This window comes from Phyllobates terribilis, unplaced genomic scaffold (assembly GCF_046119375.1).
Source record: "Phyllobates terribilis strain yellow unplaced genomic scaffold, ASM4611937v1 Scaffold_150__1_contigs__length_4496277, whole genome shotgun sequence".
Taxonomy (NCBI): domain Eukaryota; kingdom Metazoa; phylum Chordata; class Amphibia; order Anura; family Dendrobatidae; genus Phyllobates; species Phyllobates terribilis.
The window spans coordinates 2,843,933-2,988,111 of record NW_027362910.1 but is presented as its reverse complement, the minus strand read 5'-3'; the positions used below and the strand labels follow the sequence as shown (position 1 = coordinate 2,988,111).

At 47.1% G+C, this 144,179-nt stretch overlaps 2 protein-coding genes across 3 annotated transcripts; one reads left to right on the top strand and one right to left on the bottom strand.

The window, feature by feature from the left end:
* Window positions 1-66,430: 66,430 nt before the first annotated feature.
* On the top strand, window positions 66,431-69,787 carry LOC141206924 (acidic phospholipase A2-like). Of its 2 annotated transcripts, none has more exons than XM_073664287.1 (4): window positions 66,431-66,589; window positions 66,758-66,902; window positions 68,490-68,590; window positions 69,594-69,787. In XM_073664287.1, the coding sequence occupies exons 1-4, from the start codon at window positions 66,490-66,492 to the stop codon at window positions 69,770-69,772; spliced, it is 525 nt and encodes a 174-aa protein (XP_073520388.1). In that variant the 5' UTR covers window positions 66,431-66,489; the 3' UTR covers window positions 69,773-69,787. The 2 variants fall into 2 exon arrangements, with proteins under 2 accessions (XP_073520388.1, XP_073520389.1); XM_073664288.1 differs by lacking the exon at window positions 69,594-69,787 and adding an exon at window positions 69,246-69,340.
* Window positions 69,788-82,281: 12,494 nt separating this feature from the next.
* On the bottom strand, window positions 82,282-125,288 carry LOC141206923 (uncharacterized). The gene is made up of 12 exons (XM_073664286.1): window positions 125,228-125,288; window positions 93,770-93,909; window positions 93,461-93,640; window positions 93,263-93,386; window positions 93,083-93,180; window positions 92,794-92,884; window positions 86,825-86,964; window positions 86,519-86,695; window positions 86,312-86,435; window positions 86,131-86,228; window positions 85,842-85,932; window positions 82,282-83,348 (listed from the first exon to the last, which is right to left on the bottom strand). Exons 2-12 carry the CDS (start codon window positions 93,845-93,847, stop codon window positions 82,585-82,587), a joined length of 1,965 nt encoding a protein of 654 aa, XP_073520387.1. The 5' UTR covers window positions 93,848-93,909; window positions 125,228-125,288; the 3' UTR covers window positions 82,282-82,584.
* Between the last annotated feature and the right edge of the window lie 18,891 nt (window positions 125,289-144,179).

Here is a 144,179-nt window from a genome sequence, read left to right as displayed (position 1 = left end):
GTAGTTTTCAGAGTCGTATGACTTGTACTCCAGTCATGTAGACAAAAAAACCTTATCGTGGAAATGATGATTGAGAACGCAGATCTTGATGCATAAGTGAATATTTTATTTTGATCCAGCAAGAAAAGGTCCAAAATTTCTATTATAGAGGAGCTGTGCATGAGGCAGATGCGGCTCTGTGCAGGCCACGGGTATTCCTGAGTGTACCGGGAAATACAAGGAGGCCTTGTGTAGTAAGGTTGTAAGTCCATACTATCAGTTTTGCACTAATTACCACAGACCAATTCTTATTATTCTCTCTTCATGTTGTGTACATTATATTATTTAAGCCATATGACAAGAGCCTTGGGGCAGGGCCTTCATAACCCTTCTCCATTTTGCTGTATGAGGAGAAATTCCTGGAAACCTCCGAGTACGGACCACTACTTTCAGAATGAGTCCACCAAGCTCATTTAGACTGAATATAATTAGTTTGCCTCCTCTCTTTGTGTTATAAAGCAACAAGACAAATGTGACCTCTCTGCGCACAGGAGGCGCTTAGCGCAGCAGTTCAGTTTATTCAATAGTTCCATTAGGAAAGAAAATCCTCAGCTCTCACCGAATGTTGCAAATTATCCATTATTTTTTTTCTTAAAAGCCAGGAGTCGATTATAAAGAAAGGAAAACTACAAAAAAAAGTCCCCCTTTTTATCCACTCCTAACTTTTTATACATTCCCTTTACAATTCTCCACTGAGGATTTAACTAGAAAAGACTGATGACGGGCAACACTGATATATGAACCTATGAAAATATTTTTGATTCATTAAAAATAAACTGCAAAAAAAAGTAGCATGAGGCCTAGTGTTTGTCATCTTCTGGTTTTTGTTTTAAAGCCTACTGTTAGACTGTGATCGGAATTTTTTTTATCACTGTTTTATTTAAAAAGCAAATTTTGCTGCATGCCTTGTAGTTTGGATGAAAATTTTTACATATTAATGTTACAAAATTTCATTACACATTTTATTGTTAAAAAATAAGATAACCAGTTTTATTCTTTGCATATGACTGTCCCGGGAGCTCTGAGGGACATCAGATATCTTTAGATTGTAAAGCTGATAATCGTGGTATCCCACACGATACATATGTAGAACATGTCCTAATTCCATATGTCGCCGTTCCCAGTAACAGTCTATCATCAGATCCTTTCGAACAGGTCCTGTCTTCTGATTCATTACCGAATGTTAAGGAAAATAAACGTAACAGAAAAGATGTCGTGAACCAAAGTGCTAATAGTGGAGAGAAGCCATATACATGTTTGGAATGTGGAAAATGTTTTTACTGGAAATCAAAATGTAATCAACATAAGAGAAGTCACACAGGGGAGAAGCCATTTTCTTGTGAAGATTGTGAGAAATGTTTTAGCGAAAGATCTTTTCTTTTTAGACATCAGAGAAGCCACTCAGGAGCAAAGCCATTTTCATGCTCACAATGTGGAAAATGCTTTAAACAGAAATGGGGTCTTGTTACCCACGAGAGAAGTCACACAGGGGAGAAGCCATATTCATGTTCAGAATGTGATAAATGCTATAGTGATGAATCAAGTCTTGTGAGGCATCAGTGGGTTCACACAGGGGTGAAGCCATTTTCATGTTCACAATGTGGAAAATGCTTTAAACAGAAATGGGGTCTTGTTACCCACGAGAGAAGTCACACAGGGGAGAAGCCGTATTCATGTTCAGAATGTGATAAATGCTATAGTGATGAATCAAGTCTTGTGAGGCATCAGTGGGTACACACAGGGGTGAAGCCATTTTCATGTTCAGAGTGTGGAGCATTTTTTACCGATAAATCATCTCTTGTTAACCATCAAAATGTTCATCGAGGATCAATGCCATATTCATGTTCAGAATGTGGGAAATGTTTTAGTAATAAATCAAGTCTTGTTAGACATCAGTGGGTTCACAAAGATGTGAAGCAGTTTTCATGTTCAGAATGTGGAAAATGTTTTAGTAAGAAGTTAGAAGTTGTTAGACATCAAAGAACTCACACAGGGGAGAAGCCATTTTCATGCCCATAATGTCAGAAATATCTTACCAAGAACTCAAGTCTTAACTATTGAAAACTCAAATATATTGGAAAAAACATTCACGTACCGTATTCGGAGAGTGTTTTAATCGAAGCCAGCGCTAATTCCACATCAGAAATCTTTCACCGGAAAAACATTTCCAATTTCTGAATGTTTTACACACAAATCACATCTGCTTAAAAATAGACATTCAATTTATAGTCAAAATAAATCATTGATGAGATCGGAAAAGATATTTATAACACTAAACATTGGTCAAGAAATTAAGGGGTTGTCTCCTTTCAAAAAATCCTCGTCCCTTGCTGCCATTTGTTATAAAATAACGAACCACTCTTCACTCACTTTCTCTGGGTCCAACACTGAGTCTCTGGCGCTGCTTCAGGTGTCCAGTATTGGATGCGGCGTTGACTTTACGGCAAAAGTCTGGCAACCAATCAGAGAGCTTAGTGACTCTACTCATGTAAACTGAGCCCGCCCCATTCAGAGTTGTTGAGTTCTCTGATTGGCCACCGCGCTGTCGACGTGGAGTCAGCACCGCAGCCAATACCAGACACCAGGAGCATGGGTAAAGACTTAGCGCTGGACCCTGGGAAGGTGAGTAACGAGTGGTTGGTTATTTTTATAACAAACTTCAGTTGGAGACAAAGATTTTCTAAAAGGGGATAACCCCTATAAAAATGTATATAAAAAAGTATTTGCCTTTTTGTAGTTTCTTTCAGTTTTACTTTTTTTGTCACATGTAAATGTTTGTGATCATCCAACTATTTTTACCATAAAATAAAGTTTAATCAAGTAAACACAAAATGCGGCTTCTAATTGATCATTCCATTTACTGAAGTTCAAAGATTTATACAAACCCTATAAATCCACCAAAGAATAATTGCTTCCCTAAACCAAATAATTGGTTGTGCCATGCTCTACAGTAGCAGCTGCAAATCATTAACTTGCAATAACCTGTGATGAGTTTTTTTATATCACTGTGGAGGAATTTCGGCCACTTGTCTTTGCAGAATTGCTTTTAGTCGGCTACATTGGAAGGTTTTCAAGCATAAACTACTCGTTGAAAGTCTTGCCACAGCATCTCAATGAAGTTCAAGTTAGGACGTTGACTAAGCCACTCCAACACCCTAGTTTTGTTTCTTTTCAGCCATTCAGAGAGACACACCTATTTCTGTGAATTTGTGTTAAAGTTCAGAATACATATTTCTGTCAATTCTGATAACTCGGCCACTTCTTGTAGAAGCAGCTCCACACCATCACAGTACCTCATTTGTCTGTTAGTATGATGTTCTTATGGTGGAATTCTGTGTTAATCAGATATGATGGGACCCATGTCTTCAAATAAAGTTCCACCTATGAATCATAATTTCAAAGAATATTAAAATAAAAGTCTGGGGGTCAAGTCTGTCACGATTCCTCCACTCAGTGAGTGACTGTTTTGCTGCCCTATGGAATATGGGTCATGCTGAATTGTTGTTGGTTTGACTGACAGCTCGGTCATCCAATCTTGTGAAGAGCGTGCTGAGCTGTCAGTACCTTGATTGACAGTTTTACCGTCCAATCTGTGACTGGGAGGTAAGGAACTTTCTCCAGGTGTTCTCTGTTCTGGAGATTGCCCAGCTACTTAACTGAGCTGTCTGCCGTTAATCCCTGCCAAATGTAGTTTGTGCTTCCTGGCGAGTGTTTGCCTGGTTCTGTTGTGCCGAGTTCTGATCTTCCGCTGCCTGACCCTTTGGGCCGTGTTCTGACTATCCCTTCGTCTTGTCCTTTTGCCTTGATCCGCTATCTCCAAGTATTTTGACCCCGAACAGTGACCTGACATATGTCTTTGTCTATCCCCTTGGTTTTCTATGTGCTCTCTTGGTACTGACCCCCCAACGTCTGACTCCTCTGCCTCACAGTCTGTCCATAAGTAGTGACTAGCATCACAAAACCTTTATGTTCTTTTTGGTCAGCCACAGTTTGCAACTCTCCCATGCAATTTCTTCCCATCATCTTTCTTATTGTGAAATTAAGGACATTGACATTAACTGAGGAGAGAAATGAGGCCTGTAGTTCTTTAGATATTCATCTTGGTTCTTTTGTGACATCCTGGATAAGTTGTAGGTGAAATTTTGGCAGGTTGGATCCTCCAAGGAAAATTCAACATGGTTCCAAATTTTTTTTCCATCTCACTCTCACTTTAATTCACTAGAATCCCAGAAGCATAACAGTTGCTTTGTAATCCTTTCCAGATGGCTAGATTTCAATGACTTTAGATTCTGTATTTCATCATATCCAGCTTTATTGAGATCTTCCACTCTGCTTCACATTGCTAGAAATCTTCTGTTTGAGTTATGTTTTGATTCCATTGGTCTGATAGTAATCATGGCTAGGCATGTCAACATGTGACAGCTGAATTTGGTTAACTGGTTGATTTGTAGCTAAGGGGGCAATTACTTAGCAACAGTTAGATTTTCTACAATACAATACATTAAGTCAGCAACAAAACTTTTAAAAAGTAATTTCTTGTCCTTGGGATATATTTTGTTATTTGGACATTTTATCTATTTAGTAGAAATGAGCAGATCGCTTTGCTCAACCCTGGTCCATGGATCAGGTCAGTGATCTCTAGCCGATGACAGGAGCTGCGAGAATTTCTTTACCCTCTGGGATCTAAGGCTCAGCTTATTCTTTGCCGGGCTGGCGCATCATCAGCTTTGTACCATGCCGCACAGATGGTGCTAGATGTTAGTCAAATGCTGTGGCTGGGAACCTGGAAGCTCAAGAAATTCACACTGCTCCTGTCTATGGCCAGAGAGCATGGACTTGGACCGTGGACCAGGGTTGCGTAAAGCGATTTGCTCATATCTACTATTTTGACATTACATAATTTTTTAGATATTAAACACTGCCTTCCATCTGCCAAACCTCAACTGAGAAATCAACTTGTTCTATTAGCGTTTCACCTCTCCCTGATAATAAGCTACAAGAAACCTAGATGGAAACTGATTAACTATACGGAAGCCATTCCAGATGTATTTATATCACATGCAAATTTTGCAATGACACCTCATTTAGTATACACTGCCTTCTCCAGAGTTATAAGCCAGTTTATCTTAGAATTAAATTCTTGTACAGTCGTACCCTTTGCCTCTATCCAATATTGTGCTAACAACTTCATTACCGTGTAAACCATTTTTCCACTGCAGACAGACTTTCCCTGCTCCTCAGTTTCGAGATCCTCCACATACCCTAAAAGTTTCAACTTTCCACTAAACCCTATGGATCAAGGTAAAGGTGAGCATTTGATATAGCTTTATTCTAAATTTATAGGCCTCTAAAACTTCATTGAGACTAGATTGTTATTGGAGCTGTAAGTACTGAGCTTTCCATCCTCCTCCCAACCACAGATATGCTCCAATTGTGCTGCCAAAATATATACCCAAAGATTCAGCACTGACAAACCTCCATCATATTTTCCCCACATCAGAGATTCTAAGTTATGAGCCGGATGCTTATTCCATATAAATGTCTTAGAGTTATTTTGGGGTAAATACCATAGTGGAATCTACACTGGAGAATTGTGTAGTATATATAACAGCTGTGGCACCTATACTAGTTCAATAAGATGTATGTGTCCCACTACTGACATAGGGAACCTGGACCAAACCTCTATCTTCTGTTTTATATTTTGTAATAATTGATGTCTTGTAACCCATGACTGTGGTCGTTATCTTTTCTCCGAAATATTGGACCTCTGAAACCACCTGCAACAGAAGCTGGAGCGATCAAAGAGCAACACATTTTCTCTCTGGGAAGTAGAACGGATTTAGACCAGGCGATGGTCAAATCAGACAAATATCCAAATCTTTCAATTACGGATATTGCCACTAATAACGTAGAGGAAGCATGTGCTAAAAATAACAATGGGTCATCGACTTAAAGGGCAACCATTAACTCCACATCTTAAAAATGAAAATCAGCAATGTCTGGATGCTCTTCAATATCTGCTGCCAGTGGCTCTGTGGCCATCACAATGAGCTGGGGAACAAGAGACACCTCTTCCGCGTGACCCAGCCCAAAGACTTTGTGAGAAGATCCATTGATTCTTAACCTTGCCCTTGGTTACAGGTACAGCAATTTAATCCAAGAGATCAATTTAAGTCCCAATCCAAACTTTCCCAACACTACCAGAGGTACACCCATTCTATTAAATGCCTTAGTGTCATTCATCGAGCAAATGACCCTGTCTTCTGAGTTGTCAGGTGGCAGCTAAAGATTATAATAATAATCTTTATTTTTATATAGCACTAACGTATTCCACTGCGCTTTACATACATCATCATCACTGTCCCCATTGAGGCTCATAATCTAGATTCCCTATCAGTATGTCTTTGGAGTGTGGGAGGACCGGAGGAAACTCAGGAAAACACGGGGAGAACATACAAACTCCTTGCAGATGTTGTCCTTGGTGGGATTTGAACCCAGAACCCCAGCGCTGCAAGGCTGCAGTGCTAACCACTGAGCCGCCCACAGATTCAAGTGAACCTACAAATCTTAACAGCAGTAGACCTCATAAGCATTAACCCAGATTGATCAGCATGGCTTACTGTAAAAATAAATTTACTCAACCTCAGAGCCAACACCTTGGCCAATATTTTGATGTCTGTGGGTAGTAAAAATATTGGCTTATAAGAATCAGGTACAAGTGGATCCTTTTTCTGCTTCAATAATGCTACAATACTGGCTTCATGCAATGAACTTGGTAAGCTATTGGCATCAGCAGCTTCCTGGAAAGTGTGTAATACAAGGAAATTCACTTGAATGAGGCCCTGAATATTCTGTAACAACTCTTACTATGACGAAGCAATCTGATCGAAACAATGTGCAAAGTGCACCTCAGTATATGGAGCTTCAAACAAGCCAGGATGCATTGAGGTAGACTGCGGTTGCAACATTTAACCTCCGTTTGTGACTTCCATCCATTGGCAAGGGACACGGCAGAAATTGAGTCCTTTTTCGGCAAGAGGGTAATTGACAATCACAGTTGCTGGATCTAACACCAACAGACGTCTTCCTTTTGGGGTATGCTTAAAGGAAAAGTTTATCAGAACTAGTCTTGCACTTTGGAAGATTTGAAGGAAAATATCCAATGTGAAATTACTGCTATACTCCCGATTAGTGTTGAGCCACCCCCGTAGTGTTCGAGTTCGGTTCGGTTCGTCGAACACCCGTGTGTTCGCCGAACTGTTCGTCGTACTGTTCGTCGAACACCTTCGAACACCGTTAAAACCAATGGCAGGCAAACAAAAACACATAGAAACACATAGAAAACACCTTCAAAGGTGTCCAAAAGCTGACAAACTGCTCAGAAGACATAACTAACACATGGAAAAGTGACAAGTACATATAGTCATGCGAAAATAAAAGAGGTGGAGGAGTAAAAGGAGGGGGAGACACAGATATAGGCATGTCATGCCCTTCTAAAATCCAAAAAGTGAGAAGCCGACACGGCCAGTCCGTTCCTGCCCGTGCCACCTCCGTGTCGCCGGGTTTGTGCCAGAGCCGCGGTGGACCCTGACGGCCAGCCCCCCTCTCCTAATACTGGTGCCTGTCCGCTGGTGGGTCGAGCCCCCCGCGGTGGGGGGGGGTAACATCTGCAGAAGAAAGACCATCTTCCAGCCAAACTAACATGTCGACTTCTTTTCGTGGACAATGTGATACGATCCCTTTGTTACGGACACGCCCATCGCTACAAATTCCAGATGAGGCACAAAAACAGCAGGTGCTTCAGCGGATATCAAGTGCTCCTTCAAGTGGGCTCTCCTCCACCTCAACTTCAACATCACAAATACTCCAGTCCTCAGAGGTGTCACCCCAATCGCACTTGCTTCCTCACAGCTCCCAAGTCTCCAGCTGCCCGTCTGAGTATGGGGTAACACAGATGGTTGAGTCTGCACAGCTGTTTACTCATACTATAGCCTGGGAAACGGAGGTCTGCTCCAGAGCTTCTGTTAATCCAGACGAGGAAATGATCTGCACTGATGCCCAGAATCTTTATAAGTCGGATCCAGGACCAGATGAAGAAGGTTCTGAGCATAATATAGACCCTCGTTCCCAAACTGTAACTCCTGTTGGTGGAGACAATGATGAAGACGATGATGAGACTCAAATACCTGATTGGAGCGACAACTTGACTTTTCGGTCAGGGCAGGAAGAGGTTGGCTTTGAGGACGACGGGTGTGATAACACACAGGGTGATGATGACAAGGTTGGAGATCCCACTTACTGTCAACCCACAGTCAGCCAGTCGATGAGGTCACCCGGGCCTTTGCCTGGCCTTTGGGATGTCGCGGTGGTCGGCTCCCTGGCCCGTACCCTGGGGTCACTCTTTAAAAGGGTGGATAATTGTTAATTTTATAAGAGTTTGTGACACCACCTGTGGTATCTGGTGAGAAGCACCAGCGCTGCAGCAGTCCACTGAGGCCCGTGATAAGGCAGCTCGATGGTATAGCTCCCCACAGGTGGAGCTAGGTCTCAGGGCAGCGTATGCAGGGGGAATGCAGGACAGGCGAGACCCAGCTGGGTCAGAGCAAGAACGGAAACGGACATGGTAGTCACTTCAGTACCTTTTACTGGAGGAAATTCAGGCACATCCTGGAGCACTGTAGGGTGAAGGGTGCATATCAGGATCCTCCCCAATGAGCGGGTGTAGGGCCTCCTGTTTCTTGTCTCTGCGCAGTAAGTTTCTGACCTGCCTGGAGCTAGGCCTAACTTTGTCTCTGTCCTGCGCTGGCTGACCTTGTGGTAGGGCCTTCTCTTGAAGTTCACGCTCCCAGTATGCGGGGCCTAAGCGTCTCCTGGCTCTGTTACGTATCAGCACCTTAGCGATCCTGGGACTTGTAGTTCTCCAGGGATTCCGGTTATGCCTTACTGGGTCATAGAGATTCCGGTAAGCTCGGATCCGGTGTCCGGTAAATGCTTCGGGGTGAGCTGGTTAAGCTCCTCTGCCCCTTATGTACTAACTCGCCACTCGCCTTCGGCCTACTCGGGCCCTCAATAGGCTATACACACTAACGGCAGCTTGCCGCGCTTCACCGATCTTATGACGCCGGCACACCTTAAGCTCTATCTGGGCTCCCTGAATCTAGCTAGCAGGAGCCTCGTGCTCCACTGCTGAACTATTAACTGAATTCTCTAGACTAGACTGAGCTCCACTGCAGACTGACCTCTCTTAGGCTTCTCTACTGCAGGAACTCTTCAGAGGAACTGAACTGCCTAGCTCCACCTTCCCTATTTATATCCCTAACGGGCTCCCTCTGCTGGTCTGAGGTGGAAGATGGAGATGTGTGAATGTTTATGGGGGCCTCTTGTGGAGGATTCCATCAATACACTCTTCTAGGATCTGTGATACCAAGCGCAGCGGGGCGTCATAGATGCTATTGACGACGAGGTTAGGTTGCGCCTTCCTGGACAGAGACGGAGTACTGGAAGCACGTCAACAACTGCATCCTCAACCACAACTCCGCCTCTGACCACAAGTCGTAGTGGCTCTTCAGGTCGCATGGGCTCTAAGCCTTGCATAGCCTGGGCATTTATTCAGATCGATAAGGATGACCCAACTCGTGTTATCTGTAATATTTGTCACCAAAAGCTAAGTAGAGGCCAAAAAATCCATAGTTTGAGTACTTCATGCATGTACCGTCACATGGATATGAAGCATAAGTTGCAGTGGGAAGCTCACTGTGCTACAATGCGGCCTAGCAGGCTGGGCCAACCACCGTCTGCCCCATCTTGTGCATCCGCGGCCTCTTCATCCTCTGTGACTGGGGGGACAGCAGTCACACATGTTTTTGGACGCAGACCTGCCACCTCTTTACCTGCAACAGCCAGTGTGATTGGCAGGTCGTCAGTTCATTGGGAAGTGGAAACACCTGCTGGTGTTGAGAGCTCTCTGACATCGAGAGCACCACCTTTGGATCAAGGCAACCTAACATGTCCGCCTGCATCTTCCTCACAGACCGGCAGTTTGCCAGGGACACCCTACTCAACCCCGTCAAAGCACAACAGCCAGCCCTCGGTCCCTCAGATGTGGACAAGTAAAAGACCATTTCCTCCTAGCCATGAGAAAGCTAAGAGGTTGAATTTCACCATCTGCAAGCTGTTAGCTACAGAAATGCTGCCTTTCCGCCTGGAGGACACAGTGGATTTTTGAGACCTTATGTCCGTCGCAGTGCCCCAGTACCAGATGCCCAGTCGGCACTACTTCTCAAAGAAAGGTGTGCCTGCGCTCCACCAGCATGTCGCACACAACATCACCGCTTCTTTGAGAAACTCTGTGTGTGACAGGGTGCATTTCACCACAGACACTTGGACGAGTAGGCATGGACAGGGGCGTTACATGTCGCTGACAGGGCACTGGGTAACTATGGTGACAGCAGGACAAGGGGCTGCTGTCCAAGTCTTGCCGTCCCCGCGAGTTGTACGTCAATCCTCTTTATCTAGAAGTTCCTCCACTGCTTCTGCCTCCTCAACCTCCTCTCGGTCCTCCACCTGCACCCAAAGCCTGTCTGGTAATGCCACCTGCTTTCTAACTGCGCACCTCCTTACTATGCTGGCAGCAGGGCTCAACGGCATCAGTGTTTACTTTGAAATGTCTGGGAAATGTGAGTCACACAGCTGAGGACTTGTGGTCAGCTCTGGAGACCCAGTTTCATGAATGGTTGTCTCCACTGGACCTGCAACCAGGGAAGGCCGTGTGCGACAATGCTGCAAACCTGGGTGCGGCCCTTCGCCGGGGCAATGTTACACACGTGCCTTGTATGGCTCACGTGTTGAACCTGGTTGTCCATAAATTTTTAGCCCACTATCCCGGACTAGATGGCCTTCTGCAGAGGGCACGGTCGCTGTGTGCTCACTTCCGCCGTTCTCATCCCGCAGCTCAACGACTTACATCTCTACAGAAGTCGTTGGGCCTGCCAGTTCACCGGCTGAAATGCGATGTGCCGACACGGTGGAATTCAACTCTGCACATGTTGCAGCGACTGTGGCAGCACCGACAAGCCCTGGTGCAATAGTTTCTGACGTATAGCCTGGGCCAACGAGATCCAGAGGTGGGGCAAATCACACAGCAGGAGTGGTCTCAGATCAGGGACCTATGAAGTTGACGCGCCCCCTGGGCCGTGGGGTACCCGGAGCCGGGCCGGTAGACGCTGGGGGTTGTAGTCACTGTGTCGGTGACCCGGTCCGTGACCCAGGGCGGTCAATCCAACGGTAATTTGTATATATGGATTTTATAATGTCCGACTACGCCACCTGTGGAGTGCGGCCAAAGGGGCCGCCGCTGCGGAACAGTCCTCTGAAGCTGGTGGTTTTGCTGCAATGGTATTATTACTCACCACAGGAAGAGTGTAGCTTCAGGGCAGTGTGGGTGGATGATGGTGGTTGTAGTGCAGGGAGTCAGTAATGAACACAGAGTCTGTGTGATGCAGTCCCAAGATCTTTACTCACAGTTGTTGCAGTCCAGATTACAGGTACCAGAGCTATCTCACCCGTCGTGCTGTGCGTACTCAGTGAGGGGCTCAGTCCACCCCCAGATAGCTCCGGAGTACTTAGCAGGACCCCCTTCTGTGTGTCCTTTCTCTGGCCTTCTCCCTGCACCTCACACCCAGTGACACTTCTATCCGGTATCCTCGGGCCTTGGCGGGCGACTTGTGTTCCGTCCCCTGGGTCCTATGTGGCTACCTTCTTAGTGAGACTGGTGTGGACTTTTGCCTGCAGTACATGAAATGCTGCAGCCTCCGGTTTCTAGTTGAGCCTTGCTGTTTCTCCTCTAGTTGAGGGACCAGTTCCCCTTATCTGGCCTGACCCCTCTACCTCCTGGTAGCAGCGGGAGTACAGGTGGCCTTCTGCACGGCCCGTAGCCCTAGGGTCCCTTCGGTTCCTGGAGCCTTCCTGCTCCCACTCCTCTCTTCTCTCCTTCAGTCCTGGGCCTCCCAGGCTAGGCCCGCCTCCGGAGCAGAGCTCATGCCGAGCCTCTGCTCCTGTCACTTTTCCTCCTCTGACTGGCTTGCTCTTTCTAAGATGGCTTCCTATTTATACTCTCCCTGTCATGTGCTCCCCTAAGCTGCTCCCCTAAGCACCCACTACATAGGATCCTCCCACCAGCTAGGGACCTGGGACTGTGCTCTCCCTTAGGAGCAATCTCGCCCTAACCCCACTGCGGGTATGTGTTGGATGCAGGTGTTAGGGTCCCGAGCCATACGCCTTCCTTACCTGAGGGTGAGATACCACACCTCTGGGTGAGATGCAGTAACTCTGTGGTGACTGCACCCTCAGGGGCGCCACACACCTTTCTGCACAGTTTTGAAATGGCAACGAAGATGTTTAGTGCTGACGACGATGCCATTATCAGCATAACTATTCCGGTGATTTACATGCTGGAGCACACATTAAACAGAATTCAGAGTCAGGTGGTCGGACAAGAGGAGGTGGAGGAAGTAGAGGAGGAGTCGTATGCGGAAGGGATAACATCTCCAAGGTCCAGACGGTTGGCAGCACCAAGGAGGCAGGCATGGGAGGGTGGGGGAGAGGGATTAAACAGGGCGCATGGTAGCAGCCAAACTGTTGAGGAAGGTGCAGGAGCCGAGGAAGAAGTGGAGGATGAACTGGCGATGGGCATGGAAGACTCATCAGATGAGGGAGACCTTGATCACATTTCTGTTGTGCGAGGTTGGGGGGAGAGGGCAGAGGAAAGAAGCATGATTCTTACCTCGCTACCAACACAACAAGGACTTGGTCCTCCTGCATGCGCAAGACACATGAGTGCCTTCTTGCTGCACTACCTGCAACATGACCCTCAGATTGCAGAATTCGAAGTAATCTCGACTACTGGGTTGCCACACTCTTAGATCCCCGGTACAAAAGTAAATTTGCCGAAATAATTCCTGCCATAAAAAGGGATTGACGCATGCAGGAGTATCTGCAGACGCTGTTGCAGAATCTTACATGTGCTTTTCCACAAAACACCAGTGGTGCACGAAGTGAATCTCACAGTTCTAACTTGCCAACCACGGGACTGTCGAGTCTTCATCACTCAAACCGTAACAGTAACACAGTATCTGCTGGTAACAGCAATTTTGTGAAATCGTTTCACCACTTTTTTAGACCATCCTTTGCAAGGCCACAGGAGAGAAGAAGTCTGACACATAGTCAATGCCTAGAGAGGATGGTGCAGGAGTATCTCCAAGTGAACATCGAAGCCATGACTGTGTCACTGGACCCTTGCTCATTTTGGTATTCCAATCTGGAAAAATGGCCGGAGCTCGCCACTCACGCCTTGGAGATCTTGTCATGCCCTGCAGCCAGTGTTCTCTCTGAACGTGTGTTCAGCGCTGCTGATGGTGTGCTGACAGATAAGTGCACGCGGCTGTCCACTGAGAATGTAGACAGACTCACGTTCATAAAGATGAACAAATCATGGATTCGCAAGGACTTTTCTAATCCTGTGTTATCCTTGGGAGGCTAAAAGCTTGAGGATTTGGTAATATCACCTCACCAACCGTTTTAAGCAACTGTGGGGCAATTGATGCCACTTAACCCTAGAACGCATGACCATAAAAATCTACACTTTCATATACCTGGGGCCTTTTAGGCCCGTGTGCAAATAGCATTGAATAACTCAAACTCAAATGACAAACAACTATATACATGAAGAATACCTAGAGTTTCAAAATTCTAACTAAAGTAATCTTGCAGAAAATAGAAAACAATTAACAGGGCGGGACTGCGAGGCCCCAGGTATGCGTTCTAGGGTTAAGTGGTGTCTGTGCCACAATTTTGGGAAAAAATGGAAACTCTTTTTGGAGTCCCCTTGCTGTGTCTTACGTGACGTTGGCATCGTCAATTCCAGGTGGGTTGGGTCGCTCCCCCCCCCCTTTTAACTGTAAGAAACTACATACACTATGGCTTGGGGTAACACAGATGATTGAGTCTGAAGAGCTGTTTACTCAGAGGTCTGCTCCAAATCTTCAGTGTCTGCTAGTCAGCGTAGAATTTTTAACTGCATCTAGCCTAGGCAATACTTTGGGCGTAGTAGCCCAGCTGCGAAGCAAGCTGCACCGCCTGTGTATCTAATAAGAATTTTTAAATGCATCTAGCCTAGGCAGACTGTGGGGACCCCCAACCAAACCCAGACGCTCAACCCCCTTTCCTTGACAATACAATAATGTAACTCTTACAACTGGATGGGTGAGGATCGGTCACAGCTTTATTAACTCTTTATACTCATTCCATTAGAAAGACATTTTATTTCTAAAATAATTCAGCTTGTTGCAGCATGCCCTGGGTCTCCACTCCGGCAACTTGGCCAACAAGTGTAACTCTCCAACATGTCCCTTCTATTTCCAGGCCACGGAGGATCCTGCGTACTCGTATGCAGGACTCTGACCCCCACCCATCACTCTTAACGCTTGTTCCACTCCGTCCTGGAGTCCTGACAGGAATATGTCCAGTCCAATATCCATTAAGTGAACACCGTCGGGCCGTATGATTCCAGTTGACGGTGTCGTACCACTACACCGCCTCTGTCTCTTCTAAATTTTGCCATCCGAATATTTATTACCCGCCTTGTCCGTTCGATGGCCGTGATGTCTCGCGCACCTTGCCATACCGCTATCGGCACAATCTCTGACCATACTATAGCTAGTTTTGTGAAAAATTCTCTGAAGCGCTCAGTGTCTAGTTTCATTATTGCCATTAGTTATGCGCTCTTGTGATGACCTAGGTTGTTTCCCCCGGCCTGTATAACTAAGATGACCAGACATCTTGCCTCTCTCCCTACCTTGATTACCTCCATTAGTACCTGTGGCCATAGCAGGCCTCTAATACCTCTCCAGTTGAAATATGTGTTATGAAACTCTAATTTCCTCCCGCCTGGGCGGACTTTCGCCCTTTAATCTGCCCAATATATATACGAGTGGCCTATCACCCACACTGTTGGCTTAGCGTCACCTGTAAAAGAAACAAACCACGTTAGGATAACAAGTCCGGTCTTATGTATCTTGCCAAACACGTGGATCACCATCTCTCTATCCTCTGAACTTCCGTTTCTGACAGTCCTGCTCTTGCTGCTTCTGTGGCCGCGCCTATGCGGAATGAGTGTGTCCCGTAATCTTTGGGGTGGTTCCCTGCCGATGTTATGCATTTATTAAATATAGCTTGGAACTGGTATCTTGATAATGGCGTCCCATCAGTGTGTGATAGGAACAAATTACTTTGTGATCTGATGGTTAGATATGGTTTTACTATTGTTACCCGACTCAGTGTACCGTTTGTGGGTTGTAGAAGTACCCAAGTGCCCCTGCCCGCTGGAACCATTTTCGATTTGTGTATGCGTAGACGTATTGCATTATTGCCTATGACTACGTCCTGGTGTAATAAGCCTCCACTGGTGCTAATTTTGGATTGAGGGACTAATTCGCTTATGCATAGCGCCCCGAAGAAGGCGATCACAAATGCAGTAGACAGTAGTGTTGCTTCAAATTGTGAGTGTCATGTTAATGGTGTTAGGGATATGATGTGAGAAATCAGTTTTAGTGACACGGGACGGGACGTCTACACTCCTGACTTGGCTGACCCCTTTTCCACCCTTTTATGGATTGTCTGATGATGAATCTTTGTCACATCTCCCCAATTCAGTAGTTGGAAGTGAAATGCTACTCCGGTCAGACACCGCTGCGCTGACGCCCCTGATATGCCCCTCATCATTAGCTGGTGGAGAAATTCTATGGTGACTTGTGATCTGGCTTGTTCACATTGGTCAACCCGTCTGCCTGCTACTAGTCGTGTCCACTCTTCCCATGCCTTACCGTATGCTTGCCACGTCGACGGGGCAACTGACGCTCTGATTAATGGCATCAACTATTCGCCACTAGATCCCATAGGGAAGGTGGGCAACTGTTGTCCCGATGGGTGGGCATTGTGGAAGAGCTCTGTGAAAATCTGCCAATTGAATTGTTATAAAGCGTTAGCAGCAGCTTTAGACCCCTCAGCATAGTGGCTAGCGCGGACCCATACATTGTGTTTTAGGCACAGGAATGCTAGCCTGGGTAGTAGGCCTAGCACTGGGAGAGACGATGATGCCATCTTATTAATGCAGTGCGCTAAGCTGGTGTTTTTTGTTATGAAGCGTATATTTTTGTAAGCCAGGAGCGCGCCCCATATTTCTATTGCTACCACTATTGGGAAGAAAAATTATTTTCAGGGCTAGATGCAGCGAAAAATTATTATTAATTGAAAAGCTGGTGGAGCTTGGTATAGATGGCCTAATACAATGAGACCCACACACTGCTAGAAGGCCAAATATTTTTTCAGAGGTAGATGCAGACAAAAAATTATTTTGAATTTGCAACCTGATGGAGGTCAGTATAGATGGACTAATAGAACAAGTCCCACACACTGCTAGAAGGCCAAACATTTTTTCAGAGCTAGATGCAGAAAAAAATTATATTCAGTTTGCAACCTGATGGAGGTCAGTATAGATGGACTAATAGAACAAGTCCCACACACAGCTAGAAGGCCAAATATTTTTTCAGAGCTAGATGCAGACAAAAATATATTCAGTTTGCAACCTGATGGAGGTCTGTATAGATGGACTAATAGAACAAGTCCCACACACAGCTAGAAGGCCAAATATTTTTTCAGAGGTAGATGCAGAAAAAAATTATATTCAGTTTGCAACCTGATGGAGGTCAGTATAGATGGACTAATAGAACAAGTCCCACACAATGCTAGAAGGCCAAATATTTTTTCAGAGGTAGATGCAGACAAAAAATTATTTTGAATTTGCAACCTGATGGAGGTCAGTATAGATGGACTAATAGAACAAGTCCCACACACTGCTAGAAGGCCAAACATTTTTTCAGAGCTAGATGCAGAAAAAAATTATATTCAATTTGCAACCTGATGGAGGTCAGTATAGATGGACTAATAGAACAAGTCCCACACACAGCTAGAAGGCCAAATATTTTTTCAGAGGTAGATGCAGAAAAAAATTATATTCAGTTTGCAACCTTATGGAGGTCAGTATAGATGGACTAATAGAACAAGTCCCACACACAGCTAGAAGCCCAAATATTTTTTCAGAGGTAGATGCAGAAAAAAATTATATTCAGTTTGCAACCTGATGGAGGTCAGTAGAGATGGACTAATAGAACAAGTCCCACACACAGATAGAAGGCCAAATATTTTTTTAGAGCTAGATGCAGACAAAAATATATTCAGTTTGCAACCTGATGGAGGTCTGTATAGATGGATTAATAGAACAAGTCCCACACACAGCTAGAAGCCCAATATTTTTTCAGAGGTAGATGCAGAAAAAAATATATTCAGTTTGCAACCTGATGGAGGTCAGTATAGATGGACTAATACAACAAGTCCCACACACAGCTAGAAGCCCAATATTTTTTCAGAGGTAGATGCAGAAAAAAATATATTCAGTTTGCAACCTGATGGAGGTCTGTATAGATGGATTAATAGAACAAGTCCCACACACAGCTAGAAGCCCAATATTTTTTCAGAGGTAGATGCAGAAAAAAATATATTCAGTTTGCAACCTGAAGGAGGTCTGTATAGATGGATTAATAAAACAAGTCCCACACACAGCTAGAAGCCCAATATTTTTTCAGAGGTAGATGCAGAAAAAAATATATTCAGTTTGCAACCTGATGGAGGTCAGTATAGATGGACTAATACAACAAGTCCCACACACAGCTAGAAGCCCAATATTTTTTCAGAGGTAGATGCAGAAAAAAATATATTCAGTTTGCAACCTGATGGAGGTCTGTATAGATGGATTAATAGAACAAGTCCCACACACAGCTAGAAGCCCAATATTTTTTCAGAGGTAGATGCAGAAAAAAATATATTCAGTTTGCAACCTGATGGAGGTCTGTATAGATGGATTAATAGAACAAGTCCCACACACAGCTAGAAGCCCAATATTTTTTCAGAGGTAGATGCAGAAAAAAATATATTCAGTTTGCAACCTGATGGAGGTCAGTATAGATGGACTAATACAGCAAGTCCCACACACAGCTAGAAGCCCAATATTTTTTCAGAGGTAGATGCAGAAAAAAATATATTCAGTTTGCAACCTGATGGAGGTCTGTATAGATGGATTAATAGAACAAGTCCCACACACAGCTAGAAGCCCAATATTTTTTCAGAGGTAGATGCAGAAAAAAATATATTCAGTTTGCAACCTGATGGAGGTCTGTATAGATGGATTAATAGAACAAGTCCCACACACAGCTAGAAGCCCAATATTTTTTCAGAGCTAGATGCAGAAAAAAATTATATTCAATTTGCAACCTGATGGAGGTCAGTATAGATGGACTAATAGAATGATGCTATGCCCAAAAGATTTTACTTCACTAGGTGCAGTAAAAAAATTGGTATTCTATACACAGGTGGTATATCTTGCAACACAGATAGGCTACTCCACTGACTAACACACTCTGCAATAGGCCAAAAAGGATTAGCTTTGCTAGATTCAGCCAAATGCTGTGAAAAAAACTTGCACAGCACTGGCACAGACCTGCCTGGCAAAAACTGATAGGAACTGATGTAACCTAGTCCTGAAAAGGACTCCAATTACAATTAGTCTTTACTCCCACAATCTATCTATTTAAGAGCACAGACCTGCCTGATAAAAGTCGTAGGAAATGCTGTAACCTAGTCCTTAAAAGGACTGCAATCACAACTATTCCCTACTCCCAAGCTATCTGTAGATTTGTGCGAAAATTGGCTTGAAATTAACAAGGTATAGCGCACACAGCAACAGCGGTGCCATCTAACACGCAGCTGCAGCAGTGAGAAAATGGTGGCGACGGGGAAAATGGCTTGGTCTTATAGGGCAAGGACATGTGACATACACTGCCAATGACACATGCCCTTGCTTGTGTGAAAAAAAGCACTTCGCTCCGTGTGTGCGCTGCTGATAGGCTGACAGATTGCACCTCCCCACTGCAAATGCGGGAAAGAGAAAAAAAAATGGAGATCTTCATTGTTCCTGCAGAGATCCATCCCCTGCCCCTCCCCCCGCCCCGCTTTACACTCAAACTGCGTATTAACATTAATTTTCATCATTACTGAGAAAAAATCCAGTTATGATTTTGGTGCACGAACAGTTATCGAACATAACCTCGAACAGCCGAATTTTTCTCAAATTGTTCGTGTTCGCCGAACGGCTCGAACACCGCCCAAAACAGCTCGAATTTGAGATTGGCGAACAGTTCGAGTAGAACAACGCTCATCTCTACTCCCGATATGCTTGTCAATGCCTTCAGGAACATAAAACGCAGCTTCAAAACGTGTCAAAACGGGGTATTCCTTCCAGCATGGCAAGTAATGCAATCGATTATACATATGTCATGGTATGTAGCATTTTTTTTTATTTAGATTACTTCATTCTACAGAATACACTGTTCTACATATTTTCAAAAGTTGTCAGGTTCAGTTAAGAAATGAGCCATTTCCCAATGATTTTGACCTCCTGAATTCAAATCTAACAATGAAAATTTTTAGCTGTCTCTTGTTTCTATGATACCAAAGAATTTTCCTGCTACATATAACTAATGCATAAAAGTTTCAGTACTTTGAAACATTATTATTTTTGCAAATATAAAGATGCAGAATATTTTGTTGTACCAATTTTCTGATACTTAATTGGAGAAAAACTGCAATAATTCAAATAACTAAAACCTGTCTAAACACTATTGCGAATTATTAACAGTTACAGAAAAATGTGAAGACACTGGGTCTTCCGTGGGCGTAATACTGCTCAGACAACACAGGGTGAGGGCAAAACAGCGTGGCAATACTTTATTGAACCACAAAGCGGACAATAAACACATAGAACAGTCCCAACATATACCGAAGATGGTACAATATTAAACAGTCTCACCCTTACGCTCCGCCCGCCTGGGATAGAACAACTGCGACTTTGGTACTTCCAGGGCCAACTACCTCAACCAGTGGCTCCCCGTTTTTGGTGGGCCCTCACCAAGAGGAGGTAGTGGCAAGCTTAGGAAACTGACAGACCATTGAAGAACAAGGTCAGGAGACCCGAGGGTCCCACCCTGGCCTCTCCGAGGGTTTCCATGGGGCCAGATGACCGGCTGGTCCCAATCTGGCTTCTCCGAATGTCTCCATGGGTTCCAGGCAGGTGACTTCATCGTCCCAACCTGGTCTCCCCAAATATATCCATGGGCTCTCTGATGGTCAATGGAGCAGATCCTTATCTTTCCAGTCAGGGCTATATACCCTTAGGCTGGAATCATATACAATACAAATCTGTGTCTCTTTGGATAAACCCATGCTACCAAGCTGATGGTCTGAAGAGAGTCTGCTCTTTGATTCTCCTTGTAAAGTCTCTTTCAATTCTCTGTTTCAAATCAGCCTCCTACAGAGGCATATGCTCCTTAAATAGTTCATTTGTTCTTTCAAGTACACATCCACAGGGCAAGGGTTGGGGGTATTATTCCACAAGGCTCAGGTCTCATTGTATGAGCCTTTAATTGATTTACATATTTTGTATAGCAGGGGACCCTTGTAAATAAACATCAATACAAACATCATTGTTTCAGAGCCAAGAGAAGACAACACTCAGAGTTACACAAATAGTTTGTCCTTCTTTACCAGCCACAGAAATACACATACATTTACAAGTCAACACAAACACAATAGTGCATTTCTCTGGGCTTAACAAATCTAGACGTCTCTGACTGATTAAGATTAGAAGCTGTTTCGTCACAATGTCAATATGCTAAGAAATCCTAAAACTATACCTTACACAGAGCTCATTTCCAAAAGTAGGTGATGCAATTGTGATTAGGATGATGTCATCAAAGCCGTGTTGGTGGTTTTTGGTTGGAGTGAAGATCTGAGGTTGTAGGTTGTAAATATTCACCTAGGTACGTTAACAATGTGTTACGGATCCGGGTGGTGGAACCTCTGTGCTGCGGTGCAAGGAGGGACCAGAGGGGCATGACTAAGTATCTACTCGGCCCGACCAAGGTCGCACGGCAGCTCAGTCGACTCCGTGAACAAGGGAGGAACCGAGCAGAGGGACCAGGTGCCACTCTGGGACTGACCTTGTATTAGAGCAGGTGACTCCCATGGGTCAGAAGGCAGGAACTGACCGATACAGCGGATAAGCACGGCAGGCTGACGGGTGGTCCGGGTAGACATGCAGGCGGGCACAACAGTAGAGATGAGCGTTGTTCTACTCGAACTGTTCGCCAATCTCAAATTTGAGCTGTTTTGGGCGGTGTTCGAGCCTTTCGGCGAACACGAACAATTTGAGAAAAATTCGGCTGTTCGAGGTTATGTTCGATAACTGTTCGTGCACCAAAATCATAACTGGATTTTTTCTCAGTAATGATGAAAATTAATGTTAATACGCAGTTTGAGTGTACAGCGGGGTGGGGGGAGGGGCAGGGGATGGATCTCTGCAGGAACAATGAAGATCTCCATTTTTTTTTCTCTTTCCCGCATTTGCAGTGGGGAGGTGCAATCTGTCAGCCTATCAGCAGCGCACACACGGAGCGAAGTGCTTTTTTTCACACAAGCAAGGGCATGTGTCATTGGCAGTGTATGTCACATGTACTTGCCCTATAAGACCAAGCCATTTTCCCCGTCGCCACCATTTTCTCACTGCTGCAGCTGCGTGTTAGACGGCACCGCTGTTGCTGTGTGCGCTATACCTTGTTAATTTCAAGCCAATTTTCGCACAAATCTACAGATAGCTTGGGAGTAGGGAATAGTTGTGATTGCAGTCCTTTTAAGGACTAGGTTACAGCATTTCCTACGACTTTTATCAGGCAGGTCTGTGCTCTTAAATAGATAGATTGTGGGAGTAAAGACTAATTGTAATTGGAGTCCTTTTCAGGACTAGGTTACATCAGTTCCTATCAGTTTTTGCCAGGCAGGTCTGTGCCAGTGCTGTGCAAGTTTTTTCACAGCATTTGGCTGAATCTAGCAAAGCTAATCCTTTTTGGCCTATTGCAGAGTGTGTTAGTCAGTGGAGTAGCCTATCTGTGTTGCAAGATATACCACCTGTGTATAGAATACCAATTTTTTTACTGCACCTAGTGAAGTAAAATCTTTTGGGCATAGCATCATTCTATTAGTCCATCTATACTGACCTCCATCAGGTTGCAAATTGAATATAATTTTTTTCTGCATCTAGCTCTGAAAAAATATTGGGCTTCTAGCTGTGTGTGGGACTTGTTCTATTAATCCATCTATACAGACCTCCATCAGGTTGCAAACTGAATATATTTTTTTCTGCATCTACCTCTGAAAAAATATTGGGCTTCTAGCTGTGTGTGGGACTTGTTGTATTAGGCCATCTATACTGACCTCCATCAGGTTGCAAACTGAATATATTTTTTTCTGCATCTACCTCTGAAAAAATATTGGGCTTCTAGCTGTGTGTGGGACTTGTTCTATTAATCCATCTATACAGACCTCCATCAGGTTGCAAACTGAATATATTTTTTTCTGCATCTACCTCTGAAAAAATATTGGGCTTCTAGCTGTGTGTGGGACTTGTTCTATTAATCCATCTATACAGACTTCCATCAGGTTGCAAACTGAATATATTTTTTTCTGCATCTACCTCTGAAAAAATATTGGGCTTCTAGCTGTGTGTGGGACTTGTTGTATTAGTCCATCTATACTGACCTCCATCAGGTTGCAAACTGAATATATTTTTTTCTGCATCTACCTCTGAAAAAATATTGGGCTTCTAGCTGTGTGTGGGACTTGTTCTATTAATCCATCTATACAGACCTCCATCAGGTTGCAAACTGAATATATTTTTTTCTGCATCTACCTCTGAAAAAATATTGGGCTTCTAGCTGTGTGTGGGACTTGTTCTATTAATCCATCTATACAGACCTCCATCAGGTTGCAAACTGAATATATTTTTTTCTGCATCTACCTCTGAAAAAATATTGGGCTTCTAGCTGTGTGTGGGACTTGTTCTATTAATCCATCTATACAGACCTCCATCAGGTTGCAAACTGAATATATTTTTTTCTGCATCTACCTCTGAAAAAATATTGGGCTTCTAGCTGTGTGTGGGACTTGTTCTATTAATCCATCTATACTGACCTCCATCAGGTTGCAAATTGAATATAATTTTTTTCTGCATCTAACCCAGCCAATAGTTTTGGCCTAATACCACAGTTTGGCCACTCAGCTCTGCTCGGTTCCCATCCATTGTTTTTTTGTGCAAACAACTCCAGAGTTGTGAATTAGTTAACCACCAAAATGAGTGGAAAAAGGCCTGCTGCTGGTGGAAAGGGGAATAGGCGTGTTGGGAAGGGGAAAAAAGTTGTGTCCGTGGGGTAGGTGTTAAAGCAACAGTAACATCTGCAGAAGAAAGACCATCTTCCAGCCAAACTAAAATGTCTACTTCTTTTAGCGGACAATGTGATAAGATCCCTTTCTTACGGCCACGCCAATCGCTACAAATTCCAGATGAGGCACAAAAACAGCAGGTGCTTCAACGGATATCAAGTGCTCCTTTAAGTGGGCTCTCCTTCACATCAACTTCAACATCACAAATACTCCAGTCCTCAAAGGTGTCACCCCAATCGCACTTGCTTCCTCACAGCTCCCAAATCTCCAGCTGCCCATCTGAGTATGAGGTAGAACAGATGGTTGAGTCTGCAGAGCTGTTTACTCATACTATAGCCTGGGAATCAGAGGTCGACTCCAGCGCTTCTGTGAATCCAGACGAGGAAATGATCTGCACTGATGCCCAGAATCTTTATGAGTCGGATCCAGGACCAGACGCAGAAGGTTCTGACCATAATGTAGACCCTCATTCCCAAACTGTAACTCCTGTTGGTGGAGACAATGAGGAAGACGATGATAAGACTCAAATACCTGATTGGAGCGACAACTTTAGTTTTTTGTCAGGGCAGGAACAGGTTGGCTCTGAGGACGACGGGTGTGATAACGCACAGGGTGATGATGATGAGGTTGGAGATCCCACTTACTGTCAACCCACAGTCAGCCAAGAGATGAGGTCAGCAGAGGAGGTGGAGGAAGATGCTAGTGACGACGAGGTCAGGTTGCGCCTTCCTGGACAGAGACGTAGTACTGGAAGCACGTCAACAACTGCATCCTCAAACACAACTCTGCCTCTCACCACAAGTCGTGGTGGCTCTTCAGGTCGCATGGGTGCTAAGCCTTGCATAGCCTGGGCATTTTTTCAGATCGATAAAGATGACCCAACTCGTGTTATCTGTAACATTTGTCAGCAAAAGCTAAGTAGAGGCCAAAAAATACATAGTTTGAGTACTTCATGCATGAACCGGCACATGGACATGAAGCATAAGTTGCAGTGGGAAGCTCAGTGTGCTACAATGCGGCCTAGCCGGCCGGGCCAACCACCGTCTGCCATATCTTGTGCATCCGCGGCCTCTTCATCCTCTGTGACTGGGGGGACAGCAGTCACACCTGTTTTGGGGCGCAGACCTGCCACCTCTTTACCCGCAACAGCCAGCGTGATTGGCAGGTCATCATTTTCTTTGGAGGTGGTAACACCAGCTGGTGTTGAGCGCTGTCCGACATCGATAGCACCACCTTTGGATCAAGGCAACCTAACATGTCCGCCTGCATCTTCCTCACAGACCGGCAGTTTGCCGGGGACACCCTTATCAACCCCGTCTAAGCACAATAGCCAGCCCTCGGTCCCTCAGATGTGGACAAGTAAAAGACCATTTCCTCCTAGCCATGAGAAAGCTAAGAGGTTGAATTTCACCATCTGCAAGCTCTTGGCTACAGAAATGCTGCCTTTCCGCCTGGTGGACACAGAGGATTTTCGAGACCTTATGTCCGTCGCAGTGCCCCAGTACCAGATGCCCAGTCGGCACTACTTCTCAAAGAAAGGTGTGCCTGCGCTCCACCAGCATGTCGCACACAACATCACCGCTTCTTTGAGAAACTCTGTGTGTGACAGGGTGCATTTCACCACAGACACTTGGACGAGTAGGCATGGACAGGGGCGTTACATGTCGCTGACTGGGCACTGGGTAACTATGGTGACAGCAGGACAAGGGGCTGCTGTCCAAGTCTTGCCGTCCCCACGAGTTGTGCGTCAATCCTCTTTATGTCAAAGTTCCTCCACTGCTTCTGCCTCCTCAACCTCCTCTCGGTCTTCCACCTGCACCCAAAGCCTGTCTAGTCATGCCACAAGCTTTCTAACTGCGCAGAAGGGATCCTGCACACCTACTTACTATGCTGGCAGTAGGGCTCAACGTCATCAGGCGGTTTTTACATTGAAATGTCTGGGAAATGTGAGTCACACAGCTGAGGAGTTGTGGTCAGCTCTGGAGAACCAATTTCATGAATGGTTGTCTCCACTGGACCTGAAACCAGGGAAGGCCGTGTGCGACAATGCTGCAAACCTGGGTGCGGCCCTTCGCCGGGGCAATGTCACACACGTGCCTTGTATGGCTCACGTGTTGAACCTGGTTGTCCAGCAATTTTTAGCCCACTATCCCAGACTAGATGGCCTTCTGCAGAGGGCACGGTCGCTGTGTGCTCACTTCCGCCGTTCGCATCCCGCAGCTCAGCGACTTACATCTCTACAGAAGTCGTTGGGCCTGCCACTTCACCGGCTAAAATGCGATGTGCCTACCCGGTGGAATTCAACTCTGCACATGTTGCAGCGACTGTGGCAGCACCGACAAGCCCTGGTGCAATACGTTCTGACGTATAGCCTGGGCCAACGAGATTCAGAGGTGGGGCAAATCACGCTGGAGGAGTGGTCTCAGATCAGGGACCTATGCACCCTTCTGCACAGTTTTGAAATGGCGACGAAGATGTTTAGTGCTGACGATGCCATTATCAGCATGACTATTCCGGTGATTTACATGCTGGAGCACATGTTAAACAGAATTCGGAGTCAGGTGGTGGCACAAGAGGAGGTGGAGGAAGTAGAGGAGGAGGAGTTGTATGCGGAAGGGCTAACATCTGCAAGGTCCAGACGGTCGGCAGCACCAGGCGGCAGGCATGTGAGGGTGGGGGAGATGGTTTTACCAGGGCGCATGGTAGCAGCCAAACTAGTGAGGAAGGTGCAGGAGCCCAGGAAGAAGTGGAGGACGAACTGATGGAAGACTCATCAGATGAGGGAGACCTTGATCACATTTCTGTTGTGCGAGGTTGGGGGGAGAGGACAGAGGAAGGAAGCATGATTGTTACCTCGCCACCAACACAACAGGGACTTGGTGCTCCTGGATGCGCAACACACATGAGTGCCTTCTTGCTGCACTACCTGCAACATGACCCTCGAATTGTGAGAATTAGAAATAATCCTGACTACTGGGTTGCCACACTGTTAGATCCCCGGTACAAAAGTAAATTTGCAGAAATTATTCCTGCCATAGAAAGGGATGCACGCATGCAGGAGTATCAGCAGAGACTGTTGCAGAATCTTACATGTGCTTTTCCACAAAATACCAGTGGTGCACGTAGTGAATCTCACAGTTCCAACTTGCCAACCGTGGGACCGTCAAGTGTTCAGCACTCAAACCGTAACAGAACCACAGAATCTGCTGGTAACATCAATTTTGCGGAATCATTTCACCACTTTTTTAGCCCATCCTTTGCAAGGCCACAGGAGACAAGAAGTCTGACACATAGTCAACGCCTAGAGACGATGGTACAGGAGTATCTCCAAGTAAACATTGAAGCCACGACTGTGTCACTGGACCCTTGCTCTTTTTGGGCTTCCAATCTGGATAAATGGCCGGAGCTAGCCACTTACGCCTTGGAGATCTTGTCATGCCCCGCAGCCAGCGTTCTGTCTGAACGTGTGTTCAGCGCTGCTGGTGGTGTGCTGACAGATAAGCGCACGCGGCTCTCCACTGATAATGTAGACAGACTCACGTTCATAAAGATGAACAAATCATGGATCCGAAACGACTTTTCTACCCCTGTGTCATCCTGGGGAGAGTAAAAGCTTGATGATTGGTTAAAATCACCCTACCAACCGTTTTAAGCTTTCAAATTACTAATCATGTTTATCTGTATCTTGGCTGGAAAATAATTTGGGCTTTGTAGTAGTGTGCAGCACTGATTCTATTAGGCCATCTATAATAAGCTCCACCAGATTTAAAATTACTAATCATGTTTATCTGTATCTTGACTGGAAAATAAGTTGGGCTTTGTAGCAGTGTGCAGCACTGATCCTATTAGGCCATCTATACTAAAGCTTCACCAGATTTAAAATTAATAATAATTTTTAGCTGCATCTAGCCCGGAAAATAATTTTGGGGCTCCGAGATGCGCAAGACACATAAGTGCCTTCTTGCTGCACTACCTGCAGCATGACCCTCATATTGTCAGAATTCGAAGTAATCATGACTACTGGGTTGCCACACTCTTAGATCCCCCAAACTTTTCGATCAACCTTTTCATTTTAATAAAGACCAAAAAAATGGTCATTTTTGAAATTATAAGCATTAGCAGGTTGTTAGAAACTGAAATCAAACAGTTTTCAACTCAAAACTTTATTCTAGGTGATGTTACATTTTCACATAGGACCCCTTGTTCAAAAGGAGCTTCTGAACTCTCTCGTCCATTGAATTTGTCAGGTTTTGGATGGTTTCTGCTTCAATTGTTTTGCATGAGGACAGAATACCCTCCCAGAGCTGTTGCTTAGATGTGAACTGCCTCCCGCCATCATAGACACTCCTTTTAATGATGCTCCAAAGGTTCTGAATGGGGTAGAGGTCAGGGGAGCATGGGGGTCACACCATAAGTTTGTCCCCTTTTATGCCCATATCAGCCAGAGATGCAGATGTTTTATGTGCAGCATGAAATGGTGCATTATCATGCAGAAAAATGATCTTGCTGTGAAATACACGGTTCTTCTTCTTGAACCATGGCAGGAAGTGCTGTTTGAGAAAATCCACATACATTATGGACTTCATCTTTAGCGCCTTCAGGGATCCTAAAGGGGCTGACAATCTCTCTCCCCATGATTCCAGCCCAAAACATTACTCCACCTCCTCCTTGTTGGCGCTGTAGCCGTGTTTGCGTGGGGTGTCCATCAACCAGCCATCCTCCACTCCATCCATCTGGACCATCGAGCGCTGCACGGCACTCATCCGTGAACAAAACAGTTTTGAAATCAGTCTTCATGTAATGTTTGGCCCACTGGAGCCGTTTCTGCTTGTGTGAAGTGGATAGAGGAGGTCGACAGGATGGCGTATGCACAGCTGCAAACCTCTGAAGGACCCTGCATCTTGTTGTTCGGGGGACGTTGGAGGCACAAGCAGCTTCAAAAACTTGTCTGCTGCTATGACAAGGCTTTTTTGCCGCTGCTCTTTCAACCTGACGTAATTGCCTGTAGGAAAGAGTCCTCAATTTTCCCTTATCAGCACGCACATGTGTGTACTGTGAATCAGCTACATACTTCTTGATTGCCAAGACACTTCATCCTGATCATCGCACAATGTTGATTGTAGTCATGCCTTGACCTAAACACTCCACAATTTGTTGCTTCTCAGCAGCCGACACATCCTTTTTCTTTCCCATTTTGGCAGAACATGTATGCTGCTTAATAATGTGAGACAGCCTTCTTAAGTAGTCTTGCCTTTCATTGGACACACCTGCCAAACTAATTAGCACAGGTGTCTGCAATTGCTTACAGTGATATAAAGAGCCCTGACACACATCACCATCAATGAGTTTAACTGACAAACAAACAAATTCTTCCCTTATCACTCCTAAACACTTTTTCCATAATAATTTGGAACGCAGTGTACATGTGCTTTTCCACAAATCACCAGTGGTTCACGTAGTGAATCTTACAGTTCTAACTTGCCAACCGTGGTCTGTATGGAGTTGTTCAATAAAGGGCCCAAAATTAAGATAACATAGATGGGAGAGGTCTCTATGAATAGGAATTCCTAAGTATTTGATACCCTGTGAGGGCCAGGCAAAGGGAAAGTTGGACTGGATGGAATCCTATATGGATTTGGGGAGGGAGACATCGAGGGCCTCAGACTTCGCTGCATTGATTTTAAAATTTGACCATGTAACAAAGTGATCTATTTCAGCCATAACAGCATGGATGGATATATGTGATTGAGTGATATATACTAGGACATCATCAGCAAATAGAGAGCACTTGTACTCGGTGCCTCCCACCTCAATCCACCTAATATTGGGGTTATGGCGAATTGATGAGAGCAGGTGCTCCGTCACTAGGATGTATAAGAGAGGGGACAGAGGACATCCCTGCCTTGTCCCATTGGTGATTGTGAAAGGTGATGAAAATGTTCTGATGCACCCCCTGGGCCTTGGGACACCCAGAGCCGGACCCTTTTTGGTGGATGCTGGTGGTTGTAGTCTTCGTGGCGGCGACCCGGTTCCGTGGCTCAGGGTGGTCAAACCAGTGGCGGAACTATTTATGTGGTTTTGATGTTTAAATGTCCGACTACGCCACCCGTGGATTGCGGTCAGAGTGAACCGCCGCTGCAGGGCAGACCGCTGAGGCTGGTGTTGTGGGTGCAGCAGAGCGTAGCATAACTCCCCACGGGAGGAGTATAGCCTCAGGGCAGTGTATGCGGAGGATGGGGGTGATGGTGCAGGGCAGCAGCAGTAACGACACGGAGTCAGTGATGCAGTCCAGGGCCTTTACTCACAGTTCTTATTATCCAGACCACGTCTGCAGGTAACGGCTGCCCACGTCGTACTGTGCTCACCAGGTGAGGGGCTCAGACAACTCCCAGATAACTTTGGAGCGCTTCACAGGACCCCCTTTGTGTGTCCTTTGTCTGGCCTTTCTTACCAACCCTTCTGTCCGGCTGCCTCGGGCCTCCTCTTGGTAAACTTGGCGCCAGTTTCCCTGACCCTATGTGGTGCCTTCCTAGCGGGTGTAGCGAGGGGCTGCGCCACATAAAATGTCACAGCCTCCGGTTTCTAGCTGAGGGTCGTTTCCTGCCTCCACTAGTTTCGGGGACCGGTCTCCCCCTTTGGCCTGACCCCTCCACGCAGGTGGATTCGGGCGTGCGGTGGCGACTCGCCCGTCCGCACCCCTGGGATCCCTTCATTCCTCGTTCCTGGAGCCTTCTCCGCTCCTCTTCCTTCCTTCTCCCTCTTCCAGGCCTGGGCCTCTGTTACTAGGCCCGCCTCCGGAGCAGAGCTCATGCAGAGCCCCTGCTCCCTGCCACTTCTGCTCAGACTTCTCTGCACTGAACTAAGATGGTGCCCACCTTTTATACTCCCTTCTCAATGCTCCCAGGAACTGCTTCCTCCCTGCTCCTGCACTACAGGGTTCCCCTTCCTCAGTGTTCCCTCCCCCCACTCCAGCCAGGGACAGGGACTGTCGTGCCCATCTCAGAGGCATATTGGTCGCCCTGCCCCACGGCAATGTGGTGTAATGCATGCAGGTGTCGGGTCCTGATCCACATTCCATCCTTACCTGAGAGTGAGATATCACACCTCTGGGTGAGGTGCAATACCTCTGTAGCAACCGAGCCCTCAGGGTGCTACAGTTCCATTTATCTTCAGCCTAGGTGACGTATTGTGATACAGGGCCGTGATTTTGGCTATAAAAGGGTCCCCTAGACCCCTACCCCAAGCTTTTTAAGAGAATCATATATGGCGTGCCAGGAGACTCTATGGAATGCTTTCTCAGCATCCAACGAGAGTATCTAATTACAAATTTTTAACTGCATCTAGCCCAGGAAATACTTTGTGCCTAGTAGCAGTGTCTGCTAGTCAGCGGATTATCCCGGCTGTTAAGCAAGCTACACCACCTGTAGTTTAGACACTTAATTTTTTCAAAGGAAATGCTTCGGGACCATGGGATACTCAGTGAAGAGCATCAGGAGGCACCCCAAGGCATAGGGGCTGGGACTGGCAGTAGGATGCCTTGCGGTGGACAGCCGAGCTCGATCCTTATAAAAGCTTTTTAACTGCAGCAGCTTTAGTGGACGCTACTGGAACTGGAATTACGCGGCTGCTGGCATGAGACTTGCCCTCCAATAGATCCTTGTAAATGGATTTAAAGTGTATTCATTCAAATTAGAGAGACAATTTAAATTAAAAAGCTTAGAGCTGCCTCCACCACAGGGGGGCTCGCTCGACCCACCAGCGGACAGGCACCAGTATTGGGAGAGGGGGGCTGGCCATCAGGGTTCACCGCGGCTCTGGCACAAACCCGGCGACACGGAGGTGGCACGGGCAGGAGCGGACTGGCCGTGTCGGCTTCTCACTTTTTGGATGTTAGAAGGGCATGACATGCCTATATCTGTGTCTCCCCCTCCTTTTACTCCTCCACCTCTTTTATTTTCGCATGACTATATGTACTTGTCACTTTTCCATGTGTTAGTTATGTCTTCTGAGCAGTTTGTCAGCTTTTGGACACCTTTGAAGGTGTTTTCTATGTGTTTCTATGTGTTTTTGTTTGCCTGCCATTGGTTTTAACGGTGTTCGAAGGTGTTCGACGAACAGTTCGACGAACAGTTCGGCGAACACACGGGTGTTTGACGAACCGAACCGAACTCGAACACTACGGGGGTGGCTCAACACTACACAACAGGTAACAGGCAGGTGCTTCCAGGTAAGCGGGCTGGCGGGCATGGCAGGTAACAGGCAGGTGCTTCCAGGTAAGCGGGCTGGCGGGCATGGCAGGTAACAGGCATGTGCTTCCAGGTAAGCAGGCTGGTGAGCACAGCAGGTAACAGGCAGGTGCTTCCAGGTAAGCAGGCAGGCAGACGCGGCAGGTAACAGGCAGGTGCTTCCAGGTAAGCGGGCTGGCGGGCACGGCAGGTAACAGGCAGGTGCTTCAGGTAAGCAGACTGGTGAGCACAACAGGTAACAGGCAGGTGCTTCCAGGTAAGCAGGTGGGCAGACACGGCAGCTAACAGGCAGGTGCTTCCAGGTAAGCAGGCGGGCAGACATGCCAGGTAACAAGCAGGTGCTTCCAGATAAGCAGGCGGGCAGAGCACATAGACAGACTGGCGGACTAGACTGTAGACAGACTGTCGGGCTGGAACGAAGATCAGATTGGCGGACAGGATTGACTTGCAGATGACCTGAGGGCTGAAGCAAAGTAAGTATCACAGAGCAACAACCTTGCACGGGCACCTCCATATTGGAGGAGGTGCCTTTTATAGAGGAAAGTCCTCTTGCCATTGGCCGGGGACTTTTTAGTACGGCGCGTGCAGCCCTTTAAGAGGGAGGGGGCGTGCGCGCCCTAAGCACAGAGCCAGGGAAGCTGCGTGCACCAGCAGCAGCAGCAGGGAGGCCGGAAGACGCCCGAGCAGGACCGTGGCGGTAAGGGGGACGGCGTCTCTACCAGGCAGGGGGCAGAGATGCCGATGCTACACAATGCAACAATATTTTATTCCTTACATCAAGGTTTTACATCATCTCCAGGTAAATGACCAAAATACAATTGTCTCAGTACACATGGTCCCCTCCCCGGGACTGTAGTTTCACGGCCTTTGTACCAGGTGATACTCACTGTCTCCCAACTTTTGGTTGGTCCACAGATTTTGTATCTCCAGCCAGTATAGTCTGATCCTCCAGATGACAGATAAAATGATGGAAGCACAGGTATCAAGTAGCAGCAGTCCTTTACGAAAGCTTAAATCCAAACGACAGACCCCACAACTGTAGCACATTTATCCAGCCCAGTTGGTTCTGATTTCCAACACTCCATAGACCATTCAACCATCCCTGGGCTAGAAGACCTCAGTCTCGATCCTATCCCTTCGACGACATTCCACACAACTGCTGACTAAACATGTGGCTTTTATTCTCCTTCACTGGACCAGACCCTTAAAAACTAAGTGTGCATTAGTGGAGGTATTTTTCTCAGGCCGAACTTATCACCTGGGACTGCATGTGTGACTCCCTGTGATGACTGCTCCTCTGGATCTACTTTTCCCATCCACACAATGGGCCTGGTTGCTGTTTGAACAATGGCTTAAAGGGGTTGTCCAGTCAAAGGTGATAAGTCTGTGTCAGAAAAATATTAAGAAAATATTAAGAATTTCTCCCTCCCAGACCCCTCTTCATCCCCCCTTCCCTATAGTATTTGTCAAAAGAGAAGAGCTGACACTTTGGCCAGTGGCGTCTATGTAAATTAACACACACAGCAGAAGTAGCTTGTAGACAAATGCAGCACAAAAGGTGCTACTGACCCAATTAACATACGAACACAGTCCCTCTTAGCACAGACCTGATAAATAGACACCTCAGCATATGGGCAGAGATTGAATGATGAGGAAATGGCTTGTTTAGTCTCCAAGGAAATTCTGTCACACTACTCACAATAGCCATTTGCAAACTACAGACGTTTAGGCACCGACACAAACTATTGAATATTGGAAGTTCCATAATACCGATAATAATAGGGCCCATATTTTTAGTGGCAGGGTCAGCCAAGGAACAATATGCTTATTTTCCCGTAGCTGTAAGCCCCTCCGGTAAGCTGTGGTGCAAAAGTACCAGAATAACAGACCGCAGCCAGGTCATGTGTGGCCTCTGGAGAAAGGTAAATTCATACTAGAAAATATGATACCTCTTTCGGGCTTCTGCGATCAACCAGCGATAAGTTATCCCAGAAGTTAGAGATTCCAATAAAAATATGACTTTTTCCTCTCAAATTCCCTTAACCTTCTGTCATGCAAGGTGTGGAAAAGACTTAGTGCAACACAAAGGGAAGAGGGAAAGGGAGCCCAGACTCTAGGGAAAGGGGGGAAAGTGGAGACCTCCTAGTTTGATCTAGCATCACCCTGTCTCTCCAAACATCCCTGTATTGTCTCTTAACCAATCGCCGCATGCGTACCTCGCCCTGTTTTTCCCTGGCGCTTTGCTCAAGCTGGGAAGGAAGGAGATGAGCACTAGTCGATCTCCACTAAACACTATAGACAACAAGGAAGGACAAATGGGGAAATTGCTTAGCTTAGCTTTAGATGACTCCAGACAAATGCACAAACATGTCCTCAAACTCCAGAGAGGAAAAGGTACTGCTCTTGCTAAGCCTTCACAAGGAATAATGAATATTGCTGGCAACTCCCTCTGGAACACACCAGGTATTTATACATCCAGGCCAGGGAGCTAATTAGCAAGAGGAAGGTAGCCATTGGGTCTTAGAGACAGCTTCTAGGAAGATGTCTGTAATGCCAAACGTAGAGATCTCCTGCAACCAACTGCAGGGCGACTGTCTGTCACTTCTGACACACCTGTGACACCTTCTGGCTCTCACTGAAACCTGGATCCAGCAGTCGGACACCACCGCCGCTGCTCATATGGTGGCCTACTCTTCTCTCATACTCCGAGACCTGACAACAGATCAGGTGGAGGTGTTGGTCTGCTCCTTTCAACAAAATGTACTTTTCAGGGTATCCCCCCAGTACCCTCTCTTATCTTCCCTTCTTTTGAGGCCCACACAGTCAGACTCTACCGGCCCTTCTCCCTGCGAGTGGAGGATGTGTATTGCCCTCCGGGCCCCTCCCGTCAGTTTCTGGATCACTTTTCCACTTGGCTTCCAAATCTTCTATCCTGTGACATCCCCACTCTCATCATGGGAGACTTTAACATCCCAATTGGCGATCCATTCTCCCCACCTGTAGCTCATCTTTTATCTCTAACTTCCTCCTTCGGCCTTTCACAGCTTGCTAATTCTCCTACACATGATGGAAATACTCTTAACCTGATCTTCGCCCAGCTCTGTTCAATAGATGACTTTACTAACTCTCCTCTTCCACTCTCTGACCACAGCATTCTTTCATTCTCTGTCAAGAACTGTCACCCTGCTCAAGGCACCCCCACTTTCCACACTTATAGAAATAGTTGCACCATTAACACCCAGAAATTCATGAAAATGTTGTAATCATCATTGGCCCCAATTTCCTCCCTCTCATGTCCCGACTCTGCACTGAAGCATTATAATGATACATTGCAATGCGCCCTGGGTGAAGCCGCACCTCATACACAGAGAACAACTCGGCACAGACGATGACAACCCTGGCACACGTCGCAAACACGGTTTCTCTAGCGGTGCTCCAGGTGCACTGAACGGCTGTGGAGAAAATCTAATCTCGCCGAAGATTTCCTCCATAATAAATTTATGCTTAAAACATATAACTCCGTCCTTCGCCTCTCCAAACAAACCTATTTTAACAACCTCATCATCTCATTGTCCAATAATCGCCTCTTTGACACTTTTCACTCTCTCCTTAATTAAATAGGCCCCGACCGCCGACCTCAGCGCTGACGATCTGGACAATTACTTCAAAGAAAAAATTGATCATATCCGACAGGAAATTTTCTCCCACTACCTAAATGTTATGCATGCTCCTCCCTCCCTAACTCTCTTCTTGACCCTTTACAATCTGGTTTCCGCTCTTTGCATTCGGTTTTCAGTACCATCTCTATGCTAATGACACCCAATTATACACCTCTTCTCCAGACATCACCCCTGAATTATTGCAAAATATCAGTGTCTCTAACACTTTGTCCTCCCTCTATCTAAAATTGAATCTCTCAAAAACTGAACTACTCGTATTTCCTCCCTCCACTAACCTACCTGTGCCCTATATTGCTATCTCCGTTTGTGGCTCCACCATTACTCCCCAGCAACATGCCCACTGTCTTGGGGGTCATACTTGATTCAGATCTTTCCTTCACTCCTCACATCAAATCACTCGCTCGTGTCATCTACACCTCAAAAACATCTCTAGAATCAGAACTTTTCTTACCTTTGACTTGGTAAAAACTCTTACTGTAGCTCTTATTCATTCTCCTCTGGACTATTGCAACTCTTTTTTAATCGGTCTCCCTCTTTCTAAACTTTCCCCTCTCCAATCCATCCTGAATGCAGCAGACAGGATCATATTCTTCACCAACTGATACACCGATGCCTCTTCCCTGTGCCAGTCATTGCACTGGTTGCCCATCCAATACAGAGTTCAATATAAACTTATCACTCTCACCCACAAAGCGCTCCACGATTCAGCACCGCCCTGCATCTCCTCCCTCGTCTCAGTCTATCACCCTACCCGTGCCCTCCATTCTGCTAATGACTTAAAACTAAAATCCTCCATAATCCGAACCTCCCACTCCCGTCTCCAAGATTTCTCGCGTGCTGCGCCAGTTATTTGGAATGCACTACAAAGGACAATTCGATTAATTCCCAATACGAACAGTTTTAAGCGAGCCGTAAAAACCCATAAAACCCATTTCTTTAGACTGGTCTATCACCTAAACACACTCATCTAACTGTCCCAGTTTTTGCCCATATTAAAATTTTCTTCAAAATCACGCTCATACAATCCGTGCACTGATTAGCCTCTGTCTGTACTGTACACATACTGGCTGGCGACCAGTTCATGTAGTGTTATGTATTTACCCTATTTAGTATACTAGCTTTTACCCGCGGCTTCGCTCGCGTGGAATTTGGTCTGCCACATTAAGTTTCGTGACAGATCATTTTAATAGTAAAAAAAAATAATCTTAATAGTAAAAAAAATAATCTTAATAGTAAAAAAAAATAATCTTATTTAGTTACTCGTACATCCAAAATTTCAGATGTCTAACTTCAAAACTGACGGATTCCATACAATCTTTGAACCCCTATAATATGAAGAGGGAAACTCTTGAGGGTGGAATTATCAAAATTCCTTTCTTAGTGCTCATTTAAGCTATAATAGAACCTATCTGCAAATTTCAAGATGCTAAGTTCAGTGGTTTCGGCTGTGCGTTGACCGCTAGGTGTGTCAGTCAATCAGGTTTACAGTTTTATATAATCTTCACCTGTATGGTGTGTTTATAAAAAGTAGCCCTATGTCCTTCCCCAGGCTGGAAATTATCCATATCAAATTTCATCACAAACGGATTACTAAACACTGATTAATAAACAGGACGGACTGAAGTTACTTGCGTTTAATATTGTTCGTGTTAGTAAAGAATTAGTATGTAATTGGAATAATGGACATCTGCAGGTAATTTATCTATGTGTTTTTACTGCAATATACTCCTGTAAACTATGTTATTTGATTTCTTTCGTTCAGCGAAAATATGTAGATTTTGCGATTTAGAAACACGTGAGCAAGCTACGTATAGCTGACCGTGGGAAAAACAGGGCGTGCCTAAATGTATCCCCGCTACCTTCAAAGTTTGCCCTTGCGATTTATTGATGGTCATTGAAAATGCAACTTTAAGTGGGAACTGCAAACGTTTGAAATTAAAGGGTAAGTTATTGGGTATTATTGGGATGCGTGGTATAAGAATATTTTCACCCTTAGCTTCTCCAGTTAAAATTGTGGCCTTTACAATGTGCCTGCCTAGTTCAGTGACTCGCAATCTAGTGCCATTACATAATCTCGGGGCGTCCAAGTTGCGCATTAACAAAACGGGTATACCGACCTTTAATTCGAGCTTATGAGATGGGACCCCGGATAGCTCCAAAGAGTTAAGAAACTCCATGGGGTAGCTCGTACAGTCTTCAGATGACATGACTGTGTCGATGGAGTTGTAGGTTGTTGCATCGCTAGTTACTTGGTCCAAGATAATTTTATTGATTTTTGCAACTGTTTAATTTCTTGGTGCTAGTATAGTTCTTTCACATAGCCAATTTTCATCGTGGATGTTTTGTTGCAAATTTTGAAAAACTTGAGCAATAAGTGCGTCTTCCGAATCCACAACATGACAAAATTGGTTAGTGAATAGAACCATACCTTCTTCGTCAGTTTCGATTCGACCTTCACCAATCTCGAGCAGTTTCTCAGCGTACGCGCCCGACTCTAGATCACTGAATAACTGGACACGCATGTTGGTGGTGAGGTGCAGCTTTTCAACTTTGGTCCATAAATATGAGGATTTCAGACATGCGTTAATTTCGTCTGCTGCAGTGCCTCGCTCGATGACAGGCAAAGTTTGCCTAAAGTCCCCAGCCAATAAAACAACCACACCACCCATTATTGTTTGTTTACTGTGTAAGTCTTGTAGACAACGATCAAGAGCTTCGATGGCGCGTTTGTGTGACATTGTGCACTCGTCCCACACGATTAGTTTGCACTGTTGCAACAGGAGGCCTCGGGCGCTGCTCTTGCTGATATTACACGATGGGGTTTCTTCGTTCACCAGATTAAGAGGTAATTTAAAGACTGAATGTGCCGTCCGTCCACCGCTTAGCAATGTTGCAGCAATTCCAGAGGAAGCCACAGCTAATGCAACGTTATGACCGCTACGAATTTTTGCTAAAAGTAAATTAAGCAAGAAAGTTTTTCCTGTACCACCCGGGGCATCAAGGAAAAAAAGTCCGCCTTCACCATTCTCAACTCGTGATAAATCTCTCTTTGATCAGGTAGCAAACGTGGCTCAGTTTCGCAAGCGTGAGCGTCTAACTGGTTGGTATCATAGCTTAGCTCTTTTATCAACTCGTTCGACAGCTCTCCTCTACGTCGCCATGAGGGTAGACCAAAATCGGACAATTTCTTTCCAGAAATTATTAATATTATGTCCTCGATAAGCCGCAACGCCTCACTGAAACAGAGATCATCGTTAACGTGATTCATTCTTTCAAATCTGTGCATGATATCCTCTGATAACGCAGTTTTATACTTTTGCCAGAGTTGTAGAGGATTGGATAAACCGCAAGTGCATATCAATATGGCAAACAGCTCTCTTATTTGTGCCGGGGAGCGACATAGCACGGCCTCTTCTAAGGTGGTATCCCAGTGGTTATCATCTTCCAACAACCCCATCTTCTCACACACCTGCCGAAAAGTTGCAAGTTCTTGACCTTCAAATGTTTTTAAATCCGAGAAGTTGGTTGGACCCCTTATTACATTCAGCAGCATACGCAAGCAATAACATTCAAAATTGCTAACGTGCACTGTGTAAATGTGACCTAGAGCGTCTCCTGCCTTCTCACCTGGCCAGCCATCGACAGGTGTTCCTTGTAAACGACGTTTTCATTGCTTCCGTGCCACATTCCAAGTATAGTAGCGAGTCACGTCAATGTAAAGTAATGTTTTTGCAAACGTATCACTTTGGCACAACAGGAAAAATGCAGTTAGTGTAGTTTTAGGTGGTGCTTCTAATCTCTCTCTAAAATTATTTTCCGTAAAGTAAACCCTCTCGCCATTGGGTAAATGAATCGCGAGATGAGTGACGTTTGGGTGTCTCTCGTGCAGAGGCAGGCCTAAGATCCGCCACGCTGCTTTGTTACTACTAACATATCGGCCGGTTCTAAAGGTCTGCACCTCATCTCTTAGGTCAATGTTAACATTCCCTTGCAGGCGGATGTTAAAAATAGCCTGGTCGCTACCCTTATTAATATATTTACAAATATATTTTATCGCCTGTACCGTATTACAGAACTCTACATTTAAATGAGAATTAAAATTTTTTGATAAAAGTGGAGAATATGGGACCACCCAGCTATTGTCCACCAATATTTCCCGTGTTCCTCTACGGGTTTTTATAATCGTCGTGCGTCCACCATTCTCTGGTGCTCTGCGCCTGTACAAAGAAAGGATAACCTTTGTCATTGGTTTGAGTATCTTTTAAAAGCTTCCTCGGATATTTTTTGGTACATTTTCCTTCCTTCATGCATGGCGATGAAGAATTGAATGTACCACATGGCCCGTGAATCATATTCTTTGTCACTGTATCATAGAGCTTTTGATCGGTTTCTGGGTTTGGTATCTCAGCACATATGATTTCGTCAATTTGGTTCGGATGCAATTTTTTCTTTAACCACAGCAGTAAGTGCACGAGACAAACCTCGCTTTTGCCACTCGATCGAGTACATGAAGCATTGCATATCACCAAATATGTTACCTTTTGTAAGTAGAGCTACCAACTTCTGTACTTTTATTCTAAATACTCGGGCTGTTAAGTCATGTCTGTCCGTTGAATTTTGACCAGCCATAAGCTCTTTGGTGATTTCTGGCCAAGCGGGGTTGCAAGTCATTGTAATAAATAAATCAGGCCTCCCATAATTACGTACGTATGTGAACGCATCTTGTGTGTATTCGTGTAGGTATCTCGGGCTATTTACAAATGATGACGGGAGAATCACCATCTGACCTAAGTTATTTGGATCCAAATCCGCATCATTTCTTATTGCATCTTGCAAGTGAATATAATTTTCTGCGCGCAGTTTTTTTTTATTTAAAGAAATGAACCTTAAGCGCTCACTTTCCATCTTTACATACATGTCGACCAGAAACTGATGAAGTAGGAGCCTACACTTAAGCATCAAATTAAAATCGCTGTGACGGACCATCAAGTGAAAGGCATAAAAATCCTTGCAGGACACCTTTTTGCTTGGCATTGCTTGTTTGGTAATTGGATTTATCTGAGGAATATCAATGCTGTACCCCTCTTGTCCTTTCCAAAAAATTATTGGGTAGAATCATAGAATGGTAGAGTTGGAAGGGACCTCCTGGGTCATCTGGTCCAACCCCCTGCTCAAAGCAGGATTCACTAGATCATCTCGAGAGCGTCATAGAATCTATGTGTATCGGGAACCCTAGTGAGCATGCCATCGCGCGGCTGCACAACGATGTCCCGAGACATAGTTTGTTCGCTACTAACTATTACAGCAGCTATTTCATTTGTAGTAGGGGCATTGAATCGTCTCTCATGTTGACAACATGGTACACGGTCTGGGTGAATCACTACTTTGAAACGATCGTCATTGATCATTCTGTCGCTAGCCGTTTTAAATTCATGCACCAAAATGTTGTGGTCGTGAAGTACTCGTGGTAATTTTTTAACTATGTTTCTATCTGCGCTTTGCATGCACTCAGTACGCCTGTTGATTTGTTCTTCTTCGTCACCTATGAAATAAACTTGTAAAAATTGTGGTTGTGAAATGGACGTAGGAATTAAAGAACCGATACGGTGGTATACTTGTCCTTGTATTGTAAAGGTCGGGCAAAACCCTGGCATTGAGACAATTTGATGTGCTCCAAAAGACGTCATATGAAAGCACATGTTGTATTTTCTTATATTATTTAGAAAAAGGCGAGATTCATCAGTTTCATTAGAGAAAAGCTCTTTTAAAGGTTGAACTGGCTCGTCTATATAAGGAAGAGCTACTTTCCCGCCCAAACAACGCATACCTGCTGCTTCCTCTTTCCACTTAAGAGCTCCGCAATATTTGCAATCTATGGTCATTGCTTCTATTTTTATAAGCTTGTGAGTTTCATAATCAAGAGTCTCGTCATACTCAAATGCAGCTTTATTAAACAATATCCATGTATTTCTTGTAAATGTTTGACATCACTGTGCTGCCCTTTCAGCAACAGTGCGTCTGCGAGATTCGGCCATTTCATAAGTTTCAGTGGCTCTTTGGGACGCCATGTAAGTCGCTTGCTGCTGACGTCGAGCTTGGGACTGTTCTGGAGTTTCAGCAGCCCGTTGAGACGCCAGATACTCCGCATGCTGTTCACGTCGGGCTTGGGACTGTTCTTGAGTTTCAGCAGCCCGTTGGGACGCCGTGTAAGTCGCTTGCTGCTGACGTCGAGCTTGGGACTGTTCTGGAGTTTCAGCAGCCCGTTGAGACGCCAGATACTCCGCATGCTGTTCACGTCGGGCTTGGGACTGTTCTTGAGTTTCAGCAGCCCGTTGAGACGCCAGATACTCCGCACGCTGTTCACGTCGAGCTTGGGACTGTTCTGGAGTTTCAGCAGCCCGTTGAGTCACCAGATACTCCGCATTCCGTTCACGTCGGGCTTGGGATTCTTCTGGAGTCTCTGCAGCTCTATGTGCCGCACAACGCACCGCCTGCTCAAGCCTTCGTTGCTCGGATTGTTGAGACGTCTCATCACGTCTAATTATTTTCATAGCTCGGGCTTTATTAGAGCTTTGGGAAATGTTAGACTTACGCTTTCGCGGCATTTTTATAAGTACTAATTACAAAATAGGTACTTAGTAAAGTTCAAACAAAATACTAAAACAATCTAATTAGTTCTATTACGATCGCTGTACAGACGATATCAGTTGTATATGACTGGTCTATGAGGAGCAGCTGTGGCGCGGTTACCCATAGCAACCATTCCCAGTGCTCTGTGGGAGCTGAGAGCAGCCTGCTGGTGCTGTGGGTGACATGCTGCGCTGCACACACACAGGGCTGTGCTGCACACAGGAGGGGAGGATGCCATTTGTGTAGCGCTGCTGCCGGTGCTGTCAGGCTGCAGTGTGTGCATCCTCCATGGAGCCGCGCTCAGGTTACTGCCCCTCCCGTGTGTGAGTCACTTCCCCTCTCCCCAGGTGAGGCGCTCGGAACTTTCCCGGCTGCAGCAGCTGACGCAGGTGAGCGCATGTTTTATTATACGGTGTTATGTGGAGGGACAATGGCGGCGGGGACTCCCTGTGTGAGGACAATGACGGCCCGGTGCCCCCGGGCAACCTGCAGGAGGAAGCCTCACACTCCCCCCAGGCTGTGGGCGCGGGCAGGCCGTGCTGGGACGTGTAGTTCCCTAGTAACCTGTTCCTGACATATGGGCTGTTTTCTGGGCTATTTTTTTTTTTTTTTTTTAAGTCTGAGAAAATGTCATAAATTATCCTTCTCCCTTCAGCTGTTTCCAGAGTGTAATGTATCAGGGTGAGCTCATGACTGACAGCTGCCAAAGTTTCTAGGAAATGTCAGTCCCTGGGGGTCGTGTGTGAACCCCCTGGGCCACACTTGTACCTGGCCACGGTATATGATCACCCCTGTATTCTGACTGTGGACAGGCGGCAACTGTGACCTCACTATACAATGATCCACTATGGGCAAATTATTGTATTATCAATCTCTTCTGACTGCTGTAAATCAGCCATTTAAATATCACCTGTGTATGTGTGTATATAAGAGTTTGATAAATATATTAAAAAGTTTGATAAATATACTAAAATGTGCATTGTAAAATAGTATCTAATTTAATTAAATTTATGGTTCACAATTTTGGTCATAGAGGCTTCCACATAAAAGGTAGATATATGCTGTCGCGGACTTTTATTTAGAACTATTCAAGACAAACAATTCTACGGTACATCATCTTTGTGTAACTCGAACGGTTTAGGCAGCGTACGCCAAGATAACTCTCAGAGGCCAGATTTTTTTCCGACTTAATTGACATGTATCGTTATATTACGACCAAAATTACATAAAATCATTACAAATTGTAGCCTATATGTTATTCCGATGTTTAATCTATATTACTGTAAAGTTTCATGCAAATCCGTCCAGTAGTTTTTTTGTGAAAGAGTAACAAACATACATACTCACAAACTTTCGCATTTATAATATTAGTAGGATCACTGGTGATCCCTGTATTACCTGTACAATGACACTATATACAGAGCTCCTGTGTATAATATCACTGGTGATCCCTGTATTACCTGTACACTGACATGATATACAGAGCTCCTGTGTATAATATCACTGGTGATCACTGTATTACCTGTACAATGACACAATATACAGAGCTCCTGTGTGTAATGTCACTGGTGATCACTGTATTACCTATACACTGACACAATATACAGAGCTCCTGTGTATAATGTCACTGGTGATCACTGTATTACCTGTACAATGACACTATATACAGAGCTCCTGTGTGTAATATCACTGGTGATCCCTGTATTACCTGTACAATGACACTATATACAGAGCTCCTATGTATAATGTCACTGGTGATCACTGTATTACCTGTACACTGACACTATATACAGAGCTCCTGTGTATAATGGCACTGGTGATCACTGTATTACCTGTATACTGACACTATATACAGAGCTCCTGTGTATAATGTCACTGGTGATCACTGTATTACCTGTACACTGACACTATATACAGAGCTCCTGTGTATAATGGCACTGGTGATCACTGTATTACCTGTATACTGACACTATATACAGAGCTCCTGTGTATAATGTCACTGGTGATCACTGTATTACCTGTACACTGACACTATATACAGAGCTCCTGTGTATAATGTCACTGGTGATCCCTGTATTACCTGTACAATGACACTATATACAGAGCTCCTGTGTATAATGTCACTGGTGCTCACTGTATTACCTGTACACTGACACTATATACAGAGCTCCTGTGTATAATGTCACTGGTGATCACTGTATTACCTGTACACTATATACAGAGTTCCTGTGTATAATGTCACTGGTGATCCCTGTATTACCTGTACAATGACACTATATACAGAGCTCGTGTGTATAATATCACTGGTGATCACTGTATTACCTGTAAACTGACACTATATACAGAGTTCCTGTGTGTAATGTCACTGGTGATCACTGTATTACCTGTACACTGACAGAATATACAGAGCTCCTGTGTATTATGTCACTGGTGATCTCTGTATTACCTGTACACTGACATGATATACAGAGCTCCTGTGTATAATGTCACTGGTGATCCCTGTATTACCTGTACAATGACACTATATACAGAGCTCCTGTGTATAATGTCACTGGTGCTCACTGTATTACCTGTACACTGACACTATATACAGAGCTCCTGTGTATAATGTCACTGGTGATCACTGTATTACCTGTACACTATATACAGAGCTCCTGTGTATAATGGCACTGGTGATCACTGTATTACCTGTACACTATATACAGAGCTCCTGTGTATAATGGCACTGGTGATCCCTGTATTACCTGTACAATGACACTATATACAGAGCTCCTGTGTATAATATCACTGGTGATCACTATATTACCTGTACACTGACACTATATACAGAGCTCCTGTGTATAATGTCACTGGTGATCACTGTATTACCTGTACACTATACGCTATGTAGTGAGCTCCTGTGTATAGTGTCACTGATGAGCACTGTATTACCTGTACACTTATACTATATACTGTGTACTATATACAGAGATCCTGTGTATAATGTCACTGGTGATCACTGTATTACCTGTACAATGACACTATATACAGAGCTCCAGTGTATAATGTCACTGGTGATCCCTGTATTACCTGTACAATGACACTATATACAGAGCTCCTGTGTATAATGTCACTGGTGATCACTGTATTACCTGTACACTATGCACTATATACAGAGCTCCTGTGTATAATGTCACTGGTGATCACTGTATTACCTGTACAATGACACTATATACAGAGCTCCTGTGTATAATGTCACTGATGAGCACTGTATTACCTGTACACTATACGCTTTGTAGTGAGCTCCTGTGTATGTCACTGATGAGCACTGTATTACCTGTACACTTATACTATATACTGTGTACTATATACAAAGCTCCTGTGTATAATGTCACTGATGAGCACTGTATTACCTGTACACTATACGCTATGTAGTGAGCTCCTGTGTATAATGTCACTGATGAGCCCTGTATTACCTGTACACTTATACTATATACTGTGTACTATATACAGAGCTCCTGTGTTAAATGTGGACGAGGGAAGGTCACAGCACAGGACTTATAGTTAGGTCCTAGTTTTATAAACCAACCAGTTTATAAAACAAAGAAAATGATGTTAGGTAAACAGCGTATAAGTAACAAATCAGATGACAGCAGATACTAATACCAACTAAGAGTATACGCAGGTACACTTAGCAGAATTAACAGTTATATATAAGCAAAATACACGCAATTAACCCTTTCCATGCATAAAGCCATAAACTGACAGTGTTGTGCCAGTACTTTAGTAATCGCCTACTCCGAGCAGTTTTTGAAGTGTCTTTTACAGAAGAGGCCTTTTCTTATAACTAAACTTCTGTAAAGTTATTTATATATGCGCATATATATTTAGATGTACGATAGAACCTGTTCTTCCTCAGACTGAAGTAGAAGGGTCCTTGCTGGGTCGAATCCTGAATAATCAGAAATGCTGACTTGAATCTCTTAGAGAATGCTGATCTCTCTAACACAGGACTTCTCTATCTCCTTTGAGATAGAGCTTCATGAGGCCGAGCACAAGATGCTGTGTCCTTGGTTGTCCTCCCCAAGTCTCTTCATATCAAGCCAAGCAACACATCCCAGAGTCACCAAAAACATATCGAGGGTCGCACCGCTGTATCCAGACCTTTTATCCAACGATGAGCAGCTTCACTCAGTCCTTCATCTTCCCTAGCAACTGTCACCAACTGCCAATCCCCCACACTGCAACTCTGGCCTCTCCACTGCACTCTACTGGCCAGATCATATATTACATCACAAATCTCCAGCAGTACAGTAAACTATAATTATCCATTACATGTGTATGATGGCACTTATTGTATTATTAGTGTTATTAGTATTGGGGTTTTTATTAATGATCAGTATTGTAGTATTCATTGACATTGTGGTGGTAGTATGTGGTCTGGTCATGATGTGCCAGTATTTCGCACATATTTGGCCTGTGACTGATGGGGACAGAGATTAGGTGTAGCAGAGAGTTGAGGTGACACGTGGACCGGAGGTCGTCCTGGAGACAGACTTATAGGGGTTTTCCTACAAATCAAAGCTATGCTATGTACTGTGTAATAGCTGTGTGTCACCGTACAGGGACATGGTCTGATCATACCACATCTCCTGGGCAGGGGAGGAAGGAAGAGAGTCTACAGACATTACAGCAGGGGATTGCAAATGATTCTTTCTTTGAAGTAAAATATTGTTTAAAAACAGGCAGGGAAATGTTTTATCTCACAAAAAGAATCATCTGTGATCCCGTGCTGTAATGTCTGTAGACTCTTTTGCCTCCTCCCCTGCCCAGGAGATGTGGTACGATCAGACCATGTCCCTGTACGGTCAGACACATCCATTACACAGTACACAGCAGGGGCACATTTATAAGATTATCTCAGCACAGGAACATTTTATTTAAACACATCCAATTATGGAAGTTATTATTATTCCAAGATCTATTGATTATAATGAACGTTTGTTCGTGGGAAAACCCCTTTAATACTTCAGGACTTCATGTATAGACAGTGCTGGACAGACAGTCCTCTCATTTCCCAGTGAAATGGACAGAATTTAGCTTTACTTGTAAGGAGCAATTTGCCCCTTCCTAGTCTCGGAGGACTGGTGTCCATGAAGCGTATGACAGCTGATGGACGACGCTCCACCATGAGACATCTGCATGGATTATGGGGCAGCGTCTGTGCTCGTGTCTCAGTCCATGGGAGTCTTCAGTGTCTGATATTCATCATCTGCAAAGTGTAAAGAAGCGCTGGGCAGTATATTGTGATTCGGGGAAATTGAATTGCACATTTTTAGAATTCTCTGGCATTTGCAAATTTCATAAACTTCAACACGAATGTGATTCCCATTGAATAAATTCTCTTATCTCAGATAGATGGGTAAGATGGATGTGAGATCCAGGCTTCAGCCTCCATTGTCTTTATGGGATAATAATACTCTGTACATTTAATAAACTTAGAGATGTTTCTGTATGTCTTTTCGTGCGCTTCATATTTGCTTTTTAATTACGTAAATTACTTGGCGGTCGTCTCTGTCACATGGATGACTGTCTGTAGACACAGGAGCTGTTTACTTCTGGATTCTGTGCCAGTACATTAATGGGGTTGAGGAGGTTAACTCCAAAAGTTAAGAGCAAATATTGTCACATTGTCCCCAAGATTGCAGCTCACGCAATGATTTGTAAAGTACGAGAGCCGCCACATTGACCATCTCTGCCCCCTGATGACATTGGAACACCAGACCCAGAAATGTACTGACATGCGATCCGCTTATCTTCAGTAATTGGTATAGACCCCAATACTGAAAAGCCAGGGTGACACCAATAGGGGGCATTCTCCAAGAATGTGACACTCCTTCCCCATGAATGAGACTTCTCTGATGCCGTTCATCTAATATATACTGACCGTGTAAAGTCTTCACATCCTGTTCCATCCAGATGTGTCCAGATCTCAGAATTCGAAGCGGCGGAATTTTTCTGACCGCCATATTGGGACACCCAAGTGATGGGTGACTCAATATGGAAACCACTGGTTGTACCAGCCTCTTGTGCAGTACCACCAGCGGAACACCGTCAACCACACACACACACACTGTATACGCCGTACGCAGCCTCTTGCGTGGTACCACCAGCGGAACACCATTGCGAACATGCCATACACGCCGCACATGCCACCGCCGGGATCAGCAGAATGATTGACTGACTGCCGCCATCTTTGTACAGGAGGAGCGCATGCATAGTTTTAATGTGATCGTTGCTATCTGCCTGCACAAAGATGGCGGCGATCTGATTTACTGCCCGGGGAGACAGCTCAAACGATAGAACACATGAGGGAAGAACACAGCACAGGGGTGGAGAGAGAGAGCAGACAACGGGGAGAACACATGGGGTAGACAGGTCAAAGAAGAGATCACATGAGAGGAGAAGACAGCAGATGGGCAGAGAAAAAGCGCACAGGAGGGAGAGAGACAGAGCACGGGGGAGAGAGACAGAGCACAAAGGGGAGAGAGATAGAGCACAGAGGGGAGAGAGACAGAGCACAGAGGGGAGAGAGACAGAGCACAGAGGGGAGAGAGACAGAGCACAGAGGGGAGAGAGACAGAGCACAGAGGGGAGAGAGACAGAGCACAGAGGGGAGAGAGACAGAGCACAGAGGGGGGAGAGAGAGACAGAGCACAGGAGGGAGAGAGAGAGCAGACAACGGGGAGAACACATGGGGTAGACAGGTCAAAGAAGACAGCAGATGGGGAGAGAGAATGCGCACAGGAGGGAGAGAGACAGAGCACGGGGGAGAGAGACAGAGCACGGGGGAGAGAGAGAGCACGGGGGAGAGAGAGAGCACGGGGGAGAGAGACAGAGCACAGGGGGGGGAGAGACAGAGCACAGGGGGGGGGGAGACAGAGCACAGGGGGGGGGGAGACAGAGCACAGGGGGGGGGGGAGACAGAGCACAGGGGGGGGGAGAGACAGAGCACAGGGGGGTGAGAGAGACAGAGCACAGGGGGAAGAGAGAGACAGAGCACAGGGGGAAGAGAGACAGCACAGGGGGAGAGAGACAGCACAGGGGGAGAGAGACAGCACAGGGGCGAGAGAGACAGCACAGGGGCGAGAGAGAGAGAGAGACAGAGCACAGGGGGGAGAGAGACAGAGCATAGGGGGGAGAGAGAGACAGAGCACAGAGGGGGGAGAGAGAGACAGAGCACAGAGGGGAGAGAGAGAGACAGAGCACAGAGGGGAGAGAGACAGCACAGAGGGGAGAGAGACAGAGCACAGAGGGGGTAGAGAGAGACAGAGCACAGGAGGGAGAGAGAGAGCAGACAACGGGGAGAACACATGGGGTAGACAGGTCAAAGAAGACAGCAGATGGGGAGAGAGAATGCGCACAGGAGGGAGAGAGACAGAGCACGGGGGAGAGAGACAGAGCACAGGGGAGAGAGACAGAGCACAGGGGAGAGAGACAGAGCACAGGGGGGGGGGGGGGAGACAGAGCACAGGGGGGGGAGAGACAGAGCACAGGGGGGTGAGAGAGACAGAGCACAAGGGGAAGAGAGAGACAGAGCACAGGGGGAAGAGAGACAGCACAGGGGGAGAGAGACAGCACCGGGGGAGAGAGACAGCACAGGGGGAGAGAGACAACACAGGGGCGAGAGAGAGAGAGAGACAGAGCACAGGGGGGAGAGAGACAGAGCATAGGGGGGAGAGAGAGACAGAGCACAGGGGGGAGAGAGACAGAGCACGGGGGGAGAGAGAGAGCACAGGGGGGAGATAGACAGAGCACAGGGGGGAGTGAGACAGAGCACAGGGGGGTGAGAGAGACAGAGCACAGGGGGGTGAGAGAGACAGAGCACAGGGGGGTGAGAGAGACAGAGCACAGGGGGGAGAGAGAGACAGAGCACGGGGGGGAGAGAGACAGAGCACAGGGGTGAGAGAGACAGAGCACAGGGGGGAGAGAGAGAGCATGGGAGAGAGACCGAGCACAGGGGGGAGAGAGAGACAGAGCACAGGGGGGAGAGAGAGACAGAGCACAGGGGAGAGAGAGATAGAGCACAGGGGGGAGAGAGACAGAGCACAGGGGGGAGAGAGACAGAGCACAGGGGGGAGAGAGACAGAGCACAGGGGGGAGAGAGACAGAGCACAGGGGGGAGAGAGACAGAGCACAGGGGGGAGAGAGAGACAGAGCACAGGGGAGAGAGAGATAGAGCACAGGGGGGAGAGAGACAGAGCACAGGGGGGAGAGAGACAGAGCACAGGGGGGAGAGAGACAGAGCACAGGGGGAGAGAGACAGAGCACAGGGGGGAGAGAGACAGAGCACAGGGGGGAGAGAGACAGAGCACAGGGGGGAGAGACAGCACAGGGGGGAGAGAGACAGAGCACAGGGGGAAGAGAGACAGAGAACAGGGGGGAGAGAGAGACAGAGCACAGGGGAGAGAGAGATAGAGCACAGGGGGGAGAGAGAGACAGAGCACAGGGGAGAGAGAGATAGAGCACAGGGGAGAGAGAGATAGAGCACAGGGGGGAGAGAGACAGAGCACAGGGGGGAGAGAGACAGAGCACAGGGGGGAGAGAGACAGAGCACAGGGGGGAGAGAGAGACAGCACAGGGGGGAGAGAGACAGAGCACAGGGGGAAGAGAGACAGAGAACAGGGGGGAGAGAGAGACAGAGGGGATAGAGACAGAGTACACGGGGGAGAGAGAGACAGAGCATAGGGGGGAGAGAGACAGAGCACAGAGGGGGGAGAGAGAGACAGAGCACAGGAGGGAGAGAGAGAGCAGACAACGGGGAGAACACATGGGGTAGACAGGTCAAAGAAGAGAGCACATGAGAAGAGAAGACAGCAGATGGGGAGAGAGAATGCGCACAGGAGGGAGAGAGACAGAGCACGGGGGAGAGAGACAGAGCACGGGGGAGAGAGACAGAGCACGGGGGAGAGAGACAGAGCACAGGGGGGGGAGAGACAAAACACAGGGGGGGGGGGAGAGACAGAGCACAGGGGGGTGAGAGAGACAGAGCACAGGGGGAAGAGAGACAGAGCACAGGGGGAAGAAAGACAGCACAGGGGGAGAGAGACAGCACAGGGGCGAGAGAGAGAGAGACAGAGCACAGGGGGGAGAGAGACAGAGCATAGGGGGGAGAGAGAGATAGAGCACAGGGGGGAGAGAGACAGAGCACGGGGGGAGAGAGAGAGCACAGGGGGGAGATAGACAGAGCACAGGGGGGAGTGAGACAGAGCACAGGGGGGTGAGAGAGACAGAGCACAGGGGGGAGAGAGAGACAGAGCATGGGGGGGAGAGAGACAGAGCACAGGGGTGAGAGAGACAGAGCACAGGGGTGAGAGAGACAGAGCACAGGGGGGAGAGAGAGAGCATGGGAGAGAGACCGAGCACAGGGGGGAGAGAGAGACAGAGCACAGGGGAGAGAGAGACAGAGCACAGGGGGAAGAGAGACAGAGAACAGGGGGGAGAGAGAGACAGAGCACAGGGGGGATAGAGACAGAGTACATGGGGGAGAGAGAGACAGAGCATAGGGGGGAGAGAGAGACAGAGCATAGGGGGGAGAGAGAGACAGAGCACAGGGGGGGAGAGAGACAGAGCACAGGGGGGGAGAGAGACAGAGCACAGGGGGGGAGAGAGACAGAGCACAGGGGTGAGAAAGACAAAGCACAGGGGGGGAGAAAGACAGAGCACAGGGGGAGAGAGAGAGCATGGGGGGGGAGAGAGACAGAGCACAGGGGGGAGAGAGACAGAGCACAGGGGGGAAGACAGCTCAAATGGGAAAGAACATGAGGGGAGAACACAGCACAGGAAGGAGAGAGACAGCAGACAAGGGGGAGAGCACATGGGGTAGACAGGTCAAAGAAGAGAGCACAGACGGGAGAAGTCAGCACATGGGGGAAAGAGAGAGTGGATATGTGGGTGAGCTCATGGGGGGGGGGGGGAGATTCTCATCGCTGCAAAGCCTGCCCCCATCGTGACATTACCACCTCCATCTAGTCATATATAATCCTGGTAATAGAAATATGGGAATGAATTTGATGCAAATTGAATTTATGTTAAATTTTAGGAATCCACCTAACTTGGCAAATTCAAACAATATATGATTGTCTTTGTGTAAGTCTCCAAAGATGATTTTCTACATTGCAGAAGACGGCGTCCGCCAGAGAAGGATCACATGGCCTCGCATGGTGCCACTGGGTTTCCCTTTTTTTACATTTATGCAGAAACAAGCCGCAAATATTGCTGAAAGAAAATAAAATAAAAAGAGCATTTACCTCTATGACGCCTCACAAAGTGTTCATGTCACAAACAGGAGGAGTTTTTGAACACCTGTTTTATTAATCTAATTTACCAAATATTCACAGCACAGTGATAATGCGGACTGCTGCTGCTGTTATTTAATTGTGTACCTTGTATTCCTTGGTCGCTCCTTTATGGGAAGTGGATAATGGTGTTAAATAAATGCCATAGAGAAGTGAATATCAATTTGTGACGGATTCATCGTGGTTAGCACTGCAGCCTTGCATCGCTGGGGTCCTGTGTTCAAATCCTACCAGGGACAACATCTGCAAGGAGTTCGTATGTCCTCCCCATGTTTGTGTGGGTTTCCTCCGGGTTCTCCGGTTTCCTCCCACACTCCAAAGACTGATCGGGAATGTAGATTGTGAGCCCCAATGTGGACAGTGCCGATATTGTCTGTGAAGCGCTGTGGAATTAATGGCGCTATATAAGTGAGTAAAATAAATCGTGCGCCTGTCACATAGCAATATCAGCTTTTCACACCTATTATATTAGTCTCATTCGATGTGTGTACATGACACACTAATAAGGCTGAGTTTTGCTGCTGTTATTTTTTGGATATTTATCTACAATTTCTTAGTTCCTTTTTTTTGCAAAGTGGAAATTGTGGCTGGAAAAACAAATATTAATTATAATGCAATAAAAAGTATGGTAAAAGAAAAAGAGGCAATGGAAATGGATGGGGAAATGTGAAAAATAAGGAGAAGAAAAACAAGAAACTATGAGCCGTATACCCTTGTTTGGATGGGAAGTGGTGCATGGGAATTGGCTTTATGTTACGCTGCTGTCATCCGGTGGTGTTGAGAAGTCTGGCCCAATCCAGCCCTTTTTCAGTTTGATAAGAGTCAGCCTGTCAGCATTTTCAGTTGACCTGCATTTGTTGGACCTGGTGTGTGTCTTCCTCATCTCTCCTCTTTGGTTGCCCAAGGAACTATGTCCTCTGCCGCCAGTGTTGTCAGATGGTAATTTTTTTACTAATTGTTTGACTTGGGAATTCTGGTATTGCACCATTTTACTAGTCCTGTTCGCCGCAGGAAGGAGAGATGGAAAGTTCTCCTTGTAGACTGGGTCGAGAAGGGTGAACAACCAGTAATCAGTGTTGGACAAAATGCTTATAATGCGAGGTTCATGGAAAAGGCAGCGAGACATAAAGTCAGCCATGTGTGCCAGACTCCAAACAGGCAAGACTTCACTGTCCTCACCAGGAGGACGACTCTCCATCTACTCCTAATCCCTCTCTTTCTCCCCCTCATCAGCTCATCCACGCTGACCAGACTAAATGAAAATGGTTTGTCTGGTATCCTCTGTAGTGCAGGCAACCATCTGCTGCTCCTCCTTCTCCTCCTCAGCCTCCTCCTCTTTATTACTCATGCTGTGCTGAGATGAGGCTGGGCTGGGTAGTATCATCCTGGGTATCATCCTGTGTACTTTCTTCTAAGGACACCAGGGACAAAATTGTAGACCTGCACAAGGCTGGGATGAGATATAGGACAGTGGGCAAGCAGCTTGGTGAGAAAGCAACAACTGTTTGCACAATTATTAGAAAATGGAAGAAACACAAGATGACTGTCAATCTTCCTCGGTCTGGGGCTTCATGCAAGATCTCGCCTCTTAGGGTAATGATAATTGTAAGAGAGGTCGGGAATTAGCCCAGAACTACACGGGAGGACCTGGTCAATGACATGAAAAGAGCTGGGACCACACATTACCGTTAGTAACACACTACGCTGTCATGGATTAAAATCCTGCAGGGCACGCAGGGTCCCCCTGCTCACGCCAGCACATGTCCAGGCCCGATTGAAGTTCACCAGTGACCATCTGGATGATCCAGAGGAAACATAGGAGAAGGCCATGTGGTCAGATGTGACCAAAATAGAACTTTTTGGTATCAACTCCACTCGCCGTGTTTGAAGGAAGAAGAAGGATGAGTACAACCCCAAGAACATCTTCCCAACCGTGAAGCATAGATGAGGGAAACATCATACTTTGAGGGCGCTTTTCCGCATAGGGGACAGGATGACTGCACCGTATTGAAGGGATGATGGATGGGGTCATGTATCACAAGATTTTAGCCATCCACCTCCTTCCCTGAGTAAAAGCATTGAAGTTTCTGGGTCTTCCAGCATGACAATGACCCAAAACACACAGCCAGGGCAACTATGGAATGGCTCCGTAAGAATCATTTCATGGTCCTGGAGTGGCCTAGCCCGTCTCCAGACCTGAACCCAATAGAAAATCTTTGGAGGGAGCTGAAACTCAATGTTGCCCAGTGACAGCCCCAAAATCTGAAAGATCTGGAGAAGATCTGTATGGAGGAGTGGACCAAGATCCCTGCTCCAGTGTGTGCAAACCTGGTCAAGAACTACAGGAAACGTCTGACCTCTGTAACTGTAACAAAGGTTTCTGGACCAAATATTAAGTTCTGTTTTTCTATTGTCTCAAATACTTATTTCATGCAATAACATGCACATTTATTATGTAAAATTCATACAATGTGATTTTCTAGTTTTTATTTTTAGATTCTGTCTCTCACAGCTGAAGTGACCTACGATAAAAATTACAGACCTCTCCATTCTTTGTACGAGGGAAAACTTGCAAAGTCGGCAAGTGTATCAGATACAGTACAGACCAAAAGTTTGGACACACCTTCTCATTTAAAGATTTTTCTGTATTTTCTTGACTATGAAAATTGTACATTCACACTGAAGGCATCAAAACTATGAATTAACACATGTGGAATTATATACTTAACAAAAAAATGTGAAACAACTGAAAATATGTCTTATATTCTAGGTTCTTCAAAGTAGCCACCTTTTGTTTGATGACTGCTTTGCACACTCTTGGCATTCTCTTGATGAGCTTCAAGAGTTAGTCACCGGAAATGGTCTTCCAACAATCTTGAAGAAGTTCCCAGAGATGCTTAGAACTTGTTGGCCCTTTTGCCTTCACTCTGCGGTCCAGCCCATCCCAAACCATCTCGATTGGGTTCAGGTCTGGTGACTGTGGAGGCCAGGTCATCTGGCGTAGCACCCCATCACTCTCCTTCTTGCTCAAATAGCCCTTACACAGCCTGGAGGTGTGTTTGGGGTCATTGTACTGTTGAAAAATAAATGATGGTCCAACTAAACGGCCTGATCCTTCCACTCCTGGTGGGTTCGGGCGCACGGGTGGTATCCGCACTGCCTGTGCCCCTGGGATCTTTTCTGTTCTTAAGCCTTCCTTCCTGCTCCTCTCCTCTCTCCAGTCTGTCTTGGGCCTCTCTTACTAGGCCCTCCTCTTGAGCAGAGCTCCTGCAGAGCTTCTGCTCCTCCTCTGACTGAACACTCTGACTGGACTGACTGGACTTCCAAGATAGCTTCCCCTTTTTATATCCTCCTTCTCAAGTGTTCCCCTGACCTGCTTCCTCCACCCACACCCACTACATCAGGGGTCTCAAACACGCGGCCCGCGGGCCGCATGCGGCCCCTGAGGCTGCTTTATGCGGCCCGCAGGCACAGACCCCCTTGACGATCCCGACCTGGTCCAGGAGGAGCCGCCGACAGCAGCGCTGAATTGCCGCACAGAGACCGTCTCCCAGCACTGCATTTCCAATGCCAGCCGCCGGCCAATCAGAGGCCAGCAGCTGATATCTGCGTGTCGGCGCAGCGAGTATGACGTCATTGCCATATGCAGATGTCAGCTGCTGGCCTCTGATTGGCCGGCGGCTGACATTGAAAATGCTGTGCTGGGAGACAGTCTCTGTGCGGCAATGCAGCGCTGCTGTCGGCGGCTCCTCCTGGACCAGGTCGGGATCGTCAAGGGGTCGGACTCTGTGGTGCCTGCGGGCCACATCTGCAGGAAGGCCGCCGAGGGAACGGAGGACAGGTGAGAATCATCTTTTTTTTTTTTCTATTTTATGTGTGTGAAGAACAGCACAGGGGGCACAGAGCCACAACATGGGGACCGGGATGGGGCACATAGCCACAACATGGGGACCGGGATGGGGCACATAGCCACAACATGGGGACCGGGATGGGGCACATAGCCACAAGATGGGGACCTGGATGGGGCACATAGCCACAGGATGGGGACCTGGATGGGGCACATAGCCACAAGATGGGGACCTGGATGGGGCACATAGCCACAAGATGGGGACCTGGATGGGGCACATAGCCACAAGAGGGGACCTGGATGGGGAACATTGCCACAAGATGGGGACCTGGATGGGGCACATAGCCACAAGAGGGGACCTGGATGGGGAACATTGCCACAAGATGGGGACCTGGATGGGGCACATAGCCCCAAGATGGGGACCTGGATGGGGCACATAGCCCCAAGATGGGGACCTGGATGGGGCACAGAGCCACAGGATGGGGACCGGGATGGGGCACATAGCCACAAGAGGGGACCTGGATGGGGCACATAGCCACAAGATGGGGACCTGGATGGGGCACATAGCCCCAAGAGGGGACCTGGATGGGGCACATAGCCCCAAGATGGGGACCTGGATGGGGCACATAGCCCCAAGATGGGGACCTGGATGGGGCACAGAGCCCCAAGATGGGGACCTGGATGGGGCACAGAGCCACAACATGGGGACCGGGATGGGGCACAGAGCCACAACATGGGGACCGGGATGGGGCACAGAGCCACAACATGGGGACCGGGATGGGGCACATAGCCACAGGATGGGGACCGGGATGGGGACCTGGATGGGGCACATTAGTACAAGATGGGGACTTGGATGGGGAACATTACTACAAGATGTTTTCCATTATTACTATATGATGCTAATTGTAAGACAATATTACTGTATGTGGCCATTTGGGGGAAATAAAATTGTAAAAAAAATAAAAAATAAAATAAAGCATGAAAAAATATTGGGCACTAAAAATGCTGTTTTATATGTAAACTAAAGTAAACACAAAAAAGTGCACGTTTATTATCACCACATCCATAACGACCCAAGCCATAAAAAAATAAACATGGCAAAAATGTTCAAAAGGTGTATACAAAAAAAATGGTATCACTAAAAATGTCACACTGAACAAAGAATGCGGCCCCCCAAATTCAAATTTTTTCCATGTGCGGCCCATATACCCAGCCGAGTTTGAGACCCCTGCACTACATGGTTCCCCCTCTCTTGGTTCCCCCCACCCCAGCCAGGGACAGGGCTCAGCAGCGCAGCAATGCATCTTGTCCCTCCTGCTGGTCTGGAGTAGTGTAGTGTTGGATGCAGGTGTTTAGGTCCCAGGCAGTACTCCATCCTTACCTGAGAGTGGGATACCACACCTCTGGGTGAGATGCAGTACCTCTGTGCCACATACACCCCAGGTAAAAGACAGCACGTCCGAGGGCTGGAACAGAGTAAAAACACAGCAATTTAAAGATATGCAAAATTTTTAGATGCATCACTATAAAACATTTTAACACTTTCCCCAATAAAATTCTCTTTACATTTATAAAACACTTTCACATAAAACACATTTTCCAACTCAACACAGTGAGATCCATAACTGGGTGTCCATCTCACTGGAGAAGGTGCAATTTGAGCAACATGAGGAACCCATCCGCAAACCCTCAACATAGGCACTGGGTGTGGCTGCAAGGCATAGGTGATCCAGCTATTGGACCACATCTTCGGCCACACCAAACGGGTTTTTGTTCAGTGGTCTTGACGCGCCCCCTTGGCCGTGGGGTACTCGGTGCCGGGCCGGTCGTTGCTAGGGGAGATGTCACAGTGACGGTGACCTGGTCCGTGTCCCAGGGTGGTCAATAAAAGGGGCTATTTTTTACATGGGATTTATAGATTTTAAATAAAGTTTGTGATGCCACCTGTGGTATGCGGCTAAAGGGAGCTGCCGCTGCAGAGCCGTCCTCTGGAGCTGTTGTTAATGCAGCAGAGTTGGTTTGGCTCTCCACAGGTAGAGCTTAACTCCAGGGCAGTCTAGATGTTGTGGCTATTGTGGTGAAGTAGGTGATGCTGGGCCTTGTAGTGCAGGTGATGGCACAGAAAATAATCACAGAGGCAGTGGGGTGCAGTCTTCAGGGTTTTACTCACGATTTTCAGACTCCAAGTTACCAAGCCAGGGCAACCTCCCACGTCGTCCTGTGCTAACTCAGGGAGGGGTACAGCAATCCCTCAGATAATTCAGGAGCACTTAACAGGACACCATTCTGTGTGCCTTTCTCAGTCGTCTTCCTGCACTGGCTCTCACCCTCCTGCCCTGCGCCTCACAATCAGTGTCCCAAGCCGGTGGCCTCGGGTCATGTCGGGCGACCTGCAGTCCCCTGGACCCTCTGTGGCCACCTTTTCAGTGATGTAATTGTGGCTGTGGCAACTGCACCCTAAAAGTACAGAAGCCTCCGGTTTCTAGCTGAGCCTTGTAGTTCTCCACTAGTTAAGGGGCCGGTCCCCTCTGCGGCTTGATCCCTCCACGTGCTGGTAGATTCGGCGTACGGGTGGCCTCCAGCACTGCCCGTACCCCTAGGATCCCCTCTTTCCTTCTAGAGCCTTCCTTCCTGCTCCTTTCCTCTCCTCAGTCAGTCTCTCCTCCTGGACCTCTTACTAGGCCCGCCTCTGGAGCAGAGCTCCTGCAGAGCCTCCGCTCCTTCCACTCTCTCCTCACTGTTCTCACTTTCACACCCAAGATGGCTTCTCTCTATATACTCCTACTGAAGTGCTCCCTTAAACTACGTCCTCCACCCACACCCACTACATGGTTCCATCTCACTTGGTTCCGCCCACTCCAGCCAGGGAACAGGGACTGTGCTCTCTCACCCTCGCCCTGCCCTCTGAAGTGTGGTGTAATGAATGCAGATGTTAAAGTCCAGGGCAGTACTTCATCCTTACCTGAGAGTGAGATACCACACCTCTGGTCGAGATGCAGTACCTCTGTGGCAACTGAACCCGCAGGGGCGCCTCAGTCTCTTAATATAAAACCAATAAGAGGCACTTTAATAAGTGCAAACTATGTACAGTTTAAAAGTTTTTGGCTGCTCACAGTCCTCAGCCTGTCAGTTTGTATACCCTTACCGGGTAATTGTGCACACAAAACTTTTTAGTTCACTCAAACAAGGATGTACCCTTCCGGGTAACTATATACAGTACAGTTCAGATTCACATACTGTGCTTAGTAGTGGTGCTCCCTCTGGGGAGACACCAGTTCTGTGAAGGCTGGCCCAGCCGGGACATCAGCATCTGATTGCAGGGGCATGTCCTCCTCCACTACCCTGTATACATTCAGGGCAAGCCAGCCCCGCTCACCTCTGTGCCTGGTGTAGGTGACTCGATCACCAGAGTACAGATCTGGGTCAGGATGTCCTTGCTGGAGGTGGGACTCCAAGTCCCTCCGATTAACAAATAAATCTGTCGCGACCTGTGGCTCTCTGATGAAGCCCCACCCGGCGTCCAGGTAGAACTTCACGACAGTCCCTTTTACGTGGGGACTGGGTGTGGCCATTTTTTCCTTGAGGAAATAATATAGAGAAGTGAAGATGGGAAATAATATAGAGAAGAGAAGATGGGAAATAATATAGAGAAGAGAAGATGGGAAATAATTTAGAGCATTGAAGATGGGAAATAATATAGATAAGAGAAGATGGGAAATAATATAGAGAAGTGGAGATGGGAAATAATATAGAGAAGTGAAGATGGGAAATAATATAGAGAAGAGAAGATGAGAAATAATATAGAGAAGTGGAGATGGGAAATAATATAGAGAAGAGAAGATGGGAAATAATATAGAGAAGTGGAGATGGGAAATAATATAGATAAGAGAAGATGGGAAATAATATAGAGAAGTGGAGATGGGAAATAATATAGAGAAGTGAAGATGGGAAATAATATAGAGAAGAGAAGATGGGAAATAATAGAGAGAAGAGAAGATGGGAAATAATAGAGAGAAGAGAAGATGGGAAATAATAGAGAGTAGAGAAGATGGGAAATAATATAGAGAAGAGAAGATGGGAAATAATATAGAGAAGAGAAGATTATTATTATTATTATTTATTGTTATAGCGCCATTTATTCCTCCTCCACTACCCTGTATACATTCAGGGCAAGCCAGCCCCGCTCACCTCTGTGCCTGGTGTAGGTGACTCGATCACCAGAGTACAGATCTGGGTCAGGATGTCCTTGCTGGAGGTGGGACTCCAAGTCCCTCCGATTAACAAATAAATCTGTCGCGACCTGTGGCTCTCTGATGAAGCCCCACCCGGCGTCCAGGTAGAACTTCACGACAGTCCCTTTTACGTGGGGACTGGGTGTGGCCATTTTTTCCTTGAGGAAATAATATAGAGAAGTGAAGATGGGAAATAATATAGAGAAGAGAAGATGGGAAATAATTTAGAGCATTGAAGATGGGAAATAATATAGAGAAGAGAAGATGGGAAATAATATAGAGAAGAGAAGATGAGAAATAATATAGGGAAGAGAAGATGAGAAATAATATAGAGAAGAGAATATGGGAAATAATATAGAGAAGAGAAGATGGGAAATAATATAGAGAAGTGAAAATGGGAAATAATATAAAGAAGAGAATATGGGAAATAATATAGAGAAGAGAAGGTGGGAAATAATATAGAGAAGAGAAGATGGGAAATAATATAGAGAAGAGAAGATGGGAAATAATATAGAGAAGTGAAGATGGGAAATAATATAGAGAAGAGAAGATGGGAAATAATATAGAGAAGAGAAGATGGGAAAAAATATAGAGAAGAGAAGATGGGAAATAATATAGAGAAGAGAAGATTATTATTATTATTATTATTTATTGTTATAGCGCCATTTATTCCATGGCGCTTTACATGTGATAGGGATATACATAACAAAAGCATTTACATAATCTTAACAAAACGAGTCAGCGACTGGTACAGGAGGAGCGAGGACCCTGCCCGCGAGGGCTCACAGTCTACAAGGGATGGGTGAGGATACATTAGGTGAGGGTAGAGCTGGTCGTGCAGTGGTGTTTACTGCAGGTTGTAGGCTTGTCGGAAGAGGTGGGTCTTCAGGTTTCTTTTGAAGGTTTCCACGGTCGGAGAGAGTCTGATATGTTGGGGTAGAGAGTTCCAGAGTAGGGGGGAAGCACGGGAGAAATCTTGTATACGATTGTGGGAGGAGGAGATAAGAGGGGAGTAGAGAAGGAGATCTTGTGAGGATCGGAGGTTGCGTGCAGGTAAGTACCGGGAGATTAGGTCACAGATGTATGGGGGAGACAGGTTGTGGATGGCTTTGTATGCCATGGTTAGGGTTTTGAACTGAATTCTCTGGGCAATGGGGAGCCAGTGAAGGGATTGACAGAGAGGAGAGGCCGGGGAATAGTGGGGGGACAGGTGGATTAGTCGAGCAGCAGAGTTTAGGATAGATTGGAGAGGCGCAAGAGTGTTGGAAGGGAGGCCACGGAGCAGGAGGTTGCAGTAGTAGAGGCGGGATATGATGAGGGCATGCACTAGTGTTTTTGCAGAGTCTTTGCTGAGGAATGCACGGATCCGGGAGATGTTTTTGAGTTGGAGTCGGCAGGAGGTGGAAAGGGCTTGGATATGTGGCTTGAAGGAGAGATCAGAGTCCAGGGTTACCCCAAGGCAGCGAGCTTGTGGGACTGGGGAGAGTGAACAGCCATTGACGTTGATGGATAGGTCAGATGGGGGATGTGAATGAGAGGGTGGAAAGATGATGAACTCTGTTTTATCCATGTTGAGTTTTAGAAATCTGTCGGAGAAGAAGGATGAGATGGCGGACAGACATTGTGGGATTCTGGTTAGTAGGGAGGAGATATCGGGTCCAGAGAGGTAGATCTGTGTGTCGTCAGCATAGAGGTGATACTGAAAACCGTGAGACTCTATGAGCTGTCCTAGGCCGAAGGTGTAGATGGAGAAGAGCAGAGGTCCTAGAACTGAACCTTGGGGGACACCGACAGATAGGGGGCGAGATGAGGAGGTGGTGCGTGAGTGGGAGACGCTGAATGTCCTGTCTGTTAAGTATGAGGAGATCCAAGATAGAGCCAAGTCTGTGATGCCAAGAGATGAGAGAATCTGGAGTAAGAGGGAATGGTCCACTGTGTCAAAGGCAGATGACAGGTCCAGAAGGAGGAGGATGGAGTAGTGTTGCTTGGATTTGGCATTTAGTAGGTCGTTGGTGACTTTGGTCAGGGCAGTTTCAGTCGAGTGATGCGGTCGGAAGCCAGATTGTAGACGGTCGAAGAGGGAGCAGGAGGAGAGGTGGGAGGACAGTTCAAGGTGGACATGTTGTTCTAGAAGTTTTGAGGCAAAGGGGAGGAGTGATATGGGGCGGTAGCTAGTCAGAGAGGAAGGGTCAAGGGAGGGCTTTTTGAGGATGGGTGTGATTGCGGCATGTTTGAAACATGAGGGGAAGACTCTGGTTGTTAGTGACAGATTGAAGAGGTGGGTTAGGGTTGGGATGAAGACTGTGGTGAGGTTAGTGATGAGGTGGGATGGGATTGGGTCAAGTTCGCAGGTGGTGAGGTGTGATTTGGAGAGTAAAGAGGAGACTTGACCTTCTGTAATGGTGGAGAAGTGGGGTTTGGAGGAGGAGGGTTGAGCAGATATGAGGAGGCGTTGTGTGGACTTTAGGCAAAAGTTTTGTCTGATGGTGTCAATCTTCTGTTTCAAGAATGATGCAAAGTCGTCGGCTGAGATGAGAGAAGAGGGAGGAGGTGCTGGGGGATGAAGGAGAGAGTTGAAAGTGTTAAATAGCTGTTTAGGGTTGTGAGATAGGGAGGATATGAGAGATGAGAAGTAGGTTTGTTTTGCTGTAGTGAGTGCGGACTTGAAATTAGTGAGGGATTGCTTGAATGCGATGAAGTGCTCGATGGAGTGAGACCTTTTCCATCTCCGCTCCGCAACCCTGGAGGCCAGGCGCAGTTCTTTGGTAAGTTTAGTGTGCCAGGGTTGCCTGTTGAATGTGCGAGGTGTGGTGTGTGTGAGAGGGGCGATCGAGTCTAGAGCTGAAGCTATTGTGGTGTTATATGAAGCAGCAGCAAAGTCTGCATCGTGTAAGGAATTTATGTCTGTGAGAGGAAGGAGGGATTCAGAGAGAGAGTGTAAGTCAAGGTGTTTGAGATTTCTGCGAGGGTGTGTGAGTCTGTGGAGTGGGGATTGTGCACCCGGAGAGGAGAGGGTAGAGAATGTGAGGAGGTTATGGTCAGAGAGAGGGAGTGGTGAGTTAGAGAGGTTAGATAGGGAACAGAGGCGGGTGAAGATGAGGTCCAGATGTGAAATAATATAGAGAAGTGAAGATGGGAAATAATATAAAGAAGAGAAGATGGGAAATAATATAGAGAAGAGAAGATGGGAAATAATATAGAGAAGAGAAGATGGGAAATAATATAGAGAAGAGAAGATGGGAAATAATATAGAGAAGAGAAGATGGGAAATAATATAGAGAAGAGAAGATGAGAAAAAATATAGAGAAGAGAAGATGGGAAATAATATAGAGAAGAGAAGATGGGAAATAATATAGAGAAGAGAAGATGGGAAATAATATAGAGAAGAGAAGATGGGAAATAATATAGAGAAGAGAAGATGAGGAATAATATAGAGAAGTGAAGACGGGAAATAATATAGAGAAGTGAAGACGAGAAATAATATAGAGAAGAGAAGACGAAAAATAATATAGAGAAGAGAAGACGAAAAATAATATAGAGAAGAGAAGATGAAAAATAATATAGAGAAGAGAAGATGGGAAATAATATAGAGAAGAGAAGATGAAAAATAATATAGAGAAGAGAAGATGAGAAATAATATAGAGAAGAGAAGATGAGAAATAATATAGAGAAGAGAAGATGGGAAATAATATAGAGAAGAGAAGATGGGAAATAATATATAGAAGTGAAGATGGGAAATAATAGAGAGAAGAGAAGATGGGAAATAATATAGAGAAGTGAAGATGGGAAATAATATAGAGAAGAGAAGATGGGAAATAATATAGAGAAGAGAAGATGGGAAATAATATAGAGAAGTGAAGATGGGAAATAATATAGAGAAGTGAAGATGGGAAATAATATAGAGAAGATGAGAAATAATATAGAGAAGTGAAGATGAGAAATAATATAGAGAAGAGAAGATGGGAAATAATATAGAGAAGAGAAGATGGGAAATAATATAGAGAAGAGAAGATGGGAAATAATATATAGAAGTGAAGATGGAAATAATAGAGAGAAGAGAAGATGGGAAATAATATAGAGAAGAGAAGATGGGAAATAATATAGTGAAGTGAAGATGGGAAATAATAGAGAGAAGAGAAGATGGGAAATAATATAGAGAAGTGAAGATGGGAAATAATATGGAGAAGAGAAGATGAGAAATAATATACAGAAGTGAAGATGGGAAATAATATAGAGAAGAGAAGATGAGAAATAATATAGAGAAGTGAAGATGAGAAATAATATAGAGAAGTGAAGATGGGAAATAAAATAGAGAAGAGAAGATGGAAAATAATATAGAGAAGTGAAGATGGGAAATAATATAAAGAAGAGAAGGTGGGAAATAATATAGAGAAGTGAAAATGGGAAATAATATAGTGAAGTGAAGATGGGAAATAATATAGAGAAGTGAAGATGGGAAATAATATAGAGAAGTGAAAATGGGAAATAATATAGTGAAGTGAAGATGGGAAATAATATAGAGAAGTGAAGATGGGAAATAATATAGAGAAGTGAAGACGGGAAATAATATATAGAAGAGAAGATGAAAAATAATATAGAGAAGAGAAGATAAAATAATATAGAGAAGAGAAGATGGGAAATAATATAGATAAGAGAAGATGGGAAATAATATAGAGAAGTGAAGATGGGAAATAATATAGAGAAGTGAAGATGGGAAATAATATAGAGAAGAGAAGATGGGAAATAATATAGAGAAGAGAAGATGGGAAATAATATAGAGAAGTGAAGATGGGAAATAATAGAGAGAAGAGAAGATGGGAAATAATATAGAGAGAGAAGATGGGAAATAATATATAGAAGTGAAGATGGGAAATAATAGAGAGAAGAGAAGATGGGAAATAATATAGAGAAGTGAAGATGGGAAATAATATCGAGAGAGAAGATGGGAAAATAGAGAGAAGGAAGATGGGAAATATTAGAGAGAAGTGAAGATGGGAAATAATAGAGAGAAGAAGATGGGAAATAAATAGAGAAGAGAAGATGGGAAATAATATAGAGAAGAGAAGATGGGAAATAATATAGAGAAGAGAAGATGAGAAATAATATAGAGAAGAGAAGATGGGAAATAATATAGAGAAGTGAAGACAAGAAATAATATAGAGAAGTGAAGACGGGAAATATATGTAAGTGAAGACGGGAAATAATATACAGAAGAGAATATGCGAAATAATATAGAGAAGAGAAGAAGATGGGAAATAATATAGAGAAGAGAAGATGGGAAATAATATAGAGAAGTGAAGATGGGAAATAATATAAAGAAGTTAAGATGGGAAATAATATAGAGAAGTGAAGATGAGAAATAATATAGAGAAGAGAAGATGGGAAATAATATAAGAAGAGAAGATGGGAAATAATATAAAGAAGTGAAGATGGGAAATGAAAAAAAAGCAAAAAACTCAAAGCAATTATGGAATTGCACTTTTTTTTTTAGAAATTTTAACTCACTTGGATTTTTTTTCTCGCTTTCTGATGCGTCACATGATAAAATAAATGATGTCATTCAAAAATATAACTCATCCCGTAAAAAAACAGGTCCTCATACAACTATGGGCACAGACAAAAATAAACAAAGTTATGGCTCTAGGAAGAAGGGGAGGAAAAGACAAAAAAAAAAAAAACTGAAAATTGCCGGGAATTTAAGTCCATATATATTAGAATATAATCTAGTAATTCTTACTTTGGTGAAAATGCCTACTCCCCCCAAAACGTACAGGTCTGCCAATATTTTGTGTTGTTACATTTTCACTCCGTGGTCATTATCACACACATTCCACCATCTATTGATTCCGTGGGAACAATTTTGTTATCCTAAATTCACATGCACTGTACAGGTAAGGGTTAATGTTTCAGTACACGATCACCGGATCATATGATGCTGTTATTAGATAATAAGTCCCCAGGCAGCCAATAGCAGATAGCGCTCGGCAGCCCCACCTAGTGGTAGGAATATGTAGTGCAGATATCAGGAGGATATAAAGCATGGTGGTATCTGCTGTTCTTACAGATCCTCTTCTCCTGGATATTCCCCTCGGTCTCCTGGGCACAATGATAACCTGTCTGCTGCTCCTCCTTAGTCTCGGTAAGTCCTGATATTATCTGGAGCCTCTCAGGTAATGGGAATATAGTAGGGACTGATCTCCAGGCAGCTCCTGATCCAGAAGAGGAATATTCCCTGTAACATCCGTCATTCCTGGTGACTGCTCCGATCAGTGTCACACAACAAGTGATGGCGGCTTTTATCTTCTAGGGTCGGTGGACGGCGTCAGAATCCATCTCAAAGATTTCACAGATATGCTGAAGGAAACAACGACCAAAGAAATATCAGATGCTCTTCCTAAAAACTGCTTATGTGCGGCAACAACAAGTGATCAATTACTGGATAATATTCGAAAGTAAGTGAAAATCTATACAAGAAGTGACCTGCAGTCCTATGTAACACCAGAGATAAAACACACAGAGTTATCACTGTGTTATCTATGGTGTTACATAGGACTGCAGGTGACATCTACTACATTATCTGTACTCAGAGAGTTATCACTGTGTTATCTGTGGTGTTACATAGGACTGCAGGTGAAATCTACTACATTATCTGTACTCAGAGAGTGATCACTGTGTTATCTGTGGTGTTACATAGGACTGCAGGTGACATCTACTACATTATCTGTACTCAGAGAGTCATCACTGTGTTATCTGTGGTGTTACATAGGACTGCAGGTGACATCTACTACATTATATGTACTCAGAGAGTTATCACTGTGTTATCTGTGGTGTTACATAGGACTGCAGGTGACATCTACTACATTATCTGTACTCAGAGAGTCATCACTGTGTTATCTGTGGTGTTACATAGGACTGCAGGTGACATCTACTACATTATATGTACTCAGAGAGTTATCACTGTGTTATCTGTGGTGTTACATAGGACTGCAGGTGACATCTACTACATTATCTGTACTCAGAGAGTTATCACTGTGTTATCTGTGGTGTTACATAGGACTGCAGGTGACATCTACTACATTATATGTACTCAGAGAGTTATCACTGTGTTATCTGTGGTGTTACATAGGACTGCAGGTGACATCTACTACATTATCTGTACTCAGAGAGTCATCACTGTGTTATATAGGACTGCAGGTGACATCTACTACATTATCTGTACTCAGAGAGTTATCACTGTGTTATCTGTGGTGTTACATAGGACTGCAGGTGACATCTACTACATTATCTGTACTCAGAGAGATATCACTGTGTTATCTATGGTGTTACATAGGACTGCAGGTGACATCTACTACATTATCTGTACTCAGGGAGTTATCACTGTGTTATCTATGGTGTTACATAGGACTGCAGGTGACATCTACTACATTATCTGTACTCAGAGAGTTATCACTGTGTTATCTGTGGTGTTACATAGGACTGCAGGTGACATCTACTACATTATCTGCACTCAGAGAGTTATCACTGTGTTATCTGTGGTGTTACATAGGACTGCAGGTGACGTCTACTACATTATCTGCACTCAGAGAGTTATCACTGTGTTATTTGTGGTGTTACATAGGACTGCAGGTGACCTCTACTAGATTACTCAGAGAGTTATCAAACTGTATAATAGCCCCCACAGTTTTCAAGTCCCCCAAGAGTAGTTCCTATAAAGTATGAGGGCCCTCACACACCATTTCAGGGACCGCCACAATTACCCCCGCAGTGTATGAGGGTCCCCCATTGTTTATGATATCCCCACAAGCTTCTATTATATAGAAAACATCAGATATTCACCTAATACAGGATCCGGATGAGTCCGCTGACGAGGTCCGGGCAGGCCAACGCGCAGTCATCGTGCTGACGCACACACAAGGGTTAATAGTAAGGGTCTTCTCCTACAGACCACCAGGATTTTTTTCTTTTTCGCCTGCAGGGCCCAGGTGGGATTGAACACATTATAGTTTCGCCCCGGTGACATTACTCTCTTGCTTCCTCAGGTGCTGCGGTATACAACAATGCTGCTATAGTGATGTACGATATTGTTTCAAACGTTTTCTGAAATACTCTTACGCTTACAGTAAAGGGACCATCACTTGCGGTAAGTCCACAGTTCTCTTTGGGGTCAGGATACTAGGTGACATAGTGAGATACGAGTGTAACAAACCCTCAGCTGTGATTAGAATTTTTTTAGATAGAGATAAAAATGTTCCAGTTCATTCACTTCATTCAGAGACATTAAACTTGTATAGAAGTTTTAGGTATAACGGCCCTGATTCACCAAAACTGATGTTTTCATTTCCAGTTATGACTCCGGGTGCGCTGGAGTAAGACGCTCCGTAGAAGCGTAGAGGTCATAGTGAATCTGGTGCATCGTTCAGCTGCCGGGCACCAGGGACAGAACTGTGCTGTAGTCACGGATCAGAGTTTATTTCTATATTACTTTATGCCATTTTCCTGCTATATATTATAATGAATTTTTCAGGTCGTGCTCGACCACACCCTCCGCTAAGCTCCACCCACTTTTCAAACGTTAGAAGAACTGGCAGAAAAATGGCAGAAGTTATAAATTTTCAGTTTTACGCCACATTCATGGTGCAAACTGTTTGACTAATCGGTTTAAAGCCTATTAGAACGATACAGAAGTATTGCATTCAGAATCGGCAGCCATTAAACTTTATTTAGTCAACGAGAAGTCGCTTTATCACGGCTGAGTTATTTTATAAAACTTCTTTCATTCTTCTCCCATAAACTAGAAATTTGTTTTCAGCTCCATCCACTATTAAATCAGATTACAGATCTGCCCAGGAGTAACAGCAGTGGCTCAGTATATTGATGGAGCATGTAGAAATTCAGAGGAACATAGAAAAAGATTTCATGAAACCGTATGAAAAAATCTTATTTTAAATAAAACAAGTGCACATCCATGGGAGAGAGCTACGGGGTAAGAACTGAGCAACGGCCGTTTCGCACTCACTCACGCTTCATCTAGTGCTGTATCCTCATCTAATTTTCTATTAACTTCTTTTATTCTCGCAGATCCTTTGTCTCATATCTCAGACACGGATCCTTCATAATGATAAATGTTTCTGTTACTCCCGCAGATCGGAATAGGTACATAGGAGAATGTGCCACACAAGTCTGTGAGTGCGACAGGAAAGCCGCGATGTGTTTAATGAACCCCGAGAATTCAGAGAAGAACTCAAACTATGGAGAAAAGTGTTATTGGAAACTTAAACCCTGCATTGATGAATCATTGTTAATGCAGTCGTTGCTCAAATAGATATTGATTTATTGTTTTAGTTCTCATAAGATCTTTACACTGTATTCCGTCAATTAAGTCAATTAGTGAGCTGCACTCACTATTCTGCTGGTGGCGTCACTGTGTACAAACCTTACATTACTGATCCTGTACCAAGAAAATAAATCTACAATTAATATAAATACTTGTGTCGTTTTCTTCTAAAGTTTGTGCTGTATTTAGCCTCTTCATATTCACTATTCTGCAGGTGCAGTCACTCTGTACATACATTACATTACTGATCCTGAGTTACATCCTGTATTATACTCCAGAGCTGCACTCACTATTCTGCTGGTGCAGTCACTGTGTACATACATTACATTACTGATCCTGAGTTACATACTGTATTATACTCCAGAGCTGCACTCACTATTCTGCTAGTGCACTCACTGTGTACATACATTACATTACTGATCCTGAGTTACATCCTGTATTATACTCCAGAGCTGCACTCACTATTCTGCTGGTGCACTCACTGTGTACATACATTACATTACTGATACTGAGTTACATCCTGTATTATACTCCAGAGCTTCACTCACTATTCTGATGGTGCAGTCACTGAGTACATACATTACATTACTGATCCTGAGTTTCATCCTGTATTATACTCCAGAGCTGCACTCACTATTCTGCTGGTGCAGTCACTGTGTACATACATTACATTGCTGATCCTGAGTTACATCCTGTATTATACTCCAGAGCTGCACTCACTATTCTGCTGGTGCAGTCACTATGTACATACATTACATTACTGATCCTGAGTTACATCCTGTATTATACTCCAGAGCTGCACTCACTATTCTGCTGGTGCAGTCACTATGTACATACATTACATTACTGATCCTGAGTTACATCCTGTATTATACTCTAGAGTAGTGTTGAGCCACCCCCGTAGTGTTCGAGTTCGGTTCGGTTCGTCGAACACCTTCGAACACCATTAAAACCAATGGCAGGCAAACAAAAACACATAGAAACACATAGAAAACACCTTCAAAAGGTGTCCAAAAGCTGACAAACTGCTCAGAAGACATAACTAACACATGGAAAAGTGACAAGTACATATAGTCATGCGAAAATAAAAGAGATGGAGGAGTAAAAGGAGGGGGAGACACAGATATAGGCATGTCATGCCCTTCTAAAATCCAAAAAGTGAGAAGCCGACACGGCCAGTCCGCTCCTGCCCGTGCCACCTCCGTGTCGCCGGGTTTGTGCCAGAGCCGCGGTGAACCCTGACGGCCAGCCCCCCTCTCCCAATACTGGTGCCTGTCCGCTGGTGGGTCGAGCGAGCCCCCCTGTGGTGGAGGCAGCTCTAAGCTTTTTAATTTAAATTGTCCCTCTAGTTTGAATGAATACACTTTAAAATCAATTACAAGGATCTATTGGAGGGCAAGTCTCATGCCAGCAGCCGCGTAATTCCAGCTCCAGTAGCGTCCACTAAAGCTGCTGCAGTTAAAAAGCTTTTATAAGGATCGAGCTCGGCTGTCCACCGCAAGGCATCCTACTGCCAGTCCCAGCCCCTATGCCTTGGGGTGCCTCCTGATGCTCTTCACTGAGTATACTGTGGTCCCGAAGCATTTCCTTTGAAAAAATTAAGTGTCCAAACTACAGGTGGTGTAGCTTGCTTAACAGCCGGGATAATCCGCTGACTAGCAGACACTGCTACTAGGCACAAAGTATTTCCTGGGCTAGATGCTGTTAAAAATTTGTAATTAGATACTCTCGTTGGATGCTGAGAAAGCATTCCATAGAGTCTCCTGGCACGCCATATATTATTCTCTTAAAAAGCTTGGGGTAGGGGTCTAGGGGACCCTTTTATAGCCAAAATCACGGCCCTGTATTGCAATGCGTCACCTAGGCTGAAGATAAATGGAACTGTAGCACCCCGAGGGCTCGGTTGCTGCAGAGGTATTGCACCTCACCCAGAGGTGTGATATCTCACTCTCAGGTAAGGATGGAGTGTGGATCAGGACCCCGACACCTGCATGCATTACACCACATTGCCATGGGGCAGGGCGACCAATATGCCCCTGAGATGGGCACGACAGTCCCTGTCCCTGGCTGGAGTGGGGGGAGGGAACACTGAGGAAGGGGAACCCTGTAGTGCAGGAGCAGGGAGGAAGCAGTTCCTGGGTGCATTGAGAAGGGAGTATAAAAGGTGGCCACCATCTTAGTTCAGTGCAGAGAAGTCTGAGCAGAAGTGACAGGGAGCAGGGGCTCTGCATGAGCTCTGCTCCAGAGGCGGGCCTAGTAACAGAGGCCCAGGCCTGGAAGAGGGAGAAGGAAGGAAGAGGAGCGGAGAAGGCTCCAGGAACGAGGAACGAAGGGATCCCAGGGGTGTGGACGGGCGAGTCGCCACCGCACGCCCGAATCGACCTGCGTGGAGGGGTCAGGCCAAAGGGGGAGACCGGTCCCCGAAACTAGTGGAGGCGGGAAACGACCCTCAGCTAGAAACCAGAGGCTGTGACATTTTATGTGGCGCAGCCCCTCACTACACCCGCTAGGAGGGCAGCACATAGGGTCAGGGAAACTGGCGCCAAGTTTAGCAAGAGGAGGCCCGAGGCAGCTGAACAGAAGGGTTGGTAAGAAAGGCCAGACAAAGGACACACAAAGGGGGTCCTGTGAAGCGCTCCAAAGTTATCTGGGAGTTGTCTGAGCCCCTCACCTGGTGAGCACAGTACGACGTGGGCAGCCGTTACCTGCAGACGTGGTCTGGATAATAAGAACTGTGAGTAAAGGCCCTGGACTGCATCACTGACTCCGTGTCATTACAGCTGCTGCCCTGCACCATCACCCCCATTCTCCGCATACACTGCCCTGAGGCCAGGGGTCCTCAAACTTTTTATACAGGGGGCCAGTTCACGGTCCCTCATACCATTGGAGGGCCGGAATATAGTTTTTTAAAAAAAACTATGAACAAATTCCTCTGCACACTGCACATATCTTATTTTGTAGTAAAAAAACAATACAGGAACAAATACAATATTTAAAATGAAGAACAAGTAAAGTTAAATCAACCGGTATTTCAATAGGCAGGTAAATGTCCCCAATAGGCAGCATAGGTCCTCTATAGGCAGGTAAATGTCCCCAATAGGCAGCATAGGTCTTCAATAGGCAGGTAAATATCCCCAATAGGCAGGTAAATGTCCCCAATAGGCAGCATAGGTCCTCAATAGGCATGTAAATGTCCCCAATAGGCAGGTAAATGTCCCCAATAGGCAGGTAAATGTCCCCAATAGGCAGGTAAATGTCCCCAATAGGCTGCATAGGTCCCCAATAGGCAGGTAAATGTACCCAATAGGCAGCATAGGTCCCCAATAGGCAGGTAAATATCCCCAATAGGCAGCATAGGTCCTCAATGGGCAGGTAAATGTTTCCAATAGGCAGCATAGGTCCTCAATAGGCAGGTAAATGTCCCCAATAGGCAGGTAAATGTCCCCAATAGGCTGCATAGGTCCCCAATAGGCAGGTAAATGTACCCAATAGGCAGCATAGGTCCCCAATAGGCAGGTAAATATCCCCAATAGGCAGGTAAATGTCCCCAATAGGCAGGTAAATGTCCCCAATAGGCTGCATAGGTCCCCAAGGTAAATGTACCCAATAGGCAGCATAGGTCCCCATTAGGCAGGTAAATATCCCCAATAGGCAGCATAGGTCCTCAATGGGCAGGTAAATGTTCCCAATAGGCAGGCCGTTTCCCCCTTATAATGCCATATGCAGACTGTCCCCCCCCCCTTATAATACCCCATGCAGGCTGTCCCCCCCCCCCTTATAATGCCCCATGCTGGATGCCACCCCCCATATAATGCCCCATGCAGCATGTCACCCCCCCCATATAATGGCCCATGCAGCATGTCACCCCCCCCCCCATATTATGCCCCATGCAGGATGTCCCTCCCCCCCCCAAATAATGCCCCATGCAGGATGTCACCCCCCATATAATGCCCCATGCAGGATGTCACCCCCAATATAATGCCCCATGCAGCATGTCACCCCCCCATATAATGCCCCATGCAGGATGTCACCCCCCCATATAATGCCCCATGCAGGATATCACTCCCCTGTCTTTATAATGCCCCATGCAGCATGTCACCCCCCCCCCCATATAATGCCCCATGCAGGATGTCACTTTTCCCCCCGTATAATGCCCCATGCAGCATGTCACCCCCCCATATAATGCCACATGCAGCATGTCACCCCCCATATAATGCCCCATGCAGCATGTCACCCCCCATATAATGCCACATGATGCATGTCACCCCCCCCATATAATGCCGCATGCAGCATGTCACCCTCCCATATAATGCCACATGCAGCATGTCACCCCCCCATATAATGCCACATGCAGCATGTCACCCCCCCCCATATAATGCCACATGCAGCATGTCACCCCCCCCATATAATGACCTATGCCTCCATACATTAAAAAAAAATAAAAATCCAATACTCACCTCACTTGCTGCCGCTGCTCTACTGTGGTCTGGACTCCAGCGTCGCGGCGGCGTTGTCCCGCTCTGCGCTGCCTGTGACGGCACGCGGGAGGGCGCGGTGTAAAGACGTCACCGCGCCCTCTGACCTGAGACGTCACAGGAAGCGCAGAGCAGGAAGACAGCGGATCTGCAGAGGCACGGGAAGAGGTAAGTATCCACCTGCCGGGGCCCTGAGGAAGCGGGGGGAAGGGCGGGCAATGGCACCGCTCTCCTCTCCTCCGCCCATAGCCCGCGGGGCCGCATGTGGCCCGCTGGCCGTAGTTTGAGGACCCCTGCCTGAGGCTATACTCCTCCCGTGGGGAGTTATGCTACGCTCTGCTGCACCCACAACACCAGCCTCAGCGGTCTGCCCTGCAGCGGCGGTTCACTCTGACCGCAATCCACGGGTGGCGTAGTCGGACATTTAAACATCAAAACCACATAAATAGTTCCGCCACTGGTTTGACCGCCCTGAGACACAGAACCGGGTCGCCGCCACGGAGACTACAACCACCAGCATCCACCAAAAAAGGTCCGGCTCCGGATGTCCCAAGGCCTAGGGGGCGCGTCAGAACATTTTCATCACCTTTCATAATCACCAATGGGACAAGGCAGGGATGTCCTCTGTCCCCTCTCTTATACATCCTAGTGATGGAGCACCTGCTCTCATCAATTCGCCATAACCCCAATATTAGGTGGATTGAGGTGGGAGGCACCGAGTACAAGTGCTCTCTATTTACTGATGATGTCCTAGTATATATCACTCAATCACATATAGCCATCCCTGCTGTTATGGCTGAAATAGATCACTTTGTTACATGGTCAAATTTTAAAATCAATGCAGCGAAGTCTGAGGCCCTCGATGTCTCCCTCCCCAAATCCATACAGGATTCCATCCAGTCCAACTTTCCCTTTGCCTGGCCCTCACAGGGTATCAAATACTTAGGAATTCCTATTCATAGAGACCTCTCCCGTCTATGTTATCTTAATTTTGGGCCCTTTATTGAACAACTCCATACAGACCACGGTTGGCAAGTTAGAACTGTAAGATTCACTACGTGAACCACTAGTGTTTTGTGGAAAAGCACATGTACACTGTGTTCCAAATTATTATGCAAAAAGTGTTTAGGAGTGATAAGGGAAGAATTTGTTTGTTTGTCAGTTAAACTCATTGATGGTGATGTGTGTCAGGGCTCTTTATATCACTGTAAGCAATTGCAGACACCTGTGCTTAGTTTGGCAGGTGTGTCCAATGAACGGCAAGACTACTTAAGAAGGCTCTCTCACATTATTAAGCAACCTACATTTTCTGCCAAAATGGGAAAGAAAAAGGATGTGTCGGCTGCTGAGAAGCAACAAATTGTGGAGTGTTTAGGTCAAGGCATGCGATGATCAGGATGAAGTGTCTTGGCAATCAAGAAGTATGTAGCTGATTCACAGTACACACGTGTGCGTGCTGATAAGGGAAAATTGAGGACTCTTTCCTACAGGCAATTACGTCAGGTTAAAAGAGCAGCGGCAAAAAAGCCTTGTCATAGCAGCAGACAAGTTTTTGAAGCTGCTGGTGCCTCCAACATCCCCCGAACAACAAGATGCAGGGTCTTTCAGAGGTTTGCAGCTGTGCGTATGCCATCCTGTCGACCTCCTCTATCCACTGCACACAAGCAGAAACGGCTCCAGTGGGCCAAACATTACATGAAGATTGATTTCAAAACTGTTTTGTTCACGGATGAGTGCCGTGCAACGCTCGATGGTCCAGATGGATGGAGTGGAGGATGGCTGGTTGATGGACACCCCATGCAAACACGGCTACAGCGCCAACAAGGAGGAGGTGGAGTAATGTTTTGGGCTGGAATCATGGGGAGAGAGATTGTCAGCCCCTTTAGGATCCCTGAAGGGGTAAAGATGAACTCCATAATGTATGTGGAGTTTCTGAAACAGCACTTCCTTCCATGGTTCAAGAAGAAGAACCGTGTATTCCACAGCAAGATCATTTTCATGCATGATGATGCACCGTCTCATGCTGCACATAACACATCTGCATCTCTGACTGATATGGGCATAAAAGGGGACAAACTTATGGTGTGACCCCCATGCTCCCCTGACCTCAACCCCATTCAGAACCTCTGGAGCATCATCAAAAGGAGTGTCTATGATGGCGGGAGGCAGTTCACATCTAAGCAACAGCTCTGGGAGGGTATTCTGTCCTCATGCAAAACAATTGAAGCAGAAACCATCCAAAACCTGACAAATTCAATGGACGAGAGAGTTCAGAAGCTCCTTTCGAACAAGGGGTCCTATGTGCAAATGTAACATCACCTAGAATAAAGTTTTGAGTTGAAAACTGTTTGATTTCAGTTTCTAATAACCTGCTAATGCTTATAATTTCAAAAATGACCATTTTTTTGGTCTTTATTAAAATGAAAAGGTTGATCGAAGAGTGTGGGGGATCTAAGAGTGTGGCAACCCAGTAGTCAGGATTACTTCGAATTCTGACAATCTGAGGGTCATGTTGCAGGTAGAGCAGCAAGAAGGCACTTATGTGTCTTGCGCATCTCGGAGCCCCAAAATTATTTTCCGGGCTAGATGCAGCTAAAAATTATTATTAATTTTAAATCTGGTGGAGCTTAGTATAGATGGCCTAATAGAATCAGTACTGCACACTGCTACAAAGCCCAAATTATTTTCCAGCCAAGATACAGATAAACATGATTAGTAATTTTAAATCTGGTGGAGCTTAGTATAGATGGCCTAATAGAATCAGTACTGCACACTGCTACAAAGCCCAAATTATTTTCCAGCCAAGATACAGATAAACATGATTAGTAATTTGAAAGCTTAAAACGGTTGGTGAGGTGATTTTAACCAATCATCAAGCTTTTACTCTCCCCAGGATGACACAGGGGTAGAAAAGTCGTTTCGGATTCATGATTTGTTCATCTTTATGAACGTGAGAATGTCTACATTATCAGTGGAGAGCCACGTGCGCTTATCTGTCAGCACACCACCAGCAGCGCTGAACACACGTTCAGACAGAACGCTGGCTGCGGGGCATGACAAGATCTCCAAGGCGTAAGTGGCGAGCTCCGGCCATTTATCCAGATTGGAAGCCCAAAAAGAGCAAGGGTCCAGTGACACAGTCATAGCTTCAATGTTTACTTGGAGATACTCCTGTACCATCGTCTCTAGGCGTTGACTATGAGTCAGACTTCTTGTCTCCTGTGGCCTTGCAAAGGATGAGCTAAAAAAGTGGTGAAATGATTCCGCAAAATTGATGTTACCAGCAGATACTGTGTTTCTGTTACGATTTGAGTGCTGAACACTCGACGGTCCCACGGTTGGCAAGTTGGAACTGTGAGATTCACTACTTGCACCACTGGTGTTTTGTGGAAAAGCACATGTAAGATTCTGCAACAGTCTCTGCTGATACTCCTGCATGCGTGCATCCCTTTCTATGGCAGGAATTATTTCTGCAAATTTATTTTTGTACCGGGGATCTAACAGTGTGGCAACCCAGTAGTCCGGATTATTTCTAATTCTCAAAATTCGAGGGTCATGTTGCAGGTAGTGCAGCAAGAAGGCACTCATGTGTCTTGTGCATCCAGAAGCACCAAGTCCCTGTTGTGTTGGTGGCGAGGTAACAATCATGCTTCCTTCCTCTGTCCTCTCCCCCCAACCTCGCACAACAGAAATGTGATCAAGGTCTCCCTCATCTGATGAGTCTTCCATCAGTTCGTCCTCCACTTCTTCCTGGGCTCCTGCACCTTCCTCACTAGTTTGGCTGCTACCATGCGCCCTGGTAAAACCATCTCCCCCACCCTCACATGCCTGCCGCCTTGGTGCTGCCGACCGTCTGGACCTTGCAGATGTTAGCTCTTCCGCATACAACTCCTCCTCCTCTACTTCCTCCACCTCCTCTTGTGCCACCATCTGACTCAGAATTCTGTTTAACATGTGCTCCAGCATGTAAATCACCGGAATAGTCATGCTGATAATGGCATCGTCAGCACTAAACATCTTCGTCGCCATTTCAAAACTGTGCAGAAGGGTGCATAGGTCCCTGATCTGAGACCACTCCTCCAGCGTGATTTGCCCCACCTCTGTATCCCGTTGGCCCAGGCTATACGTCAGAACGTATTGCACCAGGCCTTGTCGGTGCTGCCACAGTCACTGCAACATGTGCAGAGTTGAATTCCACCGGGTAGGCACATCGCATTTTAGCCGGTGAAGTGGCAGGCCCAACGACTTCTGTAGAGATGTAAGTCGCTAAGCTGCGGGATGCGAACGGCGGAAGTGAGCACACAGCGACCGTGCCCTCTGCAGAAGGCCATCTATTCCGGGATAGTGGGCTAAAAATTGCTGGACAACCAGGTTCAACACGTGAGCCATACAAGGCACGTGTGTGACATTGCCCCGGCGAAGGGCCGCACCCAGGTTTGCAGCATTGTCGCACACGGCCTTCCCTGGTTTCAGGTCCAGTGGAGACAACCATTCATGAAATTGGTTCTCCAGAGCTGACCACAACTCCTCAGCTGTGTGACTCACATTTCCCAGACATTTCAAAGTAAAAACCGCCTGATGACGTTGAGCCCTACTGCCAGCATAGTAAGGAGGTGTGCAGGATCCCTTCTGCGCAGTTAGAAAGCTTGTGGCATGACCAGACAGGCTTTGGGTGCAGGTGGAGGACCGAGAGGAGGTTGAGGAGGCAGAAGCAGTGGAGGAACTTTGACATAAAGAGGATTTACACACAACTCGTGGGGACGGCAAGACTTGGACAGCAGCCCCTTGTCCTGCTGTCACCATAGTTACCCAGTGCCCAGTCAGCGACATGTAACGCCCCTGTCCATGCCTACTCATCCAAGTGTCTGTGGTGAAATGCACCCTGTCACACACAGAGTTTCTCAAAGAAGAGGTGATGTTGTGTGCGACATGCTGGTGGAGCGCAGGCACACCTTTCTTTGAGAAGTAGTGCCGACTGGGCATCTGGTACTGGGGCACTGCGACGGACATAAGGTCTCGAAAATCCTCTGTGTCACCAGGCGGAAAGGCAGCATTTCTGTAGCCAAGAGCTTGCAGATGGTGAAATTCAACCTCTTAGCTTTCTCATGGCTAGGAGGAAATGGTCTTTTACTTGTCCACATCTGAGGGACCGAGGGCTGGCTATTGTGCTTAGACGGGGTTGATAAGGGTGTCCCCGGCAAACTGCCGGTCTGTGAGGAAGATGCAGGCGGACATGTTAGGTTGCCTTGATCCAAAGGTGGTGCTATCGATGTCGGACAGCGCTCAACACCAGCTGGTGTTACCACCTCCAAAGAAAATGATGACCTGCCAATCACGCTGGCTGTTGCGGGTAAAGAGGTGGCAGGTCTGCGTCCCAAAACAGGTGTGACTGCTGTCCCCCCAGTCACAGAGGATGAAGAGGCCGCAGATGCACAAGATGGGGCAGACGGTGGTTGGCCCGGCCGGCTAGGCCGCATTGTAGCACAGTGAGCTTCCCACTGCAACTTATGCTTCATGTCCATGTGCCAGTTCATGCATGAAGTACTCAAACTATGTATTTTTTGGCCTCTACTTAGCTTTTGTTGACAAATGTTACAGATAACACGAGTTGGGTCATCTTTATCGATCTGAAAAAATGCCCAGGCTATGCAAGGCTTAGAGCCCATGCGACCTGAAGAGCCACTACGACTTGTGGTCAGAGGCAGAGTTGTGTTTGAGGATGCAGTTGTTGACGTGCTTCCAGTACTACGTCTCTGTCCAGGAAGGCGCAATCTGACCTCGTCGTCACTAGCATCCTCCTCCACCTCCTCTGCTGACCTCATCTCTTGGCTGACTGTGGGTTGACAGTAAGTGGGATCTCCAACCTCATCATCATCACCCTGTGCGTTATCACACCCGTCATCCTCAGAGCCAACCTGTTCCTGCCCTGACAAAAAACTAAAGTTGTCGCTCCAATCAGGTATTTGAGTCTCATCATCGTCTTCCTCATTGTCTCCACCAACAGGAGTTACAGTTTGGGAATGAGGGTCTACATTATGGTCAGAACCTTCTGCGTCTGGTCCTGGATCCGACTCATAAAGATTCTGGGCATCAGTGCAGATCATTTCCTCGTCTGGATTCACAGAAGCGCTGGAGCCGACCTCTGATTCCCAGGCTATAGTATGAGTAAACAGCTCTGCAGACTCAACCATCTGTTCTACCTCATACTCAGACGGGCAGCTGGAGATTTGGGAGCTGTGAGGAAGCAAGTGCGATTGGGGTGACACCTCTGAGGACTGGAGTATTTGTGATGTTGAAGTTGATGTGGAAGAGAGCCCACTTAAAGGAGCACTTGATATCCGTTGAAGCACCTGCTGTTTTTGTGCCTCATCTGGAATTTGTAGCGATTGGCGTGGCCTTAAGAAAGGGATCTTATCACATTGTCCGCTAAAAGAAGTAGACATTTTAGTTTTGCTGGAAGATGGTCTTTCTTCTGCAGATGTTACTGTTGCTTTAACACCTACTCCACGGACACAACCTTTTTTCCCCTTCCCAACACGCCTATTCCCCTTTCCACCAGCAGCAGGCCTTTTTCCACTCATTTTCGTGGTTAACTAATTCACAACTCTGGAGTTGTTTGCACAAAAAAACAATGGATGGGAACCGAGCAGAGCTTAGTGGCCAAACTGTGGTATTAGGCCAAAACTATTGTCTGGGTTTGATGCAGAAAAAAATTATATTCAGTTTGCAACCTGATGGAGGTCAGTATAGATGGACTAATAGAACAAGTCCCACACACTGCTAGAAGGCCAAATATTTTTTCAGAGCTAGATGCAGAAAAATATTATATTCAATTTGCAACCTGATGGAGGTCAGTATAGATGGACTAATAGAACAAGTCCCACACACTGCTAGAAGCACAAATATTTTTTTAGAGCTAGATGCAGAAAAAAATTATAATCAGTTTGCAACCTGATGGAGGTCAGTATAGATGGACTAATAGACCAAGTCCCACACACTGCTAGAAGCCCAAATATTTTTTCAGAGCTAGATGCAGAAAAAAATTATATTCAATTTGCAACCTGATGGAGGTCAGTATAGATGGACTAATAGAATGATGCTATGGCCAAAAGGTATTACTTCACTAGGTGCAGTAAAAAATTGGTATTCTATACACAGGTGGTGTAGCTTGCAACACAGATAGGCTACTCCACTGACTAACACACTCTGCAATAGGCCAAAAAGGATTAGCTTTGCTAGATTCAGCCAAATGCTGTGAAAAAAACTTGCACAGCACTGGCACAGACCTGCCTGGCAAAAACTGATAGGAACTGATGTAACCTAGTCCTGAAAAGGACTCCAATTACAATTAGTCTTTACTCCCACAATCTATCTATTTAAGAGCACAGACCTGCCTGATAAAAGTCGTAGGAAATGCTGTAAGCTAGTCCTTAAAAGGACTGCAATCACAACTCTTCCCTACTCCCAAGCTATCTGTAGATTTGTGCGAAAATTGGCTTGAAATTAACAAGGTATAGCGCACACAGCAACAGCGGTGCCGTCTAACACGCAGCTGCAGCAGTGAGAAAATGGTGGCGACGGGGAAAATGGCTTGGTCTTATAGGGCAAGGACATGTGACATACACTGCCAATGACACATGCCCTTGCTTGTGTGAAAAAAAGCAGTTCGCTCCGTGTGTGCGCTGCTGATAGGCTGACAGATTGCACCTCCCCACTGTAAATGCGGGAAAGAGAAAAAAAAATGGAGATCTTCATTATTCCTGCAAAGATCCATCCCCTGCTCCTCCCCCCGCCCCGCTGTACACTCAAACTGCGTATTAACATTAATTTTCATCATTACTGAGAAAAAATCCAGTTATGATTTTGGTGCACGAACAGTTATCGAACATAACCTCGAACAGCCGAATTTTTTTCAAATTGTTTGTGTTCGCCGAACGGCTCGAACACCGCCCAAAACAGCTCGAATTTGAGATTGGCGAACAGTTCGAGTCGAACAACGCTCATCTCTAGTGACGACCCTAACACAAGAGGAAGGTTAACAAAATGTGTTCTCTTGTTAAAACATTTCCCACATTCCGAATATGAAAAAGGTTTCTCCCCTGTGTGGGTTCTTTGATGTATAACAAAATATGATTTCTGGGTAAAACATTTTCAACATTCTGAACATGAAAATGGCTTCTCCCCTGTGTGAGTTCTCTGATGTGTAACGAGAGATGATTTTGTTGTAAAACATTTTTCACATTCTGAACATGAAAAAGGCTTCTCCCCTGTGTGTGTTTTATGTTGGCTATTAAGATGCACTTTCCGGTTAAAACATTTCCCACATTATGAGCATGAAAACGGCTTCTCCCCTGTGTGAGTTCTCTGATGCTTATCCAAATCTGATTTTTGGCTAAAACATTTCTCACATTCTGAACATGAAAATGGCTTTTCCCCTGTGTGATTTCTTTGGTGCTTAACAAATTGTGATTTCTGTGCAAAACATTTTCCACAGTCTGTACATGGAAAAGGCTTCTCCCCTGTGCGAGTTCGAAGATGTGTTACAAGAGTTGATTTCTCTGTAAAACATTTCCCACATAATGAACATGAAAATGGCTTCACTCCTGTGTGAGTTCTCTGATGTTTGCTAAGACTTGATTTCTCTGCAAAACATTTCCCACATTCTGAACATGAAAATGACTTCTCCTCTTTGTGACTACTCTGGTGACTAACAAGATTTGATTTCTTGTTAAAACATTTCCCACACTTGGGACAAAGAAATCTCTCTGCTGTGTGAATTTTTTGATGTTTAAGAAAAGACTTTTCAAGGGGAAAGCTATCTCCATGTTCTGAACGTGAAAATGGCTTCTTTGCGTTAGTATCAGTTTGTTTTTTAATGCTTATTTTGTGAGTTTGATTTTCCTTAGTAGTCGGTAATGAATCAGAAGACAGGACCTGTTTCATAGGATCAGACGACAGATCTTTACTGTGACGGGATGATGGTAAATCTGGAGAAATGGCATTCACTTCAATTGTATCCTGTGGGATCTCAAGATCGTCTGATCTAAAAATTGATGTCAGCTGTCCCTCTGATCTCCTGGTACAGTCACCTGCCAAGAATAAATCCTATTATTTTTGAATAAAATATCCTTGAAATTTATATTTTTGAACATTTCTACTTAAACTGTTCGTACAAATGTCAAGTTATGTAAAAATATTGAATTATTCACCAGGACAATGACAGTTCACAGTCTAATAGAAAATCTCATAGCATGAACCAGTGGAGCGTGGTGTTCAATATTTGTTCATTCTTCCTCCCAAATATGGAGTAAAAGCCACCAAACAATGTTATGTAGCTGAATATAATACCAATAAAAACTTCTACTCATCCGGCAAAAAAACAAGTCTCCACTCAGGTCCATCATCTGTCAGTGTAAAAACAGAGGATCAAAGGTTCTTTAAAAGCAACATGGCTTCCATAAACCAATCCAGCAATATCCGCTCTCCCAAAGTCAGATCTCCCCCTCGCTTCTGAGCCTTGCAGTGCGTCCAAACCACATTTATCATCCATGTATTTGGCATTACTATAGTGAGAAGAAGCCTCTTCATTTACGGTGTGTGTCTCCTGGAGCACAATCTGGACACTATGTTTGGGTAATAAAATGGCATATTTAAAAATTTTCACTCTCCAACATCCAGTGCCTGTTGAATCAAAATAGTCACTACACCTATAGATTAATTGAGGGTTATCATTTCCAAAATGCAGCCACTTTATGGGGATTTCTATTGCTCTGGTTTTCTGACATTTTGTCATATTAGGGCTCCGGCAATTGGTGTGTCCATTTACTTTGGGACCTGCTCCTGTGACGTCTGCTTCTGTCACCAGGAACCGCCTTATTCATCCTGCAGGCGGCGCTGGTGATGGAGGAGACGTCAGAACCAGAAGCTCTGGGCGGTGCAGGCTCTGTCCAGTCACTAAGATTAGGGTTCCTGAGACCTGAAGTACCATCCAGTCTGGCAGTATGGGTGTGTGTTCTGTCCAGCTGCAGTAATCTGCTCCCTGCTTCAGCCATTTGGAAAGCACCGCACCCTACTAAAGCTGGAAGCATATTGCCGGAAGCTGCCAGATCCAGCCTTGTTCTCCTCTGGTTCAGTCCTCTGTGCTCAGCTCCCGGCTTGTGTATTTGGTTCCTGTTGTGACCTCGGCCCGTTTACTGACTACTCTCGTGTCTTCTGATCTTGTACTTTCTCTATCCTCCTGGTTCTGACCCGGCTACCTGACTATTCTTCTTCCCATCTCACTCCACAGAATAGCAGGTAACACCGTGGCCCAAGCCTAGGGGTCTCTGTGTAAGTCCAGACCCATGTAGAGGGGTTAAAGAATGAGGGTTAAGGCAATACTTGAAATCTGAAAAACGGGGTAGATAGCACCAAGCCTGCTCATGGTGGCCATCTTTTGAGCTGCCAGGTGACCATGAATAGTGCCCCCAATACATTGTGTCTGCAAATTATTCCAGCAAGATCTGCATTGAAATATCTCAACGGTGCCCCTTCCCTTCTTAACCTGCCATGTGCCCAGACAGTAGTGTACAACCGTATATAGGGGATTGTCACATTCAAGAGAAGTTGGAAATAATTTGTAAGGTCCATTTGTTTCCTATTATCCTTTGTGAAGAATTCCAAAATTATCACCACATAAAGTGACACACGTCAGATTTGAAAAATACAATGGGGCCGGATTAGGGACACAAAACTGGCTGCGGGAAGGGGTTAAATCAGAGTATTTTGGGCACTAATTACTGTAGTCAAAAACTGTGAGTATAGACAATAACACATCTACTGAAATGATCAAACTGAACAGTCTCCATCAGAGAAAAATGAGTAACTAGTGGTGAAACCTCTCTGGGGTAATTAGAGTCTGGGACTCGGGGGCTCTTCATCATCTAAACTATCGTAAGGGACAATATTTCCTGTCAGATAAATTTCAAGAAGAAATATTAGACATTGAAGTAGAACTTTTTATAATAGTGCAGAGATGAGGTGTTTAGCTTAGAGACATATCATGGCACAGGTGTAATGTTTTTTATGTAGTTTATCGCAATCCTGCTTGAAGTTAGTTGGTTTTAAAAGAAATTGAAAAGTATAAAGGGAAACTCTGTTGTTATTGTACAGAAATTCAGACTTGGCCCTCACTGCACATTTAAAATTGTCGATTATAAAAGTGAAGTTTGGCCAGAAAGCCTGGACCTGGTCTTGTAGGGACCATATGAGAACATTCAGCAGCACAGAAGGGAGAGAAGGTAGATTCATCCAATGAGATATCAGGGTCCTAGGAAGCCAACAGCATCATTACCCTCCACTTTCTCTTAGCGGTCCAGTACAATATTTTATTATATTTTATCCTAAGCCCAGGGGTAGGTGGGTCTTCCAGGCTTCAATGCCCAAAGTCATTTGAACAGTTTTTGGTGGAGAATATTGTGGGCTAGAGGAAAATTGGTGATCACACAATTGTGATACGGTCAGGATACACCACCGATAAAGCAGCAGCAGCCGGTGACTGAGAAGAATCTGTGACTTCTCTGCATTTCAAAGTTAGTACTCACCTGGGCGGTTATCTGTAGGAATCTCCTCTTTACACCGCTCATATCCCCTCACATATGTCTCTGTAGTATTAATATGGGTCAGATCTTTACTCTGAAACAAATATTATAAAAGTCACAGACAGATGGAGAAGTCCCATCTATGATCAGCTCTAATCCTGCCATCTCCACCGTTCTCATTACACAAGTACAAAACATATAATACTGGTGGATAAAACAAGACTGAGCACAAGACCTTCACAGCCGTCTACACATCATAGGGGAGATCTCATGACACCTTCTCTCCATCTACCTGATGATCCTGAGGAACATTGGGATCTTCTTGTTTACAGTTCTGTGGAAGAAGAGGACGGGGACATCTCTCTGGTGTTGTCCTCTTACTGGATAGAGCTGGAGGAAACACATATAGGGACTGAATTCATTCTTTACATACAGATAATTATAGGCCGTGTGTATTTAGTCCTGACTATTACCTGGTGATGCGAGGGGCTGGGGAACCTCCATCATGGCGTCCTTGTACAGATCTTTGTGTCCTTCTAAATACTCCCACTCCTCCATGGAGAAATAGACAGTGACGTCCTGACACCTTATAGGAACCTGACACATACAATGATACCGTCATCCCCTCGATCCCTTCATAGCGTTACTGTATAATGTCCCAGCATTCCCAGCAGTGTCACCTCTCCAGTCAGCAGCTCAATCATCTTGTAGGTGAGTTCTAGGATCTGGTCACTGATGTTCTTATGTATGAGTGGGTGAGGTGGAGACCCCGTGTTTGGGCTCTTGGGTCTTCGACATTCCTCAGACACAGGGGCCTGACAGCGCTCACTAGAGGTCTTCTTCACTACTGTGTAATCCTGGTTATGGAGAGACACATTAATACATCTCACTATAGACATTTCCAGAGTCCTCACCTCTCCAGTTCTGTCCATCTGTTATTCCCATAGATAAGAATGATGTAATGTGACGTCATCAGAATCTCTCACCTCTCCAGTAAGCCGGAAGAGGATCTCTAGGGTGAGGTGTAATATCCTCTCCACCATCTTGTCTCTGTCCATGTCCATCTTTGATGGGTAAATCAGGAAAATTCTGTTACATAGAAGATATCCACTGAGAGGATACAATACTGTAGAGAGAAGAAGATGAGCCGATGTAACATCATAAAAATCCTGTATAATAATACAATTACTGCAGATAAAAAGGGAAACATATGAGATTTATTATTTTAAAGTATTTAGTTTTCTTCTATACATCAAACTAATAAAACCTATATATTTTAGGCTACAGACAAGAAGCAGTTTCTTCCTCGGAGTCTGCAGCTGAATATGTTTCTCATAGACTTATCGTCCATAACGCTAATTCTCATCTCATTTACAGACACTGGAATCGGTAATGGATTCCACATTCCTCTATTCCTCCTCATCTAGTGAGGACGGACCCCCAACAAGGCACCTTAGGACCTAGGCAATCCCTACCGCAATCAATCTCATATGGCCTGCACCCCCCAAAAATTATCAGTCTGTTATTCGGGATTTCATCGGAAGCTGAGGAATCCAATTTGATGTTACACGCCTCACTGAAATTGACTTTTTCAAATTATTTTTCAGCGAGGAAACAGTAAATCTTATGGTGGTCCAGACAAATTTGTATGCCCATCAATTTTTTAATCAAAATCCCACGTCAGCAAAAGCCAGGTGGCCCCCCTGTAAATGAAGCAGAGATTAGGACATTTTGAAGCATGGTGCTGCATATGGGCATAGCTAGAAAACCAGAGATTCGGCAATACTGGAGTACTGATATTCTCTACAGCACACCGGTATTCTGTTTGGCTATGAAAAAAATGTTTGATTAGGCCCCAGCCCCACTATCAGTATTTGGTCAGTGTTCGGTCAGTATTTTTTCTCAGAAGTGGGACCCAAAACCAGGTGAAGAACAATCCGAGAAAAGGTATAATAGAAACAAGTCACCAATTCTGCATTTATCACCCACTCCTGGTTTTGGCTCCCACTCCTGAGAAAAAATGCTGACCGAATACTGATAGTGGGGCCGTGGCCTCATAGTGATAATGTGCTGTGTCCTCCTGAGACGATCCTAACTTTGATCGTCTATATAAAATTCGGCCAGTAGTTGACCACTTCAGCAGAACATTTGCTGAGGCGTACAACCCCCAAAGGGACATCTCTATAGATGAATCTCTGGTTCATTTCAAAGGGAGGTTAAAATTCCGACAATACTTGCCCAGTAAGAGGGCTAGGTGCAGAGTTAGACTGTACATGATGTGCGAGAGTACCTCAGGGAACACCCACAGATTTAGGGTCTAAGAAGGGAAGGACACCCAGATTACCCCCCCTGAATGCCCCTCTATCCTGGGGGTGAGTGGGAAAATTGTGTGGAAAATGCTGCACCCACTGATGGATAAGGGTTATCACCTCTACATTGATAACTTTTACACCAGCATCCCACTCTTCAAGACCCTCTCTGTCAGAGATAGAGTTGCATGCAGCACTGTGCGAAAAAAATCAGAGAGGCCTCCCGAAGCCACTAATTGGGCAACTGCTGAGAAAGGGAGAAATAAGGATGGGAAATTTTTAAAAATGAGATTCTCAAAGCACAATCGTTAACAATCCCGAAAAGTAGGAAGAATGGGAAGCATTTAAGGAAACCAGGATGGATGAACACAGAACTTAAACACATGCTAAAAAGAAAGAAAGAAATGTTTATTAAATGGAAAGAGGGAGGCATATCTAAAGAAGATTATAATGCAGTCTGCAGATCCTGCAGGGCACGTGTCAGGTTAGCTAAAGCTGACAATGAATTAAGGCTTGCAAGAGATGTCAAAAGCAATAAAAAAGAATTTTGGGGGTATGTCAAAAGTAAAAGAAAAGTCAAAGATGCTATAGGATTTTTACAGGATGAAAATGGAGAAATGGTAAGAAAGGATGTTGAGAAGGCCGAACTTTTTAATTCCTATTTTGCATCTGTTTTCTCTCAGAAAGAAAATGTAACATCAACTGATCTTCACTGTCCTTTCAAAGGAATAGAAGAATCCAAGTTATCTGTAAACAGAAAGATTGTGAGGGAATATTTAGCTAACATAAATGAGTTCAAGTCTCCAGGTCCAGATGAATTACACCCCAGAGTACTGAAGGAGATCGTAGAAGAAATTTTAGAACCACTCTCCATAATCTTTGAAAATTCTTGGAGAACAGGAGAAGTCCCAGAAGACTGGAGAAGAGCAAATGTTGTTCCTATCTTCAAAAAGGGGAAGAAGGTGGACCCAGGGAACTATAGGCCGGTGAGTCTGACTTCTATACCAGGAAAGATCTTTGAACAAATTATTAAACAACATGTATGTAAGTACATGGATAATAATGAAGTGATTAACCAGAGTCAGCATGGGTTTGTAACTAACAAGTCATGTCAGACTAACTTAATTTCCTTCTATGACAGAATCACTGACTGGGTGGATCAGGGAAATGCTGTAGATATATTATATCTTGACTTCAGCAAAGCATTTGACAAAGTATCTCACACCATCCTTATTGAAAAAATGACCAAGTATGCAATGGACCAGGCAACTGTTAGGTGGATTCATAACTGGCTTAGTGATCGGACTCAAAGGGTGGTTGTAAATGGCTTCACATCCAGCTGGATGAATGTCTCAAGTGGGGTACCACAGGGCTCCGTCCTGGGACCTGTATTGTTCAACATCTTTATCAATGATTTAGATGAAGGAATTGAGGGTAAACTGATTAAATTTGCTGATGACACAAAGCTAAGGGGGATAGCTAATACTAGAGAAGAGAGAGAGAGAGGATTCAAAAAGACCTAAATAAACTGGAGCAGTGGGCAGCAACCAACAGAATGGTTTTTAACAGGGAAAAATGCAAAGTACTACATCTGGGCAATAAAAATGAAAAAAGCATATACAGAATGGGAGGAATAGAGCTAAGCAACAGTACATGTGAAAAAGACTTAGGTATACTAATAGATCATAGACTGAACATGAGTCAACAGTGTGATGCAGCAGCAAAAAAGGCAAATACAATTCTGGGATGTATTAACAGAAGCATACAGTCTAGATCACGTGAAGTCATTATCGGTCTTTACTCCTCTTTGGTCAGACCTCATCTGGAATACTGTGTACAGTTTTGGGCACCACATTTTAAAAAAGACATAGACAAAGTGGAGCAAGTTCAGAGAAGAGCGACCAGAATGGTGACTGGTCTGCAAACCATGTCCTATGAGGAACGGTTGCAGGATTTGGGAATGTTTAGCTTGCAAAAAAGAAGACTGAGAGGAGACTTAATAGCTGTCTACAAATATGTCAAGGGCTGTCACATTGTAGAAGGATCATCTTTATTCTCATTTGCACAAGGAAAGACTAGAAGCAATGGGATGAAACTAAATGGGAGGAGACACAGATTAGATATTAGAAAAAACTTTTTGACAGTTAGGGTGATTAATGAGTGGAACAGGCTGCCAAAAGAGGTGGTGAGTTCCCCTTCAATGGACGTCTTCATACAGAGGCTGGACAGACATCTGTCTGAGATGATTTAGTGAATCCTGCTTTGAGCAGGGGGTTGGACCAGATGACCCAGGAGGTCCCTTCCAACTCTACCATTCTATGATTCTATGATTCTATAATTAAGCTACTCAACCAGTATAGGTGCTTCATAATAATTAGTGTACAGTAAAAATCCTCTGATTAGGTGCATTTGTGGATTACAGAGTAAGGGGACAAAATTGCTAGAAAACATCAGAACCACGGACTGAAAAAAAAGACGATCGAAAAAATCCCAAATGACAGAGCATCATATAAAAGATAAAGTCTTTATTAAGGCATGCATAAAATCTATATAATACAGGTAATTGGAAATGGCGACAGGGATCGTGACATGCACATGAAAAAAGGATGTGCGCATCACCCAGAGATCGCACAGGAAATATTTGTATGGTACAGATAATTATAAAAATCAAAATGTTAGTCTGCCCAGGGTGAATTCACCAAGTGTGAAATCATACAAGTTTGGCATATTGAAGAATTAGACCTGAATTTAATACTACGTATACAGTCTGCATCTTGTCGTCTATGATCATCGCACTCTAATCAGCATATCCATTAGTCTATTCTTCTTGCAGGTACGGCACCCAACTTTCCATGTGTGTGATATAGCTTACCTCTCCTGTGTTCCCTAACTAGGTATGTTTGTTAGCTGACCAGTAAATTGAAGAATTAGACCAGAATTGAACCTGAAGAGAACCGAAGGAACCTGGATACCCAGGCAAAGTAAACAATGTTTCTGTTTGTTTTCACTCTCTCCCCTATAGTCCTCCACTTTCTACTAACCCCCTAATCTCTACACCAAGTAATGAACTCTTCATCTCTCCCTCCATCCTCCCCATTCATCTCACCTCCTCCTCGGAACTATTTCTCAATATTCACTCCTGTGTCTCCAAACACAGACATCCACCTCAGGCCCTCTCCTGCTCCCACCTGCTAACACTTTCCCTGCTCCTTCTAACTTCCGCCGATATCTCTCCAAATCCTGGCCCTCCTCAGCACATCCCCACAGTCACTTCCAACTCCTATCCACTATCTGTTACAAACTCTAACAACCTTTGAAATCTTATATCCATCTGCCCAGCCCCCGCTTCCCCAGTCCCACTAACAGGAGCTCTATGGAATGCTCGCTCCATCTGCAACGAACGTTCCAAAATCCATGATCTTTTCATTAATAACAAACTTTCCTTCCTTGGCATCACTGAAACGTGGCTCAACCCCTCTGACACATCCTCTCCAGCTGCACTTTCGTACGGTGGATTCCATCTTTCTCACACACCCCGCTCCAACACCAAGCATGGTGGAGGAGTAGGTTTTCTCCTGTCCGATAACCGCTCTTTCACCCAAATCCCACTGCCACCTTCCGTTGCTCTCACCTCTTTTGAGGTGCTTTCTGTTCGCATCTACTCCCCCTCCACCTCGCCGTCATTTACCACCCCCCAGGACCAGCCACCATTTTCTCAGCCACTTCACCACCTGGCTGCTTCATTTCCTTTCCGCTGACATCCCCACTATCATCATTGGTGATTTCATCATCCCCATTGACACTTCCCACTCATCTGCCTCTAAGCTTCTATCCCTCACTTCCTCCTTCGGCCTTGCTCAATGGTCTTCTGCCCCCACCCACAAAGATGGCCACACACTGGACCTCATCTTCACCCGCCTCTGTTTCCTATCTAACTTCTCTAACTCACCTCTCTCTCTGTCTGACCACAACCTACTTACATTCTCTTCCCTCTCCTCTCCAGGTGTCAATCCTTACTCCACAAACTTGCAGACCTTCGCAGAAATCTCAAACACCTTGACCTACACTCACTCTCTGAATCCCTCCTCCCTCTTACAGACATAAGTTCATTACACGATGCAGATGCTGCTGCCACTTTATATACTGTCATACTGTCTGTTCAGCGTGGATGGCCAGAGGACAGGGAGGAGGAGGAGCATGAGGAGGAGGAAGAGGAGGAGAGCATGGTCAGTCGTCCTCTTGGTGAGGACACGGAAGTCTTGCCTCTTTGCAGTATGGCACACATGGCTGAGTTTATGTTATGCTGCCTTTCTCGTGACCCTCGCGATCTCAAAACTTTGGGTAACAGTCATTACTGGTTGGTGACACTTCTAGACCCACGCTACAAGGAGAACTTTCTATCTCTTATTCATAAGGCGGACAGGTCTACAAAAATGGGGCAGTACCAGGATGCCCTTGTTGCAGAACTATTAAAAAAATTCCCATCTGAAAACGCTGGCGGCAGAGGTCACAGTTCATTGGACAACCAAGGAGTACAGGAGAGAGAGACAATTCATGTTTCCACGGACTACACAGTCGATAAAGCAGCCACAGCTGGTGACTGAGTAGAATCTGTGACTTCTCTGCATTTAGTGGTTACTACTCACCTGGGTAGTCATATGTCGGAATCTCCTCCTTACACTGCTCATCATCCCTAACATACGTCTCTGTAGTATTAATATGGGTCAGATCTTTACTCTGAAACAAATATTGTAAAAGTCACAGACAGATGGAAAAGTCACATCTATGATCAGCTATAATCCTGCCATCTCCACCGTTCTCATTACACAAGTATAAAACATATAATACTGGTGGATAAAACAAGACTGAGCACAAGACCTTCACAGCCGTCTACACATCATAGGGGAGATCTCATGACACCTTCTCTCCATCTACCTGATGATCCTGAGGAACATTGGGATCTTCTTGTTTACAGTCCTGTGGAAGAAGAGGAGGGAGACATCTCTCTAGTGTTGTCCTCTTACTGGATAAATCTGGGGGAAACACATACAGGGACTGAATTCATTTTTACATACAGATAATTATAGGCTGTGTGTATGTAGTCCTGTCTATTACCTGGTGATGTGAGGGGCTGGAGTACCTCCATCATGATGTCCATGTACAGATCTTTGTGTCCTTCTAAATACTCCCACTCCTCCATGGAGAAATAGACAGCGACATCCTGACACCTTATAGGAACCTGACACATACAATGATACCGTCATCCCCTCGATCCCTCCATAGCATTACTGTATAATGTCCCAGCAGTGTCACCTCTCCAGTCAGCAGCTCAATCATCTTGTAGGTGAGTTCTAGGATCTTCTGGTCATTGATGTCCTCATGTATCAGGGTGTTAGATAGAGGTCTGGTGATTGGGCTCAGGTTTCTTCCCCATCCCTCAGACACAGGGGCTTGACAGCACTCACTAGAGGTCTTCTTCACTACTGTGTAATTCTGATTATGGAGAGACACATTAATAAATCTCTCTACAGACATTTCCAGAGTCCTCACCTCTCCAGTTCTGTCCATCTGTTATTCCCATAGATAAGAATGATGTAATGTGACGTCATCAGAATCTCTCACCTCTCCAGTAAGCCGGAAGAGGATCTCTAGGGTGAGGTGTAATATCCTCTCCACCATCTTGTCTCTGTCCATGTCCATCTTTGATAGGTAAATCAAGAAAATTCTCTCATATAGAATATCTCTACTGAGAGGATCAGACACTGTAGAGAGAAGATGATGAGCCGATGTAACATCATAAAAATCTTGTATAATAATACAATTACTGCAGATAATAAGGGAAACACATGAGATTTATTATTTTAAAGTATTTAGTTTTCTTCTAGACATCAAACTAATAAAACCTATATATTTTAGGCTACAGACAAGAAGCAGTTTCTTCCTCGGAGTCGGCAGCTGAACACGTTTCTCATAGACTCATCGTCCATAACGCTAATTCTCATCTCATTTACCGAAACTGGAATCGGTAATGGATTCCACATTCCTCTATTCCTCCTCATCTAGTGAGGACGGACCCCCAACAAGGCGCCTTAGGACCTAGGCAATCCCTTCTGCAATCAATCTCATATGGCCTGCACCCCCGAAAATTATCAGTCTGTTATTCTGGATTTCATCGGAAGCTGAGGAATCAAATTTGATGTTACACGCCTCACTGAAATTGACTTTTTCAAATTCTTTTTCAGAGAGGAAATAGTAAATCTTATGGTGGCCCAGACAAATTTGTATGCCCATTAATTTTTTACCAAAAATCCCACGTCAGCATAAGCCAGGTGGACCCTTGTAAATGCAGCAGAGATTAGGACATTTTCCATATGGGCATAGTTAGAAAACCAGAGATTCGGCAATACCGGAGTACTGATATTCTCTACAGCACACCGGTATTCTGTTTGGCTATGAAAAAGATGTTTGCATTAGGCCCCAGCCCCACTATCAGTATTTGGTCAGTATTTTTCCTCGGGAGTGGGACCCAAAACCAGGTGAAGAACAATCCGAGAAAAGGTATAATAGAAACAAGTCACCAATTCTGCATTTATCACCCACTCCTGGTTTTGGCTCCCACTCCTGAGAAAAAATACTGACTGAATACGGATAGTGGGGCCGTGGCCTTATAGTGATAATGCGCTGTGTCCTCCTGAGACGATCCTAACTTTGATTGTCTATACACAATTCGGCCAGTAGTTGAACACTTCAGCAGAACATTTGCTGAGGTGTACAACTCCCAAAGGGACATCTCTATAGATGAATCTCTGGTTCATTTCAAAGGGAGGTTAAAATTCCGACAATACTTGCCCAGTAAGAGAGCTAGGTACGGAGTTAAACTGTACAAGATGTGCGAGAGTACCACAGGGTACACCCACAGATTTAGGGTCTAAGAAGGAAAGGACGCCCAAATTAACAAGTGGGATAATTGTGTGGGAATTGATGCACCCACTAATGGATAAGGGTTATCCCCCTCTACAATGATACATTTTTACACCAGGATCCCACTCTTCAAGACCCTCTCTGTCAGAGGTACAGTTGCAGGCGGCACCGAGTGAAAAAACACAGACAGGCTTCTCTAAGCTGCTAATTGGGCAACTGCTGAGAAAGGGAGAAATAATTAAGCTACTCATCCAGTATAGGTGCTTCATAATAATTATTCTACAGTAAAAATCCTCTGATTAGGTGCACTTGTGGACTACAGAGTAAGGGGACAAAATCGCTAGAAAACATCAGAACCACGGACTGAAAAAAAAATGATCGAAAAAAATCCCAAATGACAGAGTATCATATAAACGATAAAGTCTTTATTAAGGCATGTATAAAATCTACATAATACAGGTAACTGGAAATGGCGACAGAGATCGTGACATGCACATGAAAAAAGGATGTGCGTATCACCCAGAGATCACAGAGGAAATATTTGTATAGTACAGATAATTATAAACATCAACGCTCGCTCCCTCTGCAACAAATGTTCCAAAATCCATGATCTTTTCATTACTACCAAACTTTCCTTTCTCAGCATCACTGAAACGTGGCTCAACCCTTTTGACACGGCCTCTCCAACTGCACTTTCGTACGGTGGATTCCATCTTTCTCACACACCCCGCTCCAACACCAAGCATGGTGGAAGAGTAGGTTTTCTCCTGTCAGATTACCACTCCATCACCCAAATCCCACTGCCACCCTCCGTTACTCTCCCCTCCTTTGAGGTGCATTCTGTGCGCATCTACTCCCCCTCCAACCGGCCACCACTTTCTTCGACCACTTCACCACCTGGCTGCTTTATTTCTTTTCTGCTGACATCCCCACTATCATCATGGGTGACTTCAACATCCCCATTGACACTTCCAACTCATCTGCCTCTAAGCTTCTATCCCTCACTTCCTCCTTCGGCCTTGCTCAATGGTCTTCTGCCCCCACTCACAAAGATGGACACACACTGGACCTCATCTTCACCCACCTCTGTTCCCTAACTTCTCTAACTCACCTCTCCCCCTGTCTGACCACAACCTACTTACATTCTCTTCCCTCTCCTCTCCAGGTGAACAATCCTTACTCCACAAACTTGCAGACCTTCGCAAAAATCTCAAACATCTTGACCTACACTCACTCTCTGAATCCCTCCGCCCTCTTACAGGCATAAGTTCATTACACGATGCAGATGCTGCTGCCACTTTATATATTACTACTACAACAGCTGCAGCTCTCAACTCGGTCGACCCTATCACTCTAGATGTGAGTGCAACACAGAGAGTCACACCAGGTGTGAGTGCAACACAGAGGGGAAAGGGAAAGGAAGCCCAGACACTAGGGAAAGGGGGAAGAGGTGACCTCCTAATCTGGACTAGCATCACCCTGTCTCCCCCTAACGTCCCTATACAGCCTCCACAGCTGTCGCCGATCACGTGCCTCACCCTACTATCCATGGCATAAGGCTATAGCTGGGGGTGGAAGGAGATGAGCACTAGTCAACCTCCGCTAGCACTCTTAAGACATAAAGGGGAAGACAACACAAGGGAATAACAACTTAGCTTAGAAGAAACTCCAACAGGGCAAACTGCCTAAAGACTCCATAGAGGACGTAATGGTACTTCAGCCAAGTTCCAAGTAGAAATGAGTATAACCGGCGACGCCCACCTTGACACACCAGGTAAAAATACATCCGGACTAAAAGGGAGGTTGTCGCTGGGTCCTAAACACAGCCTCCTATCTAGGCAGCTGTCTGCATTGACAAACATGGAGATCTCCTGTCAACCACTGCAGGGAGACTGTCTGTCACCTCTGACACACCCGTGACAGACCCCCTCACACATACCACAGCTCATACTCAATAGGCAACCCTGGCACACCAACCTGACTAAAGAACTACGAAGGGCCTCCAGGGTTGCCGAGCAGAGATGGAAAAGGTCCCACTCCAATGAGCATTTCATCAAATTCAAATAGTCCCTCAATTCTTTCAAGTCCACACTTACTGCAGCAAAACAAACCTACTTCTCATCTCTCATATCCTCTCCCTGTCTCACAACCCTAAGCAGCTATTCAACACTTTCAATTCTCTCCTCCCTCTCCTCTCATATCAGCCGAAGACTTTGCCTCATTCTTCAAGCAGAAGATTGACACCATCAGACAAAGCTTTTGCCTAAAGACCCCACAGCCCCTCCTCCTATCTACTCAGCCCTACCCCTCCAAAACCAGCTTCTTCACCATTATGGACGATCAAGTTTCCTTTTTACTCTCCAAATCACACCTCACCACCTGCGAACTTGACCCAATCTGTCCCACCTCATCTCAAACCTCACCAAAGTCTTCATCCCAACCCTAACCCACCTTTTCAACCTGTCACAACTGTAATCTTCCCCTCATGTTTTAAACATGTCTCGATCACACCCATCCTCAAAAAGCCCTCCCTTGACCTATCCTCTCTGACTAGCTATTGCCCCATATCACTTCTCCCCGATGCCTCAAAACTACTGGAACAACATATCCATTCTGAACTGTCCTCCCACCTCTCCTCCTGCTCCCTCTTTGACCGCTTACAATCTGGCTTCCGACCGCACCATTCTACTGAAACTGCTCTGACTAAAGTCACCAACGACCTACTAACTGCCAAATCCAAACAACACTACTCTGTCCTCCTCCTCCTGGACCTGTCATCGGCCTTTGACACAGTGGACCATTACCTCTTACTACAGACTATCTTATGTCTTGGCATCACAGACTTGGCCCTATCTTGGAGCTCTTCATACCTAACAGACCGGACATTGTGTCTTCCACTCACACACCACCTCCTCATCTCACCCCCTATCTGTCCGTGTCCCCGAGGTTCAGTTCTAGGACCTCTGCTCTTCTCCATCTACACCTTCGGCCTGGGACAGCTCATAGAGTCCCATGGGTTTCAGTATCATCTCTATGCTGATGACCCACAGATCTATCTCTCTGGATCGGATATCACCTGCTTACTCATCAGAATCCCACAATGTCTGTTCGCTATTTCATCCTTCTCTGACAGATTTTTAAAACTTAACATGGATAAAACTGAATTCATCATCTTTCCACCATCTCACTCAACCCCCTCATCTGACCAATCCATCATAGTCAATGGCTGCTCACTCTCCCCAGTCCCGCAAGCTCACTGCCTTGGGGTAACCTCTCCTTCAAACCACATATCCAAGCCCTTTCCACTTCCTGCCGACTCCAACTGAAAACAATCTCCTGGATCCCCACATTCCTCAGCCATAAATCTGCAAAAACACTAGTGCATGCCTTCATCATCTCCCGCCTCGACTACTGCAACCTCCTGCTTTGTGGACTCCCCTCTAACACTCTCGCACACATCCAATCTATCCTAAATTCTGCTGCCCGACTAACCCACCTGTCCCCCCGCTATTCCCCGGCCTCTCCTTTCTGTCAATCCCTTCACTGGCTCCCCATTACCCAGAGACTCTGGTTCAAAACTCTAATCATGGCATAAAAAGCCATCCACAACTTGTCTCCTCCATACATCTGTGACCTAGTCTCCCGGTACATACCTGCACACAACCTCCGATTCTCACAAGATCTCCTTCTCTACTTCCCTCATCTCTTCTTCCCACAATCGCATACAAGATTTCTCCCGTGCATCCCCCCTACTCTGAAACGCTCTACCTCAACATATCAGACTCTCACCTACCGTGGAAACCTTCAAAAGGAACCTGAACACCTACCTCTTCCAACAAGCATACAACCTGCAGTAACCACCGCTCCACCATACTGCTGCACGACCAGTTCTACCCTCACCTACTGTATCCTCACCCATCCCTTGTAGGTTGTGAGCTCTCACTCAGGGTCCTCTTTCCTCCTGCACCAGTCGCTGACTTTTACTGTTCAAAATTATTGTAATTGTTTTTGCTATGTATACCCCTTTCACATGTAAAGTGCCATGGAATAAATGGTGCTATAATAAATAATAATAATTAAATCCTATTACCACACTCCCCTTCAGCATACAATCACTTTAGTACGCCACTGGCCAATCCAACAATGTCAAAAAGACTACTGATGATATAGTTGGAAAAATAATTAAATAGGGATAGTGTATACCTGTTATACTGTGGTCTAGAGGCAAAATGGTGATCACACGATTTTGATATGGCCGCAGGTGATGGACTTCATGACATCTAGGGTGTGGAACTCCCTTTCCCCCTCATTTTTAGGGTTCTCGCAGAATGACGGTAAAACTATATCCTGTGATCTATGAAAAGAGGACACTACCTTTGGAAGGAAGGCAGGGTCCGGGGAAAGAATAACCCTATCTGATAAGATTTGAGTGAAGGGCTGATTTACTGATAGGGCCTAAATCTCTCCTACCCGTCTAGCTGATGTAATAGCCACCAGGAGTGTCGTTTTAAGGGTCAAATTTTTAAGAGAACAATCTGATACGGGCTCAAAGGGAGTCTTAGTAAGAGCTTTGAGGATTAGGTTCAAGGTCTGCTCTCGGTTTTGGAACAGATTCCGAGCGGCTAAGTGCTCTAAAGAATTTTACTATCAAGGGGTGGGACAAGAGGTCTCCTCCAAAAAGGGCCCCTAAAGCTGCAGAGTGAACCTTAAGGGTGCTCTTTTTTAGCCCCATCTCCCAACCTTTTTGCAGGAATTCTAAAATCCCCACGTATGGTACCCCTTGTTTTTTTTAAAGGATTTATTCCTGAAAAAATTAGAAATTTACTCCATATTCTATAATATATAGTTGACATTTTCTTCCTTGCTTTAATAAGTTTGGAAATCACTCTCCCCGAGCACCCTTTAGCTTTCAGAAGTTTCCGCTCAAGCGCCAAGCCATCAAATGCAGCTTCTTTACGTCTGGATGGTGAATGGGACCCTGGGAAAGGAGGTCTGGAATCTCTGGGAGTACCCACGGAGTTGCCACCGATAGGCGACAAACCCAGGAAAACCATGTTCTCCTAGGCCAAAAGGGTGCCACTAGAATTATCTGGGCCCTCTCCATACGTACTTCCCTGAGAACCGCTGGAATCAGATGTAGAGGGGAAAAGGCATAGAGCAGGCCTACTGGCCATTTGAGGAGAAGGGCGTCTACCTCCCAGGGGAGATCTTTTGGATCTATTGAGAAGAATTTACAGACTTTTTTGTTCAGTTTGTTCACAAAAAGATCTATTTTTGGAACCCGCCCAGAGACCTACTGTTTTCTGGAAGATTCCTGAGTTCACGGACCATTCGTCCTGATCTACCCTGTGACGACTCAGGAAGTCTGCTTTTATATTTTCTGACCCCTTTAAATAGCCTGCTGAGATGGAACTTAGAATTCCTTCCGCTAACAACATAATTTTTTGAGTTTCTGCCATAAGACCTTCTTATTTTGTTCCCCCCTGTTTGTTTATATAGGCCACTGCAGTTTTGTTGTCTAAGAGGATTCTTAGATGACGATCTTTTACAACTGGCAAGATTTGTCGTTAGGCTAATCCTATGGCTGCTAACTCTTTCCTGTTGGAATACGCATCTATCAAGTCTCGAGGCCATCTCCCTTGCAGGATGCTTCCCTCTAAAAGGGCACCCCACCCCCAGGAACTTGCGTCCGCAGTGAGTATAACAGGATTTTTTATTTCCCATGGGACTCCCTGCGATAGATTTGACTCGTTTGTCCACCACATTATTGAGTTGAGTGTCCTTGGATATCATTATGGCGTGTTTAGGTTCCCTCCGGCTTTCTGTTCTACTCTCAGAATATCCCATTGGAGAGTTCTGAAATGACACCTTGCCCAAATTACTGTCGAGATGCATGCAGGAGGGACCCCAAGGTGGCCATGGCCCTTCTTAGTGTAGTCTCTGGTTTGTTTATTAGTTCTAAAGCTAGTCTTTCTACTCTTTCCCTTATTCCTTCTGGAAGGAAGGGCATTTGTTTTCTTGAATCCAACCAGGTTTCTAAGAAGGTTTTTGTTTTGGCTCGAGCCTTAATTTTTTTTGAGTTTATCAGCCACCCTAAAGAGGCTAAGATACTTAAAACCTTTGTGACTGCCAGGCTGAATTTGGACTCTGATCTTCCTACCACAAGAAAGTCGTCCAGATACGGGATGAATAAAACGTCAGTTTCCCTTATGTGTGCTGACATTTCCCCCACTATTTTTGTAAAGACCCTTGGGGCCATGGAAAGTCCAAAAGGGGAGGACTTGGAACTGTAGATGTGTCAGATGGCCCTTGATGTAGACAGACACTCTTAGGAATCTTTGATGAGCTTGAAAGATGGGAACATGATAATAGGCATCTTTGAGATCTATAGTGGCCATGAAGCACTTTGGGAATAGGAGTTTTATCACCGACTCAATGTTTTCCAACTTGAACCGTTTGAGAGCCAGAAACTTGTTGAGGTTCCTTAAGTTTATGATGGTCCTGTAAGACTGATCTGTTTTTTTCTTAGGAATGGGGCTGTAAAACCCTTTTCCCTCTTCCCCTTCTGGAACACAGGATAGAACTCCTTTTTGGATTAGAGACATAACCTCCTGTTCCAGGGTATCCTGTACCAAACCCGAAGGTTGGATTCTGGTGACAATATAAGCGTCTGGAGGGGCAGAAAGGAATACTAATTTAAACCCCTCTAGTATTGTGTGCATGACCCAGGGACTTAGGGAATTTCTTTCCCAGGCGGGGAAGAAGAGTTTTAATCTTCCACCTACCTGGGACCTGGCGTCATTGTCTTCTCGCTCTTTTTGGGAACCCGGACAAAAAATGATCCACCTGTGAGGTTTTTCCCGTTTCTTTCTGGTTCCTTCCATTTCGAGTCTTTTGGCTTCGTCCCCACATTTCTGAACGTGCGGAAAGGCCTCTTGAATTTTGGTGTGCTTAACTGGGGAAACTTTTTAGAGTCTCCTGCTTTGTCCAGAATATCGTCAAGAGAGGACCCAATAAGGTAATTCCCTTCGAAGGGAATACCACAAAGCCTGGACTTTGAGTTGAAGTCGCCCTTCCAGTTTTTTAACCAGAGGGCTCTTCTGGCTGAATTTGACAGGGCACAGGTTCGGGCTGTTAGACGGACTGCGTCTGCCGAGGCGTCCGCAAGGAAGTCTGCCGCTTTGGCTAAATTGGGTATACAGGCTAGTATCTCGTCTTTGGGGCATTTATTCCGGATCTGGTCTAGTAATTGAGCCAGCCACACGCTTAAAGATCTCGTAGTGCATGTTGTCACTATGTTCGGTTTAAATTCTGCGGCCCCTGTTTCCCAAGCTCTTTTTAGAAAACTCTCTACTTTCCAATCAAGAGGGTCTTTTAGGAGTCCAGCATCATCAAAAGGGAGGGATGAGTTCCTGAAGACTTTGCAGACCGCCACATCTATCTTGGGTGCTTTGTCCCAGGTCTCTGAATCCTCTGCTCCGAAAGGGTATTTTCTCTTCATCAGCTTGGGAATATAAGCCTTCCTGTCTGCTTTTTCCATTCCCTTTGGATCAGCTGGGAGATGGTTTTGTGGACTGGAACCCTTTGAACAATTTTTTAACTTCACTTCTAATCATGCTCCGCATGATATCCATTAGTGAGGGAAATGCCGCTGACAAAGTTCTTTCTATACAATCCTTACAAAGTCTTTTGTTGTAAGCGGACTCTAGTTTACATTTGCATAATGCACATTCCTTATGTTTCAATTTGGCTTGAGTCTTCCTAGGTCTTCCCTAAAGGAAATGTATAGAAAAAGTGTACTTTTAACAAAGTTTTTTCCCCAGGGTTTCACCCCCGACTTACCCCACCTGACGCAGGACTACAGAGGTCGGAGGGGCAGCTTCCATGGGTTCGACAGGTTGAGCTGTGTCCTCCATTCTTGGGATGCAGCACTGAATGGAGGTGGGGGGAGCTTATGCCCTCTTCCTGCCCCCCCCCCCCTGTGATACGCCCCATGGTGTTCTCTGGGGAAGCACTATGCCCCTCAGGCCGTGCCCCCAGATGACGCCCCCACTCCCGTTCCGGGGACGCACCAACCACTTAAGCCGTGCCCCCGGGACCACCGCTGGCTGGCTCCCAGCTAAGCATCGCGCCACCGGAACTGACGCAAGACGCCGGCGGGGATTCCGGGGAAGCACTCTGCCACAATAGGCCGTTCCCCTGGAACTGATGTCACGGCGGCCCGGAGATGCTTGCATGCGACGGCCGGCATCCAGAACAGCGAAGCATGCTTCACAGGAGCCAGGAAACCCGGACTGACAAGGGAGCTGTAGCGCCGAGGTGATTCTCACTCCCCCGGCAGCGACTGAGGAGCTGTAGGGTCTCCTCGAGGACAGGAAACCACTGAGGCATAGTAGAGGGCTCCGCCTTTCAAACCTGTAGTGGTTTCCTGCCCTCGGGGCGGTTCCCTCTCTCCATGGGTGCTGTCGTGGGGAATGGGAAAAAAGAAACAGAACTATTAAATTTTATATTTAATCCAAAAGAGAGGCAGTGTTTAGGAAAAATATACAGAGATTTTACAAAAGGAGACAATACAATACATATGCAGTTACACAAAATAATAAGGATTAAAAAAGAAACTTAATATAAGATCAGAGACGATTCAATATAGCTGGAGGGGGGGAGCCCCACTTTGATTTGAACATTATGGAACGTGATCCATTGCTTATAGTCGCTCTATACCCCCTGGCAATGGATACTGATCCATCCCTCAGTGGATTATTTTATGACGAAGGGTGAAACCTGCCCACATACGCCATGTGCTGACATCACATGGGCTGGGCTCCAGCCTTCACATTTTTATTAAAATATCTGGCTTTTGTGATAACTTATCGCTGGTTGATCGTAGAGGCCCGAAAATGATAATGAAAATGAAAATGATTTTTTCCATTGTGAATTTACCTTCTGTTAGAGACCACACACGATATAGCTGTGGTATGCTAGGTTGTTACTTTTGCGCCACAGCTCCCAGGAGGGGCTTACATCAACGGAAAAATAAGCATATTGTTCCTTAACTGACCCTGTCACTAAAAATATGGGCCCCATTATTATCGAACATATGGAACTTTAGTTATTCCATATTTTGTGCCGGTTCCGGTCCGGCTGCTCTGTTGAATTCCTGGAAACTAATCTTCCTTGGCTAGATGTACATTTATCACAAGTCTCTGTTAATTGGGTTCGCCACCTCTCTCAGTAATGGCATCTGCTTACAAGCCACTTTGCCTGCGAGTGCTAATTGGGTTTGTAGCACCTCTTGTGCTACCATTTCTCCTAGCTACTTCTGCTGTGGGTGATAATTTGCATACAGACAGATGGTGGATTGTCAGCTCCTCTCCTCTGACAAATACTATAGGGGAGAAAGGGTGAAGAGAGGTTTGGGGGAAATTGTTAATATTTTCTTAATATTTACATGACAACCACCATAATACTTCCATGACAACCACCATAATACTCACCTGTCGGATGTACTTCACATCAGCAGTCACTGATGTGACTGCTCTACAAGACAGCCGACTACACACTTCCAATCACACTGCGGTCAGCGGCGGTGCCATGAGATCACATGGGTTCATCAGCTGAATTGAACTTTCTCACGGCAACTCAGCACTACACACTGCCTGTCATTTATTAATTTAGACACTGACTGTGTCAGTATGTAGCCGGCTGTCATGTAGAGCAGTCACATTAGTGACTGCTGATGTGGATTACGCCCGACAGGTGATTATTATGGTGTTTTTTTTATTTGTTCTCATTTACAGCGGACAAGGGCATGAGGCATTAGGTAAGTATAACTGTGTTGCTTATTTTTAAATAAATGTGTAAAATGGTGTCTGTCTCTCCCGCTTTTCTACAAACGGAATACAAAATGTACTGTGGGGACCCTTTTTCCTGAATCTGGTGTTCATGTCTATTGCCTGTATATTAAAATCTGTGACATTACAGCAGTTCCTTCTCAACCATAAAAATTGCCCCTTGGGTTTTACTTTTTTTAGGGGGATGAGGTGGTGGCTATCTCACTTCAATAGGTTATTAGTGCTTGTAGGTTAATGGTAGATGAGGGTCCCTAGGGTCCCATCCTGCTCTTTCTAGATTAGTACATCCAGGAAAGGCAACTGGTTATAACTAAACTCTGATGTAAATCTCAACTCTACTGATTTCCCTGACAAATTCAAGAAATTGTTCACTCGTCTTTGACCAGATGATATATTAATGATACTTTTATGTATACCCCAGTATATGGATCCCACACTTAGGATCATCCCTGAATATTGTGGTTTCCTCCCACCAGCCCGGGAATAGGTTAGCAGACGAGGGGTCACAGAGGCTCCCCATCGCAGTACCCCTGAGCTGGAGGAAGCACTGCCTGTCAATAAGAAAGAAGTTATGAGTAAGAGTGAATTTTAGAAGATCCTCCATGAAGTAATTATGTCTGCTACACTGTACTGATCTCGATATAAAGAAACATCTTACTCCTCTGATACCATCCTCATGCCGTATATTACTGTACAAAGCCTCGATATCTAGTAAGGCCGGCTGCTCCCCTACATGCATGTATACATGCTCGAGGGTATACATGGGGGGGAGCAGGCAGAGGGAAAACCAACTCCAGAGGGATTATTCCAACTGCAGGACCTCAGGCGGTACTGTGGGGGCATCATACATACTGCATAAGGGGCATAATGGGGGCATTACACTGTGTGGGGGCATCATACATACTGCATAAGGGGCATAATGGGGGCATCATACAGACTGCATAAGGGGCATAATGGGAGCATCATACATACTGCATAAGGGGCACAATGGGGGCATTACACTGTGTGGGGGCATCATACACACTGCATAAGGGGCATAATGGGGGCATTACACTGTGTGGGGGCATCATACATACTGCATAAGGGGCATAATGGGGGCATTACACTGTGTGGGGGCATCATACATACGGCATAAGGGGCATAATGGGGGCATTACACTGTGTGGGGGCATCATACATACTGCATAAGGGGCAAAATGGGGGCATTACGCTGTGTGGGGGCATCATATATACTGCATAAGGGGCATAATGGGGGCATTACACTGTTGGGGGGCATCATACATACTGCATAAGGGGCATAATGGAGGCATTACACTGTGTGGGGGCATCATACATACTGCACAAGGGGCATAATGGGGGCATTACACTGTGTGGGGGCATCATACATACTGCATAAGGGGCATAATGGAGGCATTACACTGTGTGGGGGCATCATACATACTACATTATGGGCATAATGGGGGCATTACATTGTGTGGGGGCATCATGCATACTGCATAAGGGGCATTATACTGTGTGAGGGCATCATACATCCTGCATAAGGGGTATAATGGGGGCATTACATTGTGTGGGGGAATCATACATACTGCATAAGGGGCATAATGGGGGCATTACACTGTGTGGGGGCATCATACATCCTGCATAAGGGGCATTACACTGTGCGGGGGCATCATACATACTGCATAAGGGGAATAATAGGGGCATTACACTGTGTGGGGGCATCATACATCCTGCATAAGGGGCATAATGGGGGCATTACACTGTGTGGGTCATCATACATACTGCATAAGGGGCATAATGAGGGCATTACACTGTGTGGGGGCATCATACATCCTGCATAAGGGGCATAATGGGGGCATTACACTGTGTGGGTCATCATACATACAGCATGAGGGGCATAATGTGGGCATTACACTGTGTGGGGGCATCATACATCCTGCATAAGGAGCAGAATGAGGTATTACACTGTGTGGGGGGCATCATACATCCTGCATAAGGGGCATTACACTGTGTGGGGGGCTTCATACATACTGCATAAGGGGCATAATGAGGGCATTACACTGTGTGGGGGCATCATACATCCTGCATAAGGGGCATAATGGGGGCATTACACTGTGTGGAGGCATCATACATACTGCATAAGGGGCATAATGGGGGCATTACACTGTGTGGGGGCATCATACATACTGCATAAGGGGCATAATGGGGGCATTACATTGTGGGGGCATCATACATGTAGCATCGGCATCTCTGCCCTCTGCCAGGCAGAGACGCCGTCCTCCTTACCGCCGCGGTCCTGCTCCGGCGTCTTCCGGCCTCCCTGCAGCTTCCCTGGTTCTGTGCTTAGGGCGCGCGCGCCATCCTAAAAAGTCCCCGGCCGGAGGACTTTCCCTATAGAAGGCACCTCCTCCAATATGGAAATGCCTGTGCGAGGTTGTTGCTTTAATACACACTAATCATGACCAGGTAGTATCTATCAAGTCAAATATCACATCCAATCTTATAAACCTAAATGATTATCGTATTCAATACTACCCCATTATGGACATCATAAGGCTCTGACGCGCCCCTGGGCCTGTGTCGCGCTGCGTTGCGCACGCGGGAGCTTACCCGGAGCCGGATCTGTTTAGGGTTGTAGTCTCGTGGCGGTGACCCGGTCCGTGCCCAGGGAGTCAAACTGGACGGCAGTCTGTTAGCGGTAGAAAATGGTTGATGACTACGCCACCCGTTGAATGCAGCCAGGGGGCTGCTGCTGCAGGGCAGACCGCTGAGGCCGGTGGAAGGATGGTGCAGCGTGATAGTATAACCCCCAACGGGAGGGGTATGGCCTCAGGGCAGCCGACGTGGATGATGGGGGTAGCAGGAACCACTCAGAGACGGTATGGTAGCGTTCAGGGTCTTTACTGGTAACAACGATAGACCCTCCCGGAGTACTTGCTAGCGAACGGGGCCTGGTCAGTCCTTGAGCAGATGGGATCTCCCCTGGCCAGGCGTAGTTGTAGGCCTCCCAAGCTGACTGTACTCTTCTGGCTACCTTGCTAGAAGCTGATGTAAGTAGCCCACGTCCCTGAGTGTACCGTGTGGTGCTCACCCGTATGGCCGGTGACTCGGGGCCTTCTAATGGCTTCCGCTCCACGATGGCGGTGCTGGTCCCACGCGTGTGACCGGGCCTTCGGGCTTCTGGGCCAGGGGACCTGAAATCCCCTGCCTGACGGATTCTGCTGCTGGGTAGAAGTTAGTCCCCACAGCCTCGGACTCCGGGTCCGGTAAAGAATCTTCTTAGTCAGGGCGAGCTCTTTAGCTGCCAGCCCCTGACTCCTTGTGACTCTGCTGCTTCCTATGCTGCTCTTGTCTCTACTCTTCCTGGACTCACTAACCCTGCCTCAGCCCCGGGTTTATACAGGGGAAGTTCTTCCCCTCCCAAGGCTGGGCAGGAGGTGTGGCATGCACAGGATCCCTGACCAAAGGACCTCCCACCTGCTCTCAGACGTAATATCTCTATCACTGTGACAACCAGACCCCTGGGGTGTCACACTCCCCCCTAGTGAAATTTAGTACTCCGGGACTAAACACTTTTTAGAAAAATATAACAAGGTATATCAAAGAACAATAAAATACAATAAGGAAACACAATAAGATGGTCACGGATGTCCGCAACCGGGTGCAGTCTTTGAAGAAAAACAAAGGTGTCCATTTCACCAACACAGGGAGACGTAACCAGGTAGGGGTCTGTCCTACCCCGAGTCCTTAACAGTCTCTAGTCCATCCTGGGTTACGCTCCAACTATATACAAAGGATTCCCGGTAAATCCACCGAAGACTCCTAAAAACAACTAGAAACACAAAATTACACACAAGCAACAATAAACAGGTAAACATTGTAAAACAACTTAAACATTTAGATCCTCCAACGTGCGGGTAACTGGCCTCTAGTGGCCCTAGTGGACCTACGGAGCTGACTGTCTGGCCCTGAACTACAGGGTGTAGGAGCTGTCAAGGGTAAACTGGGCAGCTGTCTACCGGCTCTTTGTCTCACTAGGGGTACGGCAGGCTCACTATAAGCAGAGGGTGGATTCTCCTGTTCCGCTTGGGTGGAGTCTTCTGCCTCCTGGACCGGCTGCTCTTCCAGCTCTACCCGTTGCTCCGTAGGTTCTTGGGATGATGGTTGGAGGAAGGTGAGTACGGGTACCACAACTGCACCATTGACTTGAGTCCAAGACCGAGGGAAGTCCCCGAGCACGGTACTAACCATATCTTCCCTTTCTTCCACGGGTCGATGGTCTTCCTGTTCCTCCTCAGGGTTCCTCAGTTGTTCGGGGCACTTCTTCAGGTGGTCCCGGGATACAATGGCTGTGGTTTCCCCTCCGTCTTTACTGATGGTACAGACCTTCGGGTTCTCGTGGCTTGAGGGCAGTACGGTGTACGGGTCCTTCTCCCACTGGTCGTCCAACTTGTGGAGCCGTCTCTTCCTCTTCAAGACCTGCTCTCCGGGTACCAGGGGAACAGCGGGAGCATACTGGTTGTAAGTCTTCTCTTGTCTTTCCCTAGCCTGACAGAGACTTCGCTCCACGCTCTCCTGTACTTTCCGGTACTGCTGCTGCCTCTCTGTGTCCCAGTCCGTTTCTGGTGAAGTGTCCTCGGGCGTCAGGACTCCCATTTCCAGGTCAACAGGTAACTTACCAGGTCTTGCCCTCATTAGGTAAGCCGGGGTACAGTTGGTGGAACCTACCGGGATGTGGTTGTATAGGTCCACCAGATCGGGCAACTTCTCAGGCCACAGACTGCGTTCTTCCAGGGGCAACGTTTTTAGAAGATCCATTACCACCTGGTTCATTTTCTCACAAAGTCCATTAGTTTGCGGATGGTAGGGTGTCGTCCTTATCTTCCGGCAGCCATACAGATTGCAGAATTCCTGGAAGACCTCCGCTTCAAAGGCAGGTCCCTGGTCCGTCAGCACTTGGTCCGGGTACCCGTGTGGACGGCAAAAGTGCTGCTGGAAGGCTCTAGCTGCTGTTCGAGCCGTTAAGTCCTTGACGGGGACGACAACCAGAAACCGGGAGTAATGATCCACGATGGTTAACGCGTAGACGTAGCCACTTCTGCTGGGGGTCAGTTTTACATGATCCAAGGCTACCAGTTCCAACGGTTGCCGGGTGACGATGGACTGCAGGGGAGTCTTCTGGCTGGCCCGGTCCTTCCTTCTCAGATTGCACGGGCCACAGTCTCTGCACCACTTCTCGATGGTTCCCCTCATGCCTACCCAGTGGAACCGCTCGCGCAGCAGGAACTCCAGCTTTTTCCACCCGAAGTGTCCAGCTCCGTCGTGGTATGCCTCCATCACCATGGCTGCGTCTCTTCGTGGCACCACTACTTGCCAGAGTAGCTCATGCGTCCTGGAGTTAACCATTCTGCGGCACAACTTCCCCTTGTAAAGGAACAGTCGACTCTTCTCTGCCCATAGTTGTTTGGCTTCCTCTGGAGCGTCTGATTCCAGGCTAGCCTCCGGGCGAGTCAGCATCTCCTTCACCAGTCGGACGGCAGGGTCGCTGTCTTGCGTTTCCGCCCAGTTGTAGTGAGGTAAGGGGTTCAACGTAGCAGCCTGCTTACTCCTTACCCGGTGGGAATACTGGATAGTCCCATGACGGTGGAACGCAGGGAGTTCAACTTCTTCCAGTCCCTCCGGATCTTCTCCTCCGTCCGGCAGGTTGGGCATCCTGGACAGGGCGTCCGCGTTGGTATTGGAGCGCCCTGCCCGGTATTTAATTGTGAACTCGTAGTTGGACAGACGGGCCATCCACCTCTGCTCCAGGGCACCGAGTCTTGCCGTGTCCAGGTGTGTCAGCGGGTTGTTATCCGTGTATACGGTGAACCGGGAAGAAGCGAGGTAATGCCTAAAGCGCTCGGTGACTGCCCATACCACGGCCAGGAACTCTAGCTTAAATGAGCTGTAATTTTCGGGGTTCCTTTCGGTGGGTCGCAGTTTTCGGCTGGCATAGGAGATTACTCGTTCTCTCCCCTGCTGAATCTGGGACAGTACGGCTCCTAGCCCGATGTTACTGGCGTCGGTGTAGAGGATGAAGGGCTGGCTATAGTCCGGGTACGCCAAGATTTCATCCCCCGTGAGGGCCATCTTCAGCTGGCGGAAGGACTCTTCTTCTAGCTTTTCCCATTTGAAGGGCGGCTTCTGGTTCTTGGCCTTCCGGGACTGGCCTATCAGGAGGTCCTGCATAGGTGCTGCCTTTTTGGTGAAACCGGGAATAAACCTTCGGTAGTAGCCTACCAACCCTAGGAACTGCCGCACTTCTTTTACGCTGGAGGGGCTTGGCCATCCCTTAATTGCGGTGATCTTATCGGGGTCGGGAGCCACTCCGTCAGCGCTCACCACGTGTCCCAGGTATTGCACCTTTGGTTTCAGGAGGTGACACTTGGAGGGTTTCACCTTTAGGCCGTAACTCGCCAGAGCTTCGAACACCTCCGCCAGGTGTTTCAGGTGGTCCTCATAAGTTTTGGAGTATACGATGACATCGTCCAGGTACAACAGGACCGTCTCGAAGTTTCTGTGGCCCAGACAGCACTCCATTAATCGTTGGAAGGTTCCTGGGGCGTTGCAGAGTCCGAACGGCATGCAGGTGAACTCGCTAAGTCCCATCGGGGTGGTGAATGCGGTCTTCTCCCGGTCCGCCTCTGCTACAGGAACCTGCCAGTACCCGCTAGTGAGATCCAAGGTAGAGAAGAAGTTAGCAGATCTTAAAGCAGCCAATGACTCCTCTATCCTTGGTAAGGGGTACGCATCCTTGTGTGTGATACGGTTGATTTTCCGGTAATCTACACACATCCTCATGGTGTTGTCTTTCTTTTTGACTAAAACTAGTGGGGCTGCCCAGGGGCTACAGCTATCCCGGATTACCCCAGCCTCCTTCATGTCTCTAAGCATCCCCTTGGCGTGTTGGTAATGTGCAGGGGGTACGGGTCGATACCTCTCTTTTATGGGAGGATGATCTCCCGTGGGGATGCGGTGTTCTACCCCCTTGACTCGCCCGAAGTCTAACGGGTGTTTACTAAACACTCTCTCATACTCTTGAACCACCCGATAGACTCCTTGTTTCTGGTGTGAGGGAGTGGAGTCAGTACCCAGATGTAGTTGCTGACACCAGTCCTCCATGTCTTTCTTAGAGCCGTTACCTTCCTCCGGGTGAGATGGAGGCAAGGGCTCCACAGATTGTATAGAATTTTGATTAGTGGTATATAATTTGGCTAGCGTGGCATACCGGGGCAGGTACACTTCCCTCTCCCCGATATTTATTATGCGAACGGGCACCCTCCCATGGCGTACATTGACCACCCCCCGTGCTGTCAAAATGGTGGGCCTACTGTCTGAGTAAACTGGTTCTACCATTGCCTGGTAATCTCTACCTCTCAGACCAATAGCTGCCCGGCACCAAATCATCATTTCACTTTTTGGGGGCATGGCAATAGGAAAAGGGTCACACATTCTTACGCTACCAATCTCACCGCCGGAGAGTTCCACTTGTTGCCGTTGCATCAGTGCCCGGATCTCTTTCTGGAGCACCCGCTGCTCGCCGGAGCTGGCATTCTTGGCAACCTGCTGTAAAAGGAAAATCACCTCTGCAAGACAATTTTCAATTACATTAGTTCCTAGAGTTATTTTTGGGTGACTCTCATGTTTGTCAATATCTACAATGATCAGTCCCTGTGCGGCCAGTTCGACTCTACCAATTTTGATGGTCACCTCTTTAAATCCGATCTGTGGCACGGGCTGACCATTGCTGGCGATGATACTCAAGTCGTCGTCAGGGTAGCGGGTAATATCCGAGTCATTCCAGTACTGCTTGAAGAGCACGTACGGGATGGTGGTGACCTGTGACCCGGTGTCCAGTAGGGCACTCATGGGAATGCCATCCAGTACCACAGGCAAGACTGGACGTCCTCCCACATATCTGTCGCGCCAGTTCGATGGGCCTGGTGATCTTTTTCCTGGGGGTTGGCCCTCTACCCCAGGTTGTGCCCGTTTAAAGAACAGTACCTTTCCATATGTCCGGGTTGATTGCAGCGGCGGCAGATGGGTCGTCCGTCCTCGCTGTATCGGTCACTGGGTCTTCCTCTGGCCGGTGGGGTCCTCCTTGGTCGATGCCACGGGATGTCCTCCGGTCCGGATGCCAGCTGGATCTTCCCTGGAGTGGAAACCTGTAAAGACTGCACAGTTCGGGTTAGCGCAGCAACGCTTTTAGCTAGCTCTTGGACCTGATGGTGTAGGTCTGGAGCCGGGTCATTGTCCAAAGCCTGCGCATCAGCTCCCACAGGCCCTGCTGACAAGGGCGCCGCCTCCTGGTAGTAAGTGGTAGTGGGGCGTCTGTGGGTCACAACGCCACCTGGTGCCGGTTCTCGGAGCACCCGGATGGCTCTGTCCTTGAACTGTGCAAATTCTAGATGAGGGTCCTGTAAGGCCATTGCCCGCAACTGGGTGCGGTGGGCATTGCAATATAAACCCTCTATAAATTGTTCGGTCAACAGCCTGTCCTCGTTTCCCACTCCATTAGGGTCGGTCTGCTTAATGGCCCTCAGGGCCTCTTGTAGGTTGAGTGCATAGTCCCTTATACTCTCATGCGCTCGCTGCTTGCACCCGTAGAATCTAAGTTTAATCTCGGCTGAGGTGCGGGTATCAAAGGTGTCCTTCAGCCGGGTTAGTATCCCTGCGACAGTCTTCCTCCCAGGTGGCCAGGATTTTACTTCCCTTTTGGCTGCCCCAGTTAGTTGGGCCACCAGGATGCTCACTTTTTGCTCTTCTGTGAGGGGGTACACCTGGAAGAGGCTATCCAGCTTTTCTCTAAAGTCATGCAGGGTATGTGACTCCCCTGAGTACTGGGGTAGCCAAGCTGCTCCCGGGATATAGGGCATGGTGAAGGGCATAACTGCAACAGCGGTAGCGCTGGCGGGGGTTGAGGCAGTGGAGCTCTCCTCCGTATCCGACATCTTCCTCCCCCCTAGTGGACCGTGGCCTACCTTGCGATGATCCTGTTCCGTAGGCCGCGGCTCCGCAGTGGATCGTCAGGGTTGAGGACCTTCCGTCGCGCTCCTGTGACGTCGGCGTCTGCTGGGCTCCTTCCAGGACCTTACGCAACGTCCGGACGTGAGGCGGGGCTTCAGTTCTCGCGCGCTTTCGGAGTCCACGCCCCACTTCTTCCCGCGCGGCGTCCTCAAGATGGCGTCCAATGGCGGGAAAACTCCACGGATGGCGGGAAGAAGGCTGAAGATGGCGCCGGATGGCGGGAATCTTTCACCGATGGCGGGAATCTTCACCACTGGTAAGTTTGAACAGTCTTTGCTTTTCAGGCACGCAGTACCCGGTGGTTGCGGGCACGTGATCCTGCCGACTACGCCAAAGTTGACGCGCCCCTGGGCCTGTGTCGCGCTGCGTTGCGCACGCGGGAGCTTACCCGGAGCCGGATCTGTTTAGGGTTGTAGTCTCGTGGCGGTGACCCGGTCCGTGCCCAGGGAGTCAAACTGGACGGCAGTCTGTTAGCGGTAGAAAATGGTTGATGACTACGCCACCCGTTGAATGCAGCCAGGGGGCTGCTGCTGCAGGGCAGACCGCTGAGGCCGGTGGAAGGATGGTGCAGCGTGATAGTATAACCCCCAACGGGAGGGGTATGGCCTCAGGGCAGCCGACGTGGATGATGGGGGTAGCAGGAACCACTCAGAGACGGTATGGTAGCGTTCAGGGTCTTTACTGGTAACAACGATAGACCCTCCCGGAGTACTTGCTAGCGAACGGGGCCTGGTCAGTCCTTGAGCAGATGGGATCTCCCCTGGCCAGGCGTAGTTGTAGGCCTCCCAAGCTGACTGTACTCTTCTGGCTACCTTGCTAGAAGCTGATGTAAGTAGCCCACGTCCCTGAGTGTACCGTGTGGTGCTCACCCGTATGGCCGGTGACTCGGGGCCTTCTAATGGCTTCCGCTCCACGATGGCGGTGCTGGTCCCACGCGTGTGACCGGGCCTTCGGGCTTCTGGGCCAGGGGACCTGAAATCCCCTGCCTGACGGATTCTGCTGCTGGGTAGAAGTTAGTCCCCACAGCCTCGGACTCCGGGTCCGGTAAAGAATCTTCTTAGTCAGGGCGAGCTCTTTAGCTGCCAGCCCCTGACTCCTTGTGACTCTGCTGCTTCCTATGCTGCTCTTGTCTCTACTCTTCCTGGACTCACTAACCCTGCCTCAGCCCCGGGTTTATACAGGGGAAGTTCTTCCCCTCCCAAGGCTGGGCAGGAGGTGTGGCATGCACAGGATCCCTGACCAAAGGACCTCCCACCTGCTCTCAGACGTAATATCTCTATCACTGTGACAACCAGACCCCTGGGGTGTCACAGCTCCATCGCCAAAAATTTACAAACAAGGACTTTCCCTATAGAAGGCACCTCCTCCAATATGGACATGCCCATGCAAGGTTGTTGCTTTGTGTTAATTACTTAGCTTCAGCCCTCAGGTCCGCTGCAAGTCAGTCCAGTCTGCCAGTCTGACTACTATCCAGCCCGACAGTCTGTGTACAGTCCAGTCCGCCAGTCTGTCTATAGGCTCTGCCCACCCGCTTACCTGGAAGCACCTGCCTGTTACCTGCCGTGCCCGCCAGCCTGCTTACCTGGAAGTATCTGCCTGTTACCTGCGCTGCCCGTCTGCCAGCTTACATGGAAGAACCTGCCAACTATCTGTTGTGCCCGCCTGCCTGCTTAACTGGAAGCACCTACCAGCTATCTGTTGTGCCCGCCTGCCTGCTTACCTGGAAGCACCTGCCAGTTACCTGTTGTCTACCCGGACCACCCGTCAGCCTGCGTGCCAAGCTCATCCGCTGTACCGGTCAGTTCCTGCCTTCTGACCCGTGCTCAGTTCCTCCCTGGTTCACGGAGTCGACTGAGCCGCCGTGCAACCTTGGTCGGGCCGAGTAGATACTTAGTCACGCCCCTCTGGTCCCTCCTTGCGCCGCAGCACAGAGGTTCCACCACCCGAATCCGTAACACGGAGTAGACGGAGATCGAGCTGGGCGAACCGGAACCAGGCAGGTCTCATGGCAGTCCTTCCCCCAACGGAGCACCTCACCAGATCGCCAATTCAGGACGGGTTCATTTTTCTGTAGCCAGGGTAGACGTAGCAAAAGGGAGTGAGAGAGTCCGGATAGCACATGGAAGGAGATCCTCTCCGAGTGTAGCATTCCCACCTGAAGGGTTACAGGCTCTGTGACGAACAAGATGGTCACCGGAAGGAGTCTCCCATCCACAGAAGCAACTGCCAATGGTTCGGCCAGAGGTTTGGTAGGAATCTGATACTTCTCCACACTCCAGGGGCGTGACTAAGTATCAACTCGGTCCGAACAAGGTCGCACGGCGGCTCAGTCGACTCCGTGAACCAGGGAGGAACCGAGCAGAGGGACCAGGTGCCACTCTGGGACCGACCTTGTATGAGAGCAGGTGACTCCCACGGGTCAGAAGGCAGGAATTGACTGGTACAGCGGATGAGCTCAGCAGGCAGGCTGACGGGTGGTCCAGGTAGACAAGCAGGCTGATTAAGCAGATAGTCAGGCGAGTGTTCCGGGTAGGCAAGATGGCGGCACAACAGGTACCTGGCTGGTGCTTCCAGGTAAGCGGGCTGGCAGGCACGGCAGGTAACAGGCAGGTGCTTCCAGGTAAGCAGGGGGGCAGAGCCCATAGACAGACTGGCGGACTGGACTGTAGACAGACTGTCGGGCAGAAAAGAAGTCAGGCTAGCGGACTGAGCAGAAGATCAGACTGGCGAACAGGACTGACTTGCAGAGGACCTGGGGGCTGAAGCAAAGTAAGAATCACAAAGCAACAACCTTGCACAGGCACCTCCATATTGGAGGAGGTGCCTCTTATAGGGAAAGCCCTCCGGTGATTGGCCGGGGACTTTTTAGGACGGCACGCGCGGCCCCTTTAAGAGGAAGGAAGCACAGAGCCAGGGAAGCTGCGTGCATCAGCAGCAGCTGCAGGGAGGCCGGACGACGCTGGAGCAGGACCGCGGCGGTAAGGGGGACGGCGTCTCAGCCTGTCAGGGGGCAGAGACGCCGATGCTACAGTACCCCCCCTTTAATCCCCCTCTTTTTCAGGCCAGTAAGAAATTCTTTAAGAAGAAGAGGGGCATGGATGTTCTCCCTGGGTTCCCAAGACCTCTCCTCCGGGCCAAACCCCTTCCAATCCACCAGAAAAAAGTTTTTTCCTCTTACCCATTTGGTGGCCAAAATGTTCTCTACCTCATAGACGTCCTCAGTGGAAACTGGAGCTGGAGTGGTACCTGGATCGTCAGAAAAAGAATTAAGAACAACTGGTTTGGGGAGAGATACGTGGAAGGAGTTGGGAATCCATAACGTGGCCGGGAGTTTTAGCTTGTAAGCCACGGGATTGATTTGCTTGAGAACCTCAAATGGACCAATGAACCGCGGACCCAACTTATACGATGGAATTTTGAGCCGAACATGTTTGGAGGAGAGCCAGACCCTGTCTCCCGGACGAAAAAGAGGCGGATCCAGACGTCTCTTATCGGCATGTCTCTTCATCCGTTCAGAGGACTGAAGAAGTGCGGATCTTGTGTTTTCCCAAATAGTAGAAAATTCACTGACCAGAGACTCCGCGGCAGGATTGTCCACTGAAGCTGAGACGGGAAACGGGATCCAGGGGTGTTGACCGTAGACCACAAAGAACGGGGATTTGGAAGAAGACTCACTCTCATGGTTGTTATAGGAGAACTCGGCCCAAGGTAGGATCTCAACCCAATCATTATGGTGAGCATTGATGAAATGCCGGAGAAAGCTGGTAAGGACCTGGTTGATACGTTCCACTTGACCATTGGACTGAGGATGATAAGCAGAGGAGAAATCCAGGGTGACATCCAACAGCTTACACGTTGCTCTCCAGAAGCGCGAAGTGAACTGGACCCCGCGATCAGACACAATGTGGAGGGGTAGGCTGTGGAGACGAAAGATGTGAAGGATGAAGTCCTTAGCCTGCACAGATGCGGACGGGAGACCAGGCAGAGGGATGAAGTGGGCAATTTTAGAAAAGCGATCAGCAACCACCCAAATGACAGTACAACCGGCAGAAACAGGGAGATCCATAATAATGTCCATAGCAATGTGTTGCCACGGGGCGGAAGATACAGGTAGAGGAAGGAGACAGCCGGCGGGCAGATGCCTAGGAACTTTGATACGGGCACAGGAGGAACTAGCCGAGACGAAATCCGCAACATCCTTGCGTAGCGAAGGCCACCAGTAATGCCGGGCGATGAGCAGGAAGGTATTCCTCTGGCCAGCATGGCCGGCTAGTTTGCTAGTTTGGATGAATGACCCTAGAGAAGAACCTTCTTACGATCCGGAACCGCTACAAAAGTCTTACCGGGTGGAAGACGAGACAGGTCAAACGGGCCACGGTCATTACTCTGGAGGGGTCGATGATATGCAGAGGCTCCTCCTCTTGGTCGGAGGACAGGAATGACGTTCTTGTCAGCAGGGTGGTAATGTAGAGAAAAGCAGAATCGGGCAAAGAACAGAGACCACCGGGCCGGACGTGGATTGAGTCTCTGGGCGTTTTGTAGATAGGCCAGGTTTTTGTGATCTGTGTAGATGATCATCGGGTGCAGAGCCCCTTCCAGCAGGTAGCGCCACTCCTCCAGCGCCAATTTGATGGCAAGCAGCTCACGATCTCCTGTGGAGTAGTTGCGCTCAGACGAGGAGAAGAGCTTGGAGAAGAAGCCGCAGGTTACCATTCTCCCGGACGGGGACTTCTGGGTGAGCACCGCTCCGGCTCCGGAGGAGGAAGCATCAACCTCCAGGAAGAACTGCTTGTTGTAATCCAGGCGGTGGAGAAAGCTTGTTTTAGGGAGACGAAGGCCTCCTCCGCTTCGGAAGTCCATTCCTTGGGATTTGCTCCGTTACGGGTGAGCGCGGAGATGCGAGCGGTCCGGGAGGAGAAATGAGGAATGAAAAGGCAGTAATAATTTGTGAAGCCCAGGAATCGCTGAATCGCCTTCAACCCCTCCGGTCGGGGCCATTTTAAGACGGCAGAAACCTTCTCGGTATCCATCCGAAGACCAGTCTCGGAGATAATATATCCCAGGAACGGAATGGAAGTCTGCTCAAAGAGACGTTTTTCAAATTTAGCGTAGAGACGATTCTGCCTGAACCTAAGCAGGACCTGACGAACATTCCTCCGGTGTGAGGGCAGATCTGGAGAGAAGACCAAGATTTCGTCCAGGTCCACCACTACGCAAGAATACAAGAGGTCACGGAAAATGTCGCTAACTAGCTCCTGGAAGATGGCTGGGGCATTACAGAGACCAAAGGGCATCACGCGGTATTCATAGTGACCGTCCCGGGTGTTGAATGCTGTCTTCCACTCTTCTCCCTGGTGGATCTGGACCAAATTGTACGCCCCACGTAGATCGAGCTTGGTGAAGACTCTCGCGCCTTTAAGGTGGTCGAACAGCTCCGAGATGAGAGCCAGGGGGTACTTATTTTTGATGGTAATTTGGTTAACCCCCCTGTAATAAATACATGGCCGTAGCGAGCCTTCTTTCTTTTTAACGAATAAGAATCCTGCTCCAGCCAGGGAAGTAGATTTCTGAATGAATCTCCTAGCAAGATTCTCCTCAATGTACTCAGACATGGCCCGGGTTTCAGCCAGCAACCAGAGGTAGATACGCCCGTGGGGAGGTGAAGCGCCAGGTACCAGGTCAATGGGGCAATCATACGGCCTATGAGGTGGAAATGTCTCGGCTTCCTTCTTGAAGGCGCGAGGGACTTCACCAAGCTCGATCTACGTGGGGCATACAATTTAGTCCAGATCCACCGGGGAGAAGAGTGGAAGACGGCATTTAACACCCGGGAAGGTCACTATGAATACCGCGTCATGCACTTTGGTCTCTGTAATGCCCCAGCCGTCTTCCAGGAGCTAGTTAACGACATTTTCCGTGACCTCTTGTATTCTTGCGTAGTGGTATACCTGGACGATATCTTGGTCTTCTCTCCGGATCTGCCCTCACACCGGAGGAATGTTCGTCAGGTTCTGCTAAGGCACCGGAAGAATCATCTCTACGCAAAATTTGAAATATGTCTCTTCGAGCAGACTTCCCTTCCATTCCTGGGATATATTATCTCCGAGACTGGTCTTCGGATGGAATTTTAAGACGGCAGAGAAGGTTTCTGCCGTCTTAAAATGGCCCCGACCGGAGGGGTTGAAGGAGATTCAGCGATTCCTGGGCTTCGCAAATTATTACCACCTCTTCATTCCTCATCTCTCCTCCCTGACCGCTCCCATCTCCGCACTCACCCGTAAGGGAGCAAATCCCAAGGAATGGACTTCTGAAGCAGAGGAGGCCTTCGTCTCCCTAAAACAATCTTTCTCTTCTGCCCCTGTACAGCACCGTCCGGATTGCAACAAGCAGTTCTTACTGAAGGTTGATGCTTCCTCCTCCGGTGCCGGAGCTGTGCTCACCCAGAAATCCCCGTCCGGGAGAATGGTAACCTGCGGCTTCTTTTCCAAGCTCTTCTCTTCGTCTGAGCACAACTACTCCATAGGAGATCGTGAGCTGCTTGCCATCAAATTGGCGCTGGAGGAGTGGCGCTACCTGCTGGGAGGGGCTCTGCACCCGGTGATCATCTACACAGAACACAAAAACCTGGCCTATCTACAAAACGCCCAGAGACTTAATCCGCGTCAGGCCCGGTGGTCTTTGTTCTTTGCCCGATTCTGCTCCTCTCTACATTACCGCCCTGCGGACAAGAACGTTAAAGCCGACGCTCTATCCCGCTCTTTCCTGTCCTCAGACCAAGTGGAGGAGCATCTGCATATCATCGACCCCTCCAGAGTAATGACTGTAGCCCCGTTTGACCTGTCTCGTCTTCCACCCGGTAAGACTTTTGTAGCTGTTCCGGATCGTAAGAATGTTCTTCTCTGGGGTCATTCGTCCAAACTAGCCGGCCATACTGGCCAGAGGAAGACCTTCCTGCAGATCACCCAGCATTACTGGTGGCCTTCACTACGCAAGGATGTTGCGGATTTCATCTCGGCTTGTTCCTCCTGTGCCAGTAACAAAGTTCCCAGGCATCTTCCCACTGGCAGTCTCCTGCCTCTACCCGTACCTTCCGCTCCGTGGCAACACATTGCTATGGACTTTATTACGGATCTCCCTGTTTCTGCCGGTTGTACTGTCATTTGGGTGGTCGCTGACCGCTTTTCTAAAATGGCACACTTCATCCCTCTGCCTGGTCTCCCGTCCACATCTGTGCTGGCTAGGACTTCATCCTTCACATCTTTCGTCTCGACGGCCTACCTCTCCACATTGTGTCTGATTGCGGGGTCCAGTTCACTTCGCACTTCTGGAGAGCAACGTGTAAGCTGATGGATGTCACCCTGGATTTCTCCTCAGCTTATCATCCTCAGTCCTATAGTAAAGTGGAACGTATCAACCATATCAACCAGGTCCTTACCAGCTTTCTCCGGCATTTCATCAATGCTCACCATAACGATTGGGTTGAGATCCTACCATGAGCCGAGTTCTCCTATAACAACCATGAGAGTGAGTCTTCTTCCAAATCCCCGTTCTTTGTGGTCTACGGTCAACACCCCCGGATCCCGTTTCCCATCTCCGCTTCTGTGGACAATCCTACCGTGGAGTCTCTGGTCAGCGAATTTTCTACTATTTGGGAAGACACTAGATCCACACTTCTTCAGTCCTCTGAACGGATGAAGAAACATGCCGATAAGAGACGTCTGGATCCGCCTCTTTTTCGTCCGGGAGACAGGGTCTGGCTCTCCTCCAAACATGTTCGGCTCAAAATTCCATCGTATAAGTTGGGTCCACGGTTCATTGGCCCGTTTGAGGTTCTCAAGCAAATCAATCCCGTGGCTTACAAGCTAAAACTCCCAGCCACCTTACGGATTCCCAACTCCTTCCACGTATCTCTCTTCAAACCAGTTGTTCTTAATTCTTTTTCTGACAATCCAGGTACCACTCCAGCTCCAGTCTCCGCTGAGGACGTCTATGAGGTAGAAAACATTTTGGCCACCGAAAGGGTAAGAGGAAAAACCTTTTTTCTGGTGGATTGGAAGGGGTTTGGCCAGGAGGGGAGGTCTTGGGAACCCAGGGAGAACATCCATGCCCCTCTTCTTCTTAAAGAATTTCTTACTGGCCTGAAAAAGACGGGGCGTAAAGGGGGGGTTACTGTAGGATCGGCGTCTCTGCCCTCTGTCAGGCAGAGACGTCGTCACCCTTACCGCCGCGGTTCTGCTCCGGCGTCTTCCGGCCTCCTTGCTGCTGCAGGTGCAAGCAGCTTCCCTGGCTCTGTGCTTAGGGCGCGAGCGCTCCCTCTTAAAGGGGCCGCGCGCGCAAGCGCCGCCCTAAAAAGTCGACGGCCAATGGCCGGAAGGCTTTCCCTATAAAAGGCACCTCCTCCAATATGGAGGTGCCCGTGCAAGGTTGTTGCTTTCTGTTACTTACTTTGCTTCAGCCCTCAGGTCCTCTGCAAGTCAGTCCTATCCGCCAGTCTGTCTATGGGCTCCGCCCACCCGCTTACCTGGAAGCATCTGCCTGTTACCTGCCGTGGCCGCCAGACAGCATTACCTGGAAGCACCTGCCTGTTACCTGCCGTGCCCACCAGCCTGCTTACATGGAAGCACCCGCCTGTTACCTGCCGTGCCCGCCTGCATGTTTACCTGGAAGCACCTGCCAGCTATCTGTGGTGCCCGCCTGCTTGCTTACCTGGAAGCACCCACCAGTTACCTGTGTGCCCACCTGCTTATCTACCCGGACCACCCGTCAGCCTGCCTGCTGAGCTCATCCGCTGTACCAGTCAATTCCTGCCTTCTGACCCGTGGGAGTCACCTGCTCTCATACAAGGTCGGTCCCAGAGTGGCACCTGGTCCCTCTGCTCGGTTCCTCCCTGGTTCACGGAGTCGACTGAGCGGCCGTGCGACCTTGGTTGGGCCGAGTAGATACTTAGTCACGCCCCTCTGGTCCCTACTTGCACCGCAGCACAGAAGTTCCACCACCCGCACCCGTAACAATACATACTGCATAAGGGGCATAATGGGGGCATTACACCGTGTGGGGGCATCATACATCCTGCATAAGGAGCATAATGGGGGCATTACACTGTATGGGGGCATCATACATCCTGCATAAGGGGCATAATGGGGGCATTACACTGTGTGGGGGCATCATACATCCTGCATAAGGGGCATAATGGGGGCATTACACTGTGTGGGGGCATCATACATCCTGTATAAGGGGCATAATAGGGGCATTACACTGTGTGGGGGCATCATACATACTGCATAAGGGGCATAATGGGGGCATTACACTGTGTGGGGGGCATCATACGTACTGCATAAGGGGCATAATGGGGGCATTACACTGTGTGGGGCATCATACATACTGCATAAGGGGCACAATTGGGCTATTACACTGTGTGGGGCATCATACATACTGCATAAGGGGCATAATGGGGGCATTACACTGTGTGGGGGCATCATACATACTGAATAAGGGGCATAATGGGGGCACTACACTGTGTGGGGCATCATACATCCTGCATAAGGGGCATAATTGGGGCATTACACTGTGTGGGGCATCATACATCCTGCATAAGGGGCATAATGGGGGCATTACACAGTCTGGGGCATCATACGTACTGCATAAGGGGCATAATGGGGGCATTACACTGTGTGGGGGCATCATACATACTGAATAAGGGGCATAATGGGGGCATTACACTGTGTGGGGCATCATACATCCTGCATAAGGGGCATAATTGGGGCATTACACTGTGTGGGGCATCATACGTACTGCATAAGGGGCATAATGGGGGCATTACACTGTGTGGGGGCATCATACATCCTGCATAAGGGGCATAATGGGAGCATTACACTGTGTGGGGGCATCATACATCCTGCATAAGGAGCATAATGGGGGCATTACACTGTATGGGGGCATCATACATCCTGCATAAGGGGCATAATGGGGGCATTACACTGTGTGGGGGCATCATACATTCTGTATAAGGGGCATAATGTGGGCATTACACTGTGTGGGGGCATCATACATCCTGTATAAGGGGCATAATGGGGGGCATTACACTGTGTGGGGCATCATACATACTGCATAAGGGGTATAATGGGGGCATTACACTGTGTGGGGCATCATACATCCTGCATAGGGGGCATAATGGGGGCATTACACTGTGTGGGGGCATCATACATCCTGCATAAGGGGCATAATTGAGGCATTACACTGTGTGGGGCATCATACATCCTGCATAAGGGGCATAATGGGGGCATTACACTGTGTGGGGCATCATACGTACTGCATAAGGGGCATAATGGGGGCATTACACTGTGTGGGGGCATCATACATCTTGCATAAGGGGCATAATGGGGGCATTACACTGTGTGGGGGCATCATACATCCTGTATAAGGGGCATAATGGGGGCATTACACTGTGTGGGGGCATCATACATACTGCATAAGGGGCATAATTGGGGCATTACACTGTGTGGGGCATCATACGTACTGCATAAGGGGTATAATGGGGGCATTACACTGTGTGGGGCATCATACATCCTGCATAAGGGGCATAATGGGGGCATTACACTGTGTGGGGCATCATACGTACTGCATAAGGGGTATAATGGGGGCATTACACTGTGTGGGGCATCATACATCCTGCATAAGGGGCATAATGGGGGCATTACACTGTGGGGGGCATCATACATCCTGCATAAGGGGCATAATGGGGGCATTACACTGTGTGGGGGCATCATACATCCTGCATAAGGGGCATAATGGGGGCATTACACTGTGTGGGGGCATCATACATCCTGCATAAGGGGCATAATGGGGGCATTACACTGTGTGGGGGCATCATACATCCTGCATAAGGGGCATAATGGGGGCATTACACTGTGTGAGGGCATCATACATCCTGCATAAGGGGCATAATGGGGGCATTGCACTGTGTGGGGGCATCATACATCCTGCATAAGGGGCATTACACTGTGTGGGGGCATCATACATCCTGCATAAGGGGCATAATGGGGGCATTACACTGTGGGGGTCCTGTACTATGAGAACAATACGTTTCCTCCCTTCCTGTCTCCATAGTTGGGTCGTATGTATCTATTACAGGAAACAGAACAGAAACCTTATGATTCTTATAAAGGGGCAACACAAGACCCCAAAAGAGCCTCCGTGCTGAAGGGGTTAATGCCCCCTGCCCCAGTAATGGGGTCTCCACATACCTCCACCTGCAGAGCCGCCACCACATATATGGCTGCTCTGTGCGCACAGGAGCTGTGATGAGGTCACAGGAGGGGAGGAGTCAGGGGTCACATGATCAGGGGCCTCAGTGGATGCAGGACTCTGCTGTGCTGGTTGTCATGGTGCTGGATGAGCTGAAGTTTGTGTGGGGTCAGGAGGGGTTTACAGTGTGGATGTAGCAGAGCTGCGTGTGTACGAGGTGTACGGAGCAGTGCCGCGTGTGTACGAGGTGTACGGAGCAGAGCCGCGTGTGTACGAGGTGTACGGAGCAGAGCCGCGCGTGTACGAGGTGTACGGAGCAGAGCCGCGCGTGTACGAGGTGTACGGAGCAGAGCCGCGCGTGTACGAGGTGTACGGAGCGGAGCCGCGCGTGTACGAGGTGTACGGAGCAGAGCCGCGCGTGTACAAGGTGTACGGAGCGGAGCCGCGTGTGTACGAGGTGTACGGAGCGGAGCCGCGCGTGTACGAGGTGCTGCGTGTGTACGAGGCGTACGGAGCAAAGACGCGCGTATACAAGGCGTACGGAGCAGAGCCGCGTGTGTACGAGGTGTACGGAGCAGAGCCGCGCATGTACGAGGTGTACGGAGCAGAGCCGCGCGTGTATGAGGCGTACGGAGCAGAGCCGCGTGTGTACGAGGTGTACGGAGCAGAACCGCGCATGTACGAGGTGTACGGAGCAGAGCCGCGTGTGTACAAGGTGTACGGAGCGGAGCCGCGCGTGTACGAGGTGTACGGAGCGGAGCCGCGTGTGTACGAGGTGTACGGAGCAGAGCCGCGTGTGTACGAGGTGTACGGAGCAGAGCCGCGTGTGTACGAGGTGTACGGAGCAGAGCCGCGTGTGTACGAGGTGTACGGAGCAGAGCCGCGTGTGTACGAGGCGTACGGAGCGGAGCCGCGCGTGTACGAGGCGTACGGAGCGGAGCCGCACGTGTACGAGGCGTACGGAGCGGAGCCGCGCGTGTAAGAGGCGTACGGAGCGGAGCCGCGCTTGTACCAGGCGTACGGAGCGGAGCCGCGCGTGTACCAGGCGTACGGAGTGGAGCCGCGCGTGTACGAGGCGTACGGAGCAGAGCCGCGCGTGTACAAGGCGTACGGAGCAGAGCCGCACGTGTACGAGGCGTACGGAGCAGAGCCGCGCATGTACGAGGCGTACGGAGCGGAGCCGCGCGTGTACGAGGTGTACGGAGCAGAGCCGCGTGTGTACGAGCTGTACGGAGCGCAGCCGCGCGTGTGTACGAGGTGTACCGAGCGGAGCCGCGCGTGTACGAGGTGTACGGAGCAGAGCCGCGCGTGTACGAGGCGTACGGAGCAGAGCCGCGCGTGTACGAGGCGTACGGAGCAGAGCCGCGCGTGTACGAGGCGTACGGAGCAGAGCCGCGTGTGTACGAGGTGTACGGAGCGGAGCCGTGTGTGTACGAGGCGTACGGAGCAAAGACGCGCGTATACAAGGCGTACGGAGCAGAGCCGCGTGTGTACGAGGTGTACGGAGCAGAGCCGCGCATGTACGAGGTGTACGGAGCAGAGCCGCGCGTGTATGAGGCGTACGGAGCAGAGCCGCGTGTGTACGAGGTGTACGGAGCAGAACCGCGCATGTACGAGGTGTACGGAGCAGAGCCGCGTGTGTACAAGGTGTACGGAGCGGAGCCGCGCGTGTACGAGGTGTACGGAGCGGAGCCGCGTGTGTACGAGGCGTACGGAGCAGAGCCGCGTGTGTACGAGGTGTACGGAGCAGAACCGCGCATGTACGAGGTGTACGGAGCAGAGCCGCGTGTGTACAAGGTGTACGGAGCGGAGCCGCGCGTGTACGAGGTGTACGGAGCGGAGCCGCGTGTGTACGAGGTGTACGGAGCAGAGCCGCGTGTGTACGAGGTGTACGGAGCAGAGCCGCGTGTGTACGAGGTGTACGGAGCAGAGCCGCGTGTGTACGAGGTGTACGGAGCAGAGCCGCGTGTGTACGAGGCGTACGGAGCGGAGCCGCGCGTGTACGAGGCGTACGGAGCGGAGCCGCACGTGTACGAGGCGTACGGAGCGGAGCCGCGCGTGTAAGAGGCGTACGGAGCGGAGCCGCGCTTGTACCAGGCGTACGGAGCGGAGCCGCGCGTGTACCAGGCGTACGGAGTGGAGCCGCGCGTGTACGAGGCGTACGGAGCAGAGCCGCGCGTGTACAAGGCGTACGGAGCAGAGCCGCGCGTGTACGAGGCGTACGGAGCAGAGCCGCGCATGTACGAGGCGTACGGAGCGGAGCCGCGCGTGTACGAGGCGTACGGAGCAGAGCCGCGTGTGTACGAGCTGTACGGAGCGCAGCCGCGCGTGTGTACGAGGTGTACCGAGCGGAGCCGCGCGTGTACGAGGTGTACGGAGCAGAGCCACGCGTGTACGAGGCGTACGGAGCAGAGCCGCGTGTGTACGAGGCGTACGGAGCAGAGCCGCGCGTGTACGAGGCGTACGGAGCGGAGCCGCGCGTGTACGAGGTGTACGGAGCGGAGCCGCACGTGTACGAGGCGTACGGAGCGGTGTCGCGCGTGTACGAGGCGTACGGAGCGGAGCCGCGCGTGTACGAGGCGTACGGAGCGGAGCCGCGCGTGTACGAGGCGTACGGAGCGGAGCCGCGCGTGTACGAGGCGTACGGAGCGGAGCCGCGCGTGTACGAGGCGTACGGAGCGTAGCCGCGCGTGTACGAGGTGTACGTAGCGGAGACGCGCGTGTATTAGGCGTACAGAGCGGAGCCGCTTGTGTACGAGGAGTACGGAGCGGAGCCGCTTGTGTACGAGGCGTACGGAGCGGAGCCGCTTGTGTACGAGGCGTACGGAGTGGAGCCGCTTGTTTACGAGGCGTACGGAGCGGAGCCGCTTGTGTACGAGGCGTACGGAGCGGAGCCGCTTGTGTACGAGGCGTACGGAGCGGAGCCGCGCGTGTACGAAGTGAAAGAAGAGCTCTAGGATTATAAGAAAATTCTAATTTTATTAAATTACATAATAAAAATTGCAATAAATTCATGTAAAATACCAGAATAGCTCAAAAAGTGCAGAGCATTAGATTGTGACTATCAGATTAGTAATGTGCAGAACTATGTGTAAAATAGGAAAGAATTAATAAATGATTAAGTGCTAGTGCAATATATTCTCCCTGTATGGTAATAATTCCCCGCAGTTTATAAATCATATAAAGTCTTTTCGCTATTTCCTCCACTATTCCCGTCTCATCACTTCTACACGTCTGTATATTTTTGCACTTTTCTTACAGTTTCTCGGCATCTCCTCTCCATATTTGCTGCTTAGCACACGCCATTTCCCTCATACTCCCTTAGTCACAATTTCTTTTCACACATTTGGGCAAATTATTTTTCCTACACTAATTTCACTTATCCAGACAATAAGTATAATAATACTCTTCTCCCATGGGCTCTTCTTGTTTAAATTAGTTGTACAGTTTTCACAGTGATAGGTATACGCTATAACAACATATGCAATTTCTAGTAATCTGAACACATATATAGCATTCAAAAAATACTAAATAATCTGGATTATTTTGGTAATTCAAACATTCTCATACGTATAATTCTTTTATATCCCCCTTCTTCTCCTGTCAATATCCAAACATATATAAAACCAGCGCAGAGAACCATCTAAGTAATAATGGGTGGTAATGCGCATGCGTCTCCTGAGGACCTCATAGACCTCACTCAGTGCGTATCATAGTAACCGCTTGCGTATCCTGCTTGTGGTTCACCTCGCACATGAAGGAGATCACTTCCTTTTGAGGCGGCACAGGAACATCATGCGCCAACGACACCACCCACTTCATGACATCAGATGACATTTTTTATTGGCCGATTGAGTAAAAATGTATCTGTAGCTGATTGGTCCAGTGACATATTTAACCAGGCTATGCCTCCCACTTAAGACACACCCCCATGAAGAAGCCAGAGCGGTGAAACGCGCGTTGGGGTAAAAGGGGACAGACTTGTATACAGATTGACTACTCCCTATGTTCATTCAAGTGAAATAAGTTTACCTGATAATGATCCTATGTGGGGCTTAATTGTGATGAAACAGGAATAGTGGTTCAATAGAAATAAAGACTTTATATGATATATAAACTGCAGGTAATTATTAACATATAGGGAGAATATATTGCACTAGCATTTAAGAATTTATTAATTCTTTCCTATTATACTTCTGCATATTACTAATCTGATAAAGTCACAATCTAATGGTCTGCACTTTTTGAGGTATCCTTGTTTTTTTACATGATTTTATTGTCATTTTTATTATGTAATTTAATAAAATTAGAATGTTATTATAATCATAGAGCTCTTCTTTGTCTGTGATATTTTATGTCACAGACTTATGGTATTTCAAGTCTTATTGAAGTGCTATGTATCATTTTGGAACATACAGTGATAATACAATTAAATGGCGCCTGGCTCCCCCACAGCGGTGGCAGCCACAGCATAGGAGATGAGGTCGGACGCCTTCTGCAAGCTCCTGTGGCCTGAGGCTGCCGTATGTTCTGTAAGCGTAGTTCTCAAACACTAGCAAATAAAAATGGCAGCTCCTAAAAAGAGATGCTATCTCTAAATTTGACAGGATATGGGGTCTATGGATTGATGGCTCTGGTTAGACATCTAGGGAACTGAGGAGATTTTGCCTCGGCTTCCTTTGAGTTATGTTTATATGACGCCTCAAATTAAACATCTTTGAAAATTAATTAAAATGTTATTAGTACTTCCACAAGTTATATGTAATTGGATTGACTATTGTTACTATGTTCAAATATTTGTTCATTTAATTCTGCTGGTTTTGCAGAGCCAGGATGTATAAATAACTCATGATTAATGTTTCTTAAGGTTTAGGGGTGGAGAACTGTGTTTCTCCAATGTTTGTCTGGTTGTTGTTGTTTTTTCCTTTTTTTTATTTTTTTCTTTGTATAAATCTTTATAAAAATCAATAAAAACATTTGATTTAAAAAAAAATATGTCAGCTCCTAGTGATGTAGAAAAAGTATAAATGATAAAAACAAAAATAATTTGTAAATCTTTATAAAATTAATAATAATTAAAGTGAAAATTGTGAGATTTTTTTCTTTAAACAGCCCAATCTAGCTAGAGAAATTAGAGGAGGCTGTTGTTGCTAATAATAATAATATTTTTTTATTTTTATAGCACCAACATATTCTGCAGCACTTTAAAATTTTAGGGGTGCTTGAACAGACGAAAAGACGTTACAGAAACATAGCTCAGATATTAAAAGGAGTGAGGGTCCGGCTCGCAAGCTTATAGTCTATAAGGAAATAGGGGGGGGACACAAAAGGTAAAATGTATATATATTCTATAATACAGCCTTAATATACTAAATAGGGTAAGTACATAACACTACATGAACTGGTCGCCTGTCACGGGTGTGTCGCCACGAAGATCATCGCGACTACACAGCCTGACTTCTCGCAGCTGAGTTTTTGGTGCTTTGTGTTTTTTGGTAGTGAGGGAGTTAATTCTCTCCCTCTGTGCTTGACGAGGCTCAGCCTCGCCCAGCTGCAGTTAATGCTGCAGTATTGGGATTCCTTCAAATACCTGCTGGTCTGATAGGGAAGTTGTCGGTGAAAGCATTTCTTGCAGACCTTCAGAGCGGATCGTTGTTTGGTGGAGTTTGGAGCGAAGAGTATGCGGTGTGGTTTCTTCCCTTCCTCCCTTTATCATTTATCTCCTAACCTCTTGTTGTTCCCTCTGTAATTGTGGTGTGAGTTTTTGTATGCAAGGTGGTTTTTGGTTTTCCCCTTGTTCTGTCTCGTTTGTCTAGTACTGTTCCCCATTGTTGTGATCGGGGTCCTTCTCAGGACTAGATTACTGAGGTTCAGGGATATTCAGGAGTTTAGGGTTACGCTGGCGGCCTGGACCTCTGTACCATTAACAGTACCTCCAGGTTGAGGGATTAGTCAGGGCCCCCGTTTAGGGTCAGCTCAGGCCCCTGACCTCCTGTACGTTGAGACAGCATGACACTTTCACCGACCGACACAAAAAAAAAAATTCTCTCCAGCCACCATGGATCCAGTAGCCAGTCTAGCTCGGCAGTTGCAGAGTTTGTCCATGGAGCTGGCGGACGTTAAGTCCAAGGTTTTGTATCCCCAGGAGCAAGCCGGACCAGAACCTAAAGTAGCTCTCCCTGACAGGTTCACTGGGGGGCGGGACAAGTCTTTTGTTTTCCGGGAGGCATGCATGTTGTACTTTCTGCTGCGGCCTCGGTCATCGGAGAGTGAGGAGCAAAGGGTGGGAATTGTCATCTCGCTCCTACAAGGGGACCCACAATCTTGGGCGTTCTCTCTTCCCCCGGGCTCCCCGGCTCTCCAGTCAGTGGATAGGTTTTTTGCTGCTCTGGGACTCGTATATGATGACCCGGATCGGATCTCCCTTGCTGAATCTAAGTTACGTAGGATCCACCAGGGAGATCGTCCGGCGGAGGAATTCTGTTCGGAGTTCCGTAGGTGGGCCACAGACACCCAGTGGAATGACCCGGCTCTTAGGAGCCAGTTTTGTCAAGGGTTATCTGACAAATTAAAGGATGTGTTGGCACAGTATGATCCTCCCGCCTCATTGGAAGCCGCTATGGCCCTTGCTATTCGCATTGACAGACGGCTTCGGGAGAGGTGCGGGATAACTCCATTCCCTGTGATGACTCCACCTCCTACAAGGTCCCCTCATATGGAGGTTCCCCTGGTCAGTCCAGAGGAGCCTATGCAGTTAGGAGGGACATCATTCTGGGGGAGGGGACCGGCGGTGCGCCACAAGACTGGAAGGTGCTTCTTCTGCGGAAGAAAGGGACATTTTATTGGGGGGTGTCCATCCCGTCCTTTGCAGAGTAAAGAGTCATCGGAAAACTGTTGATCCCAGGTTGAGTGGTGGACGGCAATCTGGGAATAGGTATTTCGTCCCTAGGTTCATCTCAGTTTCTCGTGCCGGCGGAGGTGGTGGTGGGTACGAGAACTGAGAGGATTTCTGTTCTTCTAGATAGTGGGGCCGGGGCTAATCTGGTGAACGCTCGGTTTGGCCGGGTTCAAGGTATGCTATTGAATATGTTGGCTAAACCCATCCCCATATTTTCGATCGACGCCAGGCCTCTCGGTCAGGGAAGTTTTTTGCAAGTGGTGCATAACGTAAATCTTCAAGTGGGGGCGATACATAAAGAACTGTTGTCTTGTTACGTGTTGAAGGGTCTTCCCACTCCTATTGTGTTGGGCCTTCCTTGGTTAACTAAGCATAATCCGGTTATTAATTGGCAATCCAGGGAGATAAGCCAATGGAGTGAATTCTGTAATAAAAACTGCATGAATACGGTCATCGGTGCTGTCACTCCTAGGGTCTTACCTCCATTTCTGGCGGACTTTGAGGATGTATTCTCGGAGAAAGGGTGTCAGGAACTACCTCCTCATCGCGTGTATGACTGTTCTGTAAAATTGCTTCCTGGGGCCAATTTACCTAAATCTAGGTTGTATAACCTATCTGGTCCGGAAAGGCAGGCCATGAAGGATTATATTTCAGAGAGTCTGGCTAAGGGGCATATTAGACCTTCATCTTCCCTGGTGGCCGCGGGGTTCTTCTTTGTGAAGAAGAAAGATGGAGGCCTACGCCCTTGCCTGGATTTCCGTGAACTTAATCGTATTACGGTCCGAGATCGGTATCCACTCCCACTTATCCCCGATCTCTTTAATCAGATCATGGGCGCCAAGTGGTTCTCTAAGTTGGATCTCAGGGGGGCGTACAATCTGATTAGAATGAAGGAGGGGGATGAGTGGAAGACAGCGTTTAACACTCCGGAGGGGCATTATGAGAACCTTGTCATGCCATTCGGTCTGACTAATGCCCCGGCGGTGTTCCAACACTTTGTTAATGACATTTTTCGCCGCCTGGTGGGTCAATTTGTGGTCATATATCTGGATGACATCTTAATTTACTCGCCTGATCTTGTGTCTCATCAGGAGCATGTTAGGCAGGTGTTACAGATCTTGCGGGATAATAAACTGTACGCCAAATGGGAGAAGTGTGTGTTCGCCGTACAGGAACTCCAGTTTTTAGGTTTCCTGGTGTCAGCGTCCGGTTTTCGTATGGACCCAGGGAAAGTGCGGGCAGTTCTGGAGTGGGATCTGCCAGAGAATCTTAAGGCACTACAACGTTTCCTGGGGTTTGCTAATTATTACCGGAAATTCATTCGTAATTTCTCATCCATGGTTAAACCTCTCACAGACATGACAAAAAAGGGGACGGATTTTTCTAGGTGGTCTGACAAGGCTTGTCAAGCATTCTCCTCCTTGAAAAAATGTTTTGCCTCGGCACCCATACTCATTCAACCTGATGCGTCACAGCCGTTCATTGTAGAGGTAGACGCTTCTGAGGTAGGGGTGGGAGCAGTTCTATCACAAGGTTCGTCCCCTGGTAAGTGGCGTCCGTGCGCTTTTTTCTCCAAAAAATTGTCCGCTGAGAGGAATTACGATGTCGGCAATAGGGAACTCTTGGCCATTAAGTTAGCTTTTGAAGAGTGGCGCCATTTTTTGGAGGGGGCAGTCCATCCGGTCACCGTTATCACCGATCACAAGAACCTGCTATATCTGGAGTCCGCAAAACGTCTGAATCCCAGACAAGCCAGGTGGTCATTGTTTTTTACCAGGTTTAATTTTGTCGTTACATATCGTCCTGGGTCAAAAAATGTGAAGGCGGATGCCTTATCTCGTAGTTTCCCTGGGGCCGGGAATACGGATGATCCGGTTCCTATCCTTCAAGAGGGGGTGGTGGTGTCGGCAGTATGCTCTGAGCTTGAGGAGGAGGTATTGGAGGCTCAGGGGGACGCCCCTGTTGGACCTCCAGGGAGACTGTTTGTTCCAGATCAGCTACGACTAGTGTTGAGCCACCCCCGTAGTGTTCGAGTTCGGTTCGGTTCTTCGAACACCCGTGTGTTCGCCGAACTGTTCGTCGAACTGTTCGTCGAACACCTTCGAACACCGTTAAAACCAATGGCAGGCAAACAAAAACACATAGAAACACATAGAAAACACCTTCAAAGGTGTCCAAAAGCTGACAAACTGCTCAGAAGACACAACTAACACATGGAAAAGTGACAAGTACATATAGTCATGCGAAAAGAAAAGAGGTGGAGGAGTAAAAGGAGGGGGAGACACAGATATAGGCATGTCATGCCCTTCTAAAATCCAAAAAGTGAGAAGCCAACACGTTCAGTCCGCTCCAGCCCGTGCCACCTCCGTGTCGCCGGGTTTGTGCCAGAGCCGCGGTGAACCCTGACGGCCAGCCCCCCTCTCCCAATACTGGTGCCTGTCCGCTGGTGGGTCGAGCGAGCCCCCCTGTGGTGGAGGCAGCTCTAAGCTTTTTAATTTAAATTGTCTCTCTAATTTGAATGAATACACTTTAAATCCATTTACAAGGATCTATTGGAGGGCAAGTCTCATGCCAGCAGCCGCGTAATTCCAGCTCCAGTAGCGTCCACTAAAGCTGCTGCAGTTAAAAAGCTTTTATAAGGATCGAGCTCGGCTGTCCACCGCAAGGCATCCTACTGCCAGTCCCAGCCCCTATGCCTTGGGGTGCCTCCTGATGCTCTTCACTGAGTATCCCGTGTTCCCGAAGCATTTCCTTTGAAAAAATTAAGTGTCCAAACTACAGGTGGTGTAGCTTGCTTAACAGCCGGGATAATCCGCTGACTAGCAGACACTGCTACTAGGCACAAAGTATTTCCTGGGCTAGATGCAGTTAAAAATTTGTAATTAGATACTCTCGTTGGATGCTGAGAAAGCATTCCATAGATTCTTCTGGCACGCCATATATGATTCTCTTAAAAAGCTTGGGGTAGGGGTCTAGGGGACCCTTTTATAGCCAAAATCACGGCCCTGTATCACAATACGTCACCTAGGCTGAAGATAAATGGAACTGTAGCACCCTGAGAGCTCGGTTGCTACAGAGGTATTGCACCTCACCCAGAGGTGTGATATCTCACTCTCAGGTAAGGATGGAGTGTGGATCAGGACCCGACACCTGCATGCATTACACCACATTGCCGTGGGGCAGGGAGACCAATATGCCTCTGAGATGGGCACGACAGTCCCTGTCCCTGGCTGGAGTGGGGGGAGGGAACACTGAGGAAGGGGAACCCTGTAGTGCAGGAGCAGGGAGGAAGCAGTTCCTGGGTGCATTGAGAAGGGAGTATAAAAGGTGAGCACCATCTTAGTTCAGTGCAGAGAAGTCTGAGCAGAAGTGGCAGGGAGCAGGGGCTCTGCATGAGCTCTGCTCCGGAGGCGGGCCTAGTAACAGAGGCCCAGGCTGGAAGAGGGAGAAGGAAGGAAGAGGAGCGGAGAAGGCTCCAGGAACGAGGAATGAAGGGATCCCAAGGGTGCGGACGGGCGAGTCGCCACCGCACGCCCGAATCCACCTGCGTGGAGGGGTCAGGCCAAAGGGGGAGACCGGTCCCCGAAACTAGTGGAGGCAGGAAACGACCCTCAGCTAGAAACCGGAGGCTGTGACATTTTATGTGGCGCAGCCCCTCGCTACACCCGCTAGGAAGGCACCACATAGGGTCAGGGAAACTGGCGCCAAGTTTACCAAGAGGAGGCCCGAGGCAGCCGGACAGAAGGGTTGGTAAGAAAGGCCAGACAAAGGACACACAAAGGGGGTCCTGTGAAGCGCTCCAAAGTTATCTGGGAGTTGTCTGAGCCCCTCACCTGGTGAGCACAGTACGACGTGGGCAGCCGTTACCTGCAGATGTGGTCTGGATAATAAGAACTGTGAGTAAAGGCCCTGGACTGCATCACTGACTCCGTGTCGTTACTGCTGCTGCCGTGCACCATCACCCCCATCCTCCGCATACACTGCCCTGAGGCTATACTCCTCCCGTGGGGAGTTATGCTACGCTCTGCTGCACCCACAACACCAGCCTCAGCGGTCTGCCCTGCAGCGGCGTTTCACTCTGGCCGCAATCCACGGGTGGCGTAGTCGGACATTTAAACATCAAAACCACATAAATAGTTCCGCCACTGGTTTGACCACCCTGAGCCACGGAACCGGGTCGCCGCCACGAAGACTACAACCACCAGCATCCACCAAAAAGGGTCCGGCTCCGGGTGTCCCAAGGCCCAGGGGGTGCATCAGAATATTTTCATCACCTTTCACAATCACCAATGGGACAAGGCAGGGATGTCCTCTGTCCCCTCTCTTATACATCCTAGTGACGGAGCACCTGCTCTCATCAATTCGCCATAACCCCAATATTAGGTGGATTGAGGTGGGAGGCACCGAGTACAAGTGCTCTCTATTTGCTGATGATGTCCTAGTATATATCACTCAATCACATATATCCATCCATGCTGTTATGGCTGAAATAGATCACTTTGTTACATGGTCAAATTTTAAAATCAATGCAGCGAAGTCTGAGGCCCTCGATGTCTCCCTCCCCAAATCCATATAGGATTCCATCCAGTCCAACTTTCCCTTTGCCTGGCCCTCACAGGGTATCAAATACTTAGGAATTCCTATTCATAGAGACCTCTCCCATCTATGTTATCTTAATTTTGGGCCCTTTATTGAACAACTCCATACAGACCACGGTTGGCAAGTTAGAACTGTAAGATTCACTACGTGAACCACTGGTGTTTTATGGAAAAGCACATGTACACTGTGTTCCAAATTATTATGCAAAAAGTGTTTAGGAGTGATAAGGGAAGAATTTGTTTGTCAGTTAAACTCATTGATGGTGATGTGTGTCAGGGCTCTTTATATCACTGTAAGCAATTGCAGACACCTGTGCTAATTAGTTTGGCAGGTTTGTCCAATGAAAGGCAAGACTACTTAAGAAGGCTGTCTCACATTATTAAGCAGCCTACATTTTCTGCCAAAATGGGAAAGAAAAAGGATGTGTCGGCTGCTGAGAAGCAACAAATTGTGGAGTGTTTAGGTCAAGGCATGACTACAATCAACATTGTGCGATGATCAGGATGAAGTGTCTTGGCAATCAAGAAGTATGTAGCTGATTCACAGTACACACGTGTGCGTGCTGATAAGGGCAAATTGAGGACTCTTTCCTACAGGCAATTACGTCAGGTTAAAAGAGCAGCGGCAAAAAAGCCTTGTCATAGCAGCAGACAAGTTTTTGAAGCTGCTGGTGCCTCCAACGTCCCCCGAACAACAAGATGCAGGGTCCTTCAGAGGTTTGCAGCTGTGCATACGCCATCCTGTCGACCTCCTCTATCCACTTCACACAAGCAGAAACGGCTCCAGTGGGCTAAACATTACATGAAGACTGATTTCAAAACTGTTTTGTTCACGGATGAGTGCCGTGCAGCGCTCGATGGTCCAGATGGATGGAGTGGAGGATGGCTGGTTGATGGACACCCCACGCAAACACGGCTACAGCGCCAACAAGGAGGAGGTGGAGTAATGTTTTGGGCTGGAATCATGGGGAGAGAGATTGTCGGCCCCTTTAGGATCCCTGAAGGCGCTAAAGATGAACTCCATAATGTATGTGGATTTTCTCAAACAGCACTTCCTGCCATGGTTCAAGAAGAAGAACCGTGTATTTCACAGCAAGATCATTTTTTTTGCATGATAATGCACCATCTCATGCTGCACATAAAACATCTGCATCTCTGGCTGATATGGGCATAAAAGGGGACAAACTTATGGTGTGACCCCCATGCTCCCCTGACCTCTACCCCATTCAGAACCTCTGGAGCATCATCAAAAGGAGTGTCTATGATGGCGGGAGGCAGTTCACATCTAAGCAACAGCTCTGGGAGGGTATTCTGTCCTCATGCAAAACAATTGAAGCAGAAACCATCCAAAACCTGACAAATTCAATGGACGAGAGAGTTCAGAAGCTCCTTTCGAACAAGGGGTCCTATGTGAAAATGTAACATCACCTAGAATAAAGTTTTGAGTTGAAAACTGTTTGATTTCAGTTTCTAATAACCTGCTAATGCTTATAATTTCAAAAATGACCATTTTTTTGGTCTTTATTAAAATGAAAAGGTTGATCGAAAAGTTTGGGGGATCTAAGAGTGTGGCAACCCAGTAGTCATGATTACTTCGAATTCTGACAATATGAGGGTCATGTTGCAGGTAGTGCAGCAAGAAGGCACTGTGTCTTGCGCATCTCGGAGCCCCAAAATTATTTTCCGGGCTAGATGCAGCTAAAAATTATTATTAATTTTAAATCTGGTGGAGCTTAGTATAGATGGGCTAATAGGATCAGTGCTGCACACTGCTACAAAGCCCAAATTATTTTCCAGTCAAGATACAGATAAATTTGATTAGCAATTTTAAATCTGGTGGAGCTTATTATAGATGGCCTAATAGAATCAGTGATGCACACTGCTACAAAGCCCAAATTATTTTCCAGCCAAGATACAGATAAACATGATTAGTAATTTGAAAGCTTAAAACGGTTGGTAGGGTGATTTTAACCAATCATCAAGCTTTTACTCTCCCCAGGATGACACAGGGGTAGAAAAGTCATTTCGGATCCATGATTTGTTCATCTTTATGAACGTGAGTCTGTCTACATTATCAGTGGAGAGCCGCGTGCACTTATCTGTCAGCACACCACCAGCAGCGCTGAACACACGTTCAGACAGAACGCTGGCTGCGGGGCATGACAAGATCTCCAAGGCGTAAGTGGCTAGCTCCGGCCATTTATCCAGATTGGAAGCCCAAAAAGAGCAAGGGTCCAGTGACACAGTCATGGCTTCAATGTTTACTTGGAGATACTCCTGTACCATCGTCTCTAGGCGTTGACTATGTGTCAGACTTCTTGTCTCCTGTGGCCTTGCAAAGGATGGGCTAAAAAAGTGGTGAAATGATTCCGCAAAATTGATGTTACCAGCAGATACTGTGGTTCTGTTACGGTTTGAGTGCTGAACACTTGACGGTCCCACGGTTGGCAAGTTGGAACTGTGAGATTCACTACGTGCACCACTGGTGTTTTGTGGAAAAGCACATCTAAGATTCTGCAACAGTCTCTGCTGATACTCCTGCATGCGTGCATCCCTTTCTATGGCAGGAATAATTTCTGCAAATTTACTTTTGTACCGGGGATCTAACAGTGTGGCAACCCAGTAGTCAGGATTATTTCTAATTCTCACAATTCGAGGGTCATGTTGCAGGTAGTGCAGCAAGAAGGCACTCATGTGTGTTGCGCATCCAGGAGCACCAAGTCCCTGTTGTGTTGGTGGCGAGGTAACAATCATGCTTCCTTCCTCTGTCCTCTCCCCCCAACCTCGCACAACAGAAATGTGATCAAGGTCTCCCTCATCTGATGAGTCTTCCATCAGTTCGTCCTCCACTTCTTCCTGGGCTCCTGCACCTTACTCACTAGTTTGGCTGCTACCATGCGCCCTGGTAAAACCATCTCCCCCACCCTCACATGCCTGCCGCCTTGGTGCTGCCGACCATCTGGACCTTGCAGATGTTAGCCCTTCCGCATACAACTCCTCCTCCTCTACTTCCTCCACCTCCTCTTGTGCCACCACCTGACTCCAAATTCTGTTTAACATGTGCTCCAGCATGTAAATCACCGGAATAGTCATGCTGATAATGGCATCGTCAGCACTAAACATCTTCGTCGCCATTTCAAAACTGTGCAGAAGGGTGCATAGGTCCCTGATCTGAGACCACTCCTCCAGCGTGATTTGCCCCACCTCTGGATCTCGTTGGCCCAGGCTATACGTCAGAACGTATTGCACCAGGGCTTGTCGGTGCTGCCACAGTCGCTGCAACATGTGCAGAGTTGAATTCCACCGGGTAAGCACATCGCATTTTAGCCGGTGAAGTGGCAGGCCCAACGACTTCTGTAGAGATGTAAGTCGCTGAGCTGCGGCATGCGAACGGCGGAAGTGAGCACACAGCGACCGTGCCCTCTGCAGAAGGCCATCTAGTCTGGGATAGTGGGCTAAAAATTGCTGGACAACCAGGTTCAACACGTGAGCCATACAAGGCACATGTGTGACATTGCCCCGGCGAAGGGCCGCACCCAGGTTTGCAGCATTGTCGCACACGGCCTTCCCTGGTTTCAGGTCCAGTGGAGACAACCATTCATGAAATTGGTTCTCCAGAGCTGACCACAACTCCTCAGCTGTGTGACTCACATTTCCCAGACATTTCAAAGTAAAAACCGCCTGATGACGTTGAGCCCTACTGCCAGCATAGTAAGGAGGTGTGCAGGATCCCTTCTGCGCAGTTAGAAAGCTTGTGGCATGACCAGACAGGCTTTGGGTGCAGGTGGAAGACCGAGAGGAGGTTGAGGAGGCAGAAGCAGTGGAGGAACTTTGACATAAAGAGGATTGACGCACAACTCGTGGGGACGGCAAGACTTGGACAGCAGCCCCTTGTCCTGCTGTCACCATAGTTACCCAGTGCCCAGTCAGCGACATGTAACGCCCCTGTCCATGCCTACTCGTCCAAGTGTCTGTGGTGAAATGCACCCTGTCACACACAGAGTTTCTCAAAGAAGCGGTGATGTTGTGTGCGACATGCTGGTGGAGCGCAGGCACACCTTTCTTTGAGAAGTAGTGCCGACTGGGCATCTGGTACTGGGGCACTGCGACGGACATAAGGTCTCGAAAATCCTCTGTGTCCACCAGGCGGAAAGGCAGCATTTCTGTAGCCAAGAGCTTGCAGATGGTGAAATTCAACCTCTTAGCTTTCTCATGGCTAGGAGGAAATGGTCTTTTACTTGTCCACATCTGAGGGACCGAGGGCTGGCTATTGTGCTTAGACGGGGTTGATAAGGGTGTCCCCGGCAAACTGCCGGTCTGTGAGGAAGATGCAGGCGGACATGTTAGGTTGCCTTGATCCAAAGGTGGTGCTATCGATGTCGGACAGCGCTCAACACCAGCTGGTGTTACCACCTCCAAAGAAAATGATGACCTGCCAATCACGCTGGCTGTTGCGGGTAAAGAGGTGGCAGGTCTGCGCCCCAAAACAGGTGTGACTGCTGTCCCCCCAGTTACAGAGGATGAAGAGGCCGCGGATGCACAAGATATGGCAGACGGTGGTTGGCCCGGCCGGCTAGGCCGCATTGTAGCACACTGAGCTTCCCACTGCAACTTATGCTTCATGTCCATGTGCCGGTTCATGCATGAAGTACTCAAACTATGTATTTTTTGGCCTCTACTTAGCTTTTGCTGACAAATGTTACAGATAACACGAGTTGGGTCATCTTTATCGATCTGAAAAAATGCCCAGGCTATGCAAGGCTTAGCACCCATGTGACCTGAAGAGCCACCACGACTTGTGGTGAGAGGCAGAGTTGTGTTTGAGGATGCAGTTGTTGACGTGCTTCCAGTACTACGTCTCTGTCCAGGAAGGCGCAACCTGACCTCGTCGTCACTAGCATCTTCCTCCACCTCCTCTGCTGACCTCATCTCTTGGCTGACTGTGGGTTGACAGTAAGTGGGATCTCCAACCTCATCATCATCACCCTGTGCGTTATCACACCCGTCGTCCTCAGAGCCAACCTGTTCCTGCCCTGACAAAAAACTAAAGTTGTCGCTCCAATCAGGTATTTGAGTCTCATCATCGTCTTCCTCATTGTCTCCACCAACAGGAGTTACAGTTTGGGAATGATGGTCTACATTATGGTCAGAACCTTCTGCGTCTGGTCCTGGATCCGACTCATAAAGATTCTGGGCATCAGTGCAGATCATTTCCTCGTCTGGATTCACAGAAGCGCTGGAGTCGACCTCTGATTCCCAGGCTATAGTATGAGTAAACAGCTCTGCAGACTCAACCATCTGTTCTACCTCATACTCAGACGGGCAGCTGGAGATTTGGGAGCTGTGAGGAAGCAAGTGCGATTGGGGTGACACCTTTGAGGACTGGAGTATTTGTGATGTTGAAGTTGATGTGGAGGAGAGCCCACTTAAAGGAGCACTTGATATCCGTTGAAGCACCTGCTGTTTTTGTGCCTCATCTGGAATTTGTAGCGATTGGCGTGGCCGTAAGAAAGGGATCTTATCACATTGTCCGCTAAAAGAAGTAGACATTTTAGTTTGGCTGGAAGATGGTCTTTCTTCTGCAGATGTTACTGTTGCTTTAACACCTACCCCACGGACACAACCTTTTTTCCCCTTCCCAACATGCCTATTCCCCTTTCCACCAGCAGCAGGCCTTTTTCCACTCATTTTGGTGGTTAACTAATTCACAACTCTGGAGTTGTTTGCACAAAAAAACAATGGATGGGAACCGAGCAGAGCTGAGTGGCCAAACTGTGGTATTAGGCCAAAACTATTGGCTGGGTTAGATGCAGAAAAAAATTATATTCAATTTGCAACCTGATGGAGGTCAGTATAGATGGACTAATAGAGAAAGTCCCACACACTGCTAGAAGGCCAAATATTTTTTCAGAGCTAGATGCAGAAAAAAATTATATTCAGTTTGCAACCTGATGGAGGTCAGTATAGATGGACTAATAGAACAAGTCCCACACATAGCTAGAAGGCCAAATATTTTTTCAGAGCTAGATGCAGAAAAAAATTATATTCAGTTTGCAACCTGATGGAGGTCAGTATAGATGGACTAATAGAACAAGTCCCACACACAGCTAGAAGGCCAAATATTTTTTCAGAGCTAGATGCAGAAAAAAATTATATTCAGTTTGCAACCTGATGGAGGTCAGTATAGATGGACTAATAGAACAAGTCCCACACACAGCTAGAAGCCCAAATATTTTTTCAGAGCTAGATGCAGAAAAAAATTATATTCAGTTTGCAACCTGATGGAGGTCAGTATAGATGGACTAATAGAACAAGTCCCACACACAGCTAGAAGCCCAAATATTTTTTCAGAGGTAGATGCAGAAAAAAATTATATTCAGTTTGCAACCTGATGGAGGTCTGTATAGATGGATTAATAGAACAAGTCCCACACACAGCTAGAAGCCCAATATTTTTTCAGAGGTAGATGCAGAAAAAAAATATATTCAGTTTGCAACCTGATGGAGGTCAGTATAGATGGACTAATAGAGAAAGTCCCACACACTGCTAGAAGCCCAATATTTTTTCAGAGGTAGATGCAGAAAAAAAATTATTTTTAATTTGCAACCTGATGGAGGTCAATATAGATGGACTAATAGAGAAAGTCCCACACACTGCTAGAAGGCCAAATATTTTTTCAGAGCTAGATGCAGAAAAAAATTATATTCAGTTTGCAACCTGATGGAGGTCAGTATAGATGGACTAATAGAACAAGTCCCACACACAGCTAGAAGCCCAAATATTTTTTCAGAGGTAGATGCAGATAAAAATTATTTTTAATTTGCAACCTGATGGAGGTCAGTATAGATGGACTAATAGAGAAAGTCCCACACACTGCTAGAAGGCCAAATATTTTTTCAGAGCTAGATGCAGAAAAAAATTATATTCAGTTTGCAACCTGATGGAGGTCAGTATAGATGGACTAATAGAACAAGTCCCACACACAGCTAGAAGCCCAAATATTTTTTCAGAGGTAGATGCAGAAAAAAATTATATTCAGTTTGCAACCTGATGAAGGTCTGTATAGATGGATTAATAGAACAAGTCCCACACACAGCTAGAAGCCCAATATTTTTTCAGAGGTAGATGGAGAAAAAAAATATATTCAGTTTGCAACCTGATGGAGGTCAGTATAGATGGACTAATAGAGAAAGTCCCACACACTGCTAGAAGGCCAAATATTTTTTCAGAGCTAGATGCAGAAAAAAATTATATTCAGTTTGCAACCTGATGGAGGTCAGTATAGATGGACTAATAGAACAAGTCCCACACACTGCTAGAAGCCCAAATATTTTTTCAGAGCTAGATGCAGAAAAAAATTATATTCAATTTGCAACCTGATGGAGGTCAGTATAGATGGACTAATAGAATGATGCTATGCCCAAAAGATTTTACTTCACTAGGTGCAGTAAAAAA

Excerpts from the sequence above, each read along its gene's own strand:
- LOC141206924 (XM_073664287.1), top strand. The coding sequence starts at position 66,490 with ATGGTGGTATCTGCTGTTCTTACAGATCCTCTTCTCCTGGATATTCCC. Across the intron at positions 66,903-68,489 it reads TTACTGGATAATATTCGAAA|GTGCTGCGGTATACAACAAT; the intron begins GTAAGTGAAAAT and ends TTGCTTCCTCAG. Across the intron at positions 68,591-69,593 it reads TAAAGGGACCATCACTTGCG|ATCGGAATAGGTACATAGGA; the intron begins GTAAGTCCACAG and ends TTACTCCCGCAG.
- LOC141206923 (XM_073664286.1), bottom strand. The coding sequence starts at position 93,847 with ATGGACATGGACAGAGACAAGATGGTGGAGAGGATATTACACCTCACC. Across the intron at positions 92,885-93,082 it reads ATGTTCCTCAGGATCATCAG|AGTAAAGATCTGACCCATAT; the intron begins GTAGATGGAGAG and ends TATTTGTTTCAG. Across the intron at positions 83,349-85,841 it reads TCCTACAGATAACCGCCCAG|GTGACTGTACCAGGAGATCA; the intron begins GTGAGTACTAAC and ends TATTCTTGGCAG.